Source organism: Melospiza melodia, chromosome 4, assembly GCF_035770615.1.
Source record: "Melospiza melodia melodia isolate bMelMel2 chromosome 4, bMelMel2.pri, whole genome shotgun sequence".
NCBI classification, from domain to species: Eukaryota; Metazoa; Chordata; class Aves; order Passeriformes; family Passerellidae; genus Melospiza; species Melospiza melodia.
In genome coordinates this window covers 22,941,298-23,085,476 of record NC_086197.1, presented here as the reverse complement: position 1 = coordinate 23,085,476, position 144,179 = coordinate 22,941,298, and the positions used below count along the sequence as shown (strand labels likewise).

The 144,179-nt window shown below is 40.9% G+C and overlaps 1 protein-coding gene across 3 annotated transcripts; it reads left to right on the top strand.

The window, feature by feature from the left end:
* The first annotated feature begins 61,924 nt into the window (after window positions 1-61,924).
* On the top strand, window positions 61,925-135,530 carry SHISAL1 (shisa like 1). 3 transcript variants are annotated; one of them, XM_063154278.1, is made up of 5 exons: window positions 61,925-62,049; window positions 96,581-96,679; window positions 103,113-103,326; window positions 109,961-110,278; window positions 113,530-114,301. In XM_063154278.1, the coding sequence occupies exons 2-5, from the start codon at window positions 96,613-96,615 to the stop codon at window positions 113,543-113,545; spliced, it is 615 nt and encodes a 204-aa protein (XP_063010348.1). In that variant the 5' UTR covers window positions 61,925-62,049; window positions 96,581-96,612; the 3' UTR covers window positions 113,546-114,301. The 3 variants fall into 3 exon arrangements, with proteins under 3 accessions (XP_063010348.1, XP_063010349.1, XP_063010347.1); XM_063154279.1 differs by lacking the exons at window positions 61,925-62,049; window positions 113,530-114,301 and adding exons at window positions 62,384-62,580; window positions 131,880-135,530; XM_063154277.1 differs by lacking the exon at window positions 61,925-62,049 and adding an exon at window positions 62,384-62,580.
* The last annotated feature ends 8,649 nt before the right edge of the window (window positions 135,531-144,179 follow it).

The following is a 144,179-nucleotide window of genomic DNA, read 5'->3' as shown; positions in this document are numbered from 1 at the left end:
AAAACCAAGGTTAAACATGTAGCAAAAGTTTCAATTCTAATTACAGACTTGACAGAAACTCAGGGAGACTTGTTTGAGCTAAGTTAATGTATCTGTAATTGTGATCCCTGTGACCTTTCAGACTGGGAAAAGAAAATTAAAGGCAGTTTGTCTTCACAAAGAGAAAAATTTGGCCCCTATATGAAATTCTGTTGCAGTGAGCAACTGATGTCTGCACGTCTGGAAGCAGCAAGGACGAACCCAGCGTGTTACCTGTGACAGGATCATGAGATATAACCCATAACTATTTCAAGCAACTTGCTATTCTCTGGTAAAGAGAGCTTGGAGTAATTTCTTTTTGTTTGGTTGGGGTTTTTTTGGGAGGGGGGGAGGTTGATGGCTTTTTTGGTTTGTTTTTGGGGGGTTTATTTTTGTTTCTAACTTCTTAAAAAATATTAGCAATAATTTCCCCCCTTCATTCTTCCCAGAAGCAACTGCTGCATATTTGGCCACTGTAAGGAATCTGGGTCCCACCTAATTTTCAGTGAGACTCAGTCACTTGAATGTCCAAACAAATAATGAAACAGGATTTGGGGCCCTGCTTCCATACTCTCTTATGAAAGGGTTTAACCTGACCACTTTGTTCTTCAGTACTGTAATTATCTGCTGAAGTTCTGTAATCTTGGTATAAATATACATAATATTATTCAAATACATTTTTAAAGTCTGCCCGAAGTATAATTAACTACATTTCAAGAGCTTGGCCCAAAACTGAGTAATTTTGGTCATTTTTGAAGGGGTCAGTCAGGACTCAAATTATATTTTCTGGTTTTGCTATTTGCAAGAATGATAATTTTGCAAAACTCAGGGGTATTGAATGTTTGATGCCTGTATGGTGGATTTTGGACATTTTCCCTGTTTGTGACCATAATATTTATAACTTCAAACCCAAACATCAAGTTAGATTAAATACAGCTGTACCTGATTATCTAGTGGCATAGGCCTTTGGCTGCGGTAATTAAACTTACATGTCAGAGTTCCTATGTGGAAATGTAGATCTGCAAAAGCAAAATAACCTACCTGAAAATGATGATGATGGGTTAGAGACAAGGTATATTTTATGATGGACCTTTCAGAAATTTGATTATGTCATTTTTACACAATTTTCCTTCTCTTCCAACTAGCATACTGAATCATCCATTTAAACATAATGCCTGACCCCCACATGCACACTGCCATGAAAGAGGTTAAACCGTGGAGCCACAATTGATAACTTCCTCCTGTTTTAAACCTGTTTTCCTGGTGTAGTGCTGGATTTCTGTCAATGATGGGTACCATAAGCGCGAATTTGATACATACAAGAAATAAACAAAATTTGTGATATCCGGATCATGAGGTGATATTTAGACAGACAAAATTTTCAGATTACAGTTGGCTTTTTTCCCCATTGAATTTGAATGGAAATGTTTTTTACCTTGAAAGTATTAGGATTTTCATGGAATAATTGGCAAGATGGTCACCATGACTCAGTGATGTTACATGGTGACAAGAGGAAACAATAATAAACCCCAGTAATTGTATTCAAAGGCCTATTTGCTCAAGATGTCCTTATTTGCCATTCAATGTTTTAATGGGAATTGTAAAGTGTAAACAATACAATAAAGCCAGAAATTAAGAGAAATCAAACTGTCTTTCACCCTTGGCCTCTGGAAATTCCATTTCTGGTTGCAAAGCGTTTGTTTTCCTTTCTTTCTTTTTTTTTTTTTTTTTTTGGTGTCACTGAAAGTGTCAGCCCTTGTGTGTGGCAGTGCTGGGATGCAGTTCTGTGTTACCAGGAGATGACAAATGCTGGGTAAGAGAGGAGTGTGAGCTGACAGATCACCAGGGTTTCCACTGTGCCCATCCTTCTTAGGCACTCTTGGCTCATCTGCAATGTGCTGTCTAGAAGAACACCAGGCAAATTTGTTCCTAAAGTATTATGAAGGAACAGCATGAAATAAAGAAACTAGGAAAACCACTAGTTTAAATGTTTAATGCAATGTATTTTATACACTCCTGTTATTTACTTGACCTTTATTCTGCCTGGCTCTTCATGTATTTTTAAAAGCTTTTAACAAGCTGCTCAGAGGACTGGCTGTATCTGCCCACTGCTGACATAAATAGCATGCCTAGGAGTGACAAACTACAAGCTTTCTTTAAAAACCTTGTAAATGGATGTGTGGCAGAAGCAAGAGTTACTATTAAGCAGCTTTTTCTGAGAAGCCATCCTTTTTATGCAAGTTTAGTCTCAGCGTTAAAGGGAACCTTTTACAGCCTCTTGTGCAGTATCATCTCTACACGCTTCTCCAGGGTGTTATTTCTGTGACTACTCATCCTAGTGGAGGTAATAGTTTCAGTCTAAGAGCCTTTTGAGACTGAAATATCTTCAGTAGGTTGCTTAGTGCTGCCACTGTCCAGCAGTGTAGGACATAATTATGGCTCATCTTTCTGTACCCACCTTCCCTCTGCTGTGCTGCAGCTGCAAGTGATATGAAATGCGTGCAGGATGTGCCAGGAGTTCCCCTTTTCTACCCTAAAGAAGAGCTGAACATGTATCTGACATGTTTTTAAAGAGCTGCAAAACATCCTGCCCCAAACACTTGCAAAATTGACTGGAAGGGTCTTTAGTCACAAAGGTAAAATTGCAGTGTATATCTTGAATTTAGCACCTTGATCCTCCTAATGGAGCCCTCTATTTATTTTTAAAATATCTCTGCCTTTTGATATGCTGTATCTCCACCTTTTCATTTGCTGCACATCCCTAAAGCTGCTGTGCATGAAGAGAAGGAATTAAAGACCACAGACACAAAAAGGGAATGCTCACTTAAGTAAGAGCTGGGAACATTTATGCTTTGTTGAAACATAATTATAAGGGCTGAGCATCTTTGACCCAAATAGTGAGGGGAGCCTGGCACTAACAGCCCTCCCCTGGAAATGTGCCTTTTGGGAACAGGGGCTGTATCACAAAGTGGAAGAATTCCATGATGGCATACAAAAACCAGTTAAATAATCTAGTCAAGTGATCAAGGGTCTGCTGAGAGCAGCTATAAATGAGGAGCAACTGATAATGGAGGTGGGAAGGTGATGGGGAGCTGAGTGCTGCTGGGTCGGGAAGTTCTGTTTCAGAGGGGCACAGCAAGGAGTGTCTGCATTTCCCGTTTGCTAAATAGTTCTGGGGTAACTCTTCTGGTGGCCCAAACAGCAATGAAACAGCAGATGCACAAAATAAACATGGTCTGTCTTGTTAGAAATAACATTTGGCAATGCCTTCCCCTCATACCACCTTGGTGTTTTAAAGTTTGATTTGTAGCTATGAAGTCAGTCAAGAGTACCGGTGGATTACATATTTACAGATCTGCATACTTTTAATCTGACAAAATCCATATCTATCTGGTAGGTTAAGGAGTGATGATTGTAAGACTGTCCTTCATGTTAAATAGAAATAAATAGAAATAAATGCAGATAAGGTTCCCTTTGTTATTACACATTGACTTCATGTGAGGGAAGCTTTGACAGAGCTGTGGGGAGAAGAGCCACCAAGCTCCAAACTCACCACAGCGTATTCAGTTTATCGTAACAGAAGCTGAAACCAACCTCAGCTCAGGGGCTGGCTGAGGAGGAGCCCAAGTGACCTCAGCTGGAGGAGGGACAGCATCTTCCAGCAGGGTGGGATGGGCAGTGGGGTCCCTGGCAGCCACTGGGCCTCCATGTAGGACCTCCCTGTGCCTGGAAGCCTCTCTGAGCCCAGAATCCTGTCTGCAGGGCTTTAAGGATGTAAAACAAATATTCCTGGCTGCTGATTTACTTATCTATTCATTCAGTTGAGGGACACAATCAAAAGGGTTTTGTGTGCTGGGACCAAGTGCTGTGCTTTTCCCACCTGGAGCTGGTGAATAGATTGTGGGAACACAGCCTAGGGCTGACAAGAGCAGGGTGAAGAAAGTGCTCCTGGGTACAAGATGAAGGAAATTATGATCCCCACAGTGATGTCTACTGGAGAAAAATGAGTTGTGCATGTAGGAGCTGGCACTACACAGAGAGACATATGATAGGAAACTAAATTAAGGTGTCAGAATAATGATAGTGTACTAAAAGGAGAAACATCCACCATCTCTCTTTCTGCTTAAAACCTGAAGAATTGTGTCTGAAAGGGAACTTGCATTAATGCTTGACAGGAGAAATGTTCAACTCAGATTTATGACATGAATCTGTCAGATTTACATTTGTTTACTGTAAATGGAAAAACAATGTGAAGGGGCTATAATGTGATGCAAACATCTGAGAAGGGAAAAATACAGGGGGAAAATAACTTCACTCTTGGCAGCAAACATACAGTAATGGCTAAATGATTGCCACATTAGTGCACCAGATTGGTGCAGTTGTCACTCAGTCCTGGCCTTTGCTGCAGAGATCTGCAGTCACTCACTTTGGCCCAAGACTTGAACAACAACACCCATTTTGGCATTTGACTTCCCTGGAACCAGCTCTCAGCTGAAATTTGGCACCTCCTTCCTGCATGCCTCGCTTCCCAGGAAATTGAATACAATACTGGGAGAGTCCCTCCAGCTGCTGAATTCCAAACCCTTAAGTGGGGGCTCTTCCATGAGGCCCTTTCCAGGCAGGACTGAGCTCAGGGACTCTGCTGCCAGTCAGGGCCTCCTATCACTGTTTAAGGGATAAAAAATTGTGTCATGATGCTCTGATCATGTTAACATGCAACAATATCCAATGCTAAGATATTCTCAACCCTCTTCCTAATTAGTGCCTTAATTAGTTTTGTACTTGCTACCCTCATCAGACTTGCCTCACTAAGCAAATGATCATTTGACTTACTGATAATTCAGATACAAGTCCTGTCAAAATTTCGTTGCTATTGGCATCTTTAATGTTTTAAGTGTCTGTACCAATTTCAATTCAAAGGAAAAAATCCTGGTGGCATTTCAGTAGTTAAGTGCTCTGACTTGCTACAAATCCCCTCATTGCATTTGCTGCATGGCTGGGTTGATAAAGATAACGTCTTGTTATCTTTATGCTTCAGTATCAAATAAACAGAGTACTTCAGATTTTTAGTGACTGCAGTCACCAGCACACAGCTGTTGCTGCAGATGAGACAAAGCAATGCTGCTTCATTACAAAAGGAAAAGTTGCCCTGCAGGCCAGCTGGAGAGCTTGCTGATCTTTGAATCAAGGGGAACCTTTCCCCCAGCCACAAGATGAGCTGGCCACCAGTAATGTGGTTTCTACCCAAATGAGCAGAGTGGCTGTCTTAAAAATCATGAATTCAAGAAGCCAAGTCAGATGGAGCAAAATCATCCCCAAGGTGTTATTGCATGAGAGAAAAATGGAAGTGTCCAGCATAGATGATCTCCCTCAAGCACATTGTCTTGCAAAATCCTAAGCCACACGGAAAAACCAGGTTAAAAATAATATCATGATAACGCCAGGCTGAGTCCTTAAAAAATTTAGTGCTTAGGGCAATTGAGAAGGGAGGAAGATTTCAATAAAAAGAAGGGAACACAGGCTGTTTAATAAGCAATAAGACAGGCCCTTGCCAAAGAAAATACATAGCCAGTAGGAACAAAAAAGAAGTAAGGAATATATTTCACTTGATGTCCTTTGACTTTGACTGTCTTTGCTGTGGAATTATGTGCCTGGGATGTTCAGAGCTCCACCACAATCCATGACCAGGTGAACACAGACTGCACCTGCATGACCTATGCTACCCATGGGTGCCCCCAGAATTCCCAAAATTCCTGTTGGAAAAACCACCTGAGTAGACCACAGGGAGAACTGCAGCTCTCCCATAGGTGCCATGTCATCTGATCATCAAGGTCCTCACACATCCTGAGTGCTCTGGACGCTTTATGAAACCTTAGTGCCAACGTGGACTTTGAAACCAGACTCAAAAGACTCAGAGTACTTTGTGTAGCTTAGTGGGATTCCCAAAAAAACAAGGGAATTTTGTCACAAAGCATATAAATGCATTAAATAAAAAACATATGTAAACATAAACATAAAAACACATGTATGTTAGAGGCAACAGGTTTCTTGTGATGCAAATTTCTATATTGCCTTCTTAATATGATGAGGAATATAAAGAACTAATCACCAGCTGCAGGTGCAGGATATTCATGGTAGTAACACAGAACTGCAAAGATAAACGTAGTAGTTTTAAAATGAGATTGTTAAATATAATAATAGGCTTTCATAACATAGGAACAATGCTATAATGTAAATGAAATTGGTATAATTGTGCAGTTACATGCACCTGAAAGTGAACTTGAAAGTAGAGAATATTTTAAACATCCCTAAATCTTGGGAAGAATTTTTTTGCAGCAGCAGCCTTTCAGTATTTTTTTAACAACATGAATAATATTATATAAAATCCTCAGTAAAGAAAATCAGCCAATCATAAGAGGTCTTTTAAAACTAAAGATGATGAAAAATTCTGGAATTACATCTTGAACCAAAATGTAAGCCTTTGAGAAAAAAACAAATTATCAACTTCCTGAACTGATGAAAGGAAGGCCAAAATAGGTATTTTTTAAGTGACAGAGGTCTCAGAAGTTTTGCTTTCAGTTCACCAGCTGCTCACTAGTCACCAAGGGATTTTTGGTTTAAATATTTAAGGATTTTTATCTCTCTTTTACAAAATTAAAATTCTCTCATTGGAGCATTCATGCTTGCACAAACAGCTCTAATTTGTTACACCTGTTTAGAGCTGTTTTACTAATGACTAGTGAGACAGAAAATAACTTCATAATGGGACATCATTTATTACAAGAACATCTACATGTGAAATTCTCTTGAAGGAACAGAGTCTCTGTGAGCTACTTTATATAGATTTAATAGAAAGCATACTGTGAATGTTAGTTATCTTTTTTTTTTTTTTTGCCATCCTTGTTTAAGAAAGGCTAAAAAATGAAAATCTATGGAATGTTGACCATAACACCACATTTGTTGTAAAAGCCATCCTACCTTTCCCTCACAAAATCCAGATGCAATCTGACACAAAAGCTTTGACTCTTGCCATTTGCCTTATCTAGGGCACTTCTTGGTTAGGATAGGAATAGTTAATTCATTCCCAATTAAACATCTCCCTAACACATAACAGTTTTCTTTTAGGAGGTCATAAATAGTAAGATTTGCAGAAATTAACAGCACAATATATCAAGGTAAGCTTTCTTTCAGAAAGAGATCCCTCTGATTAGAAGACCTTTATGATTAGAAGAAATAATAAATTATAAAAGAGAGACTCTGAAAGCAAAAGTGGCCTGGAGTGCACTCTGGGCACACAAAAGGCCTTTTTAATCACACCTGAAAGGCACAGCTCAGCATTTTGTCAGTGTGAGACTCCTTATCTGAGGATAAATAGATGTTCTGACAGCACTCCTGTGGGTTTTCCTTGTCGGGAGCCACATGTGCAGCCTCCTCTGGTTTGTTTGCTTGCTCTGAGAAAAAACAGCTGATTAGGAACTCTGCCAACCCAATGTAGTCTGACTTTCTAGCCTTGGAAAAACTATGTTCTTTCAAGGCACAAACAGATGGACACCTAACGTTATTAGGTACTTTGGGGAAATGATACTCCAGGCTTAAAAATGATTTAAGGAGGAGCACACAGCCCTGTTTTTAGAGCTCTAATTGAAAAGTACCCTCAGCAAAATGTTCACACGTCAGTGTGAGGGAAGAGCAGAATATCATACACAATAAATTGGAACCACAGGCAAAAGGACATCACTGCTCTTCTTTTCCTGAAGTTTCTGTCTCTCAGAATGAGCACATGCTTTCATTCTCCTCCATGTAGCAAAGGATGGTGTTCCCTGTAAGGAGCCAAGCAAGGACTGTCGCCCTGGGGGTTTCATTAAAATAATGCAAACACGTATCTCAACCAAACACCTCTCATTTGAAAACTGGTGAGGAAAGGAGAGAACTCAGAGTCCTTTAGCTGCCTAACAAAGCAGGGTACAAAGGCATGGCTTTAATACCACAAACACAGAGCGAGTTTGGGACTAGATGCTGCAGTGCAAGATAATTTTCCACAGCTTGGTGTGAGGGTGTTAAATTGTTATTGAAAAACTGAAAACTGAAGTGCTGCAGCATGAGAAAACCATACGAGATAAAAGTCTTTAATTAGTATTTAGCATGGTAGGAATGGCATAGTAAATGCCTTCTAGCCTTCCCCTAGCACATCAAGCTAGTGTTTAAAATTATTTAATTGTCACCTGTCTGCCATGCAGTAACCACCTCCCTTTTTTCTTTTGTTCATAAGTGCCTACAGCCTTTTACAGTGTCACCACATTGCTGCAGCCAGGATATCTGCTTGACTTGTTTTGAAGACATTCAGCAGTAACCAGACTTGGTGTACTTTAGATGCATAACCACCTGTTAACTCTCAGAAATGGGGTGGGGGGGAATCTCTATTTCCTGTGAAACAGCAGCAGGTCCGTCAAACCCAAATGATGAATGCTGCTCTGCCTCTCCAGCCCTGATGGACTGTGGCAGGGTAACCTGATCCAGCAGCTCCTTTTCCTCTGCCCTTGACTCTTCCTGAGGAGGGCAGGAGCTATGAATAGTGAACCGCTGAGAACAGAGTTTTGCTCCATGCTGAGGTAAGGAGCCTTTTGCAGAATGCTCTCGTATTGAATTATCTGCCTTGCAGCAAAATAACCTGATGGAGCAGGATGCAGGTTACACAGCTTTACCAAAGCAGCAGTGGCAGCTGGGCATTTTCAAAGCCCTAGAGAAAAGTTCATCAGATCAGACACAGGAACCTCAGGGATGGTTTCTCATAAGCCATACTTGCTCTTTGCTGTTTCTTTCCTTTCGAATAATTTTTGTTTATGGGCAAATTCTGAGTTCCACAGGTGAAATGAAGTTCACAGTTGTAAAAGCAATCTTTTTGCATTGCTGCTCTGGTTCCTTGTCATGCTTTGCCTGACGTGACTTCATGAGGTCAGTGGCTCCCCTCAGCTCAGCTCTCCCTGTGCATCAGTCAGAGAAGAAAGGAGATTGTGCCTGACCAGCCCCTCTCAGAAGCTCGTAAAAATCGAGGGTTTCCTTTTCTACGCATTTCAGTGGCTGTGGCTCTGCCTCTTGGAGCCTGTGTTTAATGAAAGCCATTAGCTTTTATAGGCACCAAGAAGTGGTGGTGCCTCTCAAGCTTATTGCAGTGCCAGCATATTAAGTGACAGAAGTAATATCACCCCAACAGTGTTTTCCTTTAGTTCCGTATTCTGGCCTAATACAGATGTTTTTCTATAATGTCTATTTTACAGAGAAATGTACTTTAATGGAGAATAAAACACCTTGTGGGTAGAAAGCAAATTTGCCTGAAGAAGCATGAACTCTAATTCCTTGTGCTGAGGCTGTCTGCTGAACAGCTTGATGCACAAATACATCTCACCAGGTGCCCATTCCCATCTGTAAAATGGAAACATTTATATGTTCCCCCCGCTGCAGAATGTTCAGAGATAACACTCTAGGAACAGTAGGCTTTGCTTACATGCAGCAGATAACTCTTGTTATCTACTGAATGTTGTTTATCATGAGCAAGGTTAAATAACGAGCATGTTTACATTAACCATATGCTTCACTCCCTAAACTTCTCACCCTTTTGTCAATTCTTGATCAGTACTTCACAGTGATTTCCTTGAGGGACTGGGGATAGATCCCCCAATGGCAATGGTTCATGTTTACATTTAAACCTTTGCATTATCTGGGACTGACACCCTTCAGAGAGCCTCTTCTCTCTATATTATGTAGTGAGCTGGTGGTATTTGTTCAAAGGCTGCACTTGATGATCTCGGAGCTGATTTCTCATTTCCTACCTTAATGATTCTATGATCACATTTGGTGCTGTTGATCCATCTTACAGTTAAGGGGCCCCAGAGGAAAGACAAATAAACCTTCTGCTTATGCTCTGAGGAGCTGAAGCAAATTGGAGAGATCAAAAAAATGTGAAATGGCCATCAGCAAGGCAGAACCACTTAGGGGCTTTTTTCTGATGGATTGGTATCTCAGCATCTCATTTATATTAAATATATCAGTGAGCTGAAATGACCTCATGGCACAGAACTTTCTGAAACACTGGCCAAACTTGAATTTCTTTTTTTTAATTTTTAATTTTTTTTCTTTTGTCATGAAGCTCAGTTAAAGCAAAAGACAGGAGGCCAAGAACTACAGCTGACTGTTTTCTCCAATCAGTACCTGGCCAAAACTTCTGGCTTTATGTACACAAGAGCTGCAAACACCTGCACCTCATTGTCCTGATGATTAATGCTTTCTCCCCCTGCCTGCAGTCCCTGAGGTGCTTGGTGTCAGCAAAACAAGCCAATACTTCACCAAATTATTCACTGTTTTCTTTCCAGAGGAGCAGTGATTTCTACCCATTCCCTCTCTGGCCAGCTCAGCACAGCAAGCAATTTTCCACACCCTGTTTCTGATCAGTCCAGCCTGGCAGTAACTGGAAGCAATCAATAACTGCAATGTCACTCCACCCTGGGGATCATGTTTGCTTCCTCGGGGCAGCAGCTCAGGTCTCTTATCACCAGAGAATCTGTAAAAGCAAGGCACTAATGGTCACTGGCCAGAATCAAAGGTGAACTACCATCTGAGTGAATGACACTCATCAAAATGATGGATTTCAAATTCTAATTTTTTTCTCACTCTTCTGTTGTCATTGCTTAGAAATTTGCATATTATTTAAATGAATATCTTTGCAGTTCATACATCAAAAAAACGCTCCCAGGCCAGAGCTTTTGACAAATGGCAACTGCATTTTAACTGAAGCATTCAGTGTCATTCAATGGAACCTTGTAACCATTTTTCATTTTCCGACACAAGTGACAAAAATTATTTTTCCCTTTCTGGCTTTCTATGCTTTGCTTTTTAAAATTTTCTTTCTTCCCCACCTCTATTTTCTACACTTAAAAAATGCTAAGGGAAAGGAGAGAGAAATGTACAAATGTAAATCTTTTGTGGGTCATTCTTGGCAAAAGTATGTAATAAATTATTCATTTGTTGTATATGACTTCAGAAAAAATTTTTAGGAGAAGTTATGATAACTCAAACCAGCTAAAGCTCTGAGACCATTAACAAAAAAACTTTAAAAAGGGAGAAAATTCAAACTGCAGGAGATTAAACAAACCCCATATTGTGATCAAGCTTCCTCCTCCTGGGTTCTGCAGTCCAGATGCTCCTGGGGCTCCTTAGCCACAGCAAGTCCTACATTGCCACCCCCAAGGATCCCTGGGAAAACATCTCCCCGCCGAGGTGCCCCTGTCACCTGCTCCTCTCCTGATGGCTTCCCTTCCCAAGGGTTTGTCTGTGCTCCAGAGGATCTCCTTTCCCTCTCAAGAGACTCAGGCCACATGGATAAAATTGTTTTTCACATATTACGGCAAGGAAACGCAATGGTTTGGGAAGGAAGAATAGAGGATAAAATCTGGGACACATCAGATAAGGGAAAGGGTCAAAAGAACATGATAAGAGTGAGAAGAAACATGCATGTGAGAGGATCAGTCCATCTTTTTATTTGGGTTATTTACTTGGCCACTTTTTTTTTCATGTGGGACTTCAGTGAAAAAGCTATTTTAAGTGATGTAGGTGTCTTGCATTCTGTTTTGACACATTAAAATTTATAACTGCTTTCTATTCCTTGTAGATATATTGCTCCTCCATATTTTTCTTATATCAGTAGATATTCAGAATAAACAAAATTGGATAGTGTTGAGACATTTTTAGCAGAATGAAGGATTTATTTTTAATGAAAAGCCACCTTTGTGGTTTAAAGAGCAAAAATCTGTCAGTCTCATGACTTGGAAATTCTGCAATAAGTTGAGGAAGATTTTTTCATGATGTTCAAATCATTAATGGCCCAGCCTAAAGCCCTTAGAGCTGATGGGAGCCTTTCCACTGACATTAATGTGCTCTGAGTCAGGACCTTGGGCCTGAGATTACATCTCAATATGACCAACACCCTGCAGATTTTCATTAAATGGAGACACTCTAACATGCAGTGAGCCTCCCACAGGATCCCAGCACAGCAATGACGGTCTTGATACCAAAAAGAAACAATGATTTTACCTCTAGATTTCTCAAATGAGCTCATTCAGAGTTACCCTAAATCCAGGAAGTATTTTAATTCCTCAATGTGCTAAGGGCTGTATCAGTCTAGTGTTCAGACACACTATAACTGTGTAATTCTTAAAATTTCTTGGTTTTATACAGTTTTTGGTTTCATATTAAAAATGGTTTAGAAAAGTAGAAGAAATGCTTCTTTCAGTCCCTGGTATCAGAGATTTGTTACACCAATTTACCATTGCAGTGTAAAGCCATCAAGACTAATAGGAAAAAAAGAGTGCCACCACAATGAGTGGCACTAATTTCTGCAACTAAATTTAATTATGCCCTGTATATGTCTGCAAGACTTACCACCCCAAAAAATTCAGGGATTCAAAAAAATAATGTTCTAGAGGCTCAGTAAACAGGTCCTGGACCACTCAAAAATAGGAAAATTTAACATAACTCTAACCAAACCTAACCCTAAAGCAAACAATAAATGTAGACCTAACCCTAACCCTAACCCTAACCTGAAACTTAACGCAAAGCCTAACCCAAAACCTAACCTTACCCCTAAACAGAACCATAAACCTGACCATAACCCTAACCATAATGCTAAAATTAAACCCAGCCGGAGCCCTAACCATAAACCTAAAGCCAAACCCTAACCATAACCCTAACCTTACACCCTAAGCATAAACCCTAAACCTAACCCTAACCCAAACCAAAAACCTAAACCTAACCCATACCGTAACCTTAACCCTAACCTTAACCAATAACGGAACCTAAACCCGAAACCTAACCCTAAACCTAATCATAACCCTAACCCTAACCCTAACCCTAACCCTAACCCACTAACCCTAGCACTAACCCCCTAACCCTAACCCTGACTCATAACCTGAACCCTACACTTACCCTAACCCTAACCCTAAAACTAAACTTAAACCTAACCCTAACCCTAACCCCCAACCCTAACACTAACCCCCTAACCCAAACACTAATCCCCTAACCCTAACCCTAACCCATAACCCGAACCTTAACCCTAACCCATAACCCTAACCCTAACCAAAACCCTAACCCAAACCCTAACATTAACCCATAACACGAACCCTAACCCTAAACCATAACCCTAACCGTAAAGTAACCCTAAACAAAACCCTAACCCTAACCTTAACCCTAACCTGACCCTAACCGTAACCCTAACCTTAACAAAAAGCCTAACTCTAACCCGAACCCTAACCGTAACCCTAAGCCTAACCCGAACCCTAAACCCCTAACCCTAACCCTAACTGTAACCCTAACCGTAACCCTAAGCCTAACCCGAACCCTAACCCTAACCCTAACCGTAACCCTAAGCCTAACCCGAACCCTAAACCTCTAACCCTAACCCTAACCAAAACCCTAACCCTAACTCTAACCCAAACCCTAACCCTAACTCTAACCCTAACCATAACCCTAACCCTAACCCTAACCCCCTAACCCTAACCCTAACCCTAACCCTAGCCCTAACCTGACTCTAATTGTAACCCTAACCTTAATGCAAAGCCTAACCCTAACCCAAACCCTAACCCTAAATCTATATCTAAACCTAACCAAAACCTTAAACCCAGCCCTAACCCAAACCCAAACTGCAACCCTAACCCTAACCCCAACCCAAACCCTAACCGCAACCCTAACCCTGACCCTAACCAAAACCCTAACCCTAAATTCCAGTTGTTTCTGAACAGACCTCTATCTATCAGTCAGCAAAGAGATTCAGCTGGAGAACCCTAAGCTGACAGAGAAACTTCCAGGGTGGTTTCTTAAAAATCTTTTATTCTGTTCATCATCACTTCAGAATATTCAACCCTACATATTCAAAACACTAAATATATCCTCTTCCTGGTGGCTTCCTTTCTGTACCTCCACTTATTTTTTTTCTAAAATTCTAAAGTATAAAAAATCCCATTGTTTCTACTGGAAAGTGTTCCTGGTAGTATAAATCATGGTCACTGCTTATATAAGCTTGCTTTCCTATTTGCATATTCATAGCAAGGCTAAGAAGTAAGGAGCCATTAAAACCAAAACTAAATGAAGATATTTCAAATTTATAGGCAAAATATTTTTCAGATCCCTAATAGTATGCAGTCCTTCTTAGCAAGCAATGTTGGTAAATTAGAAATTTGCATTAACAGCCTAGCTAATAACTTAATTTCCCACCATCTACCCAGGAGCTCTGAATCCATAGAGGGAGTTAATTACCTCTTGACTGCAAACAGTAGTTTTGAAAAGGAGCTTTGGTCTCATCAACATTTTCCTGATTTCTTTAACCAGTAATGGTCAGGGGCAGAGCTTAAAAAACAAGCACACATTACTGCTAAGATTCCTGCAGAAAAACAAAAGCATCTGGGTTTTTTGAGTTAAGTTCAGCCTGTCAAGGAGAAACGTAAGCTGGAAGGGACAAAATGTTGTGCAATAAAAAACCAACCAACCAACCAAACAACAACGAAAAACTCACAAAAAATAACTCACATTTTACAACTGTGAAACATAAGTGGGTTGAATAGTACCTAAAATACAATTATATTCTGAGAGGTGACTTTGGGAAAAGTCATGATCTGATGTAAGAATTCTGCCATTCATACTCATTTGAATCCTGTCTTGTTTTAGAACCACAATTATTTGTAATTTTGGTGTCATTTAAAATATCTTTATTTTCCTACCATATAATTCAATAAATTTACTCAGTGTTTTAAAATGAATGTATTTATTTTGATAAAATTGCTAAGTGTACCTAAATAAGTAGTGTCAGTTGAAGCCCTAATATTTCCTGCTGTTTTATCTACCCTTGCACACATATTTATTAATATATATATTATATATAGTTTATAAATTGTGATAACTGAAGTGGTACAAAGGCCCACATATAAACTGTACATCTTTTATCACATTATCAGCAGAAATCTGAGCCCCATTCTCAGTTACAGACAAGTCTTTCTGCATAACTGAAGCCAGCTGAGAGCACAGGCACTGCCAGCAGTGTGGGCCAGGACCTGCAGATTTCAGGGGTGTGAGTCAGGAGGGAAATGCAGCTCACACTTGTCCTCCAGCAGAGCAGCCGCACCATGCACATGTTGAAGTTGAGAACACAGGACCTGCATTAAACTGGGGAGAGTCACCTACACTTCTGAGGACAGTCTCAGATTTGACCAGTTTTTACATTGTTACTTAATTAGCATATCTGGCAAATACTGTCCAGTTAGAAGAGCAGTTGGTGAGATCATTTCTGGATTAATTCAGATAATGTTCCATTAGAGCCCCCCCCCCCCCTTTTAGCCCTACATTTTATTATGTCTCTGATTTATGATGGAAAATAAAGTGTTCTTACTGGATAAAAAACAAGACTAAACAGAATTCCAGAAGATAGCATAACATGTGAGAAAGTGCACCTGCTATGCTAAAGGGACAAAAAGTTAGAAGATATACAGTTATAAATTAAAATATGTAAAGCTACAGCTATGTATAAAAAGGGGAAAAGGTGTGTGTCATCCCAATCCCCTGGGGCTTTTGTGATGCCCTGGGGTGCCTGGAACATCATAATGGCAGGAACTCTCCTGGGGTGGCAGCTGGTCTGAGAGCAATCCAAGAACTTCATTGGGTTGAACTTTCTGTATCTGGATGATTTCAATAGTAGATTGAATTTTAAAAGCCCAATTTCCCATTCTTTTAATATCATATTTGAAACAGGCTCTCCACAATAAGCTTCAAACTGTTTTGGATGGGGTGAATTGGCATCCCTGAATCTGCCCAAACAGATGTGTTCAATATATCTTGCATTTAAAATCCATCATTAAAAAAGAAAAAAAGCTGATATCCTGGAATGCAAATAACACTACAGAGTGAAGTCTTCATACTGCTGAATGTATTAAGTACAATTACAAAGCTCTCACTAACACACAAAGTAAGTACGATTATTGGAATTTTTTGTCCTGCTTGAACCATACATGTGCGGGCCTCTCCATCTCCTTTTTCACCAGCAACTCAACACCAATGTGTTGACTTTAGCTTAATTTGTATATAACAGATTCATCTGAAGAGTAGCTAAGGCAACCAACTAACTGCACGTGCTAAGAAACTGAATTAAATTTTATTTCCCAGAGATTCTCAAGTGTTTTAGGATCTTGAACTATCAGACAGCTACAAAAATGCTTTGTAAATAGTACATATATCTCATTGCAGCCATTTAGTGCAGTCATAAGTTGGCATTGTTATTGTGTATATATATATAGTGACACAACAATTGAGGACTGTTTCACTGTAATTTCTATCTAAAGTGTTGTAAAGGCTGTTTAAAGCGAGGAATGGAATGTGTCTAAGCATGATTTCTCAAAATTCAAATTAATAAGGAGACATTCAGTCAAGACATTTGAACTCTACTGTACTGTTAATAAACTGTTTTATTTTTATGAGAAGGCAATTTAAATCTGTCATATGTATGGTGTGAAATGCTCTCCAGCAAGGTATCTGCAGGAGTCCTGTTGTGTCCAAAGTCTGGGAAGAACAATTAGCATTAGACAATTAGCACCTAAAGGGTTTGACTCATCACACACAGTTCGGTACTTCCAAACCAAAGATGATGCCTCTGAGGCCGGCAGAGTCCCCTTCTTTGGTCACAGTGATGGTGGCAAAGGTGTCCTCTTGATCCATTATGGCCCCCCTATGAAGGTTCCTTTGAGGGGAAGATGTGGGGAGGTTTTCCTGGACATATAGACCCAGAGAAGGGAAAGTCCCCCAAAGAGAATTGCCAGAGGGCTTCAGACTTGCTAGTTCAGCCACAGCAGTCCACAGCCATCCTGTTCTTCCATCCCTCATCCTCGTTTTGTTCCAGCTCCTCTTCCTCACATCCTCTTCCTTAAATGTCTCTGACGCACCTGTACTTCTCCTTATATATTACCCTTTTCAGGGAAAAAAATAAAAGGCACCTCATTGTTTAAAGAATTTTAGAGATGTGATTTCTCGAGAGCTCTCTTACCTCCTATCCAGACACATCTGTGGGACTGGGGTGCTTTGTGCCTACTCTGTGCAGGTATGGCCGGATATGACTCCTGGGATACACGGGCAATGCAAGTGCTGGCCCTGTGGACTCTGAATCAAGGGTGATGCACTTGATCCATGCACTCCAGAGAGGTATTTCAGCTTGCTCAACTTGCAGTCCCATCCCAGAACAAGTTTATGCCCACAAACAGTGCAGTGCTACAAATAAATCACTTGTTGCACACACAACACTCCCATTTTTCCTATGAAGGGAGGGATCGCAGCTGAATTTCCAAATTTCCAAATGAGAGGAAGACCACCTTACAGGTGGTATCTTCTATAATAGCAGTAATTGTCAGTAGGCTGAAGCCTCCCATTTATCAATCAGCATAGCAGACCAGCATAGCAGACCACATCTACACAATTATTGTACAGGCTCATCCCATTTATATCCAGGTACTCCACCTTTTCCTCTTTTTTCCTGTAGACAAAGCTTACTACTATCCTTTCTGTTTATATGTACATTTATATGTACCTGTTTGGTAGCCCAGATAAGCGAAACAATCCGAATGTTAAATAAAAAAAAAAAAAAAAAAAAGAGTTGTTACAGTCATGAGTTTATTGAGTCTTTTTCAAGCTAAGCACCACACAGTCCACTCTCTGTTCCTACACCCATCCACACAGAGCCATCATATCTGCTGGCAAATGTCCTAAGCACTCAGGTTGTGTAAGCTTCCCCAGGCATTTCTCTGCTTGACTCTGCAGCATTCCCATCTTCTCCTATGTTATCTGGAATGTCAGATTCTGACCATTCTGAATTAAAAGAGTTCATCCATGTATGGCAGTGGCAGCCACCAAGTGAAACTCTTCAGTGTTGGAGGAAGAAATGCTGCATAGTTAGCTGGCATCTTTTCAAAAGATGGAGAATTTGATGTTCTCTCCGTGTTGAGTCTTTTTGCCTGTTCTGCCTACTGGGTTAGACGCTTCCCACCCAAATTCATCCCAATGACAGAATTTGTCAGTTCAGGGCTGGTCTGGTTGAAACTACACTGTAACAAATGAGGCTGGGGGCTTAAAATACTGCTGGAATTGCAGTGGCTTAGTGTGGCAGGAGCAGACTGTGGTACAAGGGAGGGAATGTGGTTCCCTGTCCAGCCAAGTGACAGGACTGTTCCTCCTGAACCACACCTGCCTTCACTCTTGCCTGCTCAGAAACACACTGACAGCCGTCACATACCTCTGTAATCTTCATTGCGCTGGAACATTCCTCTCCCTTTCCTTTTCCCCTTCAGTTTTTTTTCCTTTTTTTCTCTCCCTATTTTTTGCCTTCTTTTTTTTTTTTTTTCTTTTGTCATTTTCATGCTGTGCTTGTGACTGCATGAATAGGCTGTGTGCAGGCTATTTTGTGTACATACTGCATCATTCCATACGATGACAACAGTGCAATTATAATGTTCAACAGGAAACATTGGCTGAGCAGACAAGGGTTTAATAACAGCCTGAGAGCTGTGAGTTCACCCACTCCCTCTGCTCCACCACCATATCTGGGTGTATTCCCAAGAGAAAAAATGTCTGGTCAGTCATGTTCACCCTTTCCCAAAGGCAAACAATTAGCATCTCCTGTGATCTAAATCAGACATTTAACTCAACTCAGGAATCAGACAGTTAACTCAGGAATCTACCGATGGAAACAAAAATAATTTCAGTGCTATTCAAACAGTAACAAAACAAATTTGTTCATCGGCATTATGCTTTCAAAAGCCACACCTGAAATTTATTGACCTTTAAGTGCTTGGGCAGGTGTTGCAGCATATACTTTTATATCACTCTTGCCTCACTTTCAATTGGGACCACATATATATTACTGTCCTTGAAGGGTTTAAAGGACATGCTGATTCTCCCAAGGAGTTAACAGATCTTGTTAACAGTTGCTGCAGTGTTCTATTAGCTTATCTATCAGAGAACTTTATGGCTACATTTAGTTTAATTAAAGAGTGTCCTAGAAAAGGACTAATGATACTTTTCATTATAAATATACCAGTTCACACTCAGAAAAAGTTTTGCAAAGAAGGAAGACAGGAAGAAAGTTGACTGGAACCAAAAATTACTTCTGGCAATTAAAATCTTGTAGCATTTTTTTGATATGTATCTTGTATCTTGTTGATATGATCCATCACTTGATTTTTTCATTTAGTCATTTTGAAACTAATGGTAAAATCCATGCTGACTTCCACTGGATAAGTATTATTTCCTTCAGTAATCCCACCAAAATGACATTAATTCCCTGTGGAGGCAATGTGTTTACAGTATATTAAAAAAATCTGATTTCTAGATATAAAAGCTTTTCATTGCCCTGAACCTAGGAGAAAACATGTTTTCTTCAGAGGGAAAAACACAGCAGAAATCAGGCACTCTTTTTACTGGAGGAAGTAACTTTGCAATGTCATTACCAGGTTTCAAAACAGGTTGTTAGACAGTGTCATGGAGAAATTCAGGAGGACTGAAAATCAGGAGGCCAGCCTCATGCTCAGGGTGAGCAAATCTTAGGGCACATTTTTGACAGGATAAAGGATCGGGCAAAGATTAATCTATCTCCATGGGGTGGGAGCTGAATCAGCCTTGAAAAAGTATTTTGTTAATGACTGCTCCTGATTCAGAGCTGGGTGAGGCATCTCATCCTCTCTGGCCCTCATTTTCTAATTCCAGCAGCTATGAAGAAGAACTCCAGGGAGGTGCTGATGGACACAGTGCTTGGCACAGCTGACCCTGCTATGTCTCCTCTTGGTAAGATTGGTAACCAATCTTACACATTTGGGTAAAATACATTACTGGACCTTGGCTGGAAAAAGCTGGGACTGGCTGGTCTGCCCATGTTTGGATGCTGTTTATAGCTCCTATAGATGGACATCTGCAAGTCTCCTAGGCCTTCTGGATACTCTGAAATTGTTGCATTCTTTTTTTTTTATTGGTTCTCCCTGAGGTAAGTGCCGGTTTTCCAGCATTCTGTACCCCTTGTGCACAACCCATATTGCATCCTTCTGTAATACCCAGGTTTTGGTTGGCGAAGGTCATTGGTGGAGATCTGTGTTAGTTGTGTTAGCAGAGCTTGTGCTGCAGGACCGGCTGCAAGGTCCTCCTGTTGTCACCTCATTTATGTCCCTCACAAGTACAGTTCCTGCCCCAGCAGGCGCTCTGCTATTCTGGTTTCACGTACGGAGGCAGTTTCTTCCCCCTGCTGCTCTTACTTAGCAGGGAATGGATGAGAGCCCAAGGAAAACTGTTTGGACACTTGGAGATTCCAGAGCCTGTTGTCTTGAAGCTCACGCTGTGAAAATGTCTCACGCTTTAATCCTTTGATCTCCAGCAGCCACAGCATCTCAGCACAAGAAAGGAGGCAGTGCTGCTTGAAGCCTGGCACAGGAGGGCCATGAGTTGCTACTGGTGGTCTCTGTGCCTCCCTGCCCCTCCCTGGACAGCCTTACCCAGCTCAACATGTCCCTCCTTCCTAATGTTGCTCAGGTACCAACTGCCTTTTATTTCATTGTCTACACAATTAACATATCCAGCCCAGCACACAGAAGTCTGTTCACTCACAGTTTTGCTCAGTTATGTCCAACTTTAAAGCCTGTGCATTCCACCTCTAAATTTTGTGTCCAAAGTCTTGTTTAGTTTTTGAGCCCCTTGTTGGCACTGGTGTTTCCATAGGGTGGAATCCATCTAACATTGCCTGAAAAAAAAGTTCTCACATAAGCACAGAATCACTGAGGCTGGAAAAGACCTCGCAGGTCATTGAGTCCAGCCTGTGACCAGTCCTCACCTTGTCACCCAGCCCAGAGCACTGAGTGCTACCTCCAGTCATTCCTTGGACATCTGCAGGGATGGGGACTCTAACACCTCCTTCCAATGACTGACCACCTTTTACATGAGGAAATTCTTCCTGATGTCTAACCTGAACCTCCCCTGGTACAGCTTGAGGCCCTGTCCTCTCATCCTTTAACTGATTGCCTAGGAGAAATCTTCAGGTACATTTCGGATCCCAGCTTTGTTGCTTCTCATCAAGCCCCTGGCCCACTTAGTCAGGTGTCTCATCTCTGGCACTGGTGCTGTCTGATGCTTCCAAGGAAGACCAAGACATTCTTCCCTGAAGAACATTCCCTTCCTCCCTGTCCTTGCAGCAATCACATCTGTGCCCTGAGATAGAAGGCCCTCACGCCCTAAGGAAAAACCTAAATTGCTCTTAAGGTGTTAGAGCTATTTAGATATTTACCAAAAGTATATAAAAAATACACTTTGGTGTGCATATATATACGAAAAAATATCTATATTAAAAAATCTGTCCTTATTTAACTAAAACAACTGTTGTGTCTTTCCTGAAAGGGGACAGTGGAAGCCAAAAACCCTTGTTTCCATCTTCAGTGTGGCATTGCTGGGTCATGTTTTCACTCCCCACAGAGGTTGGAGGTCACCGCAGACTCTCACAAGAAACCTATCTGGCAGCAGGGACAATGTGCAGCTTTCACAAACTCCTGACTGTAAACCTGAGCTTGTTCTCACTCCAGGACTCAAGGTCTTCTCTTTGGAACCTCGAAGAACAAGTGTGAGCGATGCAACAATAGAATTGGGCAGTATGGTCATGAGGCTCTGATTGTGTGTTCCCATGTTTGCACAGAGTTTTAATGCACTTCAGAAGCTGGAGATAAGCCTACAACTCGTGTGAAAATAGTAATTTTTCCTTGTGAATCTGTGGCTGTCAGTAAAACATACTGCTTTGGTGTCAAACTAAATTTCTCAGGATTTAGCTTACACAGAGGTGTACTTCATCTTCTTGCTGAAGGCTTCCTGGACCCCAGGAGAAGAGAGGAGAGCTGGGATTGACATCCCTGTAGAAGCTATTTGGATCAGTTGCCTTTAAAAATCTTGATGTGATAATAACCCTGATAGTCAGAATGCTTATCCAACTGCGTAAATATGAATGCGAGCCCTACATTCAGGCATAAATAACTCTCTATTCCTGGAGTTTTCTTTTGCATGTTGTCAGCTAGGAAATCAAATTATCCATTTATTTGTTTTGTGCTACTGGAGCAAGGCAAGACATGGGAGGGTGAAGATGAGAATACAGACATTAATTTTCTATATTCACTCTTCCTAAAGAATAATGAACTTTAGCTGAAAAATCACCAATAATTGAATTATTCCAACAGAATACAGGAATTTTTATCTCTTTGTGCTGACCAAATCCTCGCCGTGCTTCACGGGTGTTGGCTGTGAAGCTGTTATCTCCCAGAAAGTACCACAGGATAAGACTTCTGGCAGCTAAAGCCCAATTCCCTGTCTCACCATGTTTGTGCTGGCAAGGTAGGGAGTGTTGTGTGTGAGTGGGTGGCAGGAAATGTGAAGGATGAGCTGTCAAGGGGTTCGGTGTGAGTGGGCTGCCTACATGTCCCTGAATTTTGTCTGTCCACATAGCAGCTTTATTTCATGCTGCAGCAGTATGCCAACCTTTGGCAACTGGCAGTGAGCCCTCAAGAGACGAGGAGCAAGGTGAGCATAATCAGAGCAGTTTATATTTTCTATTTTCAGCCTACCCCATGCAGTGGAAGATTGCACTGTCGTGTATAAGGTTCTTCTGGGGAATTGTTTGCATCTTTTGGGGAATCTGTGTGGGTGCAGCCATTCTCTGCACCTCCTAAGGAATAGGGGAGGAAGACAGTCTGCTTTTAATTGTCCATGTGAAAATCTGTCCTCCAGAGGGGATGCTAGAATGCACACAAATAATGAATCTTAACACACAGCAGGCTTTCCACATAGCTATCAGCAACACAACCTCTTGTGTACATTTCAAACAACAAATGCAAACTAGTAGATTAAACAATGAGAAAGCAAAGGTGGATAATTTTAAAGTCATATGAATTGCTCTATAAATGTCTTTTATCCTCAGTGAGGCTTAGGTGTCACTGCAAAATGCCACACAGTGTAGCAGTGCTTGTTTGTTTCATTCTGCAAAGGCCAATTCTCAAGGCAAGACAAATGACAGGTGAGTATATCCTGGTGGCCAAATATTTGCCAAAAGTAAAATCAATCTTTTTTCCTTTTCTCACATTTTTTTTTTCATTCTTTCCTGCCACAGTTCACTTCAAATCTAAGGAGCAGCTAGAAGTAATGTCCCTTAACTCCTGTGCCCTGTCCAGGCACTGTAATGCCTGCTGCAATACAGGCCCTCAGCTCTTCTAGGAACCCTTGTTGATTTATGTGGCCAATAACACAGTCCATAACAACTCCCCAAACGCTGCTTTTGAATCATCATCAAAAGGTGAGTCATGGCAAACATCCTGTCCCTGATCTCCCCTCAGAGGGTGAGTTTCTTCCTTGGAAAAATCAGATTTTATGCCTTCAGCATCTCCATCTGCTCCCTCATGTAATGCAGGATCCCATTCAAGATGCCTCCAGGCCGAGCAGAATGCTGGAGACTGCCTTTCACTGGCTATGTGGCAAAGGGGTAGATGATTCCATAAGTCTTTTCTTTCCCTCATTTCACTGCTGCCCAATTCCCTAACCGCTTTACAGTAAGCAAAACAGGAATTTGGTTCAGACTGATTTGGTTCAGATGGAATTCTGCTGCATGTGCAGTGGCAGGCTGAGCAGTGGGAACACATCCAGAAGTGTCACCAGGTAAGCTGGAGCAGTGGCCAACAGCCAATACCTTCAAAAATCAAACTCACTGGATTTGATAAGCCCAAAATGAGTGAGACTTTGCCCTTTTACTGAGCTCTGAGAATTAAAGCAACTGCTGAAGTTACTGGAAAGTGGGGGGAAACCAAGAAAACAGAAAACTCCTGTAGCTTTGTCCAATTCATGTATTTTCTGGAAAGTGTGCTTAGTTTCCCTTCTTATAAAAGGCATCCAGTCCTACCTGACAGGTTTACCTTGAATATATTTTATTTCTGTCATTCTAAATTCCTTTTGAAAAGAAGGACGAGGGCAGAGATGTGCTTGCCAAATGCCTTAATTCAAGATAGTAGCAGAACATCCAACCCATTTAGAGTGAAATGGCTTAATATTAGTCCCATCATTAGTAGTGTAATTCGCTAAAAATGTATAATAGAGGAGACAGTTAAGTAGAGCAAACATCCAGGGTTTGGAAGTGAATCTTTTAAGCAGCAGTAGCCTTTCAAAGCTTTTGAAATTTAATTAGAAGGATGCTGGTAATCTCAGATCACCTGTAGAACCTGTGTCTCCGTATGAATTGAACATGGGTACCAAATCCACCTGCGAGGAGATCCCCTCTCTTGTCACCTCTTTGGAAATATCTGATTTACCTAGGTTGGATTATTAATTAACCCTCAGCAAGATGCCTCTGCTAAAAAAAGAGGAAGGAATGAAGTGTCGGAAGGAAGTGTCGGAAGGAAGTGTCGGAAGGAAGGAAGTGTCAGAAGGAAGTGTCGGAAGGAAGTGTCGGAAGGAAGTGTCGGAAGGAAGGAAGTGTCGGAAGGAAGGAAGTGTCGGAAGGAAGGAAGGAAGTGTCGGAAGGAAGTGTCGGAAGGAAGTGTCGGAAGGAAGTGTCGGAAGTGTCGGAAGTGTCGGAAGTGTCGGAAGTGTCGGAAGTGTCGGAAGGAAGGAAGTGTCGGAAGGAAGTGTCGGAAGGAAGGAAGGAAGGAAGGAAGGAAGTGTCGGAAGGAAGTGTCGGAAGGAAGTGTCGGAAGGAAGTGTCGGAAGGAAGTGTCGGAAGGAAGTGTCGGAAGGAAGTGTCGGAAGGAAGTGTCGGAAGGAAGTGTCGGAAGGAAGGAAGGAAGGAAGTGTCGGAAGGAAGGAAGTGTCGGAAGGAAGGAAGGAAGGAAGGAAGGAAGGAAGGAAGGAAGGAAGGAAGGAAGGAAGGAAGGAAGGAAGGAAGGAAGGAAGGAAGGAAGGAAGGAAGGAAGGAAGGAAGGAAGGAAGGAAGGAAGGAAGGAAGGAAGGAAGGAAGGAAGGAAGGAAGGAAGGAAGGAAGGAAGGAAGGAAGGAAGGAAGGAAGGAAGGAAGGAAGGAAGTGTCGGAAGGAAGGAAGTGTCGGAAGGAAGGAAGTGTCGGAAGGAAGGAAGGAAGGAAGGAAGGAAGGAAGGAAGGAAGGAAGGAAGGAAGGAAGGAAGGAAGGAAGGAAGGAAGGAAGGAAGGAAGGAAGGAAGGAAGGAAGGAAGGAAGGAAGGAAGGAAGGAAGGAAGGAAGGAAGGAAGGAAGGAAGGAAGGAAGGAAGGAAGGAAGGAAGGAAGGAAGGAAGGAAGGAAGGAAGGAAGGAAGGAAGGAAGGAAGGAAGTGTCGGAAGGAAGTGTCGGAAGGAAGTGTCGGAAGGAAGTGTCGGAAGGAAGGAAGGAAGGAAGGAAGGAAGGAAGGAAGGAAGGAAGGAAGGAAGGAAGGAAGGAAGGAAGGAAGGAAGGAAGGAAGGAAGGAAGGAAGGAAGGAAGGAAGGAAGGAAGGAAGGAAGGAAGGAAGGAAGGAAGGAAGGAAGGAAGGAAGGAAGGAAGGAAGGAAGGAAGGAAGGAAGGAAGGAAGGAAGGAAGGAAGGAAGGAAGGAAGTGTCGGAAGGAAGGAAGTGTCGGAAGGAAGGAAGGAAGGAAGGAAGGAAGGAAGGAAGGAAGGAAGGAAGTGTCGGAAGGAAGTGTCGGAAGGAAGTGTCGGAAGGAAGGAAGGAAGGAAGGAAGGAAGGAAGGAAGGAAGGAAGGAAGGAAGGAAGGAAGGAAGGAAGGAAGGAAGGAAGGAAGGAAGGAAGGAAGGAAGGAAGGAAGGAAGGAAGGAAGGAAGGAAGGAAGGAAGGAAGGAAGGAAGGAAGGAAGGAAGGAAGGAAGGAAGTGTCGGAAGGAAGGAAGGAAGGAAGTGTCGGAAGGAAGGAAGTGTCGGAAGGAAGGAAGGAAGTGTCGGAAGGAAGGAAGGAAGTGTCGGAAGGAAGTGTCGGAAGGAAGTGTCGGAAGGAAGTGTCGGAAGGAAGTGTCGGAAGGAAGTGTCGGAAGGAAGGAAGGAAGGAAGGAAGGAAGGAAGGAAGGAAGGAAGGAAGGAAGGAAGGAAGGAAGGAAGGAAGGAAGGAAGGAAGGAAGGAAGGAAGGAAGGAAGTGTCGGAAGGAAGGAAGGAAGGAAGGAAGGAAGGAAGGAAGGAAGGAAGGAAGGAAGGAAGGAAGGAAGGAAGGAAGGAAGGAAGGAAGTGTCGGAAGGAAGTGTCGGAAGGAAGGAAGTGTCGGAAGGAAGGAAGGAAGTGTCGGAAGGAAGGAAGTGTCGGAAGGAAGGAAGTGTCGGAAGGAAGGAAGGAAGTGTCGGAAGGAAGGAAGGAAGTGTCAGAAGGAAGTGTCGGAAGGAAGTGTCGGAAGGAAGTGTCGGAAGGAAGTGTCGGAAGGAAGGAAGGAAGTGTCGGAAGGAAGGAAGGAAGTGTCGGAAGGAAGGAAGGAAGGAAGTGTCGGAAGGAAGGAAGGAAGTGTCGGAAGGAAGGAAGTGTCGGAAGGAAGGAAGTGTCGGAAGGAAGTGTCGGAAGGAAGTGTCGGAAGGAAGTGTCGGAAGGAAGGAAGGAAGGAAGGAAGGAAGGAAGGAAGGAAGGAAGGAAGGAAGGAAGGAAGGAAGGAAGGAAGGAAGGAAGGAAGGAAGGAAGGAAGGAAGGAAGGAAGGAAGGAAGGAAGGAAGGAAGGAAGGAAGGAAGGAAGTGTCGGAAGGAAGTGTCGGAAGGAAGTGTCGGAAGGAAGGAAGGAAGTGTCGGAAGGAAGTGTCGGAAGGAAGTGTCGGAAGGAAGGAAGGAAGTGTCGGAAGGAAGGAAGTGTCGGAAGGAAGTGTCGGAAGGAAGGAAGGAAGTGTCGGAAGGAAGGAAGTGTCGGAAGGAAGTGTCGGAAGGAAGTGTCGGAAGGAAGTGTCGGAAGGAAGTGTCGGAAGGAAGTGTCGGAAGGAAGGAAGGAAGGAAGGAAGGAAGTGTCGGACGGAAGGAAGGAAGTGTCGGAAGGAAGTGTCGGAAGGAAGTGTCGGAAGGAAGTGTCGGAAGGAAGTGTCGGAAGGAAGTGTCGGAAGGAAGTGTCGGAAGGAAGTGTCGGAAGGAAGTGTCGGAAGGAAGTGTCGGAAGGAAGTGTCGGAAGGAAGTGTCGGAAGGAAGGAAGGAAGGAAGGAAGGAAGGAAGGAAGGAAGGAAGGAAGGAAGGAAGGAAGGAAGGAAGGAAGGAAGGAAGGAAGGAAGGAAGGAAGGAAGGAAGGAAGGAAGGAAGGAAGGAAGGAAGGAAGGAAGGAAGGAAGGAAGGAAGGAAGGAAGGAAGGAAGGAAGGAAGGAAGGAAGGAAGGAAGGAAGGAAGGAAGGAAGGAGAGCATCTTTTCTGGCACCTATATTTGGGAATCTGTAAAGACTCGGCTGGAATGAATGTCCTATATGCAGATCCTGATGTTATCTCTTGTTATCTCACCCAAATATGCAATAATTAAGGGAAAAAGATTTTGAAGTTTCACACAAAATATACTGAAAAATATCCACAAATATTTTCCATTAGGTAGCTCATATGAGAGCATGTGTCTCCCATAGACTAAAGGAAATCCAGGTCATTATCAGAACCTTCTAAGACTAATAAGCGAGTTAAGGCCTTTCTAGCACAAAATCAAAGTATATTTTTTGTTGCATCCAGACTGTATAATGCCTTTTTTTCAGAATTTTGACACTCGTTGAGTTGGATTCTGGGTTTGCCACTTTGAAATAATTTTTATACTTCCCATGTCATGATTTACAGAGAAGCTTCCCTTTTCTCCCAAACCTCTGCCACACACTTATATCCTTGTCCTCCATTCCTGCTCAAGAAAAGCCACTTCTGAGCTGGAGCAAAGTTCAGTGTGTGTAACAGGGTGTGAAGGGACTTGGGCAGTAGCAATCCAGAATACACTTTTCTCTGGTGGGAAGATTGAGCACAGTTCTGATGGGGAAGAAGGAGTATTTAGGCATGGCAAAAAAAAAGTAGTATTGATAGATTTGCCAAGCTGCAGATGCTGAAATCCTGCTGAATGTTGGGGTGTTTTACAAGTTATTTAATTGCTTTAACAGTACTGTGTTCTATATTAAAATAATCTTTCTCAAGATCCTGGCTAAATCTCTTTTGTGTTTTAATTCAGGAATTGTTTATTACTGCAGTAAAACAGGAGGTTTGACTTTGTTTGACTTGGTGTATACCTCACTGCAAGGCCCTACCACAGAAGAGCTGCAAAAGTAATCTTCTTTTTTTGGCACCATTGACACCTCACCCCAGCCCTGACAGGTAAGAAAAGTGGGAAACTGCTTTATGAATTGCACTTACCACAGCTTTGCAATCTTCTATTTGCATCTGCGTTTGTGAACTTTTTAATCCATCCAAGAAGGAAAATCAGCTTAAAGAAATTAGGCTCTCAGCACAGGTAAAAAAGGGCTGTGAATTATCATAGTGCCCAGGTGATGTGCAGCAACATAAATTTCTTTGGATTTGTTTTGGATAATGTGACCAAAGGTTTAGAGCTGTTTTAGCGCTTTTGTGCTGGTGGAACTATTACAGGTCTCCATGACTGTAATAGCAACTTGTGCTTTGTGTGGTTTTTATGAGGTTGAATTATCTTTACATTGATGAATCCCAGAGAATGCTCTTTCACTTAAAAGCTACCAGATAAGCCATGTCTCTGCCCAACACACACTGGGGGTGATTATTGACCATTTCTGCACAGCAAAGCCAACTTTATCCCCAGTTTTATTATCTCACCAGCTTTGACAGCTGCCATCCCAGCAATAAATCCTGAGTATCCTGAAGAAGACTTTTGAAATGGTCCGAAATACTTTCCTCCTTATTTAGCATTGCCATCTCAACTTCTTCATATCTCCTCTGGAAACTGTTCACCTTTTTTGGAAACCTCTCTGCAAGCTACTTTATTAATAATGCATAATTTAATTTTTCTATTACTGACTTAAAGAAATAAAATTTTTAGCACTGCATTAATGTGTGATGTATGAGATGAAGGGTGCTTAGTGGAAATTCATTAAGACTTGCCATTAATTTTCCACTCTTCCCTCCTGCCTCCATTTTGTATCTGTGGTTAGAAGTAATCCTGACCAAACTTTCTTTTACTGGATTTTGTCATCCCTGGCAGTGACAGGTACCACTGCCAGCAGTGGCAGCAGCTGTACAAGATGAGCAGAGGAAACCTTTTCACCCTGAGGTCTGTGTTTGGGCATAACATGGAGCTGAGAGCGACCCCAGCCCTGATTCACGGCACACTTTGCTCTTTCCAGTACACCTCTTGCAGGAATGTGCAGCCTCACCAAGCTGCCTGAGCATTTCATGCTTTTCACTTTGTGCTGTTAAATGAACTGGGATTCAATTGCATCTACCACAGCTGCAGCATCAAACAGGCACAGCACTTGGAAATGGATTGTACACCACAGTCTGAGAGCCCCTGACACACAGCAAGATGCAGTCAGAGGTGAAAGCTGCTTCACTCTGACTCTATTGATTCCTGGGTTTATTTTGCAGGAATTGGGCCTGGTAGCTATTGAAAGCAATAAAAAAGATTCTCTCCTGCAGGCACTACAGCAGGGTTTTCTGTGTGAGAAGCCTGCCAAACTGATGGCTGTGCAAACCAAACTGTCTCTTTCATGGAGGAGTGACATTATGCACAAGCAGAGACAGTAGGAACTCTTCCTTCTCTTATTAATGCACTGCATTTCACACCCAAAGGGCATTATTTGCTGGGAGAGTAAATATTTTGCATGTGTCCTAACTGCAGTGGAGAGTATTTTTACTGTTTGAGAAACCTAGAAAAAGAGTTTACTCTTTCCCTTAGTGTGATCCTTTCTTAGGTTTTGTGGTGGTGCATCCCCCTCCTGCCTGGTCTGCACTATGATCTCAGAGTGACTGAAACACTCATTTCACAAGAGATTTTAAATGGCATGTGCCTGGGTTTCTTTCCTGCAATTCCATGTGGTGTTGTATAATCCCTGAAAAACACACTTTTTCTCCCTTCCACCAAATACATTTAAAGAAAACAGGTTTTCAACTCCTTATTCCATCAATGCTTGAGAAGAGGTCTCCAGTTTTCCATCTTAGTAACAACTCAATTACCACACCTCCTACTCTGACCAGCAGAGTTGAAGAAAACTCTTCAAGATATCTGGAGTATTTTTATTGACATCAACAGCCTGAGATAAAATCTCAGTTGGATCCCAAGTGTCCATTGGGCTATGAGGAACTTGGGATTATCTCATGGGTGTGTTGCTCTTCTACTGAATTCAAACAAGTTCTCACCTTATATTTAACGTAGAAGTTGAAGAAATTAATAAATTCGAAGCAAGACACAGAAGAATGTACAGCATTTCCAGTGAAACTGGGTTTGCCCTGATCTCATTCCCAAGCTGTAATGTGGCTTGATGCTCATAAAATCCAGCCTAGTTTTGTTGAAAGTTTTATGAACTTCCTTCAGCCTTCAGCCTGGGATTTAACTCAATTTTCAGCCAGACAACATACCCCAATAGACAGTGTGTGAGTGGGAAGATATATATGTGGCATTGACATAGGTTTTCATATCTGTTTCAAGTAATACTTTAGAAAGCAAGAACATTAATAACAGCTTGAAAAACTAACTTCAGAATCAGCCCTGTTCAACATATGACAGATAGACATGGGTCTAATATCTGCAGCCCAACACTTGTGGGAGTTTGGGTCTTTGATGCCACAGCCTGGAAACTGAAAGTGAATATTCTGAGTGCATTCACAGAGGGATCTTCTTCTTGGCATCAACTCTTCCTCAATAGCTGAAAATTCCAGAAGAGAGATTGCACATTTTTGGCCAGTGTATTTCTGATAGTGGACAAAGATGATGAAGAAAATCCCAGTTTTGTTTACCAAGGAAATTACCAGTACAGAAGTCAGGAAATGAAGGCTGCGGGAATTCTCTCACCCTGGTGCTGGTAGTGGAAATCTCCAGACAGGAAGGATATTTCCAGCTTATACCTCACCTCTCATAGGTGCTCTCTCAGATGGTTCCTTCCTCATGCCAATAATCAGATCAACTGTAATTTAGGGCTGTATGTTTCCTCCTGTCTTCCTCTCTCTCTCTGCCTATACATGATGATAAAGACAGCAGTGGTGCTGCTGTACTTGCCAAACCCCAAAGTAAAAGGACGTCCTGGTGTGTTCCTGGGGTGCTGGGCAGTGCTGCTCTGCGCTGTTTTCCAGCAGTGTCTGTGGCCTGGGAGCCGTGGAGCCCCGGGATAGATGGCATGGAAATGGCGTGTCTGGAGTGCCATGACAGCTGACATATGTGGGCACAGCTCAGCCTGTGAAACAGGCTGTGCTTATGCATATTCATTAAATGTAAACTCATTATGTAAATGCACAGGCTTCACAGAGCATTTTCATTTGCTGGGTGTTTTCTTTGGTAGATCATAAATCACTGCCATGTTAAAAATCAGTTAGTGTATAAACTGTGTCAAATCCTTCAAATAATGAAATAATTTTCAAAACTATATTCATCGTCATTAGGGCAATTTTCCCACCAAGAAATCATTTTTCTAATGACATGACTCAACAGACAAAAGAAGCAGTTGCAATAATAAGGCATCATCCCTGTGCAAGAGCTGATTGGAAAGTCAGAAGAGAAGAGCTCTGTAACATTGTAAATGACTGAATTTTGAATTGCAGAAAAACTATTTTTGACTGCTACAAAACAAGCTGGTTGGGTATTTTTCAGGTTAACGTGTAAACTGTATTAGAATAGTTCATGTGTAAAGTGTATTAAAACTGTTGCATCCTGATTGGAAGGGAACTGTAGCTTCTTTTAATTATTGCAAGAAGAAAGGTTGCCCTTCAGAGATTTTTCTTCCTAAAACTAAAAAAATGTAAATTTACTTGCAAGTTTCCCTTTGCTACAATTTTCCTGAAAAATGTTGGCTTTCAGCATCCTTAAGAGACCATATTGCAAAGCACACAGGAAATGCTGGTTTTCTTGCTTATAGAAGATCAGTGACTGTTTTGGGGTCTTTTTTAACAGACTGGGACACACAGGTGGTTTTCCCTGAAAAGGGAGAGGGGGAAGCCAGGAAGAGGACCATGACTGTGGCTCAGCTCTAGAGTAACCTTGTACCATCCTGAAGATGAGAACTCATTGTTTTCTTTATTCTATATCAGTGTCTTGGGACACCTTGACTCAGTCTAAGGCACAGCTTAGTGTGGTTTCAGATGAAGAGCAAAAATCATATGTGGTGGGCAAAATGAAATGGTTTTGTGGTTGGGCCAATGGCTCAGGTTAAATGAGGGTTTTCCACACTTGAAAGTAATTTCGAATTCAAGTGTGAACACAAATGGAAACAGTCATTTTTTGAAGCAATGCCCATGCAGGTATTCTTGTTCTCTAACAGGTGTGTACATTTTGGTATTGATTAATCCTCTTGGAAATTATGCTATATTTTGTGTGGAAAGAATGAGGGCATCCAAAAAAGCTGCTGCCTAAGAAACAGCTACGGCACAAGGGCTTCTTTGGCTGGAGTCCTGCTGCAGATGGGCACACGCAGCTTTCCTGGGGTCTCTTCTGGAGAGCTGATTGCTGTGTTTTTCCCTGTTCCCAGCACACACTCAACACACAAGAGAGTTAATTGTCAGAGCTATCCCTGTGAAGTTGCTAAGCAACAATACTGGGCCTTAGCATCAGCTCTGCCACCAGGCATTCCGGCTGCCACAGGATGCCTCTGGCTCAGCAGATGATTCTGCAGTCAGCAGGGAAATGCTCAGAAAACTTAGCTCACCTCCTCAGATCCCACAGTCCAATCCAGCTCACCTAACAAAAATAATTAGTAATTTCATTTTTGTAATTTAACTACAGCTGCTTAAAAATTATTCCCAGTCTAAAATTTCTACAGTAAGACCAGTTTATTCTGTTAACAGCCAATCACTTCAGATGTTTAAACTGATCATTCCTACTTGAGATGAGCTGATTGCCTTTATGATTTTAAGGTATTATTGTAGTAAGTGAACATATATCTTGACATCCTATGAGGCTGAAGCAGGGTGAACACCTATTCAGTCACTGCAGTTATGCTTCCCAGAACTGAGCTTGAGATCTTCCAATATTATCACAGATGTTTTCAGCCTGGCATCCCAATCAAAGCCAAAGCTATTGGGGAACTTGCAACCTTTGGGTGAATCAACAAGCCTTAGAATCATTAAAAACATGAGTCTGTGTACTCTTGTCATCCCAGCCTGATTACAGATCAAGAATTCTGGGCCGTATCATCTGCTCTTAATGGAGTGTGTGCCCTGGGTGTTTGCCCTCTGTGTGAAATGTTCAAGCCCTGAATACCCTTGAGACAGCAGCAAAACTCCTAATCAGTAATGGAATCCATCGTTTTATCTATTCTCAGAACAAATAATTCTAGGGCTGCCAGAGGTAATAAAAACAACACTTTTATGGCTTAGTGTCCTGCAGTGGTTTTGAGGTCTGACTGAAGACAATGGCACTTAGTGGATTTGCTTTCTGTGTCAATTCTCTGTCATCAAGCTAAGTAGAAGTCACACTGCAGCTTCTCTCCCTCACCAAGAGATTCCTACTCTCTCGTTCTTTTTTCCTCACTGTGCTTAAAAAAACTTGTAGGAACCTAATTATTGGTCAAGTTTGGCTGCACCTCAGAAGCTACTGGTGAAAAGATAAGGTAAACAAGCACTCAAAAGCTATGATTAAAAAAGCTTCTTTTCCTTAAGGAAGCAGCCTTAGCAGCCAGTCTTAGTAACTCCAAAGAATCCATTCTTGTGCACATTTCCAGCTATCAAAAGTACATGGATTTCAGCCTGTGGAAGATATCTTGAATGAATAAGGTTTCATCCAAACCTTGTCAAAATGGTTTGTCACTCTTTCTTTGGTTTTAAGTAGTATTTTGCATAAATATTGATCATTCTCATTTTCCACATTAAGACACCTTGTTATCAAGTTTAGCAATATCACTGTTTTAACACATTTGATTTTTCAATTTATTTGAATTTTTGGAGTCTCAAAAACTCTTATGGTCACTGCAGGTATTGGCAAAGTGAATTTCATTGACTGGCAATATGAATGCTTTATTTCTTTGCCTTTTCTAGGCTTTTAGAAATATTTTATAGAGCTATAGCAGTTTGTAGGCCGCAGATAGAAATGGCTACTATAAAGTTACCTTTTTATTTTGTTTGGTTTTATTGTGTTTATAGTCAGCCACATCCTGAAACTATTCTCAGATAAATTCTGGAAAATATTCTATAATGTTAAGCCAGAATTTTTCATGTCTTCTGATTTTCAAGCACATCTGTGCTGCCTTAGTCTGAAAGAGATTAAATATGTGTGCTGCTCTGGGAAGTGGGACCACACCTCTGGAAACCAGTGAAAGTAAGGGGGATAGCAGCAAAATAATCCCAGGCTCAATCAAATTTTATTGATGATTACAGCTGGTCACTATTGACCAGTGACCAGCACATTGCACAGTGACAAGTACACTGTGAGAGAAATTCCAGTTTTGTTTGGGTTAGTGGGAGTCTTATCCTCGACTTCAGTTGAATCAGGATTTACATTTTATTATTTTGGGGCTTAATAGTTTTACATAATTATACTCCATAGAAGATTGAAAAAAATCTGACATACCGTGCTCTTGTTAGTTTTGCTTTCCCTCTCTTTTTGTCAGTGTTTTTATCTCTGTAACCTTCTCATGTAGCATTTAGTTTCTTATCTGTATTAGGCAGACTCCATGCACCACTTCACTGTTCACAGACTTTTTTCTCTTGAGCAGACAGTTGCTATTTTTCTTTTTGGATGTAGAGTCTTAGCACCCCTGAGGTCATCCAAGATCCATGAAGGGGCAGCAATAGCACTGTGCCATGGCTGGCAGCTAAAAGCTGTTCTGCATCAGCCCCTTGAGTGCACAAGTGGTTTACCTTGGGGGACGGGTAATGACATGAGGAGCCCTCTCCACAAACATGCTGGAAGGGGCCTCACTAGAGCACCTTGTTAAAATTTCCCTTTTGTAAGTGGAAATTGCTTTGCCTCGAAGGTCAGCCCCTTTTCACATATCACTTGATCATGACTATGAAAGATGACTTATCTCTGAGGCTATAAAAATGTTTTGCCTCCTGACATACTTTACATTAAAACATTTTGGAGGTTTCTTTTTAAACAAGAAAAGTTAGATGATATGACACCTTAAAATTATCACCAAAAAGAATCCAATATTACCTAAGAACATGAACATTTCAGATTCCCAGATAAAGCCCCCTACCCCTCATGTCTAAAGTCCCAAATGGAATTCTGAAGAACACTATCAAAACGAAGACCATTTTCACCCATAAAATGACTGCAGATTGGTGGCCTTTTCTTCACTGTTTGTGACGGGGAGGTGATGACAACTTTCTATTATTAAAGCTAATAAACAGAGAAATCATTGTCACCATGGTTCTGCTTTCACCAAACAAATCAAATTTGTCACTGATGGCATACTGAACATTAAACTAAGCACAGAGAAGGTTCAGGGTGAAATCCTGGTCCCTCTGGAACCACTGGTCCTTGAAGCATGACTTGAACATTCCTATAAGGGAAGTTATTCAGTGTCTTATCAAAATCTCTTTTTTTTTTTTTCTCTTCTGTGCACTGTAAGAAAACATCCTGGTGATCAGCACTTGTGGGTTTTATGAGTCCTTCACAGGTTCAGATGATCAATACCACTGGAATACTTAATATATCTTTTCTAACGATGAGTAAACAGCCATTGTGGCAATGGGAGAATGTTGAAAGTATATGTAAAAATTAAGTCAATATTAAATAAAAGAGAGAGGATTCATGGAAGATTAAATTTATCAAACACCTTTAAAAGCAGGGTCAGTTTTATAGTAAAATCATGAGTAAAAAAAAAAAATTCAGGTCAGCACCTGAGTCAAACCTTGGTGGTTTTGTACAAATAGAAAGCCTCATGTCTTGCCTGTTCCTTAAAACTGAACTCAAATTTATTTGAATCTCCTGTTTTCTGAAAAGTGGCTGTCAGCTTCTTCAGGGAGTATTTACTTAGTAAAAGCTAATCTGCTATTTAAAGTGTTGCAAAAGTGGCTTAACTGAAGTCTTATTTTCAGTCAGTTTAAATGGACAAGTTCAGTCTTGTGCAGATGCACTTAAATCAATGTACAGCTGCCATATAAAACTCCACCCATTGAATTAAGCTAGATCAACATTAGCCAGTTGTAAATCAATTTAAATGTGTCCATACATGGATTTGCTTGATGTTTAATGAAACTGATCTAAAAGAAAAAAATCCAACTGAAACCGCTGCAATTTTCCTTTGCAGGCAAAACCTATATTATGTTAATTTATGTGGAGCTAGAACTCCTCTGGCAAAGGTATTGAATAGCAAGCAGAACTGAAGTGCTGAACATCAACCGGAATTCTTGGTCTTGTTATTTTGACTAAGAAGGTTTTTTTTTTGCATGCAGCCATGTTTCTCCCTCAGTGAGATTTAACCCATGCATTTATCTTCCAAATTGGTTGGGATTTTTATGTTGTAAAGTAAGCTGATTAACTTAATCCAAACAGGATTTCACCCAATTTTTTTGTGCTGTCAGTAGTTGCATGGGCTCCTCACATCAGCAGTTACGTTCTTAATGAAATAGCCTGGGCTTTCAGTTTGATTTACGGATACAAGCAAGGAAAACTATAAATTCAGTCAGAAAAATTGTCCATGTATTGTTTAGCCAGGGTGTTCTGGTAGGGTTTCCTTTGTATCTAGGAAATTGGTGCTGCCATGAATTTATGGCTTCTAATGACAGTGATCTTCAGTTTGTTCCTCATTAAAAAACATTAGTTCTAAATAAAGCTCCCACTTTTTGTACTTCTGGAAACTGTGTAAAGAAAAATCATCCTTGTATATGTATTTATTGCTTAGTGAACCAATATTTCCAGAATTGATGGCATTTCTTCTCTAGGTCACTAATTTTAGTGAGTACCTTTAAAGGGCAGCAAGAAAGAAAAAGTTCAGACTTGAACAACCCCAATTCCTAATGTCTTATCTGAAAATCACAAATCGACAGCCATGACAAATATATACATAAAAAACCAAATGTGTCTCTATGGCTTTGTCTAGACTTTTATTTCCCCCAAAATACGGCTTTTATTCTGATAAAAGCTATTGCTGCTCCCTGCAGACTTCCCCTGGCCAATAGGCAAAGACAATTTCAGCTACAGTCATGCTTCTGTTGGTGTTGTGCTCATCCCCATCACATGTCCTGCACAGCACTCAGAAACTTAGTAGGATCATGAGAAAATAGTAGTGGTGTAGCCTTTCACACCCATTTGACCTGGAATAATGTATACATCTAACAGCATTAATTTTGTACATGCTCATTATTTCCTACCTACACTGCAGACCAATACCAGATTTCCCAGTGCCAGAGCCTAACAAATAGACTCGAATATTTTCTATGGTATGGGAGGAATTATTTGCCTGTAGCGGACTCTTCTTTGTTGTTCTGAGTTTTCTGGTTTTCTGTAGGCACTGAAAGGAACTGTTGCTGCAGGCCCCCAGCCAGGTAATAATTAGCATTGGATTTTCTGCAAGTACTTTCAACCTGTACTGGTACAGTTATCTTCAATAAACTATCCATAACCTGAAGGAATGTGACCAGGAGAATAAATAACCAGATTTGACATGTTTCATTACCAAACATGGAAGTTCACAGCGTCTTGTTTGTTGGCATCAGCATGGAGATTCAGACCACTATATCCCCTGGAGACAGCCCTCTCTTAGTTTTGATGTTTTTCTGCCTCTTTCTCACCTAGACTCAGCCTTCCTCATCCCTTATTCCCTGTCTTTTGTGCACATTTTTTTCCTATCAGCTCGGTCTCTCAAATCAAAATATTGTCCTCTTTCCATTTTCCTTCCCTATGTGTCTTGTCCCAGATCTTAACTTTCCTCTAACAGTGCTGAACATGTAAAATTATCTTAAGAAAAGATGTTCTTTGTTTTTTGAGACTTTCAAGCCTAATCAACAAGAGTGGAGATTTAATCAGTGAAACACAGAGAGCGCTAGCAAGCTGCATGTGATTCCCAGGTGTTAAAAAAATAAATCATTTGTGGGTAGAGCTGCCTTGATAAGGTTTGGGGCTGGACATGCTTCAATGATCCTAGCCTAGGCAGAGACAGACAAAGCTTGGGAAGAAGAAGGTCCAGTGAAAATGGACACAAAGAAGACAGAAGTTACAGACCAAAGGGAGATCTGTCAGAACCCCCAAGATAAGGAAGTTCCTGCCAAGCTCCTGCTGCCACCTTTTCTTTCAGTCTTGTGTCCTCTAGAAATGTCTCTAAAAATGGTTTGATTTTCAAGCTATTGGTCAATGAGGTAATGCTAAATAGTCTAGGAAATAATTCAATTTTCAGATAAAGTATGTTTTTTATTCAGATGGTGACCCACAAGAAATTCAGATAGTTGAGAGGCTTTACTGCGCAGCAGACTTAGGAACTCCTGCTCGAGAAACTGTTTCCATGGTTAATTTGACAATAAACTTTTGAGTATGTAGAAAGACTTTTTTTTCAGCCTCAGATTTATAACCCGTTGGGTTGGCAAAATCTTTTATGAATTCCATAACTGCATTTTGGCCTGACTTCATCTTTCATGCAAAGCATCTATTCTATTTCTGTTCCCCAAACCCATCTATTTTTACACAGGGGCTTTGTGTGTCATTCTCTGCATGGTCCTGGCTGCCACACTCCCAGCCTTCATCCAGTCCCACATTTTCCAGAGCATTGTCTTCCCAAAAACTCCCGTCTCCTGTGACCCTATTTTCAAGCTAGCAGCTTCTCAGTTCCTACTATTGTCTTTTGTCTCCACCTGGCACTTATCCCACTGCTTCCAGGCACATACGTCTTTTCCTTGTCTTTCCCTTTTGCTTTTCAGAGTATTCCTCCTCTTGTTCCTGCAAATACAGCTCCCTCCTGGTACAGTTTCTCCTTCTGAATCTGAGCTGAGCTCCCCTGTCTGCTCCAGCCCCAGCCCTTGCCTTTTTATGCTGCTGTTCCCATCACTTTCAGCAGAAGCAAAGAATTCCTGTGTGATGGCAGTATAAAATCATACACTGGGGTTTTTTTTTACTGATAAACAAGGTTTATCCCATTCTCTTTGAAGAACTTCTATTCTAGCATATTTGGGGAAGCCTTTTAAATTGTTTCAGAGAGACAAATAAGAAGTACCAATTTTTTCCCCCCACGTTCCCAAATGCTGCATGATTCCCAGGATCTCAGCTAGAACTTTGCAATTAGGCAATTTTAAAGCTTGTCAAAGCAGACAATATGAGGCCAGACAATGCAGCATAGACATAACACAATTAGAGTGAGTGTTCCAGTTATAAAGTAAGATGAGATGTGCATAATAGGAAAAGGAGTGACTGAGGGCAGAGGGGGAAATGAAGGGCTCAAATTCCTTCCTCAGCTTCAGCGGTTCTTAAACAATTGTAGGGAGCTGCACGCTCCAAGTGGGTTTGAATTTGTCTCATTACTCTCTAGGGTGGAAAGCTGCTCCTTCTGTCCTGTTCCTTCCCCAGACAAACACCCCATTTTCCTATTCTGGGCTCAGGCTTATTTATGTTTCTTGTAAAATCATCCTCTTCACGCAGGTGTAATCCCTGCAGCTCTTAAAATCCAGAGTCTGATGTAATACAGTTCAGCAAATAAACAAAGCAAATGGGATTTGTTCACAGATATTTTCCTCCTAAAGACCATTTTCATTCTTGTGCCTCTCTGCTCCTTCAGCTGCCTGACTGCTGGACAGTCCCAGGCAACACTTAACCACTGCCCTATTTCCTTTATTATGGCACTCTCAAGCACTGGAGAAAAAGGACTCTGCCAGCTCAAACTCCAGAGTGTGTCTGATAAAATTGGTATTTATATTTTTGTGCAAAGCCATCAAGGAGCCACAAAAACAGCTCTTATTACAGAATGCTCTACTACCAGGACCCTTTCACAGGGTGACCTCCTTCCACAAAGAGCCTCAGGCTCTTTCTTCATTAGCAAAGTGTTGAGGGCCTTCTGGGCCCTGTGACTGTCCAGGGGTATCTGATCTAATTTCTTCATTTTAATTATTGCTACAAGAGTAAAGGCAGAAATTCAGAGCAGTGTTTAGCCCTGGGGAAAGGAGAACACATTCCACTTTTCCTGTAATAATTTGGATTTCTTTGAACAATAGACAGTGTGCGAACCAGAACTGCACAGGAGACCTCTACAAATGCTAATAATTTATTTTTAATATGGTAGGATGGTATATATGGAGAGGCAACAGAAAATACAGAGGTAATTATACCGAATATTAATTTTTTTACTTAAAATTCCTTCTGCAGCAACTCAAAGGCAGATGACACTCCCTGTTCACCTCACTGGGAGAACTCAGGGTTTAAATAAGGCTTTTATAACTTGTTAAAATTTCTTGGCAGTTTATTACCTTGGTCCTTAATTACATTCATTTCCCTGTGGAAATTCCTTTGACAGAGATTCTCCATCGTATGACTGCTGGAAGATTTCCAACGATTCACGGTTTCCCCCATTAATTTCAGACTCAAATATGGACTTGTTTTGGGACTGAAGTGACAATAAGACTGAATTTCTGATTAGTAGAGCTGGATATACATGTATAGTATAGTATAGTATAAACATTAATTCATTCCCCATTGGGTGAAATGCCTGCTGTCTAGGCAAATTCTCTAAGTTTGTGCTTCAGCAGCAAATCAAAAAGAATAATGTGATGATGGCTTAATGCCTCTGAAGATAATGGAAGTGTCAGAGACTCTTTAGCTCATGATGAGAGAAGTTGGTGAGAGAGTACAGTACCTGAATGCTGGAATTAAGCACAGGCTGAAACACTGAAGTTTGTAGATGGTGGAGGATAAACCCCCTTTTCCCTGTGCAAGCCACATTGATCACTGGATTGCATGCAGTGGTGCAAATAAGTTCCAATGGTTGTGGATGTTTTGAACAAATCTAATTGGACTTGGAAGCAAAATGAAGCTCAAAAGCATTTTCAGACTCATGGTGTCTATATCTGTTTCTAACCAGCTGCCTGCCAGCACTGCTGAGAAGAGATCCCAGTCTGAAGTCACAGCACAGCATCCCTCCTCCACCCAGGGCTTTCCTCAGCCTCACTCTTCAAAAATAAATCCAAGCACCTTTATAAAAATAAGTTTAAGGAATGCTATGTGGATTCCTATGACAGGAAATGTCCTCCAGGCTTCCCCTGCTTTCAAATTCTTAACTGCCTTCTCATCTGATGATGAAAATGCCTGTGCTGCGCTACCACAGCTCCTGGCAATTTCTCAGGAAGCAGCCCCCCCATGGCAGTGTGCTCCTATCCAGCAGGTCCTTGTGTTCCGAGAATTGAAAAAAATTCTTCCATTTCCTCAGAAATCTTTGCATGATGTTCATAATTTACCATGTCTTATTATAGAGGGCTACTGTTCTACCCAAAAGGGCTGCTTAATCAGGTCTTTCAGCCATAATCAGATGAGAAATGCCTGCTTTTCCAGCTAATTCCCAGAAATAATGCCTGTCCATAAAGGAGGAATTGAGCCTGACATGAATGTACTTTTTGAAATCATATTGCTATTAGCCAGAGCTTGCTACATATCTGGAAATAGAGCCTGCAATGCCAGATAGAAAAGCAATTTGCTTTTATTTCTGAAGGACTCCTAAAATTTTTCTGTGATAACTTAACTTTTTACTAGGATATATCTAGTAGTTTCTGTGTTATATGTTGAAAGGATGGGGGGGAATAATGCTTCTTTCGTTTTCATTGGCAGGTTATCTTTCCTCAGTAAAATTTTTGAAGTATGTCTCTAGCAGAAATGTAAAATCCCCAGTGTCTGTTCCTTGCATGTGTTTCCATTCAGAGGGTTACAGATGCTCAATCACAGGGAACAGTCATGGCAACACAAGAGTCAGAGAAAATTAACAAGGCACAGCAAAGTAGAAGGAAATCTGTACATGCACAGAACCCAAAAAATGGGAAAAGGACAGATAATCTACATGGACAGGATATATGGACTTCCAGGTATTACTCACCTGTACGTCTTGCAACATAATTCCAGCACAGTTGTAGTTTTAACTGGTATATGGCTTTGGGGTCAGATGTGGCCAGAAAGGAATCAAAGCACTAAAGCAATCACAATAGCCATGTATGTCATTTAAGGTACAGATATTTAAAAAGTCAATTAAAAAGGGAAAACACTAGAAAAGCCTATACATCATAAATGTGTGTGTGTGGGGGGGGGTTCTTTTGTGGTTTTTGTTTGTTTGTTTGTTTGTTTGTTTGTTTGTTTTGGGTTTTGGTGGTTTTTTGGGTTTTTTTACTCATTATTTGAGATAGAGACAGGGCTGGGATATGGTGAGCAGTTGTGATATCCTCGTCAGGAGGTTTTCCAGTACCTTCCCTGATCATTTGGTATTTCTCCTAGGAGAGCAAGTACTTAGGAGTGACCTGGGAAATGGAAACTTAGAAAGCTTGGTGGGTTTTAGCTGCTGTCAAATTATTCCTATCTATTATTTCTTTAATAAGTTTACCAAATGCAGCACATAAGTGCTTTTCACAGAGACAGGCATTTGAAACTGTGGGAGTTTTGTATCCTCACAAAGACACTTCACATGCAGAGATTATTTCCTTTCCCATCAGAAAGGCACAGAGAAATGGCTGAATTTAAACAAGCCTATTGCCATGAATAGTGAACTTTCATACTAAGACTCCTGTCTTGTGCCGTGTTGTTATACTTAATGTCTGAGGGTTTTTGACTACAAAATAGGGGGCAGAGAATCTCAGATTCTAGGTGAAAGGAAGTGGGAAAACAAGGGAAGGGACTGGGCCTGTGAAAAAGAGGGGAGGGACAGGAGCAAAATGGGAGCATCTGAGACTGCAATAAAAGCTAATAAAATAAAGAAAAAGAAAAATTGTAATGGGTAGAAATCACAGTACCCCATAGCTCAGCAGCCTTTTATATCTTTATTTCCTTTCAGCTCCCCCATTAGTGCATCACTCAGGTTATTCATGCATCACCTGGTGCCATTCTGCAAGAGCAGTTTGCTTTGATGAGCCCAGAACATGGATTCAGCAGCCCCTGTGGACTCTGAGGAAGCAGACAAGGTAAGACAGCAGGGTTTTCTGCAGGCACTCCTCTTCTAAAGCAAAGTGAGTGCTTCCCTGTAGGAAAACCATCTATTTGGTGCACTTTAGTGTGGAGATAAAAGTGCACTATCTGCAAACAAATTATCTCTATTGATTTGCCCGGTTAGGTGCGCCTGCCAACATGTCATTAACTCCCTGTCAGGGCTGGAGGAACCTGACACCCAATAACACAATTTCAATGCATCCTTCTGGCCACAAGAAGAACCCTGAGGAATTTGCCTTTTCTCTCCTCCTGGGCCCTTTCACATCCCAGCTTGCTATACACATTCCAGGAGATAATAAAGTGTGTGCTTGGAGGGGAGAAGGTTTTTTGGTGTGTCAGCCACGACCACTGGTTAAGCTTTTATATACAAGTGGAGTAGGCAACTGAAACAACTAAAAGGAGCTAGGTGGGAAACAAGCAAACAAACAAACCAGTAGAAATATTAAAGGTTTTTTTTCTGGTTTCTGCAAAGGATGCACGTTGTAACTGAGTTGGAATTGCAGCTGGGCTCAAAAGTTCATCAAGAAACATAGTCTTTCCTGCTTAGCATATCTCCTAGAAAATCTGAGCTGTTTTCTTGCTTGTCTTGGGCCTAAATTTTTAAAAATAATTGTCTTAATACACTGTGTTCCCTAACATAATTTCTTTTTTTAATACAAAATAACTGTGTTCTCTTTTTTTTTAAGGGGAATTTGAAAAATGTTCCAATCAGTTCGGGAGGTTTACAGTTGACTGTTGGTTTAGAAGACAGTAACACATCAAAATTATTTCCATTTTTATCAAATGGGGTAAAAACTTCCTCAGGCAGTGTGGAGAGGTGCAGTTTGAGAGGCTGCCTTTGTCTGGCCTCTCAGGAACTCTGGCAGTTGCAGAACAATCTCTTTTGAAGTTGTCCAGTATGTTGTATTTAACAAATCAAAACCAAATTTAAATTTTCAGCTGCCTACAAAGATCTTGCCTACAAAAATCCATCGTGAGTGTTCTTCTCCCTTCCATGTCATTCTTCCCTGGTATTGGTGTTTATGAGCCTTTTGTGTTTCAGCAGCTCCTCCCAGTCAGGCTTGTGTCCTCTTGAGCCTGGAAAGAAAGTAAAAGGTGGCACCATTCCCAAAGCCTTTCAGTCACTCTGGAGTTTGCCCCAAAGAGTTACCTCTGCACCCTTCAGAGGTTTCAAAGGAGGAAAGGGCCATAAAGGCTTCCTGGTGATGATGGCAGAAGGATCAGGGACAGAAAACACCACAAAATAAGAAGAAGCAAGGGGAAGGCTAAATGTGCAGCTCAGCAGTGCAGTTTCTCAGCCCAGGACAGCATGGGTGACAAGAGTGGACAGAGTTTAAAGAGGGCATTTGGAAGATGAATGTAAGAGAAATACAGTTGTAGGGTGTTAACTACAAAGGATGCTCATGAGCCTCAGACTGTCAGACATCAGGAGAATATTGCAGAATTTTCCATACTTGTGCTCCCCCACGGGGAAGTAATTCTGGCTGTTGTTGAAGACCTTTGGTCTGACCCAGGAGAGATATTCTTACATTCCTGAGCAAGTAACCACCCTAAGCAGAGCTGGAGGGTGGGGGGTTTACTTTTGGCTTGGGTTCTTTTCTAGAATAGAAGGTCAGAGGCCAAAAGGAGACACAAAGAATGAGGGACCGAAGCTCTTCTTTGAGGTGTTTGGTTTTTCTTCTTATCAAAACTTCAAACACCAAGTGTGCTTGGGTTCTTTAAACACAGCATGACTTCCCATTTCATCTTGCCTCTTTTTCTTCTCTAATCTAAACTTATCTCTCTACCTAGAGAGTCCTGGATCCCTTTAAACTAACTTCAAGTATCTGGCTGAAGAATCTATACCTGGATCGAGGTCACTTGGAGGGTGTCCTTGCAGTCAGTGAACCTCCAGTGGGTGATTCATTTCTCAGGTGGTCTGCACCTCCCTCAAGAAACATGAATTCACTATGTGGGAAACCTAACCTGACCTTGTTTCTAATTTAAGAACATTAGCTAGGTGTATAAATTGTCAGGGCCTCAAGTTAGATAGGAACCGAATTTACTACCCTTATTTCTTCTGTCCTTTCAGAGATTTAATATTCTCATTTGTCCTGAAAGCTATCAGCTCTTTCCAATTTCTAATCCATAAACCATGGCACAGCTGCTGTCACATGAGTATAAAATCAAACTATATGATAAATAAAAATAAAGCATAGATGCTTGGGATCCTCCATTTCCAGATACTTTTCATAGACAAGGAACATTGTCAGGGTTAAAACAGATCAAGATTATTGGCAGAATGGAGATATTTAATTCCCCTTAAAATCCACAATTTTTCACTCTACAGCCAACAATGCAGGATCTGCCACAACATGTGGCCAATCTTCATTTTCTAAGTAGGGGAAGAAGGAGCCATCAGGATTTTACTTGCCAAGCTATTGTTATATCTGTTTGTATTGGAATTCTTGTCTGATTAAGTAATTGAGCTAATTTTGCACACAATGAAATGTTGTCATGATGACTTAATTTTACATTTTCCTAGGGAAAAAAAAAAAAAAGCAGATGCATAAATGATGTTTTCTGTAAGAAATCTAATGGAATGAGATTCCTAAAAATGAGCACTTAACAATTCTTATCTGTAATACAGAGTACTGCTATGGTTACCTCAGCTTTCCTTCTGGAAGCATGAAAGAACTTACAAAATTATTCTACCACAGGCAGCAAAACTCTACAAAACATTGCTATGATTTTTAGTTTTCTCCTCAAGAATTTCATTAGATGAGCAAGAGCAGTTTTGAGTCTTGAGTTTTGGCAGTATCCACACAAACAGTGTGAGAGTTAAATGTCGTCTCTCAAGATTTTACAGTTCAGCTTTCATCTGATGAAGGGATGATTCATATGTACTTCATGTTTTCAGAGGGGGTTTATCCAAAAGGGATTTCTCTGAGTGAGGCTTTCATGCTTCCTTTGTCTGGAAGGGTCAGGTATCATCATTTCACAGATGAGAACATTCCTGTCTGAGCATTCTCAAATGTCCACAATGAGGCTCATCCCTGTTTCTTCAGCAGTTATTGTCTCTTTCTCTTGAGATGGTCACAAAACACCAACCACCACAGGTCTTCCTACAAAAACTGGTGGTCACACATTTATGTTTTAGAATTACCAAAATCAGGGATTTTACTAGAAGCTGGAAGGATCTTGAAAAATCTCTTTCAGACCCTGGCTGAAGCTCCTCTCTCACCCAACTTTGTTCTCTTCTTTAGAAACCTTTGTGGTCTGTTGTAAACAGCTGAGAAAAAATCCATGGAAAAGAAACCAGTCTTTGGGGAAGGGAAGGGAAGGGAAGGGAAGGGAAGGGAAGGGAAGGGAAGGGAAGGGAAGGGAAGGGAAGGGAAGGGAAGGGAAGGGAAGGGAAGGGAAGGGAAGGGAAGGGAAGGGAAGGGAAGGGAAGGGAAGGGAAGGGAAGGGAAGGGAAGGGAAGGGAAGGGAAGGGAAGGGAAGGGAAGGGAAGGGAAGGGAAGGGAAGGGAAGGGAAGGGAAGGGGGTTTCCTATTTCCTTATGTTCCACTGCCATTGTAATGCTCAATGAGTACAAAACTTCGCACAAAGCATTGAAAATACTAGAAGTAAAATTGATGAGTAATGTCAAATATAATTAACCAGACCAGACTCCTGCTTCTTACTGGGAAAAGTGTCTTGGTGACTGAAATGGGTCTCATACTGCAGGTCTGGTTTTCTTAGTGAGGTGCATGAGCAAGTTGCTGCATAAGGCATGAGATGCTGCCTAAAAGAGCAGTATCTGTCTCCTTGAAACAGCTTTTCACACACTTTCTCTGTGTCACTCTATATGTGATATGGCTCAGCTCATTATCATCAACCAAAGACCATAAATAGAGAGCAAAAGTTAGCATAGAGAGTAAAAGCTTGCTTAAGAAAGAGAGAAACATGTTGTAGTTAAAACTTATTTATACACAGTCGTTGCAGACATTTCAGATACATTTTAGAGGGAGGGGGGCACAGTTCTTGGATCTGCAACTCAAAGATCATTATCTCACCAGATTATTTTCTTGTTGATTAAAATGAAAGGTAAGAGTTTAGCTAAATCTCCTTCCCTTTCTCTTTTCTTCATGATCTCTCACTTTTTCTTTCCTCATAAAGTGCTGGATTACTTTTATCAAATAAGTATTCTTAAAAACAATGATATCCATTCTATTTGCATGACAGCTAGAAGAAAAATTAATTATCTTTCTCTCATATTTTCATGCAATTCCTCTTTTTGAAAATATTTTTTCTCCCTTTGTGACTTTCTCCCTGGAATTTTTATTCTGCATCAATACTTGAAATCTCCCAAAGAACATAACATTCCAAATAGGAAAGAAAAAAAAAAAGAACTTATTATGATAAATGCCTTCCAAAGATATTTCTTTTTTTATGAGAATGTGAATACAGACCCTTTCATCAGAATATTATAACACAGATCCTCATGTGCCTCTGAGCCTGTCATTATTTATAAAAATAATGATGTGTCATTGCTATACACTCCTGATTTCAGCTGCAATTTAAGCACTCCAGGGAGGTACCAGCAGTGCCTAAATCATGAACTCTTTCCTCAACATGCTGTTTCATTTGGGCTGTTCTTCCCTGTCTTGCAGCAGCCTCCAAAATCAGCACCCATGGGAACAGGGGTGATCCTTGGCTCAGCAGCTTCCCCGCCCTGGGAGCCAGGAAAGGATGGAATAACAAGAGTGGTTTGCCTTTCCTTGCCAGGAAGGATTGTCCTGTTAGAAAGGCACTGCAGAGGCCTTTGGGAGGTGCTGGTTCAGTTTCTGATCTTCACACATTTCTTGCAAAATGTGAGAAAATATTTCGCTCTGCCTTTTTTCAGCACTAAACTTCTGACAAAGCAGGTTTTGGTGTTTCCTTCTTCTACACTCATCTTTTTAAAGCACTCCTATTATGAGGGATCCTAAACAGGGACATTAGCTTTATGTGCCCAAAATTTATTCCAGTGGGAGCCTCATATCAGTGGGGATGTACTGTAGCAGCAATTCTGGAAATATTAGTGACTATTCATCAATTGCTCATGTAATTCAAGGTTAAACATGCACCAGGGCTTTACAAACAGATAAAAGTCAGCCAGATTTCTAAACAAAGAATGATCTTAGAAAATTGTGACAAACAATATCTAGAGTGGAATGAATCAGACTCATACATTTTACTAATTACTTATTTACCAAAAATAGGCATTTGTTGGACAGTCGCATTCGTTGGACAGTCAGAATTATTCATTGATATGGCTGATGGTTCAAAAATGGAAATGATATTATAAATATAAAAATGCTCAATTCAAACAAGATTTTTCAACTCTTGCCTTCAAAATCAGTGTGAAGTTGCCAACATATTTTTTTAATAGAGGTGATTAAAGAATTAAAGATAGCACTTCTCTTCTGGTCAACTAAAACATTCAATAATTCTGATTTATTCCACTTACAACCTGTGCTACTGAAAAAAAAATGTTGAGTTTATCCCAGTGAAAATGTGAGGTAGCAGATATTGAGTTCATCTGGCTTAGAGCAGGCAATTAGCAATAAATTTGGCATTTTCTTCTTGGTTGGACTGTACAGCTGGCTGTATATCCATGGGGTTTTTTCATAAGCCAAACTACTAAGAAACTGTCTCTCCAGATTTTCAGAGCTTTAGTGCCATGAATGTAAGAGCAAATGTCAAGAACAGAGTCAATATTCTCAAATAAAAAACAGGGTGTCCCAAGGAGTATAAAGAGCTGTGTTACTGTCTACTTTTCTGACTCAGTGAAGGCTTTCAACTTTCTTTTTTTCTTTTGTGTCAAAGATGGATCGGACTATCATTTATCATGGTGTCATGTTTCTTATAAAAAGAGAATGTGGTAATACCAGGATATTTTCACATTCCTATTTTATTTAGTACTTCACTTTCTGAGTCATTAATTATTTTTGACAGCACCTGATGTTTCAGGTCATAGAAGCAAAATTAGCAGACTTGGTTCACTTTTGCCCAGAAGTGAACCATTTCTACTGCCAAACAGATCCCACATGTTTCAATGTACTGATCCTCAGGGAGGAGACCGGACTGAATGCTGGTCAGCAGAAACTGAAGGAAGGTTGCAGAGGAGGGAGGAAAGCCAGAGGGATGATTCTCTCAGGAGACCTTCCTGGTGCCTGATTTCCCAGGCAGGCACAAAGGCCTCATTTTGTGTGCCTCAAGGTAATGTCCCCCTGTGCTGTGACAATGACACACCAAAGATGCTCTCTCAGCATAAACCATCCTCTTGCTGACAGAGTCTGAACGACTGTGCACCTCCATCTTACATAAATGAAAGGGAATGTGGCTATTTTGCCTCTGTAGGTGGAAGGGAGGTCACTCCATGCACACTAGAGCATCACCAACCTGGCCTACCATTGTCCCTCTCCTCACTGAGCAGTGCAATGTGGGACAATGAAAATGGAGTTATTTGAAATACTGCCTGCCCACCTTGTGATCTCAAAAAAACCCACATCTCTCTGTTCCCTCTCTTTTGACTGCCACTGAGGTTAATGTTTGTCTGCCAATACTTTTCATCTAGTCTGTACTAGGTTTGACATTTTGGAAAAGCAACTATTTTTTTCCTGATGAATTGGACACCGTAGCAGCTTTTTGTCATGGGTAGTCCAAGAGAACTACAAACTTGAATTTAGCATGAACAGCATGGACATTCTTCAGAGAATGAAAGGTCCAGCACTAGCCATGTCTTTTTGTTGAATTCCCATCTGAGTGTTCATTGTAATGCCAGTTTAAGCTACTGCTACGAGCAAAAGGAATGAGATCAGTAATAAGATTTGCCTCTAGATGAAGCACATGGTCTAAGTCTCTCCTGGAGATAAACACCAGACTCACTGAACTATGAGTATGACTTGTAAAAAATAATGATTTTGTAGCCTCTAGGTCTTCCTGCTGTTTCCACATTAGTAATTGGATCTTTCCAAACTCAAATAGTATTTCAACTGGTGCTGCTCCAAAACAGCTTTGTATGTGTATCTTCTATAAAAAGGAAAGAAATGAACCTTAAAAATATATTCTGTAATAAGGGATAGAAACCTCCTTCTTTCTGGTAGTATTGAAAATGTAGTAGTTAAGAAAACTTATCATGAAAGGAAAACAGGAACATCATTTAGGGGAGACAAAGAATATAAAAAAATCCTACTAATGACTAAATTCAATACAGAAACCTCAAAATTAAAAAATCTATCATAATTTAGTCTGAAATCAAAATACTGATTTCAGATTACAAATGTAGTGAGGGAGTGGGAGAATCCTACTGCTCAAATACCACTTGTCAGGAAATGGAGGAACCTGACATTTGGTTTGGCTTCATGATCTATGCACTGTCATGCCACATCCCCTAAATACATCCAGATGCAATCAAAGTGGCGATGTGGCATGTGCTGCATGCATTGACTTTATGAAAACAGCATAATCTGCTCACTTTAGGCTGCAGCTTTGGTCATGTTATGTCGCTCAGACACACAGATCTAGACATACTAAGACAAAATCTGGTTTCTTGATGCCTTCCATTTTAAGTTTAGAGATCACCAAGCACAAGGTACCAATATTATATCTACTAACTTAAGGGAAAAAAGTAGCTGGAACCTCCTTTTTTGTCAAAGGAGTAGAGGGAAAATGCAGAAGTGGAAAGTAATTCAAGGACATTATTCCAGTTATTTATGCTGGTATCAGGTTGTTTTGAAATGCTGGTCATAAAGCTGAGCAGAAAGCGAAGACTGTTAGGTCTTATTTCTGTAATATGAAGTTCCAAAATGATTAAGGGTACCTTTTCCATCTTTAGCGCCTGTACAGCCATCCAGGTTTCTGCAACTTCAGCTCAAGAGACTGAAATCCCAATGTGGCCTTTGCTCCTTTTCCAGAAAGGTTAACAGTGCTTGCACCAATGGGAAAATGCTTCACACTCGCCCTGGAAGAAGCTTGGGAAAACTCTTTTTCCCATGTGGGACTTACCCGTTTTTCACCTTTTTCAGTGGCATGTGTGAATTTGTTCTCTACTTATTGGGGAGGGTAATTTTTTTTGTTGTTGTTGTTCATTTTGTAAAATTCCCATGAGCAGCTGGATGCTGGAGAAAGGATATTGCATTCTAGGGTTCGGGGACTTGGATGGGGTTTGTCAGCTTGTGTTGATATGGTTTATACTTTTCATTCAGACACTCTTTCTTGTTCTTTTTGGAGTGTAATGGACCACAGCAGGCATTTTGAGTTAGGTGTGCTGGGAGAAGGGCAGGCAGCTGGAAAAATAGGAGAGGATGCAATTTGATTTCAGGACCTTCCTCTTGAATTCATTTAATAATTTAAATCGCGTGGGTGTCAGACAAGGTTGCTTTGAGTGCCCAGTCAAGGGGAACTTTCTTTGAGAACACTCTGGAGTTCTTGCACAATATTCAGATGTTTCTTTCAAAAACTGTGAATGAATATTTTTCCAAGGAAGTACTTTAAATGTACTGCTCCCTCCTTTCTTCCTCACTCATGGACACAGAGCTAGTTAAAAGGCACCTGAAAAACAGAATAAGCTCTCACAGCAACTGAAAACATTAGGAAGATATAGACACATATACACATAAAATCCAGAGGAAGTGACTATCTTTAATAAATTCTTCCAGTATTTGCAATTCAAATGTTATATTGGTGTGTGAATGCCAGAGAGAGATCTAAAATGAAAATGACTGGGAAGTCACTGTTTTTATTGCAAACAGAAAGAATGGTACAAGGTAATCAAACAGCATACACAATGAAAAGCAAATTAGATTTCTGAAACTCTTCCTGATTCTACCGGCTCCCATGTGGCACTTGCAACACGAGCAAGCAAACTTGTTTATTTTATAAGTAGCAGGCCAAATCCTTACACCCTTCCCCTTCCCCTAATGCCAATCTAACATCACAGGTGATGATAAATTTATTTAAGAGCTGCTTTCTCAGCCAGCCTGCAAAGGGATGTTACCTCCCTTCAGCTTCCTCCAGTGAACAGGGTAAGCTAGAGAAAGGAGGAGGGGTGGTCACAGGCAGAATACAATTTTCTGTTTTGAGCTGGGTAAGGGGCAAAATCAGGCCCAGCCAGCTGCATTTGAAATGTCTGGGCTGCTCTGAAAAGTCAAGAGTGAGCTGCAATTTGGGTAATTGAGGAAAATAGAGACGAAGTCCACTGGGGATGTTAAAACATAATTATTTTCCTTTACAAAAAATAAGATACTGTCACATTTTCACCATAATACCCAATTAGATGGGAGAGAGGCAAGAAATATTGCAGGGTTTATATCTTGGTAGGGATAAATATGTAAATTGATCACCCCGGACAGATTGCCTAGAAGCCACTTCAATTAATGGTTCTCATTTCTCACTATCCTTCAGCATTTCTGTCCTCTAAGTATTTTTGACTTTTTAACATCAGGGAACTTGGCAGTGACTCATATAATCTGTGTTCTACCCTTGCCTCTCCCATCATTTCCCTGGGTGATCCTTGAACAAGTTACTTCATTAATTTTAATTGGATGCTGTCATGAGAAAAGACTTGTTGGGCTGGGCTGTGAGTCCGCACTTATTTAATCCTTGTTCACACAAATTCCTGTTAATTCTAGTGGGAATTTTCTCTGTGTGAAGACTGCAAGATTTGCCCTGACTGCATGTGCTGAAAAGATGGCAACAATTGGATATGTGGAGTCTGGTCATGTGCAGGTTTCTTAGAATCTGCTATTAAAACTTTTCTTGCTTGCCACTTGAACAAATTCAGGCCCTTCACTGGTTGATTCCAACTACAGCAGGCATTCCTAAGCCGGTCTGTATTTCAGACTGTATTAGAAGCTCTGCCCTCTCCATTCAAACTTTGGGAAAGTTAGAATGTCTATGCACATCCCCTAAATTCTTGGCCATGAAGGAAAAAGCAAAAAAATTCTGTGTGTTTTTTTTCTAACCTACCATTGTGAAACAAAAACGAACAGGTAGATACAGTTCTTGTCTCCAAACAAAGAGCCCATGAGAAGGTGGCCAGGCTGGCTTCCACTGCAGCAGAAATCCAGCCAAATGTGGTTCTTCTGCAGAGGAGACCAGAGACAGTTTAAACAGCTCTTACAAGATTCTTAAGAATATGGCAAATAAAGGGGATGTGGAAACACTAGATTAGAAGGTGAGGGTGCTTTATTTACATAGCTTTGTAGAGCAAATATTCCTATTATAATGAAAGCAGTGACAGCTTCTGATTAAACAATATCCTTTTAAACACAGGAGTACTAGAAAAATACAGGAGTCAGAAAAATTATTGGAACTGTGTAAAATAAAGACAAAAATAATAATAATGATAATGTTAATAATAACAATAAGTGGTGCTGGTGGTGGTGGTGGTGGTAGTAGTAGTAGTAGTAGTAGTAGTCAATAATATTAATATTATGTTCTACCTGGACTCTCTGCAATTCCTCGCACTTTAATTTCTGATCCCTGAATAAATCCATTCAAGCACCCTTTAATCCAGCAGGACTGTTCAGGGAAAAGGTCCCCAAAATGGGACGGGACTGGTCAGGCACAAAGGGTCTCAGCTTTCCTGGTCACATTTCCTGGGCAAACAAATTAAACACCAAGGATCCAGGAAATATCCCCTTTCAAATGACACTAAGGGGTGATGGCTCAAAGTTGGACCCAATGATCTTTGAGGTCTTTTCCAACTTAAATGATCCTGTGATTCCATAAACCACTGGTTTCTGTTTCATCCCTTAACATTCCATGTGTGTTATTTGTTGAAAAGGAAAAATAAATACTTTATCCAAGAGAAAGCAAAATTTTCCCAAGAAGCAGCATGCAGAACAGTCTTCCACTTTTATGAAGATTATGGAATTGCAAGTTTAATATTATGACATCAAATGGCTGGTGGCTACTACTTGCAGACAGTGATATTATTAAATGTATTTAATCTCGAAAAGGAATTTCACCAGCTCAGAAAACACCATAGGTTTGCAACCATTATTTAGCAGAACCACAACACCCTATTAGGTTTGTGTTGAACAGAAAAATACCTTCATTTTAGAAGTACAATCCCTTCATTTTCTGTCAGTGATTTGTGGTGTCTTAACATAGGTGTGCCACCCCTAAAAAGATATTATTTTTCCCAGGATAAAGAGTGGCCCAAAAATTTGTGGTTAAGTGAGTGAGATACCAAGTAGCCTATTTCTGTTTCACTAACAAAAAGGTTTCTGGTATAAATAAGCAGGAAGAGAAGGAGAAGCAGGAAGCAAGCAGATTTGTATTGAAGCTGGACTTCAAAGTAAAGATAACATTTTCTAATACATCTCTGACCCAGACCCTCAAGGATATGGAGCAGTGTTACTCTGATGCTTAAATAACTTAATGGTTATGGACAGGGATGGTTTAGCAGGACATGTAAATTTGTGTCCTCCAATCTGCCTATGGTTGGTGTGTTGGCTTTGCAAAGAAGAAAATACACAAGTAAAGTGCAGAAGGGAGGATACAGTGGTACAGTGAGGGAGGAACATGCCATCATGGGGGAAGTGGCTGTCCCAGCTCCCATTTCAGGCAGGAGAAAAATCTTCCAGCGGAGTTAAAAATTTCATTTTCCAGTCCATCAGGGAGAAATCCTAAGCAGGAGGATGAAATACTGCTCTGGATATAATCACTTATTAATATAGAGAGGATTTTGATTATAAGCCATGCCCACACAACAATAAAGGCACATTTACTCTGCAAATCCTAGCCCAAGGATGGCAATCTAAAACCTGTGGCCAAAGAATATTGTGCAAGAGAAACCTATTTACATTGTGGCTTTATAGGTTATTTTCTCTTGTGTGTCTGTTCTGCACTGACAGCACCCATGGAGTTGAATATAAAGGAAATCATAAACAACTCTTCAAACTATGCTTCAATCTCTGGATTCCACTGGCATTAAAACCCCTTTCGCTGAACTTCTGCTGTGCATTCCCACACAGGAGAAAAATCCCTTTGCTGGTATGGCTCAATGTTACACGATGTGTTTCTCAATTCAAATACTTTCTCTCACTTTTATTCTTTTTCTTTTTTTTTTTTTCTGTGCACACTTACTTCAAGGACTATTTCTAGTGAACTTCTGAGGCATAAACAATGTAAATCTTAATTATAGTACAAAGAGTAGGGAGATCCAGCATCTTGGCCTTTTCCATACGGTAGCATGTTTTGAAACTTTCCATGTTTGAGGTCCTCTCTCTAATAACAAGGATTATTACGATGTGCCTACAAAGAGATTACGCCAATGAATTACACAGAAGATTAGTGAGAAATCTCATTTCATGCACCCATCAAAAAAAAAGCTTTTCCAACTCATTGAAGAGCAGCTTTCCTCCCTCATTGACCAGATCCTTAAATATCCTGTAAGAGGACTCAAAGAGACCAGAGAACCCAAAGCTAACCTGTATTCCCAGCAAACTTCCAACCAATCTATGCTGGAAAGGTCATTTATGCTGACAAACAAGAACATGAGTCAGCCCCATGTGTCTCTCATGTACCACCCTGCAAAAAAAAACCCCAATGTGAGCCAGTGGTGACAGAGTGGAAAAGTTCCTGCTGGTTTCTAGCAAGCAAAACATAACAATACAAATTCCTGCTCATTTGTAGAACCTTAAAATACTTGACAAACAATATGTTCTGCAGCACATCTGGGAGACCAGATATTTTTATGTTTATGTTGGGGATAGCTAAACCAAAACATGCTCCACTTGTCAGAGATCCAGGAAGGGGGAAAAAAAGGATTCCCAAGAACCTTGCACTGTAAGTACATGAAAGCCCACCCTGCTGGCTCTCCTCCCTGCTTTGGTTAATATCTTCCAGTAAAATACAGTCATTGCCCATCTACATAATTTTTTTCATGACAAGGATTGCAGATTCCTTCAAAAATTGACATAATTCAGCAATCCCTCCCTGAAGTGTGCAGCCATATTTGGAATCAAATGTAGCCACTGTTCAACAATCCAACCCTGTGTAATAATCCCTGACAGAAAGTGAACAGTGACAAAATAGAACTTACGGAAAAACTATTAGCTGATATGTGTTTTTACAAAAATTTAAACTGTAAATTGTGAGAACATAAAACATGTCCCAGAATTTGCACTTTTTTCTCTTCACACTTCCCATTTGGTTTGCATAAATCTACTGTCATAGTAATTATTCTTCCACCATTTTTTCTCTTATAAAGGATTCCACATCCAAGTCCAAACACTGCATTGAACTGCATCTCTTAATTTCATAACTGGAGGCTTTGGTTGGACAACATGGCCACAAACATCTACATGCATTTTGAAGAGCAAAATCTTCCTTCCTTCCTTCCTTCCTTCCTTCCTTCCTTCCTTCCTTCCTTCCTTCCTTCCTTCCTTCCTTCCTTCCTTCCTTCCTTCCTTCCTTCCTTCCTTCCTTCCTTCCTTCCTTCCTTCCTTCCGACACTTCCTTCCGACACTTCCTTCCTTCCTTCCGACACTTCCTTCCGACACTTCCTTCCGACACTTCCTTCCGACACTTCCTTCCGACACTTCCTTCCTTCCGACACTTCCTTCCTTCCTTCCGACACTTCCTTCCGACACTTCCTTCCGACACTTCCTTCCGACACTTCCTTCCGACACTTCCTTCCGACACTTCCTTCCTTCCGACACTTCCTTCCCTTCCCAGAAATTCTCTTCCCAGAACTTCCCAGAACTTCCCTGAACTTCCCTTCCCAGAACTTCCCTTTCCTTCCCAGAACTTCGCTTCCCAGAACTTTCCTTTCCTTTCCTTTCCTTTCAAACACAAAATTATCCTGTCCCATCCAGCTTAGACTCTTTTGGAACTGATAACTCCTCTGCTGGGTGTAGAATGACTTGGAGGGATGGTTTGTCCTTTTGCAGACAACTGTGGGGGCACCTTTGCTTTTAATGCCAGACTGCAAGGCCACTCCAGCTCTCTCCTCTCTCTTTACACGTGCATGGTAGCACAGCCTAACAGCACAGGCAGGTTACCAACCTTTTGGGAGCAGACACACATTTTCTCCTCAGCAATCAGACACAGGGAAAAAGCAAAAAGCATCTCAAGGAGAGATGGGAGAGTGATGGCCTTGCTGTGCTCAGGAGGGACAATCCACACACTGTGTATTATTTCTGTGACAAGTGTGAATGTGTTTTAAATGTCAGCCGCTGTAGCAGAACCCACTGTCTACACACAGAAGCAAGCAGTGTTTTTGATTTGCTGACACAAAAGCAGCTCCCTTCCCCTCTTGCTCTTCTGAGCAGCCGCTGCCTGGAGTGCATATGAGGAGGAGAGAGGTGCTGCAGCCTGGCTTGCTTAGGAATCAGGTGGAGGAAAGGGCTTGGTGAATTCATGGTGGGCTGCTCTGTGGGAGGAGGAGTGAACGTCCTTCCCTCTGGGATAACAGGATTAATGCCAATCCCACACATTTGTGTGTGTTCTGGGGTGGACCTACCTCTTACCATCAGATGGCATGGAGTGGCATCTGCACTGTGTAATGTTGTGACCCACTCTACTTCCCTGAATGTGGGCTTGAAAATGTATATTTATGTACATGTGCCTATATGTGTACACAAATCACACAGACAAATGTCCTTACACTACTATAATTAATTATTGTTGTGTATCTGTTATTTTCCTTCTTTTTTTCTTTTTGGAAACCTCAGCTAATTGAAACAATATCCAAGTATTTATGTTATAGGTAGTTCTTTCCAAATTCACAGCTTCAGGAATGTTTATGCCAGGGTTCTTGGTTCTGATCCAATTTTTAAACACAATTTTTTTCTTGAAAATGAAACATACATATATTTATACACATATACAGCCTGGACAGCAAAGTAAGCCCTGTCCCTGAGGAATTTCTTTGACACTTAGATTTGAAAAACCACCTTTGGCAATCATCAATGACCATGTGGTAGCCAGGGCCATGTCCAAACCACCTGAGTTTGGACTGCCCTTTTTGCATTCACACTTTGATTGTTAATTCACTCCAGATGCCAACACTTCTCATCTGGAAGGATCTAATGTACCTTGTCTGCATGCAAGTCCCTCACGAAAGAAAACCCATGCAGGTTCCCCCTAGGTGACCTTTAAAGATGAGTTATGAAAGATGACTGAAACAATATTTGAAACACTGTCTTACTCATAGTATTTTCCAAACACTGCATGGAAGCTGGGCATTTCATGTCATAATAGTCCAATAAAAACTATTAAGAATGCCAGAAGATGAATTATCCTTTTCAAAAATGAATCCGATACTGACATGCTGCACTTCTGTGCATATAATGCATTATCAAGATTTCTTGATGTTGCCAAGGAAAAACTTTACGTTAAACATGAAGTTTTTCCTCCTCATAGAGAGGATGAAACTGCATGGAATTCCCAGGATGAAACAATAGGGCTTTTGGCTTTTCATCTTCAGTGATGAATAACTAAGAAATTTGGGGTCAGACCCACAAGGGCTTGACACATGCTTATCTTCATGTATAACTCATGCCTGCCGGTCACTGCAGCATTTGGCCCCTGACACACTTGTTTCAGCACGACTCTGTACTGTAAAGCCTGGGATGTGAACTTGTCCTTGCAGTCAGTGGGACGTTCCCTGGGAGCTTATGTGAGCCAGCAGAGCTGGCCTGTAAGGGCTAAAATAGAAAATGAACTGCTCAGATGTTGTGTACTTTAAAGTAGTGCCTTTCTGTAACTTCAGAAGGGAGAAAAAAAGATTCTTTGAATAACAGCTTTATCCTATTTTTCATTATTTTACTATTTACTGTGGTATTGTCCCAAATAAAGCCCAAATGAGGTTACCATTTTAGGCTTCTTTATACCACATTAAGCAAATGATTACTTCTTGGATTCTAACCATCTTTTGTATTTTTATATACAGCTTTAACTTCGAAACCTTGAAGCAGTACAGGCTTGACTGGGAACAGTGCCACACTTAGTGGCATTGAATCCTAACACCAATTCCAGCACAGGTTTGGGCAAGAGTGATAGTTAAATCACCCATCTTCTGTTTGGTGTCACCCTCCACACTGAGACAGGTACTTGAAGTTTACACCATAGCAGAAATCGTAATTTTAAACAGTTTTTATTTGATGAGACAGGAGTGTTAGAGCGGGAAGACTTGTAGATATTTTAGAAAATAGAAAGTGTCTACCAACTCGCTAAAATATAAAATCAGTTTTATTTTATATTTACTGCAAAGAAGAGCCACACAACATCAAGCAGATGATAATGAGGCTGTTGGGACACAAGCATTTGGTTGCTGCATCTGGCACTAGCATGGGATGACAGAATCATTGATCAGGATTTAATTTTAATTTCTTGTCCTAATTTGCATTTCCCTATTACTGTTTGCAGCGTTTCAGCCCTGTGGGTTTGGGACCTGACCAACAGCCAGTTGAAAGCTCAAGAAGTTCAGTATTTCTCTCTTTCCTCCAAAATATTAAGCAAAAATAAACACCCTCCATCCTGATCTTTCTCCTCACACTTTTATCCACTGGAAAACATCTGCTCCTCACAAAATAGGCATGAGTACCACAGAATTGTTCATTTCACATTTAGAGGAGACTCTGGCCATAGCTTTTCCCTTGGTCACTCACAACTATGAAATGGGTGAGGGTGAGAGTGTGTCACTCTCACAGAAAGAGAAGAACAGAACAAAAGGAGTAGTTGAAGCCTGAGTTCCTCACAGGAATGGCTTTGAATATTTGTGTATGTGTGGGAAGAGCTTCCTTGATACCATCTGCTTGAAAAGAAAGAGGAAAAACACATGAAGAACAGGGAACAGAACAGCTTTTTGCCCTTGTATCCTCAAGGTTTAGTAAAATGGAGGAGTCAGCAAATGTACAGGACTGTAAGAAGGAAACAAAGAGATGAACTGGTGGTCCACCAGTTATTTGCTCTGTAATTATTCTATGAAAAAATAACAGAGCCCACTTAGCCATAAGGAGTTTGGTTTTGGTGTCTGGAAGAGAATTAGTCCCAATGGGATGGTGAAGCCTAGTTTATGTATTACACAGCCGTGTAATGAGACATCCCAGTATGAGAAACTGGCACAAGCTGGCAGGGTATCTTCATTCCTGTTTGAAATTGTTGAACTTAACAGTTTTTATCTGCTAATGTGCAGAAAGCCATAGTTTACATTCCTTCCTGATCTGAGAAGTACATTTGTGATTGTTCCTTTCCACGTGCAGTGCCTGTGCAGAAAGAGCACTCCATCTGCTAGGAAATTCAAAACATGTAGTTCTATAGAAGTCTCTGAATTAAAATGTGTCAGGGAGAGAGACTAGGGTTAAGAAATTATGCTTTACTTTCTCCAGAACATAATTATAGGGAAGCAGTTCAGAACATTCAGATTAGGTTATCAAGCAGCCTAATTTAAACACGGTCCCATCCTCAGACAATAAATAATGTACATGTGGTGGGCATGAGTCATCACTCTTGCAACAGTGTCTGGAGCTCCCTACTTTGCATGATTTATGCATTAAAATGTAAATGAAAAATCCTTTTTTCTTATAATGTGAATTCATGCGAGAGGTCATTTATAGACATCACTGAGATTAGCTTAGAACTTCTCTGAGGTCACAACCACCTGTTGGGCTCTGGAGGTGTGATGCAAAAGGAAGGAGGGGGAGAAAGGGAGGCTTTAGCCATCTTCTGAGGGCTGAGCCTTCAAGTCAGTGTCTGTGCTCCTCTTGCCCTCTCGGAGCTGCCTTAGCCTTTGTCTTGGAGCCGCGGGCTGCAGTTGCAGCAGCGAGGGGCCGCGGGGTGCGCAGGTGAGCTCGGGAATCGCTCTGAGGAGCCGGGAGGGGCTCGCACGGCGCTGCCTCTCCGCGCGTCCGCTGCTTCACGCAGTATAACAGCCAGATTTCCACTGCTCCAAGGATGTGCACTTTCTGCAGCGTCCAAACTCCGGCTGCACCGCCTAGCCCTGCCTAGACCGGGCTGGTTTAGTCTCTAGTGAGACGTGGGGCAAACTCAAGGGCCGTTCCCCGGCGGAGGCCGGGGTTCTCCCGGTGCTCCCTCCGTCCCTCCCGCCGGCAGCACCACCTTCCCGGGCCGGGCAGGGCTCTCCCGTAAGGAATTTTCCTAAGGAACCCCGCAGCAGGTGCGCGTTCGGCCGCAGCTCCCTGGGCAAGCCCCGCTGGAGGCACCGGAGGACGCGGCGCCCGCGCTCTGATCCCTCCGATTAAGCCGTGCCTGGAGGGGATTGCTTCTTAACAGGCTGCCGGATGGATGCTCGCAGAGTAATTTAAAATCACCGAATCGCTATTTATTAATATAATGCTCTTAAAATTGAACGTACACTTAATCCCCGGTGCCCTCGTAACGACTGGGAGGGGAGGGCGGCGTACGGGAAGGGGAAGAAGAAGAGAGGAGCGGGCCCTGGTCTGAGACGGGCAGGGACCAGCGGCCGGCTGGGAGCCCTGGGGAAGCCGCCGCACTGTCGCCTCTGGCCCAGCCACCCGCTCGCTGGTGACAGAGCCCAGTCTGCCCGGAGCAAGACGATCCTTGTGCACCGCAGAGCGGCACCGCACGGCTCCGCTCCGGCCGCACCCGCCCTGCCAGCGCCCCCTCCCTCATCCATCCTCGCCCCAGCTCAGGCGGGAGGGCGGCGGCACCGCAGAGCGCCCCGGCAGGGCCCCGGCGGCGCATCCCGTCCCTCCCCGGGGAGCCCCGCAGGAGCAGCAGGGCAGGGGGAGCGCCCCGCGCCCCCGCCAGGTTTCACCTCCATCGGCGATGCCGCCAGCGCCGCGTCCGCCCCCATGCCGGGAGGGTACCGCCGGGCTTTGCTGAGGTGAGTGGTCACCTCCGGGCAGCTCTGCCTGCCCCCGAGCCGGGACAGGGCTCCGCGCTGCGATGTCCCCGCCCGCGGCGAGGAGCCCGCTCCGTGCGGGACAGGAGCGCCGGGGGCTGGGGAAGTTTCCCTGCGGGACAGCGGAGCCAACGCGGCGAGAGGCGGAGCAGCCGCCCCGGAGCTCCAGCTGCGGCAGGGGACGCGTGTGGGAGCGGGGAGGCACCTGGAGAGCCGCCCCAGGTGGAGTGAGAGCAGCTGGTTCGAGCGGGGGTGGGGGGAGGAAGAGAGAAGGTGGAGAAGCGGGCGGGGACAGGAGGGGATGGGGGAGCCGGGGAAGGAGGTGGCAGCAGCTTCTGTGCATCGGTGCCTCGTCCCCCCGCTCGCCGGCTGAAGCACCGCGCTCTGCTCCCCGAGGTCGGAGGTGCCGGCGCTGCCGTCCCCGGCCACACGCCGGAGCCGCGCTCTCCTTTGTGGATTCGCCGTGCAACTATCGGGAAAAGTGGCTGTGCGCGGGCAGCGACTTAGCGCAAGGTGAGGGTTGGCGTGTCTGTGTGTCTGTCTGTGCAGGGCCGGGCGGGCGGCGGTCGCGGGCTGCGCTGCTCCGTGCGCTGCCGGAGGTGGGCGAGCACCGTGCCCGGCTGCAGGAGCGGGGCAGAGCGCCCGGCCCGGCTCGGCCCGGCCCGGCCCGGCCCGCGTTGTGCCGTCGCTCCCCCGCGCAGCGCGGTGGCAGCAGCGCTCGGGAAACTTTGTGCGGTCCCCTTTGTGCGCGGGGAGCCGCGGCGTGTGCGCGCTGCGCTGCTGCTCGCCCCGAGCCAGCGGCCGCCTGCGCGTCTGGCTGCGCTTGGCGTCAATATTTATCTACAGGGCTCGGGTATTAATCACTCATGCCGTGGAAAGCTCATTAGCGGCGACTTGTTTCCATGACAACGGGACCCCTCGGAGCCTTCGGGGTTATCTGTTTACCCGATTTTCTCTCTTTTTTTATTTGTACTAGTACCGTGTTTTGTCACCGGGGACAGAAACAAGCAAATAAACCCTGAGTGATCCTGTGGCCCCTCTTTGCTTTTTCTCCAACGCTCCACAATTTCCCCCCACTTAATTAACGATACGTGGATGTGATTGAGCAAGTGTGAGAGTTATACAAGGTTTCTTAGTATTTGTTCTGCTGCATTACCTCGTTCAGCTGTAAAGCTCAAACTGAGCCGTGGTCTGACTTGTCTCGTGTTCAAAGTACTCCTGAGACATGTTAGTGCTAAAAACTGTTGATGTTACTTATCTTTCTGCTTGTGTGTCATTTGGCAGAACAGAACCCTTTGAGGAGCTTCATGTTGCAGTCTCTGCTACAGCTGAGCTGGGAATCAGTGGTGACTTCTTCTGTAACTTTGTCATCGTGCTGTGGTGTGACCTTGACAGGTCTCTTTAACTTCTTCCTACCCCACTCTGCTCAGCAAAAGGAAATGCCGTTCACTTGCACTTCTGCTCCGAGCTAATCAAGTAAAGCACTTTATCTAAGATGGAGTAGTGTTAAAACCGAGTATATGAGTGTATTGTCCTCAGTTACAAGGAGTGAACATATGTTATATGTTCCTTTTCCCTAATGTAGAGGTAAAAATCCTCCTTTTTAACTCTAGTCTTTATTTAACATATCACAGTCCCCCTGCTCTTCAAAAGATGTGAACTGTTACCATCCAGCTGAAAACAGTGGTTCTAATGCCATGTTTTAAAATGCTTTCCTGGGTTAACATCTTCAGAATCAGGCAAAAACGAGGGTCTTTAGCATTTTGAAATTTGTAGGAATATCCACTGTTACAAAGAGTGTACCTCCAGTGAGAAGATGCAAGAGTAAGGAAGGAAAATGCTGTGAAACTGAATGACAGTCTTGATCACTTGCCTTAGCATTGCAACCTGAGAAGGGACTTAAAATATTTTTTTTAGAGAGAATGAGCAAGCACACACTTTTAACTTAACTATATGCTAGGTTAAACATCTGAAGCTCTCCTGCAAATTTTCTTAGTTTTGCAAGAGACAGTTTAATATAGTGTTACGTTGAGAAGCACTGGGAGTGTGTAAGGAATATTTTAGAATACTCAGTTCTGAAATACTGCCCGAGAGACATTCAGTTGTGACTGTTTCAGATTACAGGAGTAGGAAGTTATAATAGTAGGGGAACTTCTGTATGAAGCATACATTCTTTCTCCTGTCTTGAAACACTCCTTCTCAGTGAATAAACTGTTATAAAATAACTGTCTCTGTTATGAGAACTGTTGTGAGAAAGAGTCTATCCTCAGCTCAGTCCAGCAAAGTGCTAAAACATCTGCCTCATTCCAAATGCATTAGAGTAGGCAAACCACTTTTTGAAAAAAGTTTCAAACTTTTACTGAAATACCTTAAAGGTATTGTTACTGAAATACCCCTTGGCTTTTGTATTCTGTTTTTTAGCAACTCAGTAGTGAGATACCTCTCTGAAAATATTTCTTGTGAGTGGAGGGCCATTACCAGCCCCTAGTTACCAGTAAAGTAACTTAATGACAATCTCATGAATAGAAAGAAAGAAAAGAACAAAAATCTTAGTTGTCATCTTGTCTCCTTTGGATGTCATTGACTTAAATTTCCATGCTGAATAATTACATTTTTACTACTTAGTGCTGCACAGTCAATACAAGAAGAGGGAAAGTGATTTAGGTTTTACTGTGTGCTTCACATCTCTGAAGCTCAGCCTTTTATTATTATTAGTAGTAAGAGCAACAGATATTCCAGTTCATTTCTCAGACTCTAAGTGCCATGAGGAGGGAGAAAAAAAAATCTTAATTTTAGTTTTTAAGACTGATAACAGGCAGCAAGAAAGATAATTTGTAACAAGCCCTTATTGCTTTTATAGATATTTTCAGAACAATAATCACTTAAGGTTGTGAGAAGGCATCTGAGTATGTAAAGCTGTCACTGATAAAGGGGTTTTGTTTCAGGGAGTGGGATAAAAGTAAATAGATATGAAGGCTAAGTCTATAAATATGGATAATGATATTAGTTTGCATTGTGTTTTACTCAACATTATATCAAAGTAACTTGGATATAATGTACACTGTTTTTTTATAAACAAAAATGCTTCTTATGGTGTTCATATTCAAGATACTGCAAATTGCTCAACCAGCCTATTGCTCAAACTTTGCTGTCATGTGGAAATAGACTTAATATTCTTTGTTTCTCTGGTGTTGGTAGTCCCACACCTGGGATGAATAAGTACTGGACCATTATTTAGAGGAGGCAGTTGAGCTCCTTTCTTGGTAACTGATCTGCTCTGGCCAAGTCACTCATCATCATTCAGGGCTGCTTATTTGGACTGTAGAGTTGTGCCATGTGCATATATTGTGCCCAGAGAGATCTCTGGGGAAGAAGCAAAATGTTAGTGCAGCACAATAACTAATGGTAGTCGACATTTTTCCTGTCTCAGGCCTTGGTCACTGGCATCTGCACACCAGTGAGATCAGTGTGAAGATGTTGTGAGGAATTACTTTCAGTGCTGGTTCCTTAACATTCATTTTACTGAATATATTTGAAGGAAACAGATTTCAGAGAAAAAGTTCACAGATCTGTACTCCAAAGACGTGACAACAAACCACTGCTTTTCCTGTTTGCTGTCAGGTTGGATGTGCTGGTTTTCTGGATGGAAAAATAAAGCCATTATGAATTTAAAATAGGCATATTGGCAGCAAGGGGCTTGTGAAGGGCAGAAACCAGCACTAAATATCCAAAGTGAAATTTTTTTTTTTGTGTATGTGTGTTTGGTTTTTGGTTTTTTCTGCTTTTAGGAGAGGATTGGGCCGGTGAGTTTCTAGGTATACTTTTTGAGCTTATAAAATGCACAACCTCATTTGACAGGAGAGAGTAATGGTGTTAGGAAGGTATCAGAAATGTTTCTGTAATTCCAGTTAGGAGCTCAGATGTATTCTTTGTACACTTCTGTAAAGTGTTTATACTTCAAATGGTGGTGTACTTGATTTAGCTATAGGGTTTTTAGTTTGGTCTTCATTTCAGAATCACCCTAGTAATCAATACTTCAGATAAACCAGTCTTTTAGATTGAGGCAGGATTGTTTAGTATGAAAGGTTTGCCGATGAAAACCTGACTTTTAAAGTGATATCTCTTATATATGGTAGACTAAATTCTGCTTTTCATCAGAATTTAATGGCCAAACTTAAGATAAAACAAAGACTATATTTTTACATACCAGTGGTAATGTAAAACTCTCCTGTTTCTGTCATTTTATTCTTTTAAAAAATGAACCTTTTTAAATGTGAAGATGTAAAAAAGCTCCTTTCTGGCCTTTCCCTTACTCACCATATTTTTAATGAACCATATATAATAATTTCAAAATTACTTAGGCTTTTAAGGCACAAGTTTGAAACAACCCAAGGAAATCTGTGTTTTAAAAAATGCATTCTGGAGGGATGTCGCTCCCCCATCTCTGAGATGCCTGATTATTCACATGCTCAAACTCCCAAGTAGTTTTGGAAGTTTTGGACCTTGGTGTATTTGCTACTTGTAAAATAGAGATGTCAGCTCAAATTACTTTGAAATTCAAATCTCTCCCATACCTGTATTGCTCAGTGATGGGTTCAGCAGCACCTCAGCCATGAGATGCTGCTGCTGCTCTGCCTTTTCAGCTGCCAGGACGGGCTGGCGGGGGAAGGAGCCAGGGACTGAAATTGGGATTTTCCCTGGGGATAAGGCAGGGAGAGGCCTCCTGTCGGCATGTGCTGCAGCCCTCCTGCTTCTCCTGTGGGAGTCCCTTCATTTGTAGGCTGACCTTTCCACACCAGTGAAGCTTAGCAGGCCCTCCCAATTTTCTCACTTTATGCCAAGATGTCTGATGTTGCAGACAGGGAGTCTGTTCCTGCTCTATTTGGAGGCAAGGGCAGAATTCTCACAGATTTCCATAGGAACAAGATGTGTTCCTAAACATACTTCAGTAGCTAGAAAGAAACTTCCTAATAAAGAACCAGGCTCACATAACACAGAACATGAAACATTGTTCTGAGCTTCACTTCAGAGCTCTTAGCAGGAACAGGTCTGCAGACCAAGCACTGCAAGCAGCAAATCTCAGGGCATTCCTGGCAGCACCGTTAAGGATTATCCACTCTCATCCTGCCCAGAGAAACAACTGAGGCTTCAGCAGGTTACTGATAAAATCTTATTTATTCTAATGGATGCCTTTTGAGCCCCTTAGGTGATATCAGGAGTGAGCAGTGAGGTGTGATGTAGTAGCTGCTGCACAAAGGATTTGCTATATCAAGCAGAAAAGGCAGTGGGATTTCAATTTACCTGAAGAAGCAAAATGCCCTCTCTCCTCCACGCTGGTGTGGGAGACTCTTGGAAGTTACTAAGGAAAACTTTGGAATGCAATTCTTCTGCTCTGAGTTGTCGTACTCTAGCCAGACTGGTTCCTAACTAAAACTTTTTTTCTTCTTCTTTATTTGGATGGGTTCTTTTTAAGGTGGAGATGTTCCAGCTCTCATTTTACTGACATTCCCGTGTTGCTGTTTCACAACAATGAATCCTTTCCAGTTACAGGCTTTTTCTTTAAGAGAGGTTCAAATGAATCACCTAAAGGCTGTTGGAGGCAAGGATTTCCAAATGTAACTCTTAGATATCTGTGATTCCTTTCTTTCCCGAATCCATGTCTTCCATCAATTTTGCCACTAGAAAGGCACTGTTCTGCCAAATAGAGCTGCCGGCTGCAAGGAAGTGGTGGGAAGATATAGATTAGTACTTTTGCCATTTGTGTTGCATTCCCATACTTGAGAGCCTCCAGGCTGCGTTTTCACACAATTTTCAGCTTATGGTAGTCAGAGTATAATTTTCTCTGGTTATCTCCCATCTTGGACTGGTTTGTTTTTGTGGTGAACATTTGGCGAAATGCATTTTTCCCCACGATGTCTTAACAGTATCAACATTTGTTAAATACTTCTTTACTTACTGCCCAATAGTTAGTATACTTATTAAAATTTTAAAAGCTTTGTCTTGTAAAGCATGTAGCATACGTACTTTTCCCTTATGTCACTTTTCAGGTAATTACTTTTTTAACATTTGAAAATATAGACAGAAGTCTGGAGAGATTAACTTTTCCAAGGAAATTGCATCCACTTCAGACACTTTTTCTTGAATGGCAAATGTAAGCGTTCAATATGCATTAAACTCCAGAGTTAAATTAGGTTTCTTTGTTCATGTCTTGTTTCAGTATGACCATTACATATCACTAGACAGAAAGTTGCCAAGATAATAGACCAAGCTTCCTATCCTCAAGATACAAAACATTTCTATTTCTAAAGGTACAAATATCCCAAAATGCAGAGGTTGAACACAAACCTGTTTGAATGGTTTACTTGAAAGCTGCAGCCCAAAATTTCATAGTCCTAAAGAACATTTTACCCCAAAGCAGGGAGTTGTCAAGTGTGTGTGAATGGAAATGAATGGAAACTGAACAGCTTCACAAGATGGGTTTCATTTCTATTTTGTCATGAAAACAAGACATTGATTCTTTGAACATTCATATTGTCAGTTAAATTCCCCTTAGTGGTAAAGGAGCCTTGACCTAAAGAAAACATGTTCAGGGTTTAATAAAACACTGGCTTCTTGGGCTGGAATGCAGAAGTCATGACAGAAATCAGTGAGTGGCTGCTCTGAGTATGGAAACCACTTCTCAGAGGCAAGTTCAGTTTAATGCTCATTACCCTTTTTAATTGTGTGGTGTTTAAGAGAAATTCATTGTGATTCTCTGTGAAGCGTTGTGATGTGGCAACATTTTGTTGATTGAGATATTGCTGGAAATTCATTTTTAGAAATACTATTGGCAGGGATTTAGAAACCTGGGCTCCAGCCAGGAAGTGAACAATCACTGGAGCCAGCTCTGTAGGGGGATTCTATATACACACATTGGAGATTTATTAATTATTACTTTGTGCTGCAGCCCCTCTCATCCCTGTTTGGGCAAATCTGTGAATTCTTGTGGGAAATCGTGTAAGGGGCTGGCAGAGGGATTGCTGTAGTGCAGGGACATTGGCCGGGGCAGTGGCACGGAGCCACATCCTGTCCCACACCCCTTCAGGGCAGGTGGTGAATGGAAAGGGTCCCATGGCCTTGGTGCTGTTCTGTTTCTAGCCTGTGTTTTTTGACAAGTAGTTCTTCTGCTGGAAGATCATCAGGATGCACAAATCACTGTGCTCACCTCTGCTGCAGAGATCAGGCCCTGTCCCTCTTCTTCCCATTTCCCTTCCTTCTTTTCACTGTTCATCTTCCAGCTAGGGTGGGTCAAAGGCAGCTCCTTGAAATTCCAGAGGGTTTGTTTACCTCAGAAACAAATTTTACATAAGAAACCAGCTCATATTGTATATTGCTGGTGGTAATTGCTCTTTAGGACCCTCATACACAGAACTATGTTTGTAAATTATGAGCTTGTCTTGCAACAAGTCACCTTTATTTTAGAGTAGAAGGGCACACGTGAAGAGTTATTGAACAGGGTTTTCTTCAGTAGGAAATAACTGTTTTCAAGACAGGTATCCTACTTTTGCAAGTCCATGGCCAAATTCCTGTTTATTTGAATGGGAGTAGGGTCAAGCCCCATGTGCCTGAGGGCTGCTGTTGTGAAAGTGGACCCTTGCTGAGTCCACTCTGCTGGAACTGGGATGCACTTGTGGGCAGTAAGCTAAATATAACAATGAGAAATTAATGAGGAAGGAAATTGGCAGCTGTGGTACTACTTTTGCCTTTCTGCTCTTTATCATCGGGCCACGATCTCATTGCAGCCACAGAGAAATGGTGGGAATAGAGTCAGGGATGGCTACATTCCTTCTAGGAAAGCCAGGGCAGCAAGGCAAGGTGGTGGAGCTGCTGTTTATGGGAGAGAGTGACTGGAATGTGCTGGGCTCTGCCAAGGAGTGGGTGAGGAAAGAGTCAAGAGCTTGTGTGGGTGTATGAGGGTGACAGAGCACTGGAACTAGCTTCACAGAGAGGCTGTGCAGTCTCCCTGTCTGGAGAGACTCCAAACCCACCTGGACGCAATCCTGTGGAACTTGCTCCAGGTGATCCTTGGGCAGGGGGGTTGGGCTGGATGATCTCCAGAGGTCCCTGCCAGCCCCATCCATTCCCTGTTTCTGTGATTACATTTCCACACTTCTGTGTCACACAGTCCATTAATTCAGTCTTTGTTAGACAGTCTCTTCTTTCTCATAGTGACATGTTAATAGCAGGGAAAGTTCTATCCATCATTACTTATTTAAGCCCTAAGGCCAGAATCTGAAGTTTGCTGCCTTTTTTTTTTTTGTTTTTTCTTTTCTAAAATCTATTGGACAAGAGAGAAGTTAATATGGATGTACATGCACACATAGCTCTTCTTAAAATTAATTTGCATTACATGTGTTCATTTTGTGCTTCTCTATTGGTCTGCTCTCTGTGATGAGAACTGCAAGCAGGTTAATGCTTATAGGAAATTTTGGTTCAGTTTTTAACCTTGATTACTATCCCCTAACTCCACCTAGCTTCTCCCTAAACCTTCTGAGTTTGGACTGCAGTGGGAAATTTTCAGTAGCATGAGCATGAGTTCAAGTGACTGAGAACTATTAATAATGCAATTTATTCCTTTGTGTTGAATATAAATAACATTGCTCCAAACTTACTGCAGTGATGGAAATTAAATACAGAATAAGCATGTTCACAAGACTTCACAGTTTGAAACATTTAAGGCATTATTTTTCTCTTTTGATCACTAAAATTTAATCCAGTAGTCTTAAATCAATGGTTGTTATAGAGCAACCTTAAAGCCTCAAGCCAGAGCTCCCAGCATGGTTTTCAGGAGCACCCTGTACTGTGCCTGTGTCATAGAATGCCCCAGATCTTGGTACCAGTTGCTTTTCAAAGAAAGATAAAAGAGAAGCAATATTCTCAAGGAAGTCAACACTTTTCTTAAGGAGGATGTGTTTATATTACTGTCTTTTTTGATAATTAGGCACAGAAGGCAAGCAATGTTTTTACTACCTCCTGCATATTTCAACAATTAAAAACTCTGTATAAAATAAATAATGTAAATAAAACTGTAATGTGATCACTCACCATCAAAGCTAAGATTTCTCATTAGTTTCTAAATTTGCTCTACCTTCCCTGTTCTGTGTTGTCAGCCCTGTATCCTTTTTCAGATGGGCTTAGGCAGGCAAGTGGAAATCTTGTAATTTGCTTTAGTTACCAAGGGTGGGATTGACTGTATTTTGCAGTTTACTGCTACCGTGGGCTGGCTGTCCAGCAGCTGCCAACAAACTTCCAAAATGAGTCAGGCTTCTATCTCAAAAGTATTTGTTGCAGTCTTCTTCCTCCTTGTATCTTCCATGGGAAGTGGCCAGTAGCAATGGTTTTGTTTCAGGCAGTGCTGATGAGAACTTGGAGAATCATTTTCCAGTTTCCTATGCTTTTTCCTTTCCTTTTCCTTTCTGTCTGGTATGAAGTAACTGTTCTGGTGTTTTAGTTTCAAGCATCAAAACCAAACAAATGTTTAGCCCATTTAAACATTAATTTCTTTTCTCATTTTCTTCCAATTCAGCTGCCAAAACAACAAAAAATGCCTGTTAGTTGCATGACCCTTATGGATAATTGGTATCTGGCACAGAGGGGCCCTCCACAAGAACGTGTTTTTTCCTGTGAATTGAGATGCTGAGCACAGATATGATCAGTTTGTTTCCAGAGCCATCATCATTGCAAGCCCTCAGAAATCCTATCCTCTTCCACAAGAGCATTTTCCATGATTAAACAGCCAGAGACTTAGAGTTTGAGGAGTTTAGGAAACCACTAAAAAATCCCCAAAGCTTTGTTGAAGGGAGATCACCTATGTCCTTTTCTTGAAAACAAAGCTAAGACATGGTCCCCAAGGAACTTGGTATCTTCAGTTCTTAGGCCCATAATCGCTCTGTTTATGATAGAATCACAATTTTTAAAATCCTCTTTCAGTAAGTGCAGAGAGTATTTTGTGACAAATACCTCTTGGGTTGTAAGGTCGAATTATCTCGCATGTTGTTTCTGTATCCAAGCTGAGTGCAATCCATCAGAATGATGGTTTTATTCATCTGGGGGAGCAGGAAGAAGGATGTAACCCAAATTGAGTTTTGTAGCTATGAGTAGCAAAACAGACCCAGTGAAGTGAGCTCTGTGTTCAACTGCTTGCTACTGCTGACAAATGTAATGATGTGCCGAAAACAAGTATTCATAGCAAGAATTCAAAAATTCAGTGCCTGAATTTTTGAATTTTTTTCAAATGACAAGGGATGCAATGGGAATTAATTGGGATTGCAGTTTCTCTGGCCTTTCTTCCCCTGTGAATGGGAACCAGAATTTCCAACAAGGCTAAACAGAAAGGCCTTAATATACATAAACCAGCACCTAAACCTGAAGTTTTTTCTGTGACAAGAGTGAATGATCTCTGCAAATGTAATGATATGACTAGTTAGGAGCAGTTCTGGCCCATCAGAAGGATGAAATAATGTCTGGAGAATGTATTGCTTTAAGACAGAAGTAGTAAACTGACACTTAAAATTTTAAAAATAAATTCTTCTGCATGGTCTGTTTTGGTTTTTAATGGTGTGATGTGTCAGCTTTTGGTCAAAGCTGAAGGTCACCAGAACACACACCCTCCATGGTTCTGCACCATATAAAGCACACTACAACAGAAAATAAAGCTATCAAAACACAAGTGATCAGCAGGATGCAGTAAGGCATAAATATCTATACAATATTAGGTTCCTTAAGAAGAAAAGTGAGATCTCTTTTCTGTTTCATTGTGACAGCAAAAGGGAATAGCTGCTTTCCTAGAAACAATAACTGGTGTGACTCTTGGATTGGGCGCATGACACAGGAGAAGGGTGTAGGAGTGAATGTTTGGATCAGGTTAAGCATCTTTCTAGCTTGTTACTATTGCCTGGGCTAGGTATTTTATTATCTAAGTATAGGGAAATTGTATTTCTCCAGATATACCCTCTCAGCTTCTGGCTGGCTGCCTCACAGGTACATTCTGTCTGGCAGCAGAGTCAGTTTGGTGTTTAATAGCTGTTGGTGGGAGTTTTTATCCATAGAATTTGCCGAATTGTTCTTGAAAGATAAGCAAGCTTTTGTCATAAAGAGAACAATTAAACTGCATGCTGTGTGGGAAAACCACCTCCTTTTGTTGTTTTTCAAAGTGCTGTCTGATAATTCTTGTATTATGAGAAGTGATGCAGGATTGCTGTCTATTCAGTTTGTCAACGCTTCTTGTAAATTTTTGTAGACTTTTATCAAATTCCTTCCCAGCTGAATCTTCCTAGTCTGTTCAAATGCTTTGCATACAGAAAACATTTTACAGCTCTTACTATCCTTGTCATTCCCGGTCCTTTTCCAGCTCTAGATGGAGATGTAGAAAAACCATACCATGTTGTAATGAGATTTTCTTTCTCCCCCTTTTTTTTTCTCATCAGCTTCTGAAATTCTATCTGCTACTGAGTACTAAATCACTATCTGCATAGAACTGATGTGCATAATTTCATTATAGCTTTCCTGTCTCTCTAAGATGCAGTAGCCTGCCCAGTGCTGAGAGAAAGGGATTTCCTCCCTGCATTACTTTGCATTTACCAGCATGAATTTCATTTACCATTTTATCCCCCCCGTTCCTCAGTGAGTGATGGATCCTGATAGAATGATTTCTGGTTGAAGGCAAGGAAGTGTTCTCTGAGCTGTGGATGCTTTGAGGAGGGAGTCAGCTCTGTGTAAGGGAAATTGTCTTGGGATTTGTTGTAGTTTTGAGGAATTGGAACTCCTAAATTCTCTGAAATAAATTTGGTCAAGAAATTCTGTTATGCCTGTGCAGTTCTTTGCCTTCTGGCACAGCCTTTGAAGGACTGAATGGGCAAAGCTTGACAGAGTAACAATGGAAATGTGGAGGCCCTGCTTTACTAGTTTTCAGTATCAGGGGCAGCAGTGGGAGAGGAAAAGAGACCTGGAATCACAAAAAAAAGAAAAAAAAAAAAAAAAGAGATAGAGGAAATAGAGGCTGGTCTTCACTGGAAGTCCCTTAACTTAGACACAACATCTTGATGGCTGGATGACAGCAGTGGTAGATGATCCACTGAGAGCAGAGACATTGATACCTGCATGCACTCTGATCATCAGAGCTCTGTAGATATTTGGCTTTTCTCAGGTGACAGCTCTAAAGCTCTTTTCCACTATGGCATTGTGCTGTGTTTCTTGCATAGATTTATCGTTTCTGTGACAGAAATGGCTCTTGGTTTTGCTCCCTGTGCAGTGTTTTGGTTAGCAGTAGGAATTGGACTCTTTGGTGGTGAGAGAAGAGACCTGCAACATGATCAGATTCCCAGTGTTTATTCAGATTGCTTTAAAACTATGTGTTCTCAGGGATACAGTTCCTCATATAAAGGATTCTTAAGATGTGTCTCCTCACCAAACAAGAAGAAAATCCCCTGAGGTTGTCAAATCTTCCTTCCCCTATAAAGTATAAGTTTTATCCATGTGGAAACTAGCCGTGTTTTCAATGAGCCACCAGATGTTGAGGGATTTTCCTACCTGTCCTCTAGCCAAGGTAATCAGCACATCTTTGGGAAGGCAAGTTGCAGTTAGTGTTGTGGCAATAGAATTTGTTTTGTTGTGGAGTCACAGAGTACGCTTAGCCAAAGTACTTATGAAGACTGCTGTCTAGATAATAGTCCTCATGTGAGTTTGTCTCAAGGAGACAGCAATCACTGAACATTATAAACAACAAACAGCAACTCAGATCGGATATTGCAGGAAATTAAGTTGCTTTTGCAATAGCCCTCTGTTGTAGCATATTTGTGGTCACCTGAACAGTCTAAGGTGCCTCCATTTGCAAATGTAGTATTAATGTTGTTTTTATTCTTAGGGAATTTACCTTTCTTTGCTTTACTCTGTGAATTCTAGTTCCTTCTAGAGCTGTTCAGACTCATGTGTAGTCATGCTATTTCTTTTAGGTTAAGACTTAAGCTTTACTAGCATTAACCTTTTATATCACCAAAATATCTGTGCTTTCCCTTTATTTGCCTTCTTTGCTGGGAAAGTAATCTACAGAATACATTTCTTTAATGGGTACCATAAAGGTATTCTGAGTTTCCAACAGCTTTACACATAACCTTGTGCTGTCTTAAGATACAGGGAATACATGGAGTCATTTATCTCTCCAGGTTTTTCCCTCTCATTCTCTTTTTATATATTGATCGGTTCATTTCAGTCAGTATCTAAGTTCTGCCTTCTTTTGTGCTGTAGGGGCATTCATGCTCTGCTTGTACAGGTTATTCCAACAGGTGTATGAGAGAAACACCTCTGCTCTGTGTCTTAAGGCACAGACTGTTGAGTGCTTGAATTTTTGAGATCTGTTCTCTTACCATGTTAATATTGCCCTTGGATCCTGGGGTAGCAATTTGATATATGCAGGAATGGCCTGGCTAATGAGCAACCAGTTAATCTCAGTGATGGGTAATTCTTCCTCCATTATGTCCTGCACCTCTCTCAGTTCATTTACTGAAGCATTTTATTCTGTATTCTGCTGTGGCAAAAGCAAAGAGCTCTTGCACCTCACTTTAACTTCTTTCTGTGAAGTGCTTTATCCTTAAGTTTGGAGGTCATTATTTGGCTAACTATGCTGACTTTGGTATGCCAAAAACAAATGTAATAAGCAGCCTGTTTAATTTCAGGCTGATAGTCTTGCTTATCTTCTCCTAAAACCTTGTACTTAACTCTGAAGCAGAATACTTTTGAATTAATTCTCCTACTGACATGGTTCTCAGTGATGTGTTATGCAAGCTCTGGTTCTTACGTGCTCTTATTAAGCGAAGTAATCTTCTTGTAGTCCCTGCATCTGTCCTTCACATGGCAGGAAGTTGTGCTCTCAGTTTGCCAGAAGTCCACGGGCAACTTTCAGCATCAGATATTTTTTGCTTGTAACAGTCTGGGTTCTTTGCAGCTTGCATAGTTGCTGTCTACTGTGTATAGTTGGGTTTTCTTCACTTGGCACATCCTCATTTCCTCAAGAAAGTTCAAGGCTGCATCTTCCAGTGGTCTTCCTGTGTTTCCCTGGTCTCATGTCAGTGCAGTATTCCTTATTTCTTTCTAATGATGAGGCCAACCCATAGTTGGCCCTCTCTGTCACATTTGACTAAAAGACAATCAAGTGCTGCCAGAAATGAGGTTTCCTAAAGCTGTCTCACCATTTGCTGGTAGCTAAGATGTGACTCTTAGGACTTGGTGTATTCATCCACAATGGAGTTCTCTTCACCGTGGAGTAAGCAGCACCTTCTTTGTCTTCCAAATGAAGATGTTCATATTGATTTGCATGTGGAAAGCCCCTCTCCACTGAACTCAGTATAGATACACATCTGTGTGCTGTAAGAAGTTTCTAAAGATAGGTGAGAGGTGTCCCAGGAATGTCTGAATATCTGCCTGGGGAGTTTTGCTTAGGGACCCTTAACTCACCCCTTTTCTGCAAGAGACCTTTAGTGGACAGCAGATTCCTTGTCCTGGTGTAATTTTGGTGTGGTTTGGTTAGCTTTGTTTCTCTTCCTAGAATACCATTCTGTGCTTGATTTTGGAAGAGAAGCATGGGGCACAGCAGTCTGTCCTGCAGAGCTGAGCCCTTCACAGGGCTGTGCCTAGAGATGGGAAACAAGAGAGACCACATGTGACCAATCCATCAGCAAGGGCCAGTAGGCAGCTCCTGTTTTAGATAATGTGAGCTTATCCAGAAGTCTTGTTTCCACCATACCTCTCTTATTAGTGTCAATTATTGGATCAATACTCAGCCCACCCTTTTGATGAAGTTGATCTTGGAGAAGGAAAGAAAATGAGACAGCAGAGTTCTACTGCCAGAATACTACTTGAGCCTTGTGTATTCACTGCTGCCTAACAATAGCAAGGCTGACATTTCAAATAAGGCCCTTCACAGGTATCTGCAGCATTGTTTAACTAGTAATTCGTTACATATATTAATAGTTTGTTTCTTTATTTTAAGTTTCTTAAAATCTGTAACTTGTTGCGGTTGATTGGTCATGGTTGTTTCACCTTTGGATTCTCTGGAGATGAGAGATTGGGCGGAGGGGATATTTTGGTAAAAATCACACAAGGATGCCCGTTGTGTGGTACCAATTGAGCAGATGTGGGCTAAAACCAAGCAGACATCAGTTGATGGGATCTGAGACTCTGGGCAGCAAAACTGGCACTGTTCCAAGTGCTCAAGGAATTCTTTCCAAGGCATTTGTAAAGTGATTTAAAACTTTTCTCAATTATGAAGTATTATATTATGATTACGATGGAAATCATCATAAAAATACCACCCTTCCTCCTGTTTTCAGTTACATTCTTCCTTAGCTACATTGAGTCTTCATATAATTGTAACAGGCTTTGAATTTTCATTCTGTAGGACTGGTTTTAATTTCAAAGTGCATTTAAGGCAGAAGACTCTTTTTAACTGTGACAAAAATACCTGCCCCATACCTGGTAGTCCAGTTACCAGTAGTAAGTGCTAATGTTTTTTAACTAAATATGTTTTCCTAAACATGTGAAAGAAAAGCTTTTTTATTACTCAAAGGCAGATACTTGTTCAATTGTACTCCAGCCTGTGTTTTGCATAAATTTGCTTCCTGTGTGCATCATCCTTTTTAATTCTGCACCCTTATCGTTGCTAAGCGGCTTTCTCAGTTGTTGATCCATCTTCCCACTCCTCATTTTTATTAATATCACATCTTTTATTAGAGTCTTGCTTCCATTTATATAGTGTGCCATGATTCAGCATAGTTAATAAGGGATTTTTACTGAAAGGCAGTAAAAGGGCTTTTGGATTAGCTTTTAAAACATATTGTAGTAGGTTTGAAAATGAGATTTGTTACACTTAATGTCTTGAGACAATGTAGCTTAATCCATAGAGATTGCAGAAAATCCTGCTATTAAGTGGAGAATATATACAATATTTAAAGTTTTCACTGAACATGAAGTAGATATTGTGATAATGAAAATTATTGCTTTCCTGATGGTTCAGGACTGCACAAGGTTGTGACTCATCTATTTTTTCTAAACCTGCCCCTTCTTCAAATAGACAAAAAATCTAGAAAACAAGTGAGCTTAATCTGTTCTTATGAGAATTTCTCAAAAGAAACCAAACCCAAACCTGTTATGTCATAGCTCAGATATATAATATATATGCCATTAATAATAATGTTTCATATTTATCACATATATTGTATAGGTGTCACCTATTGTATTTGTCATGAATGATTGTATAATATGATTTTTGTAATCATATTGTCATAAGATGTCATGGTTCACATGTCATATGATATGATGTTATATGTGTCATGTGATATCAAATCCTATGTATTGTGTCACATTTATCACATGTATCAAATCCTTTTCAATCAGTTTTTCCCAAACAACTGAGGACAGGTAAAGCAGAAAGGTCTAAAATCCCATTTCTATTTTAGTGGGAAGTATAATGCAGAAAGAAACTTTCAAAAGGCAAGTTTTCTGTAATTCAGTTAAACCCAGCAATATTTCAAAGTCTTTGGAATCAGTTTCTGTTCCCAAGTGTTGCTCCCATGAAATATTCTGCCTTTGTCCAATACAGAATCCTTCTGGTTTGACCAAAAGGACAGTGATAACTTTGCAAAATCCGAAGGGTGAAAGTCAAGCTGCTGTACACAAGGAGTCTTTTTATTAAGGCACTCTGAATTTACCTGACAGTTTTTAAAGCCCTTTAGAAATACTTCCAAGAAAAAAGAATATCCAAGAACATTTCTTGTTGCTTAAGATGAATGCCTGAAAATACATTATCTGGAAACACTACAGAAATCTTCTAGTAATGAAGGAAATCACTTTGGCATCACTTGTTCTCCTGAAGTGAAACTTGTGTTTAAGCGCAAGTCATACTGTTTGAAATTATTGACAGAGTAATTTTTGTATTTAAAAATCTTCACCTTAGAAGAGTGAGGCATCAAAGAGGTCCAAGTCCATTAAGAGAAGGAGGATCTTTGATTTTTTTTTTTTTTCTGGCTCTTACTCTGCAAAGAACAGAGGGGATTGAATTGATGCTCAGGGATTGCAGTCCTGTGCCAGAGCTGTGCTTGTCCAGGGGAGAAGGATGTGCCTGCAGGGCATGTCAGCACTCTGGTGGTGATTTAAAAAAATGTATTACACTGATTGGCACACTTTAGACCCAAATTGTTGGTTGCTTTTGGAGTGCTGAGCAGCTGGATAGAATTTTTAGCCAGTGCATGGCTGAAAAATAAAGTACCACTACAGGCTATTGGGTGCTGTCTGCAGACTAGGTTTAAATATATGAAAATTACCTGTATGCACATGTTCAAATTGAATCATGTTTGTAACAATGAATAAATACTAATGTTTACCTCAGTACCTATTTTTTGTCATAAAACTGCTGATTTTCCTGATGAAAAGCTGCTCTCTTTAATTATTGGATTACCTCTTCCCAGTAAGAAGGCTCTGAAGGAATTAAATACTCTTTTTTTTTAGTTATGTTAGGGGTAACTTTTGAGTAAATTAAGTTTCTCATAGCACTGAGTCAGTGGGAAAATAAACATATTTATCTTCATGCGAATGAGCAATCTGAGCCATATGTTTGCATGGTAGAACGATATGAACTATACAGAATGTACAGAGAGTTTTTATTTTCAATAAAAAATCTTATTAAAAGCAAAAAAGCTTTAGTCTGGCCTTTAGTGGTGAAAATAGGTGACATTAATACATATATAGTGCAATATAAATACTTAATGTTTGTGATTATTTCTTCCCCTTTGGGCACAACAAACCTCTCCAGAACGCTTTTCATGCTCCAAATACAAAAGCAAATTGAAGTACTATGCTGTTGCTTTCCTGACTGGAGAAAAGCTGGATAATCTAGATGCTGGTTGTGAGATCAAAATGGAAGCTTCCACTAAAGTGTTCCTGGTGGTGCTCCGTTTGAGTAGCCTCAGAGAGCCACTGATGTGCTCCTGGTTGGAGGAAGGCTGAACTCAGTTGGCTCTTGTTCCATCTCTAAGACAAGCAACAAAATAACCACTTTACTCAGGTTAGCTGAGGCAGGCGCCACTTTCAAGCACTGGTGCGCTCTGAAACCTCTCCTGTGGGAGATCTCCCTTTTTAATAGCAATATTTGCTTTCAAAAACATACTGATCCCTCTTTCCCACAGAAGTCTGAAAATGTCTGTGGGTGGTCAGACCAATAGGACTGCCCTGAATTTTTAAAATTACTGTTTTGGTTGCAGACGCTTTGTTTGTCCTTTACATGGATATTCTCCTGAACTGACTGCCTTACGCAGTTGCAATTGAGACGGTTCAATTGAAGCTGCTTGTTTCTAGTTCATTGGGCAGATATCCCCACAGTCCTCTTCTTAAGGGCATCTCTTTGTCTTGTATTTCAGGCATTTAGAAGCCAGTCAGAGACCTTAAAAAGTCATTATATTGCTATCAGTTGTGTGGTTGCTTTTACCTGTCTGGATGCCAGGCACCCATCAAAGTCTCTCTATCACTGCCTCTCTTAGCTGGACAGAGAAGGGGAAAGGCTCTGGAGGTCAGGTATGGGCAGGGAGGGATCCCTCCCCATCACTGTCATGGGAAAACGAGATTCTACTTGGGGAAATGGATTGAATTTATTAACAAAGAACAAGATAATGAGAAGTAAAACCAATATTGAAAATGCCTGTCCCCCCACCACTCCCCCCTTCCCAGGATTAATCCCGATTCTCTCGCTCCTCCCCTCCCAGCAGCACAGGGAGGTGGGGAAGGGGGTTAAGGGCAGTTCATCACATCTCGCCCCACTCTTCTCTGTACCCAATTACAGCTGTGCATGAACTTTTTTTTTGTTCTTAAATCCATTATTCCCTAGGTGTCACCACCTTCTCTGCTAGGCTTGACCTTTACCAGTGGCAGGTCTGTCCTGGAGCCTGGGCTGGCATTGGCTCTGCTGGACATGGGGGATGCTTCTGGGAGCTTCTCACAGAAGCCACCCCTGTAGCTCTCCCTCCACCACCAGAACCTTGCCAGGCAAACCCCAGTATCTGTATGGTGGATGCTCACCAAGCTGCTCTATCACTCCTCAGCTGGACAGAGTAAAGAAAATATGGAAAACAAGGAGGATGAGATAAAGCAGTTTATTAAAGCAGAAGCCAAGATTGGATTTGCACAAGCGAAGGAAAATGTCCAAACATTTTATTCTCTACTTCCCATCAGCAAGCAACATCCAAGGGAAGCAGAGTTCTAGTGTGGCTCTGGAAAGCAAACATAGTAAATAATCAATGCTCCCCCTTCCTCCTCCTTTTCTTAGGTTTTGTCTGAATCAATGTCACATGGTCTGGAGTATCCCTTTGGTCAGTTTGGGTCACTGGCCTGGCTGTGTCCCCTAGTGGGACCTTGCCCACCCCCAGCCCATGGCTGGGGAAATGTTGGATGCTATGCCAGCCTTGCCCAGCAGCATCAACCAAGTCACCTTTAATTGTATTATCTGTCTTCATTCCTAGCCAATTTTGCTTTCTGCTTGCTTTAAGAAACAAGGCCTTCTGGGTTTCTTCATGGCTTGCTTCATCTGTGTCACGGTTTGACACTGGTGCAATGCCAGTGCCCCCATGAAAATACATTCTCCGTGATGTCTGCTGTGAGATGTGACCAGGAATAGAGCAAAGCAGGCTCCAGCTTAGGAATAAAGAAGAAAAACTTTATTAACCTACAACTATGTATAAAAAGAAACACACACAGAACTCAGAATGAAAACCTTCCAAAAACATTCCTCCTCCCCCCACCAAATTTCCAAAATATCCGCCTCTCAGATCATCAGCTCTCAGTCCATCACCACCCCTTAGATAATCAATTCTCAGTTCATCAAGGAGAGAGGAGTCCCTCTTGTGCCATAGGCTTCCCCTGGAAACACCATTGAAAGTTGATACCTCTTGTGTTTCCATGTCACACGTGGCACCGCCCAGAGATCATTTGCCATCGTGACATCTTCCTTCCATGCCCAGTGCTCTCACCACTGTGCATGGACCAGAGCTGCTTCTAGGGTTCCCCTTTTAAGGATGCTTTGCCCAGTTCCACTTTCCACAGTCTCTCACTTTTGGGACACCACTCCCCCCCAAATTCACCCCCTGGGGCCGAGGGGTCTCGAGAACAGAGATCTTCTTCTCCTTCCCTAAAGACAGAGGGCACCAACCACCCTCCTCACCCGTCATCTCTGTTCACGCACTCCTTCACATCACATCACTGCACTCTCTTGGCTCCAAGCCATTGCCTCCCCCTAAATGCAGTCTCTGTGTCACAGGAAAAATGGTTCTGTCCATGGCTATACAAGAAAAGTCCAGCCAAAGGCCACTCCATCATCCCTCCCACCTAAGATTCTTCTCAACTTCTCTCGTGGCCCATTTCCTCTTATCTCATCTTTATCTCTCTTCTCATTCAACTCCAGGAGGATCCTCATTTGTAAGGTTTCCATCATCCAAGAAAAGGGTTAAAAATCTCAGGCTCTGCCTGTCCAGAACTCCCACGATGCCCTGCTGGGCACCTTCTCATTGCAACCCCCTTTATCCTCCTTGGCCGGCCGTGCTATCAAATTTCAAGGGGGCACAGGCACGGTCTCCCTCTCCCTCTCTCTCCTGGGGTGGGGTGTGGCTGCCCGATGCCTCTGGGTGCTCCTCCACCCTTCCATCCTGCCGGGGCCTTCACCTCCCCTCTCTGCCCCAGGCCCGGCCTACCTCACCCGGCCCATGGCTTCCCCTCCCCGCCCAGGCCGCAGCCGCCAGGGCAGCTCTGACTTCTTGCACCAAGGGAACCCAAGAGAGCTTCCCCCGCTGGGAGTGCTCTGCTTTTAACCCCCTGTGTTCTCAGAGGCGTATCCATGTCCTCAGTGGCCACACCAGGTGCCAGTATCCAAATCTGAGTGCCTATTGGTTTGACCACAGCATCCCAAAAAAACTCAATTCCTTTTCAAACCAGGACAATCTGTTTGAAGATTCCAGGTGTTTTCATGCTAGAGAAACAAATGTGCTCGCTCTTTAATATGCAGCAGGAACTCTTAGCATGCTGTGATGTTTTCAGCTCTGGTTGCCACCTCTTGACTTCCCTGAGGAAAGTTACCACTTCTCCACATGAATCGTGCCCTCCTCTCTGAGCACATTTTACATCCTTCTTCATTTGAAGAGCCTCTTTTTGACAAGGAAGGAGTTTGGAAGGCAGGCACAGTGCAGATGCCAAGCCTGGTTATGAGTCTTGCTGGGAGGGGTGAGTGGAAGTTGGTGCCTACAATGTTGCAGTTTCACGCTAAAGGCCTGATTAACTGAGAAGTGCTTCCCTAAGTGTGATTTTCCTTGTATTCTTTTTTAATCAGTGCTGTGCTTCAAGGTGAGTTTTCTTCTTAGACTGAGAGATATTTCTGTAATTTAGAACGGCCTTCCCAATTATTGTTAATTACCTTGTCATACAAGGGAGATGATTAATTGCGTTACTTGACTTGGAAATTCATTGTTCAAAATGGCCTTCAGAAGCTGCTATGCTTAGAGCTTACAAGAATGATGAAATTTCAGGTTTGCCCTATGGTTTGGCATTTTCAGGAAAAAGAGGGTATGTCAGAGAAGCATCATGTGAGATTTCCTAGCTAGAAATATATCAGGTTAAGAACAAGGCCTCCTTTTAATGGAATTCCTTACTCACTGAATGTGTTTCCCGTTGATAAGGTTTCTGACCTAGTGTGATGTTCCTTCTCAAAGAAAATACTATTTTTTAACTATGTGTAAATATCAGTCTAATGTAAAATATTTCCTTACTTCTTTAATTAATTGATGTTTCAATATTTCATTTTCTAAGTGCTTCTTTGAAATAAGGATTATGATCCAAGCTTGCTTTCCTTATCAAAGACTATTGAGTTTCTCCCATATTTCTCACAGGACAAGTGACACAGAACTTGTCCCAAAGAGGGAGTATACTGAGAAATGAAACTTTTTTGGGAAGTGGGATGCAAAAGTAGTGATACTGTGAGGGCAAATCAGCCCTTTTGTAAAGCAAGAATAAGAGAATGTTAATCTGGTCCAGTAGCATTTACTATTTATTTACAGCTGATCAATAGAAGTAATTGAAGTAAAAGATGTCCATGCTGATAAGAGCTCTGGAGAAAAGCAGACATTTATATAAGCAATGAAATAATTTATTGCTATGATAATTGCATGAAGATTTTTCAGTAATCAGTTTTTCTTTCATAACATTTTTAGCCTTGTTAGGGGAATATAGCAGAAATTTATATCTAAGACAAACTTACTATGTATCCAGAAGTTTGTTTGACTTGAGGTTACACTTAGGATCTACAGTAGCTCCAGCAGCTGAGGCACTGACTCCTCAGGAGCCCTTGGAAAAGCCTCGTTTGCCAGTGTTACGGTTTCTGAAACAGGACAGTAATCCTAGACGGTGATTACATGATGGAAATTTTACAAAACCATGCTGTAGTCTGTGTCTACCCTTTTAACTGATGAAGCCCATATATTAAAACATGAGGATTCTTGGATAAATAGTTTACCCAATATAAGGATTTGTTTGAAAAGGAAAAAAAATAGGACAAGGAGAAAAGAGAGTGACATATGACCTTTGCTGAAATGCCACAAACCACAGCAATATGTTTAGAAGTGTAGAAGACAGTTGATTACCAAGGAAGCTGAGGAATGGACTGCTTTGATTTTTAATAAAATAATGATTCAGAAAAAAATTAAAAAACAGAAAGAGATTTTCAGATCTGATAATTTCTATTCAGCAGTTTTGCTGGAGGGAATAAATAATGATTTAAGCAGCTGAAAGAAGTAGAAGATGAGAAGGAATAGAATCAGGTTATCTGGCTACCATTCCCTTACTTGGACAACTCTGTTTCTCATTATGCTGTCATTCAGTTTCTGTCTCATTTATATGAGCTAGAAATTAAATATTTCTATAATTTGCTTCTTAAAATAATAGCTGTCTTTCCCCCAGAGTTGTTCAGAGATGTCTCTGTGAGTTGTCATTCCAAGTAAAATAAGGAAGGCAGTTCTCAATCTTTTCTCCATATCAGGCCTCTTTATGTGGGGAATTCTGGTTTGTTACCTGTAACTGAAATGGGTTAATTTTAAGTATGAAAAGCCTCTCTGCTCTTCACAGACTCCATTAGATTCAGTTCAGTTATATTGAAGGTCTAAGGATTCCACCATTCAATATATTTTGGATGTAGTTTACTATGCCAAGACACAAAATGGATTGTCTGGGCTGTGTGACTCCATCCATACTAATAAGTGTATTACAAAGTGGGCATCAAAGGCCTTATGGTTGGTGAAAAGAAAATGATTGCAGAATGAGCATCTGTGGCAGCTGCCAAAAGGATGAGATTTTTATTAGACAAGAAGTATTGCTACCATAGGCATAACAGTTTGGGAACAGACCTTGAAAATGCCTTGAGATACCAGCATTAAAATTACATTCTGCTCATAAAATTTGCAAGCATGTTGGTACTCCCTGCCTTGGAGCCTGTAATTCCAGCTTTTGTTGTTGTTGTTGATGTTTTGGGGTTTTTTTAATATATTTTATGATCAGCTTTCTGTGTCCCCTATTTAAGGGAAATAGCTAAAACTATCTGTATTATATGGTTATAAAATTGCTGCTTACCAAATGTAACTAATTTCATGTTGCTAAAATACCCTAAAGAATGGGTCATTAGGAGAATGTGAGAAACTGTTCCCTTTATGAGAAAGGACTTTTTCATGTCAACTTTTATGAGGCAATGTATGTAATGTAGTATTATTGCAGAGGAAAAGCAGTTGTTCAGCTAAAATTTCCAGAAACAAGGCATCTGATTTTTAAAATACTTCTTGTTGTTTAAAACTCTATATTCTGATTTTGCATCTTTGCATAATTTTGAGCTGTTTTTCACTATCTGAATGTGGAAATTAGGTGTGATCCTTTAAATACCTACACTTGTTATCAGCAAGGATGGTTTAAAGTGATCTTGGTATCCCTGTATCCTTTCATCACAATCTTTCATTAAGTTGAGGTGTGTATTTAATTATACAGAGGCTTAATTAAATTTTCAGTTCTTTGGGTCAGAGGCTTCGTAAGTGCATCTCAAAGATGCAGTGGCTAGCATCTGGTTCCTATCAGAAAGTTGTATTCAACCTGTGACCACCACATCTCAGTTTTACCAGTCCAGGAGCCATCACTGCACATGACTTGAGAGTTGACCATTACTAAATTGGACTCAGGAGATTTCCCAAACCATGCTCTCTTCTGTACATAAACTTAATGAAAATCTTTTAAACATCAAGTGACTTTGTATTCTCATAGGTGAAGTTCTATTTTCCTACCCTGATTGTTTTCCACATGGCTTTTTAAATCAGTGTTTCCCGTTTAAAGCATTAGGTCTACAAACTTGATGTCCAGACCTCAAGTCTGTTGTATTCCTCCGTTATGGCTGTGAGTGCTCTGAGCATCAGCATCCTTTCTGTAAACTAGAAATAGTGCGGCCCCTGCACTTGTCTTTTTTTTTTCTTTCTTTTTTTTTTTTTTTTTTCCATTTGTTTGGACTCCAAAATATCTGTGAGAAGGAACAGACTGCATGACTGCAGTATTGCTTACTGGCAAATAGCTTTGCTGGATTGAATGCTGTACTTTTATCCTTACTTACCAAATATTTGGATTTGAGTGGTTCTCTTGGTCTCTAAGGAAAGTGGGAAACGCATGTCACTTTTCACTTTCAGAAGAACCATTTCAGAAAGTTCTGGCAAACTGTTCTCTGTGTGTTGCTGTAGTTGTGCACCTATTAATGGGAAATGTTTCAGATGGAGGCCACTTTTAGGGATGGGGCTGTTTGGAGCCAAAATGTGGTGTTGATTGTAGTAGCTGGAACACCCTGGATTATGTTCTGTGTGAGAGATGTAAACCTGCCCACTGAGATAAATATTAAACAACTGTGGCTTTGTTCTGCAGCTGATGCTTCTGGTAGTTTCCATTTTGCTCAGCTGCACTGGGCTCAGTGAGGAGAGGCGTGTTTGATGCTTGATCCATGGGAGGCCAAGAATCTGAATTTCTGTGGAATTCTGTACAAGCCTTTGGATGCAGTTCCTCTTGCACCCACCTCTGTGCACACATAATATTTGCAGACACCCCAAGCTAGGCATAAAATAAGCAGTTTTAACATCTTGTAAAACAGAGGGTGTGAAACAAAGCTTGGGGCCATGTGATGTCGCCACCAGCAGCAGAGCTTTGTTTTACCTGGTTTTTCAGTTCCAAAAATTGCACGCTCAAAAAAAGAAGAAAAGGATAAATTGTTGAAAGCCACTTTTCTGTTGCTCTGCATGCTTTATCTGCTTCTGCTTGGCAACCTCCACACCTGCTGTTCTGACTACTAAAAATTGTCCTTTCTTTTGTCCTGCAGGTATTTCTGCTTAAGAGGAGAGGACAAAGGATTCACTAGCATTTTCCTTGGTTTCTGTGCCTTGTTACTTTCAAAATTAAGCTTTTGTTAACAATCCAGTGTTCTTGGGGTTGAAAATTCAGGGGTTTTAATTAGAATAGCTGTGAGCTAGGACGGTTGCAGTAGTACAGCCATGTACTGCCCTTTAAACCAGCTTTTTAAGGTATTTATGTGTGCAGAAGTGAAAAATGGCATTTTCTCCTGCAGTGTGAGGCTGGTTGTTCAGTCAGAATGAGGGAAAAGAACAGGTGAAAAGGCAGTTACTCCCACCTTCTATGGTGCATTTTTTTTCTTTCCTACAGTCCTTGGTTAAGGCTCCCACACAGTTTCCTTTTTCCTTAGCTGGAGTCTGCTTTAGGAACAACCTTCATTTGTGATGTTACTGAGAAACATTTCACTATGTGAAATATTTGCAGATGTTTTAAGAGGAGAGGAAAATTCTTTTGAACTTGCTGATCCTTGTGGATCCCTTTCATCTTGATTCTCTGATTTCTCAGTTTACTCCAGTGGATGTTTTTCATCCTTTTCTTTAACAACAGGGTGAGGAAGCTTTGACCAAAATGTTTGCAGGAATTCAGAGTTATTTTCTTCTTAAAGGACTAGTATCAGGCTTAAAAAAAAAAAAAAAAAGACCTGCCTTTTGCACATAGAGGTGTTATCCTTAGGAAAGTTGGAATAATGCTGTCAAAATACTTGTAGTGCAGATCCAGCTAGGTCAGAGAAGCTACACCTTGTGTTGGTATGATTAAATGATCCTTATTAGAGGGGAAAAAATGGGGTCTTTTGCATTTTGAAATGTTTAATTAGAATGTAAAGGAATGGAGTAATAATTTGTATTTGTAAAAGGAAACATTCTTTCTAAAGCTGATGGAAAGAGGAAAAAGTCTTTATGAGAATTTTGATTTCCTTTGTATTGACTATGAACAAGTTAATGCTTTTCTGAGTTGACTTCAAGTTTTGTTTAACTTGCTGCTCCTATTTTTTCACTTTTGAACAAAATAACATTTGAAAATGTCTACAGATGCAGAGTGACAGAATGTTAGAAACCCATCTGATTAAATACAGATGTTGATAATTGATGTTGAAGAATGTGAGAATTAAATAAAATTTAGATGTCCCAGACTTTGCACTGGAAGGTTTATTTTTCAGAAGAGGCCATTTTGAAAGGAAAATGTGTCAAAATATGTTCCCAGAGAGACTGTAGGTAGTTTTGCTTTCTGTGTATATACAGCTGAGAGCATATTGGGGAAACCAAAAATGTGCTCAAATTTTTCACTAGATAAACTGATGATATATTACTTTTTTTCTCAAATAGATATTAAAAATACACAAGCCAGATCTACTGCCCTTTTTACAGGTATACACATTCACAAGTTTTAGAGCTATACTCTAAAGCAGAAGGAGGGATTAGATCTGGGAGTTTTATAAAACCTGGCTGTTATAAAACCTCTAATCTTACTATAAAAACTCATTTCATTTCTTAGTAACATCCTTAGAATTACTTGGACAAACTGTTTCACATAAACTAGTAGAAATTGTAATATTAATTTAAAACATGGTAATATTTTAAATTAAAGCACATTTGCTTTGGCTCTGTACTGAAAGTAACTCAAAAAGCCCAAGCAGAAGTTTCCCTAGAGAAGAGCCTTGCATTTCTTTAAAAACTGAAATTTGATTAACAGTAGAGATTAGAGATTTGTAATCATTAAAAATGTATCCTATCCCTTTCTTAAACTCTCTTAGAATATTATTACACAACTCTGTATACTTCCTTATCATTCCTGCCTCATGGGAGATCAAGACCATTCATAATTTTAGGGTGAAAATTCAGTTTTCTCAGATTGCTTTGTTTCATGCATAGTTTGGTTGTCTCACCCTGGCAGATTTATGAATTCATTAGCAAAGCACTCAGTTGAGCTCCCAAGATTGTAGATCAGCTGACTCAGTAGTCCAGGTGTACATCTGAAACGAGTTATTTCACTAAAAATAAGGGTTCTGGATGACTACAGCAAACCTTTATCAGCTGCCTATGCTCAGGCTAATAAAATACATGCAAATGAGAAAATATAAATATTTTCTCAGTGGCTTCAGAGTATTAGGGAAGGTTGCAGCTCTTAGCTGCAGAATGAATCCTGCTTAATGACAAGTGAGAAAGTTGCCCCTAACTTGTAGCTGAAGTTAGTTGTCAGTAAATCATCACAACTGCAGCTGTTATTTTTATAAAGCCGACTGTCTCCAAAAATTAATTTGGGTATTTTTCCTCAAAATGAGGTCTAATGTATACAGTGTAAGGCCAGTTGTAGAACAGACAACAGTCTAAGATTTTCTGACCTTTATCAGAAATAAATCTAGGAAATTAAATATTTATTTTACCACATGCAAGTATGTAATGAATCACTTATTTGCATACAGCTACATTATGGTATTGTCTTTAATATCTTTACATCTGCTATGGACACGGTTTAGAATTTGTCTGTGAATAGAGAGTTTGTGCTCTGTTGTGGAACTTTCTCATCAGTTAAATTTTGTGATAATAAGGTCTGAATGCACCACCGACTCTCTAAAATTAATACTCTTGTAATAAAGGGACCTTTTAACTTCTGTATCAGACTCTACTGTGGGAACTGCTAAAATCCTATTCCAACTTGGATGTTTATGATGTGGCTGTGGGACAGTTCCCAATGACCAACTAAATGTGTTAGTGAAAAGGGGAAAAATAAAGGTAAAAGGAGAGGAATGAATGGCTGTGACAGATGACACTTGTGGCATGTGCAGGTATCTTGACCCCATCCTGCTAATAACAGCTTGAAGTTCACAAGTTGGCCTTCAGGTTGTACTTCAGAGCTTTGTTTTTTAGGATTCATGAATGTTGTCTCTTCATAACTGTTTGGAGAACAGCTGTATTAAATAATAAACATGGGAAGGTGGAATAAAACACAGCAGTCTATATTTTAAATTATAAAATTCATGAAATAAAGAGGAAGAATTTTGTGGCCTAGGTGGTGTAATATACATTTGCTCACCTTTAGCAGTACTAAAGCTCTGACTGGAAAGGCTTTGTCTGCAGCTGGGTCGGGACTCACACGTGCTTAACTTCCAGCATTTGTGTAGTGAGATGTTTTTAGGGAAGAGGCACTGAGAAATGTTAGTGCTGCATCACAGTCCAGAAGGTTTTCTACCAGCAGCTCCTTTTCATAGGTTGTTTCAAGTAAGGCAACTGTCAATTGAAATCTAGTATCTGTTTGTCATAAACATTTTGTTGAGGTTGCTGCCGTGGGAAACCACATGTTTTCTTAATAATCAGAAATCTTTCATGCCACTTATATTGCGTCCTTTGTAGTAAGCTTGTAATTTCATTGCAATGGCATTCATGAGCACATACTGGATGCATTTTTAAGCCCTCTTTAATGTGAGAAGTGAACAGAGCCAGACTAGGAGTTAGGTTTGGATCACAGCCTTTTCTTTTCCTTCTAATTTTAAACAGCTTTCTCAACCACTGTCATGCTCTGGTCGTGTTACTCATCCCCTTACTGCTGCCACAGTGCACCAGCATTGTCTCTCATGTAGTCCTGATGCATTTTTACCCATGTGGTTTTGTCTGAGTGCAGATGTGCCTCTCTTCATTTCAGAGGGATTTACCTGTGTGCCCTTGCAGTAACCGAGAATTAGCAGAAGCTCCGTGGCTTTCTGCACTTTGGTAATGCTGTGTTTTTATTTCTCCTGGAAGAGCTGGCAGCTCTTGGGGTGTTTGTTAGGACTTTCAGGGCACTAAGAAAATACAAAACCACTGAATACAAAATGATGCTGAAGTTACTTGCACAACCTTGCTATAAAGGATAGAGGCAGATCAAAGAGGGGGCATAGAAGGTATAACAAGGATGTTTTTAAAAGAAAGATTGCAAGAGGTGTAAGCTGTTAGCCTTAGAAAAGGCTGAGTGAAGATATGATAGCATTTCTTGTATGTATTAACTAAAAGATTGATGCAGAGAGGTGAAACCAGTGTGTCTGTAGGTAAATAATTTTCCAGCTCCACGAGACATAAGGCTTAAAGCAAAGCAAAGGGGCTGCAAATTTGGTATAGGGAAACCTTTCTAGGGTAGAGAAACTCTCTAGGGAATTGACTGAGAAGGTTAGAAAACCACTGGTGGTGGGAATCCTGTGAACTTCTGCTAAGAATGGTTTAGATGGTCTTAATCGTATGGCAGGAAAAAGGAATTAAATGATCTCCTGAATTGCCCTATTTTCTGTTCTAGGCAGAGAGAAAGCTTGTGAGGCAGTGCTGATGTGTTTAATAAATTCTCTTGCTCTAGCTCCTTTTGTTCTTCCTAATAACCAAAAAATGCAAAATGTGTATTGTTTTTCAGGCATCTCTTCTAAACATAACTTTCCTTCAAAGTCAGGGGAAAATAATTCCTTCATCAGAATCTTCCCTCATGAAATGGTTGTTTCTCTTGGCAGCTTTTCTTTGCAGTGATTCACTGATTCCCTTCAAGAAAAGACAGCTAGATAAAACTATGAGGATAACCAAAGCAGTGTAGGTAGGAACAGAGTGAGAGCTAAAATGTCACAGGAAAGTAAAATCTGGCATAATGAGCTCATGCATTTCTATGGTCCCCTTGATCATAACATTACCAGCACCTTTCCTTTGAGTGGTGCTGTCTTTGGATCGTGCATGGCTGCATTTTTTGCGAGGGAAAACAAGATTCTGGACAGAATCCTTATTCATCAGAAGATAGCAAAAATCATGAGTGAGGACCATTTCTTCTGTTCCTGATTAGATCTTTGTCATGGTTTAACCCCAGCCTGCAACTAACTGCCATGCAGCTGCTTGCATAGTAATAATAATAATAGTAAAAAATAGTGAGAGAGGGGAACAAGGATAAGATGTGGACAAACAGTGAAAAAAGGCCTCTAAAATGTGATTCTTCAGACACTTCTTTAGTCTGCTTTCTGGGGTAGCTGAAATTGTGATTGCCAGCAGAAGGGAGGAGGTGGTGTGAGGGTATGAATCTTAAAGCAGGAGGAAAAGGATGGGCATCATCCTTACCTCCACAGTGACCACAAATAAGCTTAGAATGGTGCATTAAAAATGAAAACTGATGCATTAGACCACCCTTCTATTTGCTGGTTTGCTGAACTAAAAGGAAAACAATCACATAGCCTCCAAACCCTCAAATTCTACTCAAAAAAACAAATAAAAAAAAGAGACTACAACTAAATCTTCCTTTCCTCCATCCTTCAGATGTAATGCTCTTGCTTTAAAATGCCATCAGTCTTTAATTAATAACAACAATAATAAATAATAATTTATTTATCTAGACCACTGCTAATTACCATGTTTGTGCCCTCCCTATTCTGTGGCCTGACATCAGGAAATACTGTGTATGACTTAAGCTCTTCCTTACAGCACATCACCTGTTGTCCTGCACATCTCGTCCAGTGGCTGAGTGGACCTCTGATACCTCAGAGATGTCATTGTGGTACTGCTCAAATACGATGGCTTTAGCTGGACAGCAGCATGTAAGAAATTCAAAATAGTCAAGGAATTAACAGTTACTTGTATTTCTGTCCTCCAAAAATGGTCTTGTTCTGTGTAATGGTCACTGAAGCAATAAATTATTGCTTATTAAGTTATAAAATTGGAGCATTTCACTACCACCACAAAAATTTACCTAGATGTATATATTCACTGACACAGATTCTGTCACTCTGCTGGCTTTTGATATGCATCTCTATCTAGTCCCCCTCTCTGATCCTCCCAGCTGATACTCTATAAAATGCAATCATTGCATGAGTTGGATTAAAATGCCAATTTCATTGTTGTCCATTCTGTTGGATATAATTCAATAAATTTTCCCTCCCTAAAAAGCTTTTAGATTCATACCCGCAGTGCTGTTTAAGAGATTAGCAGTGAGGCTGTACTCAGTTACTAACAGGATTGTACTTTCCAAGACATGCACCTGATTTCCAGACTGAGTTATTCTTCCACAACTGATAAGAAGCTTGTTTTCATCATTCTTACTGCCTGCTCAAGTTGCATGATATTTTACAGGTGTCTCCTACATTATAACTATCTTTAAGCTACTTTAGTCAAGAGCCCTGAAAGAAATAAAATTAACTTTGCCAAAATCGCATAGTGATCATGTTACTTATATTTATCTCCCTAATTAATGGTTAATTGGAATGCATGTTAACCATGCCATTAATTTTCTCTGGATTGACATCACACTTACAAGCTTTTGATTACCTGAATTATCTCATTTACTTCTAAAAATCTTCTTACATTTCTACAGGTCCTCTGAAACTTGCCATTGTTTTCCAACAAACTGAAAAAATTATATATGTGTCCCCCAGCCAGCTCTGCTGAAATAACTAGGTACAAATTGCATAGAAATGCAAATATCAAATTGCAAACCTTAGTATCAACTCATTAATGTCATCCTGAATTATTCTTGATATGGAAATATTTAATAGGCTCAGCTATACCAAACATCTTTGTCATCCCAGATACACAACAGGAGTGCTTATTGATCTCTTTTTAATTAGCTGTTAAGAAGGCCAAGATTTCCCTTATTAATGCATCACTACCAACATTCCTGCAGCTTTGGTTTACTGAAGAAAATATCAAATTCCTTTTATTCCTATCAATACTGGCAATAGCTTGTTCTTTGCAGCTGTTTTTCATGTGGTAAATGCCTACATTCTCAACCTCTGGCTTGTATTCATTATTATTCTTTTTATAAAAAACCAGTTCCAACTTTAAGTCTGCTTAGTTTTCTAATTAATATGATATTCCCTCTGGAAAAGGAGGAAGGCATTTTTCAGTATTCATGAGAAATACTCTTACTTAACATTCTTAGTTTATTGCACTTTTATTTTTTTTTTTACAGTGTTAAAGCTTCAAATTGTTTTCCTCTGGAGGAACTGGCTTATTTTAAAGGTAGAAATACAGTGGTTTGGGTGTTAATCATGCTTGCACCAAACAGTGTAAACTGGTGTGATTTCCTGAACAGCAGTGTAGATATATTATACATAAAATATATAGTTATACACAGATAATGGTAGTAATATTTAGTAAATAGTGATATTTATATATAGTTTTTACTTAATAATCAGATCTTCTTGAGGTATAAATTGTGTTGTTTTATTTTTCTGTATTATCTACTGTGTGTAATTCAGTCCCTGAGTAAAGACAATGCTATGAAATGGGTTTGTCTGTATTCGAGGTAGAATTGATTTAAACTGTTTTCCTTAATAAGCCTTTGATATGTACTGCTGGGGTTTTGTTTCTGTATATTGTATGTAGAAGTTTAGATTGGGTAGGGTTTATTTGGTTGGTAGAGTCACGGGTGTTAATTAATTAGGTGGTTTTTGTTAGATGTTGTTTCTAATTTTTGAAATGTTTTTTACTTAATGTTTGTAAGGTGGTTAATAGTCTAATATACTTCTTTATTTTGTTTGTAGTTGGTGTGTGATTGGGGATATAGTATACTTATTTAATGACATGTTCCCTAGCCCAGGTATTGATAAGGTTGTTTTTGAACTGAGTTCTGTTGTTTGATTTAATCTTTTTAGGGGTACTATGTTTCTAAAGGACTTGTGTTTCAAGGCCTACAATGGTGCTTCTGCCCAGTTTTGAACTGAAACCACCACAAGAAGTTACACCGATTTTTAGATTTGTGATCTATATGCTAAGATAGCTCTTGGTGAATCTGCTTGTGCCACACACAGCATTTTATGTTAGTGAGGAATCTTTTGCCTCCCAACACTTTGTAGGTAGCACAATGTTTCCCCTCTGGTGCCCACATCTGTTACTCAGAATTCAGTTGCTCGTGGTGTGTTAATTTTCACCCCCTCCCCCTTTTGTTATGAGCAGGTGCAATTGTTTGGAGATTTTAATTTGATTCAGTAGGTTGGAGCAGACACCAACTAGTAAACCATGTAGTATTTATAGAATACAGCATATTCATATACAGCTTATTTTATAGGCATTTGGCAAAATGTGTCTCTTGAGGTGTCAGGAGCAGTGTAATTTTTACAGAAATTGCCATTCCCTTTCTTTTTTCCCGAGGCTGCTCCGTTGTAAACACCTGAGAACACTTTTAGCAGCGCAGGAGTTGGATTCCCTGCACCAGGTTGCTGCAGCACCCCCTGGGCCATCCTGTCTGTGGCCCCAGTGCACACAGGGTTCATGCACAAAGGCAGAACTGACCTCTGCTCTTGTGTCCTGATGCCTGTGTGAGTCCAGGACGCTGGAAACCTCTGAGACGCAGAGTTAGTTGGATGTATCAGTGATGGCGATGACAGGTGCCACCAGTCCTCCTGGTGGTGACACCTGGGACAGTCCCTGCTGCAGCTGCTGTTGCTGAATCAAGGTGAAGAGAGGAGGAGTTTGGTCTCACCCTGTCTGGGAAACACCAACGAGGGCTGCCAGTCAGATCAAACTGCATCACTTCTCACTCTCTGTCCCAGGAAAACAATAAATAATAATCCCATGAAAGGCTCTGATGCTAATGAAAAGACATTTTTTGAAGTGTTTCCAACCATCTCAGTTGCTGACCCACTTTCTGAGCGACTGCACCCTCTAATGGGGTAAAACAGATTGACTTTCAAAGCAGTCAGCTTATTTTTCTATTGTTTATTCCTTTCTGGCCCTTACACGTATAATACAACAGCCTGTTCTCGTGACAGTAAAACAAACAGAGTTCTGCTGGATGTAGATTACAGGGGACATATGAATATTCAGTAAAAACTTCATATGATTCATCTCTACTCTGGGTTAATGAAAAGTATGTAAACAGCTGTATATCTCCATGGTGAAATGAGAAAGGAATTTTAATCATAGAAAGGAGAATTGATTTCCCTTTAAAAAAGTGAAAAAAAATTCTAGAAAAAAAATTGATTTTTTTTTTCCCCTAATGTGCGAAGCCATGTCATTTTACCAAAGCTATGTGGGGAAGTGAACATTTGAACAATGAAAGGAGATGAAACAGACATTTATTCATGATGTTGCATCTTGTCCAACAGATAATTCTCTAATGGACCAATGAAAGCCAACGATGACAAGTTGTGGTCAACAGTCCTTGAATGTGCTGATGGTTCTGCTTTCATTACTCTTGTCAGCAGGTAACTTTTATAATTTATCTTTTACCAATGTGTGCCACAGCAAAAAAATAATTGCAATTTAATACAGGGTTTCTACAAAATAAACAAGACTAAATAATTGTTAATTGTCTAATAAATCAGTCATAGAATCATAGAATGGTTAGGGCTGGAAGGGACCTTCAGGATCATCTAGGTCCAACATAAATGAAGCCTCTTTGTATTTAAGAACTGGAAACTGGAATTTGAAATGGAATTGAAAATTCACTGTAAGAACAAAGCAGACTGAAAAGTTGAAATAGTAGCTTTATTTCTTTGGATATGCTACTTTTTCAGTTCACCTAAAAGAAAAGAATAATTTCTATACCACCATAAAACACACCCATTTTGCTAAATAACCATCTACTGGAAGCAGAGCAAGTCAGGTTCCAGGTGTGTGTTTTTCTATGTGCACACCAGAGAATGTGAACGACCTGAAGGATTGAACTTGGAATCTGTGTAATTTTCCTCAATCTAAAGAGTTGACTGGACCAGAGGTGTTTCTCCTGATGCTTGGTAGTTCTGCTCTAGATGTTTGCAATTAGCACACAGAAAGGGTTTGTGTGGAAATGTGCTCTTAGACTGAGAGTTAGTGGAGTGCTCTGATTATTATCTGTATTTGTTCATCAGAAGTAATTTATGGCATTAGGGTTTTTTTGTAATCATGAGTGAATATTTAAAATAAAATTTTCAAACGTTGTCAGTCCAAATAGATTTGACCTTACATGTTTTTAGTTCAATATCTTTTGTCCTCCACTCTTGAGGCAGTTTTTAATACAAAAAGATGAGTTTTTTCAATCACTGCTTCTTATTCACTTGTAGTACATCACATCCCCAGCCACCAGAGTTAAAATTTTCCCAGGCACCATGTTTCCTAAACTATCCTTGTGCTCCAGTCAAAATTGTTACTACTGAGTCTGTGTCTTTAACATTCATAAAATATTAATACTCATATCCTCACCAGTCAGTTCAGGCATGAGTTTTGTTGACCACAGTCTCATTGCTTGTTTGCAGTGTTCAAGTTGATTCTTGCTAATGATAGTTTATTATTTAGCTCTGACACAGCCGTTTTGCTAACAATGTTACAATATTGTCAATTAGAGCACTCCTCTGCTCATCTTAAATCATTGTTTTCCTTTAGAGCCCTTCCCCTGGAATCCCCATGTATGGAACTTCCTAAGTGTGGAATTGTCCTCCTCCTCTGATGGACTGGGATCAGGCACAGGGCCTGGAGCTACTTCTTTGTCTTCCTAAGAAATTTCCTAAAGAAATTTCAAAAATCTACCTCCCTGGTGTAGCAATGAACTTGGTTATCGAGAAGTCTTCAATGAAGTGATCCAAGAGGGGTCAAACGTCACAAAACTGTTCCAGCTGCTCCAGGCTCTTCTGTCAATTTTTAAGTTTTTACACCTTTGCCACTCTTTATAGGGGACTTCTGCTAGAGCTGTCCTGAGATCTCACTCCTCCCACCAATTTCCTCAAGCTGATACAAATTCCTGTGTTGGAGTTGAGTGGGACACTGTGGTTGCGCTGTGCAATGCACTATGCAAATACCTGTATTCAGCCACTGGTGTATTCCCTCAAACCCTTGTTCCCTCAAACCCAGACTTTTTTTTCCCCTCTCTTAGAAGTACTGCCTGTGAAGTGCAATGTTTTTATATGAAACCAATTACACACAGCTTTTACTTCTTGCATAATTTATCTATTATCCTTGATAACTGTTGGCTTTGTAAATGTATTTCTTATAATTTTGTTGCTCCTTGGATTATTGGTGTTTTATTATCTCATGTCCTATATTAGCATGTAGAGTCCAGGCTTAATTTGAAATCATCACAAGTCATTCGTGACAGCCAAACTGCTCCTGCCTTGTGGAATTTTGCCACTGTGATCTGCAGGAAGGGGTTTAGGTCATTGGTAACTCACAACACATTTTACAGGAGGAAATTTTTTATTATTTTTCAGCCAGCCAGTGTAATTTTTTTTTGTCCAAGACAGATCAGTTTCCATAAAGGAAAACTACTGTCTTTATGCAGTGAATGATAGGGGGTGTGGGGGAGAAAGGATACTACTCTCACTGGAATATAAACCTCATTTTTAACCTGAGCTGAAATGAAAATCTAATGGCAAGATTCCCTTTGAGTCCCCTAGATTTACAGACTTCGATCTGTAACATATTGCTTCACTTCCAGGTCTTTGGTATACTAAGATTAACAATCTCAGTAATCAGTTTCTGGGTTGAGAATACTGAAACTTGTGGTATTGTATTTCAGTGCCAGCAAGATCACAGTGACGTTTCAGGGTTGGTGAGCACTCACTGGTTTTACTGAGCACACAAGGAATGCATAATAAAGGGAGGAGCGCCATGCAGTCATGCTGGAAGGATGACTTTCTGACCACTAACTCTTAGATTGGCTTTGCAAATCTAAACCGTTTTGTTTAAAGGATTGAAACACCTTTATAAAATCAGTGCTGACAGGAAGACTTATATTAACAAGCAAAAATCATCAGATTATTTACACGTTACAGCATTTTTTCTTTGAAGTAGGAAATGAACATCCACACAGCAAGTTAACATGTGGTAAAATGCATACATATGGATATTTCTGTGGTTCCATATGGAAGGCTGATAAACACCAGCCATCCAAAGACTCTTGGGGCTTTAAAAATTTAGTATCTAAATTAAAAATGTACATTAGGCAGATCTCTAGCTGTGACTAGATAGAGAAGTAACAGTTTGACATTTGCTGGCAGTGTATTTTTTAAGGTAAAGTAGGTAAGTCTTGTGGTGATGAAGCATGACAGACCATCCTCTTGAAATCAGTTGGAACAGAGAGAGAAGCATCTGTGGCAACTGTTTTCAAAAATAGCCTGAGAATTTGCATTCACAACTCCAGACACAGCCGCACCTTTGCAACAGACAATTTAAGGCCTTTACATGTACAATGCCTTTATCTGAAGTATTTCTTTAGAAATAAGGTCCTTTAAACCTGAAGATTTAAGTGAAGTTATTTTCAGAAAAGAAACAAACAAAAAAAAAAACTTGGAAGAAAATAAATCCCATTTTGTTTATTGTCTCTCTTTGTTTATTGTATCCACAGAGAAGAACAGACAGCAATTGAAATTACACAAATTATAATAAATTGAGGAAGTGTTTTCTCTGTGTGCTAGGTCTGGCTAGAGTGGGGTCAAGGCTGTGTTTTAGGTTGGTGACCAAAGCAGTGCTGGTATCACAGAGCTGTGGCCGGTGACAGGCTGGCACTGCTGACCCAGACTGACCAAGGTGGTTTCTATTCCATGGGATGGATGCTCAGCAATGAAATTAGGGTGGGAGTTTACTGAAAAATTGCTCAGAGACTGGCTGGACATCAGTCTGCTGGTAGTAAGTGATTGCTTTGTTTTTTGTTGTTGATGGTGTTGTGGGTTTTTTTCTTATTTGTTATACAGTGTTTATCTCAACCATGAATTTTTTCTTTGCTTCCTGATTCCCTGGCCCATCCCACTGGGAGGGGGAAGTGAGCAAGGTGCTGTGTGTTGTTCAGCTGCCCAGCAGGGGTAACCCACCCCACACTGACTGCCCAGCTCTGAATGGCATTCAGTCTCACATCGTGCCTTTATTTAATCACCAACACATTTTGCTATTTTAAGGATTTGCTTAGGACTATTTCTTTGCAGACATCCCTCCTCCTAGGACCTGATGTTGTCTTATTTCTCTCTTCCTTCTATAATTATGCTTTCCTCGGTTTTCATTCTCAGAGAAGTTTGGGGATTCTTGTCTTTTTAAAATGTGCAAAGGAGCCATGTAGGGATCAGGGAACACTTCCAGATATGCAGTTAAACCAAACTTTGGCAGTGACGAGCAGGCTTAACCCCTGAGTGGTAGGGACGAGACCAGAGACCATGGGGCACAAACTGACCCAGAGGCTCCCTCCAAACGTCAAGAAATGCTTTTCCTCTGTGAGGGGGACTGAGCAATGCCACAAGTTGCTTGTGGAGGATGTGGAGTCTCTCTCCTTGGCGATACTCAAAAGCCATTTGGACATGGTGCTGGGTATCAGGTGGTCCTGCCTGAGAAGTGGATTTGCATGAGATGACCTCCAGAGGTCCCTTCCAGCTGCAAACATGGAGGTTTTTCACAACATAATCTATCCTGGCACACTTTTATTACTGCTACGTTCATTAAGGAGGGGTGTGGAGCAAAGTACTTGTTCAAACAAACTCATGCCCATGCAATTACATGCTGTGTGGATTTTGTGACAGAATTTGAACATGCAGATTTGTTACAAGAGTTTCAGAGGGTATTGAAAACCTAAGTGAAAAGAAAGTTTCTTTACTGATGATAGCATCCTCACATTTGGAACACATATTTTTTTCCGAGGTAGAGCAAGAACAGGTAGGTAATTAGTGTTCTTAATATCTGTATACCTTTAGAAATTACTTTCTTCCAGCACTTTCAGTTCCTGGCTGAATTAATCTACAAAAATGATTTCATCTTTCATGCAAGTAATGATGCCAGGTATATGTGTGCATACATAAATATTTGGAGTGGGCTTTCTTGACTCAGACTGCAGTACAATATTACCTTGTCATCAGCCTGGTACTCTGGTTTTTCTTCTAGGCTCCCCCTCTCCACACACAAATAAAGTGATCTCCAATGTCACAATCCCTAAAATTTGTCTTAAAATTAATATATTTTATAAAATTGACAAACAAGAGTATTAGGAATAGGCTATTTTTTTTTAGGCAAAGTAGAAAAAAATGAGGATCAGACAGGCAAGGTGCACAGATGCAGTTTCAGATAAAGAGGGGCTCTGTGCAGAGGGGTAGTGCCATTCAGCTAAATCCATGCAAGTCATTATGTGTAACCTCTTGTACTGGTAAACTGACAGAAAACTCATGCACCAAATTACAAGAGTTAATTCAGTCAGTCCAAAGTGAATATATCATTTATTAATTGGTGTAACGTTATGAACTGCAGCTGCCCACATCATTGCTGAGCCTCAGTTCTCCAAAGAACAAACATTTCACTGCTGAGAGGATTCAGACTCAGCTTCCACATTTCACATTCCTTAGAGCTTAAGTCCTTTGGGGTGTCTGTGTACATGCACTCTTAAATGATCTTGTGAGGCCTACCATAACACAAACTGTGAATGTGGAAACAAACATTGACTCCTAAAAGTGTGGCATTCACATTCTCTGAAAAAATTCCTTCGCCCAGGATTTTTCTCCTGGGAAGATGAGATGCCTCTGAGAAAAGGAAAACAATTCTTATCTCATTTGCTTCTCCTGTGTTGTGCTCATGTGGAATGTCTTTGGGGATTGTTTACCCACAGGTGATTGTTTCATTGGATTGTGGTGTGAGTTGTTTTGACACATTGGCTAATCAGGGCCCAGCTGTGTCAAGACTCTGGAAAGAGTCACGAGTTTTCATTATTATCTTTTTAGCATTGGGTAAGTATCCATTCTGTATTCTTTAGTATAGTATAGTATTCTTTAATATAATATAGTATCATAAAGTAATAAATTAGCCTTCTGAGAACATAGAGTCAGATTTATCATCCCTGCCTTTGTTGGGGCATTCCCTGCAAATACAATATAAAAGTCTTTCAGGAAGCTGCATATGTTTGCTTACGACCATTTTGGAAGGGATTTCTACCCTGTCCCTCTGCACAACTGAAAAACTCAGAAACTCAGGGAAACCAAGATGAGAAAAGAGTATCAGTGGACAGCTTCTTTTTTACCCCAGTAAAAGTGATGGTGAAATCAGTGTGACACAGGACTGCAAAAAAGAAAAATGTTCTCAGAGCTGTAATAAACACTTTACGTGAGAACTTGTTAAAGAAGAAACGTAAGAACTCCCAGGAATAACCTGTATTTTATTAGTTCTGTCTATTTGCAAATTCAAAGTTGCTCAGATTTGTTATACTGTTTGTAATGACTGTTTCTGATACACTATTCCTTATCAAAGACTGACCTTTAGAGAAGAAGAAAAGAAATCAGGAACAGTAAACCAAGTGCCATCAAACTTTCATTGCAGTTTCTACGCAGACGTTTTGTTTTTATTAAGTCGTTCCAGGAGAATCAAGCATGAACATTGTTGTGGGTTATGGATATCTCTATAACTAGAACAGTAGTGTGAAACAATTTCCCTAAACACTTTTGTGCCTCTTAACATGGAGGGCATTACTCCCTTCCCTTAAAACAAACAATGATAATCGAACATAGAAGCAACAGAACTCAAGATATAACAGAAGTCTGAACATTGTTACCTTTAAGTACTAAATGTTAAAACATTGAAAGTTCTGTACTACTGATGTTTTCCAGAAATCAAGCAACAGTTGTTTAGCCTTGAAAAATGAGAGTTGATATGATGCAGATAACACAAGTGACTGACAAAGCCAATGTTGTTTTTGTTTTCCAGTGTTGTCCGCACATTTTCGGGTCTGCGAGCCATACACGGACTACAAAGGTCGCTACCACTTTGGTTTTCACTGCCCCCGTCTTTCTGACAATAAATCTTACATCTTTTGCTGTCACCATAACAACACAGTGTTTAAATATTGCTGCAATGAGACAGAATTTCAGACTGTTATGCAGATGAACTTAACAGGGAATGCAGATGGATATATGCATAAGTAAGTAAATGAGTTCTAAAGTACTCCTCACCAAACTGTTCCTGGTCTAATAACAGAGTCTGAGGTGCACTTAATAATGGAAGCAATTAGAATAATTGCATATACAGAAAACCATTACTAAAAGGTTTTTTGTTGTTGCAGAGCTCCTAAAAGAAAGAATATTTCAGCTTTGCTTTCTTCGCTTTGACATGGGCTATAAACATTGCAAGGAGAGTAAAAGTTCCATATAAATGTGACAAATAAAAAGTTACATATAAAAGTTAGAAAAGTCTTTGCCCTGACCCTAATTTGATCCAAACTATGTTTAAATGTGCATCAGTAAAAATAAACCCCAAAGCTGTTCATAGGTGAGAGAGGAAGTGAGCTGACATTTTCCATATCAACCCAAATGCCCTTTTTGGAATCCCTGATGTTTTTGAATCTTAATCTCTTGTAACAAATCACTAGCCTTGGGGAACAGAATGTATTTGCTTTTATACCAACATTGTGTGGTCTCCTTGCCTGTTACCTGGGATACTTCCATGTTCTGCTGAGGGCTGTCCCCCAGAATGAATGTCAGTAAGTTTTTTATTTATAAAGAAATAGGAAGTAGCAAATAGATCTTTGTTACTGAATATCTATTTACAGGAAGAAAATATTCCCTTGTGGTCAGTTTGCTATTTAGTGTTGACATTCTGGCCACACTGATCGGCTGTGATTTCCCTTGGTGTAATCCCCAAGATCAAAATCTGATCAATCTGCTTTCTCTGCCATTTTATTCTGGTATCAAGCCTCTGCAGGACAAGGAAGGAGCAGATTAAAGACAGGTGGAATCCCAGTGTATGGACTGTTGTTCACAAGAGGATTTTGGTGTTTTTTTGTGGTGCCAGTCAATTGGTCTGTTGTATTCACCCCAATGGGAGCAAGTGCAGGGCTGTTAGGAGATGATGGTGCCGGAATACAGATGCTGGCTGGTCTAATTCATTGTGTGCAGCTGTGCTCAGCTTGAGGAGTCAGCAAAGCATTGCCTTCCTTAACACCCACCACTCACACAGAGAAATTTCAGTCTTGCACAGACATAAAGTTGCATTCTCTAAATTTACCGGTTGTTAATGTGTCAATCACCTGCAAAGACAGACAAAAATAGACTCTACCCGTATAAGATATCTTTAAATCAATGTGGATCTATACTGTTGTGTTACTTTATGTGCAGTTACATCCTTCAGGTGAAATTTTCTTGCCTTGGCTTTGTAGTGCATCTGGGATCATGAGAACAGATCACACAGAATGCTGGGAAGACACTGTAGTACGAAGCCTGTTAAAGACCATCCATGTTCTCCACCTTTTGTGCAGCCCAGACAATCCAGCAGCTTTCACCTGGAGCTCCCCAAATCTGGCAACATAAATAGTTCCAGGCCACCAGGTGGAGTTTATAGCCCCAGTGCTCCTACACATGCTAAAAAACCAGCACACACACATGTGTGTGCTCTACACGTGCTAAAAAACCAGGGTGTGCTGCCACTCTGTGTACTGGGGTGGCCCTGCTCCCTCAGCAGCCCTGGATGTCAGAGAGGTCCTCACCAGACTCTCAGAACAGAAGGGCTCTGCAGGCAGTCACAGCCAGTGCTAGAATCTGCTGCACACTTAGAGTGGTAAAATGAGCCTCAAGAATGGGCTCACGAGGCTGTTGCCCCCATGCTTTTCCAGGTCTTTGTCCTGCACACAGCAACTTTGTTTTATTTCTTGCTGTGTTGTTCTGTAAACCCTGCATCAGCACTGCTGACCACCCTGTCTCACAAAAGTCAGGATGTTACCATCAAAGGCAGTTCTGACAAGCACTAAGCCAATGCTTCAGGCTTTTCCCAGTGTCTCAGCAGCTCCTCTGTGTAGTCATGACCAAAGCTTACTCAGGGAAGGCTCTTCTGCCCTTTCTTTCACCAGCAAACTGGAATGTAGAGGGCAACCAGCCTTTCCAAGGCAGAGGAACAGGTCCAGGCTGATTGCAAAAGATGCCCTGGGACACAGAGCATTTCTCTGCCTCCAGCGTTGTTTGCCTGCTCACATCTGCACATGTGCACACATTCCCAAAAAAATAAATCCAGGGGTCTTCACATCACAGGGCTGTTGTGTATGCAAGCAGTTTGGAAAAAAAATTAGTTTGGTATTCTGTGAACTACAGCGTTTATTTTGATAAAAATATTTAGAGCAAAAGTATTATATTAGTTTTCATGTAGAACTATTTTTCAAAAGTCAACTTGTTCAATTGTGGTGCAGAAAGAGGAACCCGTGTAGGTTTTTGTTGGTAAGATTTGTGGTTGAGAACCACCTGCAGACTATTTACCATCCAGTCCAGGACTTCCTAAGAGCATCAGCTGTGTGAGAACTTTTGCAAAGGTATGTGACATCCTACTGGATACAGTAAAAAGCCTCTGGAGCTGTAGTGTAGATAAGTGCAGGAATGGAACTGGTGTTGCCTTGTTCCTCAAACATCACTTCTGATAAATCTCTCAGGAGCAGCAAAATGAAGAAATGCTGCTTCCTATGTAAAACTCCATCCATGGAGTAAGACAGACAGGAGAGATCTCCTCACCCTGAGCTCAGTGATTTTGGTAGAAAACTCCCTGGTATTTTTAGAAGGAGCAGAAAGAAGAAAACCATATGTGCCTACATTAAAAACATTGCAAATAGCTTCTTAAGTAATACTCTGACTTTATCTATCGTACACAATAATTTGGATTCTAATGCTTCCAGGCTTCAGTTTACAGTGACAAAGTCAGCTTTTTGTTTAGATCTAATTTCACACACCACTGAAAAAAAATCTAATGAAACCTATTGTACTGTGGCAAGGGAGAATAATTTAAGATATGAGAAAAGCAATGAACTTTAAAAAAATGGATTATAGTTTTCAGGGAAGAGTGATTCAACAGTATTGCTTGGTTTATTTCAATATTATTATTTGGTTTATTTTTCCTCTTAGCCATTCTTGTGATCACCAAAACAAATTTCTTGTTTTATAATACAGTTGAGGGAAAAAGTTAATGAAGTGACTTGAGACTTCTTTGATATGGCACAGCTCAAAAGGCACATTTGTCTTCACCAGTCCCACAATGCAACTATAGTCACATTTATTTACATTTTTCCATTACTATAACACGATATTTATATGTTTTTTATAAAAGGAAAATATGGGAGTATTGATCTTTGTAATCATGCAAATTAATCAGTCTATAATATTTTTGAATGTGAATAACTCATTTAGTATTAAATATAGAAATAAAAATTATGTCTAACAGACAGGAAAAGCTCTTTAATCCAAACTATTTTCCCTTAAAACCATCTAAGAAATTGTTTAGCTATTCTTAAAAATAGTATTCACTTGAACCTAGTTTGTCTAGTTTTCATAGTCAGGTTTTTTGTTGTGCGTATTTTGGTAGATTATCAGTAGTACCACTATGATAGGGGTCCTTAATCTGCTACTGCTGCATTGGTCTGGCAGTCTGTAGTGTATCCAAGGTTTTGCTTATCTCTTAGTTTGATTTGTCAGCGTGGAATGGCTTTTGCACACCTCATTCCAACACTGGCACCCAAAGCAGTGTGAGAACAGAACAGCACCATCTTTCTCCAGGTACTGAGTGTCCCCTGCAGAACTGGTATTTGCTTAAATAGCACTCAGAGAGTCATCTTTACACGAAAGAAAAAAAAATCAGCAATCCTACTAACAGCTGTTGCAAAAATATTTGGCAGGAAAGACCTCTCATGTACGGCAGGAACAAATTCCTCAGGAAAACCCAGGATTGGACAAAGGCAGAAAAATGGGGGGGAAATCTCATTTAAAGTGTAGATGCAAAAAGTGCACTGGCTTCCTCAGCACCAAAGCCGTAACCTTGCATTTCCTAGGGGCAGACCTTATTGTTACTAATCCAAGGAACTGCCCCTTTTAAGTGGAGCAGGAGGGAACTATTTCCATGACCATCTGCCCACATTTAAACTCTGCAGCTGTAGAATTCAGCCTGCAATTGTTCAGATTTGCTGGCTTTTTCAAACCTGAATTCCCAAATGAGTTATTTTTTTGTTCCTGTTCTGCACATAAAACTCAAGAAAATCTACTAAAAAGATATAGGCTAGTCATAACCAGCTTGTTATCTGTCTCAAAAAGTGAATGAATGAGATGGATGCAACTTGATACACCCTGTAATAGAACAAATCTATAATTTCAATCTCAGCACTTTTAGAATCTGTTCACACTTCAGTTTTAGTAAAAATGAAAACAAAGACCAGGACAATCAGACTGCAAGAGTAAACTGACAATTAAATCATTCAGGTCAGTGAAATGAGAGCAAGTCCTAGAAGTTTTTGGATTCTGAGTTCTCTTCTGTGTTTCTGGCCTTACTGTTAATCCATGTAAATAAGATTGTTTATTTTCTAATGAGGACATCTTGATTTGCAGGTCAGTTTTAATTTTTATTAGTAGCCATCAGAAAAACTGCCATTTTCTTCCACCTTAATCGTTGGAGAAACAGAAGGTATCAATGTATGGAATATCCTTCTGCATACTAAACATACTACTTACTGTTTTTACTTCTGATTTTTCACAAGGCACTTTTGATAGTGCTGTTGTCCCATTGTCTGTTAATTAATGTAAAGCAGCAGCCTTTCATTTTTTGTACTTGTGAGAAACAGATGTTTTTTAGGAGGAGCAGATGAATAGCTTACATATTGACATGATTATTAAAGTACTGCTTTAAATTGAAACACTCAAAATAGCTCTAATTTTCACTAGTCAAAATTTTGGTGGATAAAATTAAATACCCAAAATACAAAAAAAAATTCTTTTGAGTTAACTAGAAGGAATATTTTTGCTTCTCACATTGTTGCCAAAACAAATATGCTTTTTTAAGTGTGGGTCAAATACAGCTCACCTGTATGCAAATGGGTCCTATTGGAAGTAATGATGAACAAGAATGGGATTTATCCAAGTGCATTTCTTCCTGACTTTTCCAGCTTTTTCTTGCATTTTATTGTTTTTAACAGAAAATAGAAGAATTTACCCCCAGTAGGACTAAATCTACAGGAAGTCAAGAACAGCACTGCTGAGAAGCCTGGATTAACCAGGTCCTGTTTTACTTTTAAGGGCCTGAACTGCAGATTTTAGTGCATTACTAAGATCTACCCTCTGTTGTGTGAAGTTAGGCTTGCATGTGTAAGTTTAGCAGAGGTAAAGACTCTGGAGTTAAGGGTTTTCAGAATATTAAACTTTGCCTACTTCTAATCCTTCTGGAAATGTTCTGTTTTCTTTCTATTTTTTAAATTTTAATTCTAGGCTTGTAGTCCTAAAGTTATATGGGAAGTGAGCCATTAACAGCTTGGACCTTCCTCCTGTTACTTAGTTATTTAAAATGAAACTTCATTTAATCTAAGGGCATTATAGCTGTGTAGTGGAAAAATCATTCCCTGAAAGGAAGAATCACTCTCTTGAAGTGCTGACAGACAGTAAAATTCTGATTTCGTGTTTCAAATCCTGATTTTTTTAAAGTATAAAATGGAAGAGTCATACAATAGTTTAAATAGAAATGAAATTTCAAAGCAGAGACTTGAAATATTTTGATCCAGAAAGGCTGGAGGACATATTTTTAAAATACCAAATACCCTTCTGTTTTGCATGTCTTCTCATCCTTTTTTTTCTTCTTGAAGCTCTTCCATTTTGATCAATGTCCTAAAAAAATATGATTTCCTCCAAGTTTTTCTGACTGGCTGTGAAAGGAGAGCACAGTTGAGTGTGTGTTCAGCTTTGAGTTCAGCTCGATGCCGATGTGGGTTACCCACCCATGACTTGGATATAATTTTTCTGAGACTGCCTTCCTAATGACATTTTTTACTAACATCCCTTCAGCTTCCTCTTGGTTTTATAGTCTCCAGTACATGTACTTCCACATTAGCTTATGGATCTAGATCAGCCTTTCTTTTGCTTTCTACTTAACAATCTCATTTTTATACATTTCTTTCTATCTCAGTTCTGATCTCATTCTCCCCACTCACACAGTTTCCAATCCAAACTGCATTTACACCTGACAGTCATTTTTCTTTTAATAATACTTCATCTCCAGCAGGGCATTAGCACTTCTTCCCCTTTTTGATCTCCATATTTTTGACCCTTTACAATTTTTCCTCCTGCTTTTCCCCCCTTTCCATTAATACCATTAGTCATCTGTCACAGATTTACAGCTCTCTGCACCATATAATTGCCATGGCCTTTATCTATATATACACATTATAAATACACCAACATATACATCTCAGTGTTGTACATACTTTCCTTCCTGTGAAGTGCATTGTCTGACATTATTTTGCCAATGTTCTTCCTTCCTAAAATTTATTGCCAGCCATATTAAGAGGTCTCTTTAGCAGCCACTCTGGAAAGCCCATGGACAGATGAGAAGGACAAAAATTTTTTTAAGACAGGTGGATTTAGTTTCTAAAAACCATGCTTATAGCAGTATTCATATTGAAAAAAATAGCTTAATTTTAAAGACACATGCTTTGGAACAATATTTTGTTTCAGACATCAATAAATAATTAATGAAACAAGCAACCTTGATGAACTAACGCAGTGACCACTACTGAGAGATAGTTGTTGTCCCTTTTCTTCCTTTCACAGCAACTACAGTGCACTGTTGGGAGTGTGGATCTATGGCTTTTTTGTGGTGATCTTACTGATACTGGACCTTTTATATTACTCTTCAATGAACTATGATATTTGCAAATTTTACCTGGCCCGCTGGGGAATCAATGGAAAGTGGATGACACCGGGCCAGAGTCGATGGATTAACCCTGCTCAGGACCCAAGACAGACACAGCCTCAGCCAGAGACACAGCCTCAAACTCAGCCCCAGCCTCGAACATCACAGACAGTACACACCTTAAAAGGAGATGCTTTAAGCCCACCCCTGGTGTCTTTTCAGAGTACATCTGCCTGGTAAGTAAGCAAAGCCATACTGAGATATATTCTTTTGCTGTTTTGACGTGTGAACAGTCCCCTGTGTTTGGAAGCACCTGTGAATTCAGGCTGAACAGCACCACTTCTAGCACATAATTATTTACATCATGACCTGTCTTATTGAATTACTGCTTAGGAGTAATGTCTTACTCTGAAATATATTAAGTCATCTTTTAATCCTTTTCTTGGAGAAACAGGTGCTGCCATCTTTCTGTGCTGAACAGTTTTACTACTATGTCATGCAAACAAACTACAAATCTGCATCAACTATAAAAGTAGTTCTGGTCCCAAAGACTAATTGCTATGTGTATCTGTTGCTCTGGTTTTAAGAGACTTTACTTATAGTGACGTTGGGATAGCTTCCACGTGAGATGTCACAAATCCTCTCTATTTGTGGCATGAGACACAGAAACAACATTAAAACCAGGTTAGTTTTTTATATGCACAGCCAAAAAAGCTTTGCTTGATCTCATTTGACAGAGTGACACAAGTAGGCTATTGTAAGGTTAAATGCTATGAAACCAAGACAAAACCTCCAACAAAGCCCCTCAGACCAAAAGGGAGGCAGATCTAAGGGAGCAAGCAGAACTTGCAGTATAAATAGAAAAAATTAAACACAGCCACGGGACAAAATGACGTTGACTTATTTTGGACTCGTTTTGCAAGGAAGATGAAAGCAAAGGGAGAGAGCTGAGTAAGACATTTCTCTGAAAAAGGTGTCAAGAAAGGCAGGGACTTTTCTTCTTACCAAGAAAACATTAGTACTTGGAAGGATGCAGAGTGAGTACCGAGTCACCACTGTGTTTTAGAAGAGTTCCAGGAGGCTGAGTGTTGAGTTTTGGCAAAATTAAGTGATCTAAGAATGTGCAGGGTGAAAAAGATGACAGCAGTTCCTGGAGCTGTGGAGCACATGAAGCCTCAGCACTGATGTCAGTCTGAAACCTTTGGGTATCGCTGGGTTGCAGATGGGATGGTAACAGTAATGTTCCTTTGATTTCATCATTTGCCCTTTAAGTGTAAATAGAGAGCAAATAGAGCTAAAGATTTGTTGCAATAGGGAAAGAAGTGATGGTTAATTCAGTGATAGAGGAGGTTGCTTGCCACTGGAGTCAGTCCTGGATGTATCCAGTGCAGATCAGGCTGAAGGACCATTCCAGCAGCGCTTGCTCAAACAGAAGAGGCTGAGGCTGCTACTTAAGAGAGAGAATTCCTTGTGCTTTGTTGTGAGCGTTCTCCCTTTCACTTCCTCTTTCCTTTTTCCTTGATCTAATTCTTCCAGCTTTTTTGCACATTGATTTTTTCAGTCTCCAGTTAAAATTGCCATGTAATTTAAGAACACTTTTGTAGTACAGTAATGGTATCCTGGCTTAATACGTGTGTGTACATGTACAAAAATGAATTAATCTGCTAATTTATGTACTATTAGTTTGCTCTAACATTATAAGCTGGAACAATGCAATATTCTTGAAGGCTTGATTCCTGGTCACTTCTCATGACTGACTCCTGTTCTGTTTCTTTGCTTTTCCCAAAGCGTTAAGCAGGCCGTGTATGTTAGGATCAGGTGAGCACATCCCATATGCTCCTTGTCCTGTGTTGGCAGGAGATGAGCATTGATAAGCCCCTCCAGTAACACTCCTCCCCCAGTGAGCTGTTTGTGCTCCCCTCAGTTTCCACAAAATTGTTCTTTCCCCTAGTCCTTTCCTTGGTCAGTGGAAGAAATAAGTAGATGCTTCCTTTTCAAAACCCTATTTATCCCCTGTATTTTAGCATACTAGCTTCTATATTTTCATTCTTGTAACCTGCAGCTTTTGGAACTTAGAGCCTTTGAACCAAGAGCACAGATGATTCAGTGTGAGTTGGATACAGAAAAAATAGCAATAGGCACTGGTGATCACAGGCAAGATGTTTAGCATGCAAAAGAGGATTTTGAGTAAACAGCTCCCTCAGAAAATGACAGATTTGTGTACTATAGCAATTGCTAAAACAGTGGGGAGTGGGTTGCCTGGCTATTTATTTCTCTTTTAGATAATCTGCAGGTTATATAGATGAAAATATGATAATTTTGACCTACAGAAATTAGGCTTAGTTTCAGAGTCTGATTTTCTGCTGCAGTCTATATTTGATGAATGACCTCAGTACTGTCTTCTCAAAATGTAACCATACTATCTGTGAAGAAGTGAACACTTACTGGATTTGTAATTTCCATCCCCATTTTTAAAATCACTGAGTCTATTAAAAGACCTGTTTTACATTTTCTACCTGAATTTCCATTATTCTAGATTATGACACCTGCTTTGGTAACACACCAGGTTTCCAGTCTAAAAAAATCAACTTTTCAGTTTATGTTGCCATTTTAATGTGTCCTAAACTTATCCCAGCTTTTCTGTCTGCAGGGAAAACAAGTGTTTTTCTTTAGCACTTCACAAACATCCTCTGTGTGTGTGTATATATATATATGTATGTGTGTGTGTGTGTGTGTTATCCTACCGTAAGAATGGTTCCTGTGTACAGATAAGCATTTTAAAAATGCAGAATAGATCAGAATAGATCTTTGAATCCTGACAGGTATGGATATACCCCCAGGCATAAAAAACTTAAATGCAGTTTAAAACATTTTGCAAACAAGTTTTTAAGTTTTTGTGATGACAGATATTGTTCAAGTTGTTAACGTCCTGTACTACATTCATCTGAGCACAGCTACAAATATGCCCATTCTAGAAGACACTACATGATGACATGCAAATCCCAGTACTGCAGAGAACTGACAGTGTAAGGAACTGTCCCAAGAAGGATGTCAGGATTAACCTATAGCTTGTAAAGTAGTTTTTGGATCTTCCTGGATCAAAAAAATTATGTAATTGGTTTTTATTTCAGCATTTCTTTCCTTGCCCTAGTTTAAGTGCTATGAATTGGGTATGTCAGAGGGAAAAATCAAGCAAGTTATAATATAGAGTGGGTAGACCCATCCCTATGATGTTTAAACATTTGTCACAGTGGATCACTTCATTGTTTACTTGAGACAAAGAGAACCATGTATAGCCATAATATTATTATAAGTAAAGAGGTCTGGAATCCATTAGGCAAGCTTCTGGCTGCTCTTGCAGTGTCGTGCCAGGATAGGAAGGAAAATCATTAATCTCAAGAGCATCCAACCCCATTCGGACTAAATGGATGAAGCATCCTGTAGTGTGTGGATTTTGCAGCCCAACTAATGCTGATTTCTTCTTTAGTATGAAAACCACCTGAGGGCTGCCCAAGGCGTGTGTGGGCGGAAGGTCAGGTTGGATGCACCTTGTGCAGCCCCAGCCCAGCACGGCCCGCAGTGACCGAGCTCACACAGCTCACAGAGCCGAGCCTTCTCCCGTGGTGATCCTGCAGAGCATCAGCCGCGCCCTCCACGCTCCCTGGCCCGAGGCAGAACCTGCACTCTGCTTACCTGAGCAAGCTTTTACACCTGGAAATGGAACTGCAACAAGCAGCAGGCAAATTATTTCTACTGCTCAGCAAAGTAAAAGCCAGGGAGGCGATAAAATGGAATATTGCCAGTTGGGGAATCGAAATCCTGACTGCTGAAACAACTTGCTCTCACAACTGTGGGAATATTGTTAATTAATAATAATTAAAACAGACTAAAGAGGAAGATCACATTAAGAAGTGTGGGCCAGGGCAGCCTGGCAGAATTCGTCCAGGTCCTCTGTGGCTGTGTTTTGTTCTGGATGTGAGAGGAAGACCTGATCCCTCAGCCTTGCACTGCTGATGTTAAACTCCTCCTCACCTCCATCAAGGATGCAAATCACAGGGAATAAATACTGTCCTGAAGTCCAACGTTTGCTTCTGTGTTCTTTGCCTTTCTGCACAACAGCAGGCAGAGGCACTGCCTGTGATCACGCACGTGCTCTGTGACTCTCAGTTTCAGAAACCTGCTGCTTGGCTAGAATCAGGAAAGAAGCAGCCCAGCAGGGTTAGCCCCTGTATTTCCTTCACACAGCTGGAATGGATTAGGCAAAGGCAAGTCTCTTTTTACTTTCCCTTATTAAATGTTGGAATCTGCTTTTGCTGTGAATTCCTCTGGGGCACTTTGTCTTTCGGACAACAAATAGAATAGTTTCTAGCCCGATGCTATTCACCTGCTACTTGACACCTCTTCAGATGACTACCAAAGCACCAGAGAGAATAAAGCCTATAAAAATACTGGCAGAGTTTGGGAGCCAGCAGGTAACTGAGCATGTCCTCAGCAACTATACAAAACCGCATAAATATTTTGCTGGTGGCTAAAAAGATCTTGTGAAAGAATTTGCTTTGATAGCAGATTTTGAAACAGGATGTAGGCTATCACTGCAGTGCTTCCTTCAGTGACTTGTAGGAGCTGCAATCTTGCCTGTGTGATGAGACATTGGTGCTGCAGTGGGTCACTGTGCACGCAGTCCACAAAAATCATGAGCCATTGTGGTGACAGAGGAGTTAGTGCAGAGGCTGCTCTTGATATAATTATTTACAGTGACAAGGGAAAAAAACTGCCTCCTTCGATTCTAGGTAAATAAGATCTCAGCTTCACATTTGCAGAATTACTTCACTGAATAGCAATAGGATGATGCTGTTTTAAAGATGCAGAATTTTGCATCATAGGACCAAGCATAGTTTTTTATTTAGAGCCCCTACCTGGACTTTTATGTTAGACTAAATTTAGCAAGCCAGAGCATGAGTAATTTGGGTTTTTTAAAAAGATGAAAAAAAATTGAAAACTTATATTGTGCTTTTTTGAAAGAACTCTCTGGAAATTGACATCACCTAGAAAATCTGTTTGGTTACAAAGATTAGGTGTGTAAGGCTACATCTACCATTATCTGTGGGCCTCCAATGCCTTTGGAATATATTGGGTTAGAATAACAGATAATGCTGAATGAATTTTCTTCTAAATATTCTTACCTTGCTTGCTGAGAACTGCATAACTGCTAAAATAGAAATTAGCTCTACCCCAGCCCAAGCCAGCACATCAGGGCAGGAAGCCAAAAGCACAAAGACACGGTGGGCTTGGAACCAAACACCTCAAAATCTGCAGTGCTCCAAGTCTTATTTGCTTGCCTCGATACAACATGCAAAAAATTGGCAGATTTTGGTTTTATCATTTCCATTTAAATAATTAAAGTTACTGAGTGCCTGCTTCCTTTCTTCCTTGTGTTCATAAATTGACTGTTAGCATGTGAAGTTAAGCCAATGTGCAAGGTTTTTGTCCAGTTCAATCTAAGTCTTTGTGTACTAGATATGCCCAAAATGCATCTTTTGTTGATACATATGTAGTACACATTGTTCATTTCTTTCCATACTCTCCTTTTCCTCTGGCTCAGTAAATTATAGACCCCATACTGATTTCTCTACATTCTTAACTTCAAATTCATGGCATGTGGGCTTATTGATATTCCCTATTACAGCTGTTTCTCAGCCTTTTCATTGAATTGGGGCTGTTGCATTTATCAGCTTCAAGAAAATCTTTCTTTTAAAGGGACTGTACAGTTGAAGCACTTTTACTTAAATATGATAATGAAGTGTGAGAAAACAGTAATTAGTAACTCACTCAAAAGTGAGTGGTTAAAAGGTTATCTGAGTACTATTGCTGAATGAACTCTTCATACTGAGAAATGACATCTAGTAAAATTATTGGAAATCAGAGCTGAAAATCTTCCATATTTAAATTCCATCATCTATTTCTCATGTATTTCTGGATAGAATTTTTTGCAGTGAGATCATTACCTCAACCCCATGATACAGATATGGAATGACACTACTGAAGTAGCAGATAGCAGTATAAAATTTATGTGAAATCAGAACACTCCAATTAAGCCCACAGTTTTACTGCATAATGTCACAACACTGTAGCATCACACAGGAAGGAGTTTGACATCCCAAACTGTATCAACCTATTCCATCTCCTCCATCACAATAGGAACCAGTAAACTAAACTTTAAAAGACTCTATAAATATTTTGATAGTTACAGAAGTCCTACCCCTGGCATCCTCTTAGGTGCTAGATGCTCAACAGTAATTGAGTAATGTTTTACACATTTTAAATATGCACAGAAAAATAAAATAGCATCCTCACTTGGGTTCTGAAGTACGACAGAAAAACTTTAGCATGAGCCAAAGATCTTTCCAGGGATAGAAAGAATAAAACAGGAGATGCTGAGAAGCTGGAGTTAATGATTTAAACAGACAGTCCTTACTTTATGCCAAGTGGCAATGGGATTTCTAAGTAGGAGATTTAGTGTAATTCATTGTTCTGAACTGAAAGAAAACACATTTCAAAAATAAAACAGAAAAAAAAATATAGACAGGATATTGCCCATCTTCAGTAGTTTATGCTGCAGAAACTACTTAAAATACCTCCAGAACAACTATCTATGGTGCTTTTAACAGAAGTGAGAAGGAAGAACAAACAAGGTAAGAGTCTCTAAAGTAAGATGCCACTGCTTTCACCTTGGAAAAGAAACTCCCAAAGTATATTTTGAATGTCAAAAAACAAGTAACTCCCTAAACTCAAGGAGTACTGAAGATCCTGTGTTGACCTATTTATTATTTTCAGAGTTACTATTAAGCAAAAAGCTATATATAATAAATAATCCTTCTGTGGGGTAGCAGAAGATCTTTTAAGTAAGCTAAAATTTCTGTGTGAAATGATGGTGTATTATGGGATATCAGACATTAATGGAATAATCAGAAACTTATATGATAATGCTGAAGGCGGGACTGTAAATGGTAACAATGTCAGACAATTATTTTCTGTGAGAGCTGAGGTCAGGAATCTACCATATCATTACTTTTATTGTCCCTGTCCCCTGATGAGATTATAATGAAAACAACCACAGTAGTCATTTCATCAGAGAAGTGCTAAAACTTGTCTGTATGACCTTGTTTTTATAATTATGTTTCACTGAACAGTTCAAAAAAAGAACTTAAAAGAACCAGAAGTTAGACACAGATTTTCATTATTAGCAAGGTATCAGACATATCTTGGCTGTTTAAGTCTCAAAAGAGAAATACATCAAGAAGCACTGAAATCTGTGTCATTATACTCTTCACTGAGACATGAGAGAACACTGATGTCAATCAGCAAACAATTTTCAGGCACTTGAAAGCTTTTGGGAAAGTTACATGATCAACACTGTCATAAATAAATATGCACAGACACCTACAATTCACTGCAGGAAAAAAACATACCTCTGAGGAGAGTTTGAAATCCACATAGAAAGTTTCTTGGAAATTTGCAATGCTGAGGAGATAAAACCAACTTAAGACATGAAATAGCAGGAATATGACATGTCACTGGAAAGCAATTAGAAATGCTGCTAATGTTAGTCCCACCTCAGGTGACAACATGATCCTAAAACAGAACAAGTGAGACACATTGCTTCAAAGAACTCGGAGATGAGTTTAATCAGCACAACACTATGTAGCCTGCACAGAGCAGCAGCAGAGGAGTAATTGGTTGTAGCTTGGCACCCATCGTAATATACAGGAACGCAAAAAAGGTGTGTAAAAGGTGGTTATGTGTGGAAATAAGCTACCTCACTTCACTTCCCAATAGAGCTATCTGTTTCCTGGTGTTTCTGAATAGTAGGAACCTTTACTTAGGCTCCAAGATTCTTGCAGGTGGAATGACTTGGGAGACGGAGCTATTGACAGTAAATGTTAAAGGCAGAGATGGAAAGGTGTTTGCACAGCAGCTCACAGCAGAAAAATTACTCTGGGACTCAAATCTGGAGGGGAACGAGCTCCACCCACAATTTTCCTTCCTGAAGAACTGGTGCTCTGGTACATCAGGGAGGAGTTTATGCACAAAGGAGCTGTCCTAGTTACAGGAATTGTGTGTATTAACGATCTGATCATATCCCTGAGCTGAGCCCTGCTGAGCACACACCACACAGGCTGCCTCCTGTCTGCTGGAAATCACTGCTGGCTGTCACACAGAAAAGGAACTGCAGTGAGCTTCATCAGGAGTTACAGTAAATTAATTAAACAGCCACTAGGTATATTCTGTGTTGATTACTGTTACAGATTTCGGTCACTCACACAGAGGATGGAGGCAAAGTAATTTTCAGTTGCATTCACAGTCTTTGCAAAGTGGTGAGTCACAGGGAGCTGCTGAAGCCAGAACCTGTTACCTGCTCATCCCCAGCACAGCTTCACCAAAAACATCTTGAAGAAATTGTGACTGGAATGGAAGGCAGCCAGAGATCAGCCTTTCACTCACCAAAAACCTCCCAAACTTCTCTCATGCTGCTGAAGTTACCAGCAGCCAGAAGAACATCAGCCTGATTTGCATTTTAAGGCATTTTAAAGAAAATTACATGATGGAATGACAGTTGACTCAATTTATTTTTTTTAATATTCACTGAAACCTCTTACAGCATAACAAAAATAGGCATCCCAATTAAAAAGAGCCCCATGAGTGTTTGCATGAACAACAAAAATAAGACAAAATTGGGGATGCGTTTTTGAGAGTATTGTGGGATGATAGCTAAACAATTTGGAATTCTGGAGTTCATGGAGAGGAGATACCAATTAGAAGTAGGCAACTGTCTCACGAGTAGTGTGAGATTGCTAGAGGGAAACACCACCTTCCCTAGGGCCTGCAGCAGGAAAACTCCTTGTGACAGATGGGAAAGCATTCAGGGAGAGCTGCAGAACTTACTGGACTTCTGGAAAGTTTGTCAGACTATGGAGTTAAGGAAGCTCAAGGCTAAAAGAACATTAAAAGGCAATTCGAGCTTGGTCTGTAAATTCTTCATGGCCCAGAGATTTCAGATAGTAGAGGACTGTACACAGACAGAAAAATATCCAATACCTGGAAGATCTAATTATACAAATCTTTACTGGTGATAAAGAGCAGGATTAAACTTAGTCAATTTAGCTATCTAAAAATCCTGTATCTACTAGTTATCCTCACTAACACATTGAAAGAGGCATTTCCAGGTGGTTATTCATTCCACCTATCTTAAGATGGATGAAACTGCTTGGAAGCCTGGCTTGATTAATTTTTTTGACATTATGCTGGAAGATGAGTTTACAGAAGTCGTTTATCCAGCTGAAATTTGCCAGTGGGATTTATCTCCTCCAAATCTGTTTTTTTTTTTTTAAGTTGGCAGTTGATCAAGGAAATGTCTTGAGATGCAGCAGAACACCCATTACTTGTGATTTTAAAATCAGCAAGGGAGCTTGTGGAACATAAGCAACAGTGGGAAGAATGGGAAGCTAGGTCTGCACAGCTGGCCAAACTGAGGACCCTAAGAGAATAAAAATCTTCAAAAATCTGATTTATCTGGGAAACACGTGAGGCTGCAGTCCCAGAAGATTTACACCAACATCATTTTTCTTAGAATAATTAGGCTGGAAAAAACTCTTAAGGTCACGCAGTCCAATCATTCCACTAGCACTGTCAACCCATGTCCCCAAGTGCGACATCCACACAGCTCTGAAATCCCTCCAGGGATGGAGACTTCACCACTGCCCTGGGTACCCTCTGCCAGTGCTTGGCAGCTCTTTCAGTGAAGAAATTTCTCCTAATATCCAACCTAAACCTCCCCTGGTCCCACTTGAGGCTGCTTCCTCTTACCCTATTGCTTGTTATCTGGGAGCAGAAATCGACCTCCACCTGTTTTCAGTCTCTTTCCAGATACAGATAAAGAGCAACAAGGTCCCCCCTGAGCCTCTTTTACTCCAGGCTGAATTTCCCCCAGCTCCCTCAGCCCCTCCTGCTGCTCCAGCCCCTCAGTGTCTGTCTTGTGAGGGCCCAGAACTGGACACAAGATTCAAGTTGCGGCCCCAGCAGTGCCAGCCCAGGGGACAGTCACTGCCCTGGCCCTGCTGCCACACCATGGCTGGCACAGCCCAGGTGCCATTGGCCTCCTGCCCCCCTGGGCACGCCTGGCTCCTGTCCAGCCGCTGTCCCCAGCACCCCCAGGGCCTTTCCCGTCTTTCCAGCCCCTCTGCCCCAGCCTGGAGCTGCAGGGGGTTGGCATGATGCAAGCATCACATTATCCCAGCATGGCAAGCTGATCATGCTCACTGAGCAGTCAGAAAACACAAACCAACAGCTGCACATCAAAACTCACACGATGCTTTTCTCCAGTTATATCACCCTCTGCCATTCAGGACTGCAGGGGACAAACATGTGGCCTTCTTCCTTCCCTACCTCTTCCAATAAATGCCTGATTATACAGCTGCTGCATAATAGCTGCTGATGCCAGTGGAACTGTGCAGTGAGTGCATAATCACTCCAGAGAATGGGAATCTCTGGGCAAAGCCTCATCCCAGCACCACCTGCCCAGTCCTCATCTCTCAGGTTCTGTGGGCTCAGAGAGCCAGTGCTGGTAGCAGCACTGAAGAGGTGAAAATTATTTTTGTATGTAACAGGCTTCCAACTTTTTCTGTGGAAGCGCTGTGAGATTATAGTGGACAAGAGAGCATCCAGCAATGGGCTCTGTTACAGTGTGTGCTTGTAAAAGCTGTTGTGGAATTAATCATACTGAATTCTTACAGCCTTTCTGCTTCTCCTCTAATATTAAGGTGCTCACGTGATAGCTGCAGTTATCACTGGGCACCTCTAAGAAGCTTAAATTTCTGTCATAAAAAAATGAGCATATAATAGATCCACAATATGAAATGTGCACACAGATGCAAAAAAAAAAAAAAAAAAAAGAAAAAGGGGGGGCAAATAATGAAAAGTAACCTAGGACAAAATAAGAATAACCCACCAACTGGCAGTCATAATGGCATGCAACAAAAAATTTCCATGCTTTGTAAATTATCATTCAAACCATGCCATACCAAGTGGAATTCCTCAGTTCTGTGACACCAGCCAAACACTGTTTTTCTTTCTCTGTGACTGAAGAAAGGCTGCTCTGCAGGGATCATACACGGCCACTGAGCCATGCCCAAAGTTCCTGTTGCAGCCAAAGGACATTCGATGCCCCAGCACACCCATATCTAGATGCAGCTGTGAGACAATTTAAAAGCAATAAACCAGTCACAGTTCCAGCACTGGCGTCAAAGCATGTTTCTGTGTAAAACCAGCCATACAGCTCAGATAACCACAGAAGAAAAATTGTTTTCTTGCCTTTTGTACTCTGCTAAAATTGCCCAGGGTCCTTGGCCTCTTCTCTTTCCACATCACAGCACACCTCAATTTCTCCTATCACTTTTTTACATGGGAAAGGCGGGGAGGAAAGAGGGAAGAAGCATTTCTGCATAAAATTGCCTTTCTAACATTGCTTCCAGTGTGTAGTGCTGTAACCAATGATGGTGTTGTGGGTGTTGCCCTTCTGCTCCCAACTGCAAAGAAACGAACTTAAAAGTTTTTTATTGCTTGGATGATTATGTGCAAATAAACATAGACTGGATCTACAACAGGAAGCCAAACAGGAAGCATATTAAATTTCAAAGGCTCTATTACTCCTATTGATTTTAGCTGTTGATACTTTTGTTAAGGTTAAAAAGCAGTTCTGTGTTGTTTATAGAAGTATCCTCAGAAACTTATTTTAAAATAAATAGTTTATATTTTCCTGCTGCTAGAAAAGTCACACAAATTCAGTTGTGAAAAGAAAAGAAAAGCATACATAGAAAGAACAGTTGCAGGAAACATGACTGTTTTCATCCTACAATGAAAGCTCTCAACACAGTAATTACTACATATTTTCTCTTGAGCTCTGACTCAGAAGACTAGCCCTCTTCATACTGAAAAGTGAGAGCAGAAAATAAAGCTCTTGGTAAAAGTAATAACTATTTCAAAAAATACTTTTTCTCACATGTCATTAATATGTATTTTATTTCCAGAAATGACAGAATCTCCTGTATTGTACAGAGGTAACTAAAAAAGCTAATTTAACTTGCACTAAATACGCAGCTCTGGGCTAAATCACAGGTTTGGTGCTCAAAACTTGAGTGCTGAAACAGATTCCTCCCTCCTAAATAGATGGTTGTGCAGCTGGAGCAATTTGAACCTCTGGCAAGGCAGAGGGAAGCAGCACATGCATCTTGTCTCAGAAGATTGCTCATGCTCAGGAGAGGGAAATGGAAATAAGAAAGGGGAGGTAGCTTCCTGAGCCAAATGAAGTGCAGAGGCTGAGGAGCAGTTCCAGCAGCCAGAGGGGTTCCCTGGTTGTTGGAGGCCAGCACAGCAATTGGGCACCTTCCTCCTCCTCCACTGTCCTGCCCCCTTTCTATGCAGCACTCACCCTCCTAGCACGGGAACAAGAGCCTGGAGTATTTCTTAGTGATCCAGCTGGGATCCAGTTCAAGCAATATACTCATTTGATCTGCTTTGTAAACCAACACTGCCACATTCCTTCAATCTGGGACAAGTTCTTGTCCTGCTTCTAACATAAGTCCCCTGAAATCTCAGTGGCTTTCAGTTTTCTTGACTTCTGTGGGCTTTGAAGAAGTCAGCTCCTCAAAGCTCTGCAAATGGTACCAGAACATTCCAGTCTAATGTTTGGCTGACGCCTTTTTCTTTGCAGCATGTTTCAGCAGTTCAATTTCCATGCAAGTGGTTGGGTTTTAGCCTCTGTTGGACATCAAGACATGCTAGGCAGCAATTTTAAGAGATTGAATTTTGCTGATGCCAAGATGTTAGGGCAAAAAGAGCAGGATATTCACCTGATGTAGGCTGGCCTGAGCTGTTGTTTAGCTCAGTCGATTATTCTTTAATTTTACACAGAAACAAAGCTTTACCGATATAAAAAATGTCAGAGATTATATACAGGAATTGCAGGCCAGATAAATAGATACATGAATAAACACATGCCTTCCTTACATCTGGCCACATTTTTCCTCTACTCACTAACATTTCTGTTCAATTCATGTCAAGGTACAAACCACATTGTCCTGTATAACTGAGCTGCATTTACCCTCAGCTGTAACTTGCAAAAACCTGTTACAACACTGAGAATTGACCATCCTCATAGGTAAAGATACTGTGAGCTATACTGAGTATAGCTTGCACAGACAGCCTTTTAAATTGTCCTTCATTTATAAATAAATAGATTAAAAAAAAATTTAAAATTACCAGATTGCTCTATAAGTGCTCTTCTTTCTGATTCAAGCAATATTGTTGAACCAAAGTTTTGGTGCTTGTAAGTTTTTAAAAATCCCTGTCAGTATTTTCAGTGCATTAGGAGACTATGTAAGTGGGGAAAGGCAGTGTCTTAATGAGCTACATTCTAAATCACATGCCAAGTTTTACTGGTTTTTTTTTTTTTAAACCTCACTTTCTAGAGGATCCGTTAAATTCAGATTGTCAGTCAGCACGAAAGGAGGCTTTTTTCTCCCATCATGTACCTGAATTTTAACACAGAAGGGCATGCTCTTGTAAAGCCTCCTGTATTTCCACTGTGCTCTCCTGGATCTAAGATGAATGGTTTGGCACTGCTGTATAAGAACTCAGCACAAATGGAGAATATTTGAGTGTCTGAGGGATGTCATAGCCACTCTCTAGGAACAGATTTTGAAAGCTGGTGACATCAGCTTTTGGGAAATTGGGAAGAGCTGGAATCAGAGATAGCTCAGTCCTTACCATTGATGCAGAAATAGTCCAAGTTCACAGCTTTTTTAAGAGCTTTTACAGCACTACCAATTGAGGATCAAGCCCTGCTCCAGAGAGTGCTCATCTATTACCCCACCCACAGGAACATGCAGCACCTCTTGGCATGTCATGAGCCTCAGGGATTCACATTTCCTGGAACTGAATTTGTGAGATGGGGAAAAAAATCTAGGACTGCACATGCAGATGGAGGATAAGAATCTGCTTCCTTTTTTAGAGGTAGCTGTGTTTGAGGAAATACCTACAGGCCTTGGGTTTTCCATCAGAATCTTCTAGGATGTTAGGGGTCTGTTATATGTGTTCATCAAATCTGGTCGTGAATAAACTTGAGGGAAGTTTTCTAACCAGAACATGGAGACTGCAGAAACCCTTCCACTTAGTGGTACTGGATTGTAAAACAGAGTTTCATATATTTACGTAGAAATTTGTATATTTGCATGTGGCAGTGTGAGAGTGAAGATGGTGTTAAGAGAAATCTGCACTACTGCTGCACATTTTTGTAATTCCGTTTTTGGGGCCAGTGGGTCTTCTCATTTCCTAAGTTAGGCTTGGGACTCTGAGGTTCCTGCACTATCAGTTTTGTTTGGAGCCCCTCTGAGGAGGAGTAGAGTAGCTCTGCAGGTGTAGAGTAGCTCTTCAGAGTTGTTTTCTGTTGACAATAAAGGACCCTGAGGTAACTCTCTAGAAATTAACCATTTTAGCATTCTAATGGTTGCATTTAGGTGGGATTAAGCCCACTTAGAGTATCTATGCCATTAAATTACACTACACACAGCAATAAGTCTCCTTTCCAAAGCAACATACTTGGATCTTAAAGAAGCAGACAAAAATACTCTCTTGCCTCCAGCAATAGTTCCTCTGTTTTTAAATATCTTACTCTATGATAGGAGTGCAATTAAAGCTATTTGGTCACTCCACTTACATGAAAAAGGTGTGAAAATGAGAACAGTCCCAAGTGGAATAATAATCTAGAGTTCTTCACATGATACCCACATTCAGCTTGGCATTATGATGCCTTGGGGTCTTGAAAAAACTTGAAAGCAGCTCAGACTGTTTACATAGCAAAACCAGGGTTGCAGGTTTTTTTGACTCATACAAAGAAATTTTGGTTCAGGCGTATCAGCTGTTTAAGGACTGCCACATATTAGCAGGAAAATTCATCAGCAATCAACCAGATGAATTTCAGCCTCAAGCCATGTCTGTTTCAGGCAGCCTGGTAGTGACACAAGAGTTTCATAAATATCTGGAGAATTAGTAAGCCCAACTAATTTTCAGTTTTACTAGTAATGGGCCATCCACTCTTGTAAGACATTTTGGAAGGGGTGTTTTGAGTATTTTTCTGAAATAACCTTAAGAAGAGGAAGAAAACATTTCAGATCATGAAAAGTCAGACTGCAGCTCTTCAGTGAGGAAAAACATAGCTTTTCAGTGATCATCTTTCAGTTTATGTGCTCAAACCTTCATCTGTTCCTCCATTCAAAACTTTTATTTAAAACTTTGAATGCTTCATATTTCCTTTTAAAATAAAAACAAACCTCAAAAATTCTCCTGGATGTTTTTACTTCCCAGAACAGTGTTCAGGAGTATCAACCAATTCAGGAACTACCAAATGAAAAACACTGCTACTAATTGAAAAATACTTGACTTTCATGAGCATAGGATTACTTAAGAAACCATTATTTACAGTAGGTAATGTTTATTTATGTTAGCAACCCAAATGGTTTCAAATCACTACTCTTTGCAAGTGAGTATGGTAAAATATGGCCATTAGAAAAAAAATAGAGAAAATTGTATCCTGTGTGGTTTCATTCCTGTCCCACCCAACCCAGCTGATGGGACAAAATATGTATTTAATTTGTACAATTATAGATATTCCAGAGACTCTCTCTACAGGAAACCAGTTTTCCCTCCTAGCTTTGCTCTGTTGGCCAGGCAGCCACACTAATGGCAGAAGTTAAGCCAGCTGCTGTTTGAACGCCCGCAGTTCAGGGGAAGGAGCTGGATGAGGCCAGTCCTTGCCTGCTGCAGCTCTCCAGGCTCACTGCAAGTGCCAAAGCTCCTCCTGCATCCCTTTGTAGGACAGGCCTTGGAGCCAAGCAGATCCCAAGCCTCACTTCCCAAAAGGGCAGCCAGATCTTTGGTAGTGTGACCATAGTGCTGTACCAAAACCAGTTCCTGACTGGTTGCAATTTGTTTCCCAGCTCTCTGGCTTCCAGATCACAGCACTGCCCTAGACTCAAGAGCAAACCAGTAAGTCTACCAGTGTGAAGCTCAAACACATCGTATAGGCAAAGTGTTCCTCTGAAAACCATCTCTGAACTCAATATTAGCAGCAAAAAGTCATGGAATCAAATTTAGAAGTAATTTAAAGAGGCAAAGAAAGCCCCTCCAGTGGTGTGATATCCCAATCTCATGGATGAGTGCACTCCAGTGGGGGGTACACAGCTATTGGTAATTAGAAGTCTTAGTATTGTTATCAGATTTATCTGGAAAATAATCAGCAGTGGAGTTTAAATCTGTCAAGTCCTTGTCTGTCCCTCTGACACAGAGAACAGCCCTGCACCTCCCCTGATCCACCAGCCTTCCTCTGCAGGGCAGCAGGCACCTGCCTGACATCTGCCAGCAGCTCTCTCTACCCAAGCCAGACTCTCCCATGGGAACATGAGAGCTTCCCAAAGTGTCTAAAGTTCCTCCAAAACCAGGGAGCAGCTCTCAGAAGTGATGTGATGCCATGTGCAGTTCAGGTTATATCCCCTGAGCCCTTATGGGAGTTGCACAAGCGTAGACTGGTCTGTAAAAGGTGAGATTCTTAAGAAATGTGGTTGTAGGAAACGGAAAGCTAGAAACTTCCATTGATACTGAAGGGTTTGATTTACAGCCTTGGAAGAAGCTTGGATTGATGTAAAAAAAATTACACAGACATTAAACAGAAAAATTATAAATTTCAATTTCTCTAGTTGTAAGTAAGAATATACCTTAAGTAAGTAAGAAATGGTATTGGGTAAGATGGTGAAGGGCTTTATAGTGTAGCAATGTAATTGTACAGAGTAAGCTGGGTGTAGATGTTATCATAGACATATATGTGTGTACGTGTAACAACAGCCCATTGGATAAAAGTATCTGCAGTGCAGCAGAATTAAGTTAAGGTGATAGGCTATCAAAACAAAATAAACTTTGTGGCAATTTTCTATTGGATTGGAATGTTATATATTGCCTTATAATGAAAAAACTTGTGACTACCTTGAGCTATGGCCGACTTCTTACGCCTCTAAAATCTCACAGTCTTTGAGGTTGATGTTTATCTGAGTAATAAATCGTTTTTAGCCTGACAGTAGTCCCATCCCTTCAAGTAAGGCATCGATAATAATTGTGGTGAACAACTTAAAAAACAGACTTACCAGCACTCATAACAAACTATTCACATGGAAACTTCTTTAAAACTGCTTCACAAGTTGTTTTTTTCTAATAAGTCTTTCTAGTAATCCATTGTAAACAGTCAATGATGGAACGTCTGAGACAGGTGACAGCAATCACCTTTTTACACAGGATGCCCTTAGGTGATAATTAGCTCCCATTACATAGACAAGCGATTCAGCTGTGAAAGTAAGCACGTGCCTGGTCCCCAGCTGCATTTCCTAGGTGGAAGGGAGAACAGCCTGACAGGTGACATTCACACCTTTTGTCTGAACTCACAGACACTGTGCTGATGTTAGCTCGTTGCAGCGTGAGCAAACACACTGCCCTAAGCATAATGCAAGGGAAATTTAAATAATCCAAATGCTTTCTTCCCACCTGCAAAGCAACATTGTTTAACTCTGGTGAATCACACATGCATTGCACGTTTATTCCATTTAAACCTTAACGCCATCCTGAAGTATTTGCTTTCAAACATATTTTGACATTTCTCTCCATTTTTGCAGAATTGTCAGCTACAGGAGGAACACTTGAGTTGAAATTTCAGGCTGCTTTCCAAGTTGAATATGTCCAGTGCCTGACTTTTGTGTAAATTCTTAAGCACCAGATGTCTGTCTTCCCTGAGCCAGCTATTATTTAGAAATATTAGCAGAGGCTGTCAGTGATGGTGGTCATTTTTAGCAGCGGCTGTGACAAAATTGATTTGCCACCACTTAAGGTCCTCCTCCCATCTGAACCTCATGCAGGTGCTGGGATGCATTTCACAGCTAGACCATAGGAGAATTTGTGATCCATCAAAAGTGAGGTAATTCAGCCTAGGGATGAAAATAGAGGCAAATCCAATGCTCCTTTATGGCAAGATGGCAGCACCCAGGACCGTTGCTTAATGCTCAGTTGTTTCTTGTCAGTCCAAAAAGTCCTGAACATTCAATTCAATTCTTTGGTATTGAGCCAACCTGACACAAATTTTTCTTCTTGTTGAAGTTTCCTCTGCATTGGAAAAACCTGAATCATTCAGCTATTTTGATGTTCTCCCCAAAAAAAAGATGAGGAGCCCCACCTAAAAAGTCAAGTCTGTGACTTTCCACTTTCTTTCATGCAAACAAGATGGCCAAATTGAGATTGAATGAGTGGCATTCACTCTGGAATTTTGTAACTTTCAAGAATTAGTATTGGAATAATATAATATAATATTAGTATGGCAGGAACCTTTCACTATATACTTTGGATATAATGTTACATGCTCGGTATAATAGAGCCATAGGAGTCTACAGATTCCAAACGATGAAAATTATTTCCCTGCTCTTTGGCAGACCTGCAGAGGGATTCGATTATATTCTATTTCTATTTCTTTCTGGCTTGAGATATATTTAGACATTTAGTGCTTGTCCTGCAATTAATTTCTCATGTCCTCCCTTTCAAGCTGGTGAGGCTTTTACAAAGTCTTGTGCATCATGCTTTGTCCTCCCTTGTCCTTCCATTTCTGGGCAAGGAGGGCACATTCCTATTTCCTGTAACAACAGGTGTAGCCACCAAGGGCTTCCTGTTGCAGAAAGCTGTTTGTTAGCCTGGCATCCCAGCTCTATCTGTGCCAGAGACAGCAAAAGCTTTTCTCCCAGTCACAGTGAGCAGGCTGGAAGGCAGATGCAGATCACAGCAGGCCTGCTCAGATCAGTGTAGTGCCATTTTATGCCAGAGTAAAACCTGAACAGTTGCAGAGGCTGTTTGCTTTCGTGTGAAGTATGAGCCACAACTCGTGTAAGTCTTGGTCCAGGGTGCATCTGAGGTCTGAGGGGACTGTGATGATCCATGGCACTTTTTAACCAGAGGCCTTGTAATGGTGAATGTGGCAGCTGTTTACCTCATTTGTTAGAAAAATGGCAGAAATCTCTGGAAAAACTTGCCTTCAGAGGCTCTGAATCATTCCTTCATTACTAACGGATGGCATTTCATTCCAGCAGAACTGAGCTACCAAGCAATTACTGCTGTCAAAGAGGAGGCAATCTTTTAGTTGTCGTCTGCCTTGTCAAGCAATGAGAATCACAGAATCACAGAATGATTTGGGTGGGAAGAGACATTAGAGCTTATCCAGTTCCACCCCTTGCATGGGCAGGGACACCTTCCACTAGACCAGGGCTGCTCCAAGCCCTTCCAACCTGGCCTTGGACACTTCCAGGGATGGGGAAGCCACAGCTTCTCTGGGCAACCTGTGCCAGGGCCCCACCACCCTCATGGTAAAGAATTTCTTCCCAATATCTGATCTGAAGGTCCCCCCTGCTGATGTGGCTTTCCTGGGTGCTTTTCACTGAGCAGTCTGGGGTGCTGTACAGTGACCATAATCTCTGACAGGGAAAAGGAGCAACCTGAGCCACCTCCAGAGCACAAGCTTCAGCTCTAAGTGCATTAAAACCCTGCAGAAGTGACCAGAAGTGACAAACACAGGGTTTCTGTTGCCAAGCACACTGTGTTGGGGGACTGGAATATAACACTCTTGCACATGGAAATTAGCATTCATCTCTCTTAGGAGAATGTAGGTATTTTTATGGGATCCTGCTATTGCAAAATGATGTGAAGAAGTACCTCTCAACCTTACTGGTCCAGCCCCCAGTGAATCAATCAATCAGTCAATCAATCAGTCACATATCTCACTTCATTTATTGTAGGGGAAGAGGACCTTTTAGCTTAGCAACTGTCCTGTGAGGGTTTGGTTTCATGGAGAAGCTGTGGATTTGGCCCAGACTCATCCAGCTTGGAAAATGCAGGGTAAATACTCCCTACTTGCTGAAAGAGGCTTCCAGAGCTGAGTGGGATCTGGCTCTGCTGTCCACATCCTCCCACTCATCCTCCCATGGCTTTAGACAGAGGAGAAGAATTGGCAGGAAATCAGAGCTACTCACAGGAGTGGTATTTTAGCTTCTGTGCTGAAGACAAATATTCATGAACTTTGCTATGGTCCTCCCTGGCTGACAGTACTGTGAAAAATGCCTCAATGTGAATTAAGATAATACTGTTGTGCTATGGCTCTGGTGGCTGCATACCCAACCTTGCATTGTCCAGCATCTGGGTCCAAGAACTCCAGTAACTCTCACTTTGGTGACACTCTTGATTTTACCTTAACCCGAAGAAGGACCTGGCCAGCAGCAACTTGAGGACACAAAGGTAAAGAGTAACTGGCTGATAGGTCTGACATGTTTAAAATTACAGTCTGTCCTGGGACACACATGCCTGCTCTATCTCCTTCATCTCTAAACATTTATTTAAAAGCAAAGATAGATAAATAAAAGAAACTGTATCCTGTTAAACAGTCTAGTGATTTAAACTATGTAGATAGCCAATTAATAAAGGATTTCACAGGAGGGGAAGCACATGTGGCAATCTACAAAAGAGGTGAAACAACTGGAGGTGCTGGGAAGGACAGAGGTGCCTGCCAGCCATAATATGTACTCATAGTGTGCAGTTTCTTTCTCCCCAGGTGTTTTTTTTTAATTAGTTATAGCTGAGTCTCCTGAGACTCTCTTCTAGATACGAACAATTAATTTTAAACTTCATCGATGTGCAGACCTTACATGAGGCAGGTTTGCATGTTGTGTTACTATGCATTTCTACCTATATCAAAAAAGGACAAGTGACAGAACAAAACAATTTTTTTGGTTTTGTATTTCTAACATGAAAAATGCTGTGTAGGCTACTTGATTATTAGAAAGGAATTAGCTGTCAAACCTTGGGAGGTCTCATGTGACTGAGTTTTGGGTGAAGGCTTAAACCCTCAGAGTTGTAAGAAAATCTCAGATTTCTATCTGGAGGTCCTCCCTGGCTGACAGTACTGTGAAAAATGCCTCAGTGTGAATTAAAATAACACTGTTGTGCTGTGGCTCTGGTGGCTGTATACACAACTTTGCAGTGTCCAGCATCTTGCACTTGTTACCTGCTTGAGCAAACAGACGTATTTCTTTTATTTGTTACTATGATTAGTGATCCTAGTCTGCCTCAAAACATTCCCTAGCTGGACTTTCAGCACAGCCCCCTGCACCCTGCCATAGCTGTCTGTGGATGGACCCCACAGCCTGCACACCCTGCACAAGATTAAAGCAGCAGATTTAAAGCAGCTGTAATGTCCAGAAAGTGCTGCAAGCAAAAACTTAGTAATACTTGCAACACTTCTGTAAGGAAAGCACATAAATATATTATTTACCCACGTATATGTGTGGAAATAGAAGTACATTTTCTCATCTATTAGAGGAATAGGGATCAGAGTAAGCAGCCAGGACCAGTTCAATATGAACAGGGAGAAACAAGCTTAGCCTCCCACTCTGGCTATGCAGAATCAAACAAGAGAAGGAGAATGCAGCTATCAATAGCACTCACAAGGTCATACCAGACCGAACAGAACTAACAAAGGAAGGTAGAAGCCTCTTAACACCTCCTCTTTCTTCCTCATGCTTTTCCTTCTTCTTTCTTGCCTCCCGAGATTAAATCTGCAGCTGGAAATACTACAAGTTTTTCTTTACAGGAAATACTTTTGTGTTAGGTGTTCCTGAAACATGATGGAAACCATTTGTGCTTTATGTCTTCCAGAAAATTATATTGATGTGCCTCAAGATGGGAGAGGTAAGACCAGACTTCAAGGAGCAGCTTTCAAGAAAATCAACTAAATTACAAGAGCTGAAAAAATTATGGATAAGTAGGAGAGAGAAAGACTACAAGAAGAATATTGAGCAAGTCACCTGAAGACAGACACCATTCAAACAGCTTCTACAGGCAAATGATATAGAAAGAGTCTCCAGGAGAAAGTAGTCTGTAAGCAATATTTTAATTCTAGACTGACACTGTTATCTCTGAAAGGAAGCATCATATTTGTGAAAATGCTCAGTAGGAAGAAAATTACGTTGCTCTGGCAAATCCACACAAAGGTGGGAAATGACCACAAGACAAACCTTTGGTAGATAACTTTTCTTTGCCTCCCCATCCATCAATTGCCATTTGAGCCTAATCTCAGCCTAAGTGTCAGAATCCTGAATGTGAGTTTTTCCAAAGTTCTCTGGTTAACATTTTGTCACAATAGGGTAGATGCTGGTAATCCTCATCACTGTTAACCATATGGTCCTATGCATTGCAGAGGTAAGCAGAGCCCTTTCATTGAGTCAGACTGCAGGCTAACTTCAACCATAATGCACATTTTTAGATCACTGGCAATGACTCTGCTAAGACTATCTGAGCCCATCTTAAATTTAGGTTCTTGAAGAGGGCATCCTTTATTAGGATGTAACACCATTCCACCCCCATACTCCTGGAAGCTGAAAGCAAAACAGAAAAAAACCCAAAAATTGTTTATTTCAAAAGCAATAATACCATTGTCCCCTCCTTTCTAAGGCAATAGTCAAATTCCCTCAGCCACTGCCTGACTGCAGAGTTTACCCCACACAAGTCTCAGAATCCATTTGTAAGCCAGAAGGGCAATGACTTTGCCATAGAGGTATGTGGAGCACTTGATCACTGGGTTGCAGTAGGTTGACAACTTTCTACAGGGCAGGGTTATTTTAAAATCATACAGTACCAATTACATGAGCAAATCCTGTGAGATTCAGTTATTTAAGATATTTGCATGGAGAACCTGGTAGTGACAAGCAAACAGAGGAGTTCATCTGGAAATCGTAACACAAAGCCATGATAATGCCAGTTTAATCCTTCATGTCTAATATTTTGTCCTGCAAATCTCAGTAAGTTTAAAATAACCTTACATTTTACCATTTAACCGCAACATGAGGAACACCTTGTTAATGAATAATCAAGTGTTCCCTTTGTACCTCTTTGGCTGAATTAATTTTAGTTTTCTATTGAACTTAATGGGGACACTCTTCTCAGTGATTTGAGTCAGTTCTTGGCTACTGGAGTTCAGGATGGTATGTGACTAAAACCATGAAGGAATAAATAGTGTTGGAGGACCCAACAAGACTGGACATCACAGGAGTGGAAGCCCAGTCTTCAAATAAAGCCCAGTCTGAGTAGCATGCCAACATGCACATGCCCCTTTTCTCTGTAAACCAACAACTAAACATGCCAGGTATCACTGAGTAGGGGCAGGCATTACCTAAAAGAACAAATTCACAGGTGGGAGTGCTACCCTGCAGGGATGAAACTCCATCCTGTCCCAGGAAAGCTCGAAGCCTGGCCCACTCTCACTCATCACAGAAGCTCCTGCACATGCCCCCAGCTTGGAGAGACCTAAGGGAGCTGCCACAGTGCACCTGGGCTGTTACACCTGTGTTACACCTTAGGAACTCTGCAAGAAAAGCAAAGCACACCGAGTGGCTGGTGGTGATGCCATCCATGCCAACATCATGCTCCTCCACACTTCCCCATTGGCTCCAAGATCCATAACCCCTGCAGACACCCAAAAAAGTATCCACAGTAACCAGTGTGGCATTCTGCAGTAACTGTTTGGTCCTTTTACTTCTCCCAGCACCTACTTTCGTTGTGAGGTGATGACTGCCACAGAGAGCTTTGGAAAAAGCTTATGTTCATAGAGGAATTTGTATTAGATACTGGTTTGTGTGACTTACTGTATTTTGTAAGGGTTTTTTTCCCTTTGGGAATTGTGCGTTATTAATGAGCAGTTTTATGCTTTACTTCTAGTACACGTATACCTTGTAATGGATGTGCTTTTTGTTAGTTTGTTTTCTTTTATTCTCTACACAGAGCCAGTAAATATAAGGTAGATACTCTCTGGCTGAAATTCTGATTTTGCCTACCAATTATTTATGGATAAATCCATGTTGTAGTTGGTGAATAATTTTTCATCAATTGTGTTGTTATAATCACCTGATAGTCTCTCTACTTCAGCAGAATAAAAGATCCTGAATAAGACTAATGCTAATTGGGCCTTAAATTAAAGGGAAATTGTGCTCTACATATTTCCCTACCATCATTTCTATCAGCCCTTCTTCCTTGCTGTTGGGACACTGGAGAAGAGCACTGGCTACACAAATAGCCACCTGAACACCTCATCCACCTCTGTAGCTGTGCTCTGATATTCCTCTGCATTTACTTGATCAAAACTATGGTGGATCAGATAAACTGCAATGAATTTTTCAGTTATTTCTGCAGAGAGATTGGTTCAAATGCAATCCTTCTCTAAAAGAAATTATCTGGACTAAAATTATTGTATTTTTCCCTATGCCCATTCTGATATGTTTGGAAAAATAAGGGTTCTGAAATTAACACTTTAAAAAGTGCATACATTATACCTCGCATGTGACAATGGCAGCTGTCTATCTCAGTGGCTGTTAGGGAGCTTCCTGCTCCAGAAGCCCCTTCCCCTGCCCAAATAATTTCCTCTCTTCTGTTTCACTGAGAGCTGTGTCCAACTTCTTAGTAATTGCTGTGTATAATGTAGGACATAAAAAGTTAGGTTATAAAGCTTGTGCAGGACTTGGTGTTGTAATTTAACCATCTTTCATGCCTGGTTATGGATTTTACAAAAAACAGAGTGAAAATAATCTGGCCTCTTAATGTATAATTCAGCATATTGTAGCAGCTATTTTAGACACCTATTTTTTATAGTTTTACTATAGCTGTAATTTCTGTATGAGGACTGCCCACTTGAAGAAGCAATGAAGTTAACACATCAAAATGATTTTTTAAAGTCTGTTCTATTCCACTACCTGTGACTGTGTATAAATAGTAAAGCAACAAAAACAAAACCTCAACCACTGCTGGGAAGAAACACCTTTTCTCAGCTTCAAAAGTTCTCTTCTGTAAGACAGGCATTTCTTCTAGTCCTCCTTTTACAAAAGTAGTAAATTACTAAGAAAATTATATATATACAGTACAATAGTCTATTTTGATAGTCAGCAGACTATTTTAGGCTAATTAAGCTAACTAGAAATTGTAGGGTTGCAGTGATTTCTCTTTATTGATAAATTGATGATAATACTGTTTCCATATCACTTGGTGTTTGAAATCAACACGTGCCAGGGTCCAGTGATTTGCTAATCTAGTTTCTGGTCTGATCCTGTCCTATTTTTTTGCAGCATTCTCTAACTTCATATTATGAATCATGTTGTCTTTCTAAAGTGATTGCCAAGCAAACCAAAAATGTGTTTTACACTGCTATTGCACTGCTCTCGTCTTTATATACAGTAGTTTTTATAAAGATGTCCTTAGGTTTTAATAAATGAGTGTAACGTAAACTAATCTCTGTAATAAAACTTGCTTTAGTGTTTCAAAGGCTGTCTGGAATAGCTGTAGAGATTTGAGCTTCTGAGTATTTCAATAGCTTCAAAATTTGTGGCTTCCTTTCCCTCTGCAGGAAATCCCCAGATACCAGAACTCCATGGTCTGCACAAGGGTAAAATGAAGACAGTGTATTTAACACAAAGAATGGACTTAGAGATGGGGGGAAGGGGCCCCAAGAAGCCAAACCACACCACAAAAAAAAAAAAAAATATTAAGGCCGTTGCATTAATCAATACATATTCCATTTAGTCTGCTTCACATTTCCAGCAGTTGCTGATACCAGATATTTAAGATGGAAGTGTGGCACACTGAAGAGAGATTGCTAAGAAATAAAAATAATCTTTCCACTACTCCAGGCAAGCTGAGAAGGCCAAACTGCAACTGAGTAGAAAGAAAGCAACATTTTGACTTTCACACTAAAGTACTCTGTCCCACATGGCTCATCTCTCCTGCTGAGGCAAACACAGTTTAGTTTGCTTTGTACAAAAAGGCAGGACCAACAACTCTCAGGGAAAAGAGATTTAATTTGTTTTTTGCTTCCAGGCTGAAGGATTTGGACAGTTTCCCCAGGAAGTTTTAGATTTTCTAAACACTCTCTCAAGTCTCCTTGTCACCTGTTGTTTAGGAGGCATCATTGACAATGTTCCCAAAATACTGAGAGCTTTGAGCTGAAATTTCAGCTCTCCCATTAGTAAAAGGGAGTATTTTTGACAACATCACCTCTTGGAACAGATTGCTTCCTTTTACAGAAAGAATTCTTCCTCTGTCCTGCTGCCCCCAAGCTTGAGTTCTCCTCAGCTGTTTTCCTGTCCTCCTTGCTGTCCTCCTTGGCCCATCCCAAATCCTTGGTATCTGACTGAAGTCCTGGCATTTATACACAGCAGTACCTTTTCCCATTAGAAATTATCCTTTCAGCATCAGATCACTAGCCTCAGACTAGAGACTGTGCTGTGGAAATATACTTAAACCGTCAAAAATAGATTTTATAGCCAAATTTAAAAGGAAGGATGAAAAATCCCTTGTAATGTCACTTACTTCATGTGCCAGAGTGCATTTCTGGAACTTCTATAACAAAGCACATGAACTCTAAAGTAGAAAAGGATCATTTTCATTAAAGCAACACTTCAGTAATTCTTAGGGGTTTTACAACTGTAAGAGACTACAATTGCACTCCACTGTGCTAAAATTTATGGAAGGTATTGTAGAAAGAAAGAGGACAAAAAACAGCTTTAAAAATACATAAATGTGTAAAATTACATGTAATTGCAACCCAGTCCCCTTCTCAAACTGCACCTGCAATTGTGAAAACAGTTAAATAGATGAGACAAAGGACATAAATCAATGGATTGGGTGTGTTATAGCTCCCTCACCAAGTTTCAACAATTTTTATTATGTGCTTCTAGTAATTGAGTAAGGGTTATATTCAGCACATTATGCTCACCAGGAACAGCTTTTACATACCAAGGAGCAAATTAAATACCCCTGGAATTTCCATGGGAGATGTTAAAATGCTGATATTGACTTGCAGACTGCCATTATCATCAAGTCAAAACAAACAGGAGCATCACAGCCAGTTCCTTTAAACTGTTAATTCTTACTAGAAAGCAGAGACTTCATTGATTTGCTGGTTGCTCACACATACAGAAGGACAAGGAGAGAAAAGAGAGCTAAGATTTGATTTTTGTTTCCAAGAAAACAAAACTGTCACTCACTCAAGCTATTCCAAACAATTAGTTTAATTTGGAAAATGAAAAAATGTTACTTGGGGGGTAGGGGGGGGAACATACCAATACATTAGGTATGAGTAGCTACTGCTGCTGCTTTGCTGTAGTGAGAATTAGCAGTGAAAATCAGGTTTAAATCCTTGGTGTTGACAACACACAAACTAAACAAAGTTTGATCTAGGGAACATTTGAGAATAGTCTCCCCTTAGCCAGCTACAGAGATTTAATTTAAGGCACTTTTGAGAATTACATGGGTTTTGTTTGTTTTGACTGCCTCATAGTTACTGCTTAAAAATGCTGTTTTATCAGGTAAGGCTACTGAAAACAGTTGAAACCTTTGAAACATCTGAAAAGCTGTGTTCCATTTTACCTCCAGGCTTTTGCTCCCCAGGATAAGGCCTACCTCCTCTGCTGTCCAGTATTTGCTGTCCTGAGAATTAAGAATATTGCATCATTACTACTATTACTATGCAGTATCAAACTGTTCCCTGCAAAGCCACCTCCATCAAGCATTCCTGGCTTTTGCTGGAAGAATTTATGTTGTAAAATGCTGCTGGGGTGGGTGGGAGCGCAGTAGGAAGTGCCACCTTCAGTGAGCTTGTGATAGCTGGGGTTTGCTGTATAAACTCTATTATCATTTTAACCACACAGTCCACCTCCTATTTCCCTGAATGATTGTGCTCTCAGCAGCCACCAGAAAAAGCCAGTTGGGAATTTATCTAGCAAGGAGACACAGCATCCTTGTGCTGGATCTGCTATTATTATGCAGATAGAGGAGCTCAAGACATTTCACAACCTCTCCCTCTTTTCTTTGCTAGCTGCATGGATGTTTGTTAAAGAAATCATCTCCAGCTAATAAAAAACGTTAAAAGCCCTAAACCCTAAGGAAAGAAATCATGCAATACTGTGCGTCTCACAAATTTAGGTTTTTTATAATACCCACAGAAATGCCACATAAATAAAAGGCCCTGCTTAAGCCCCAGTTGCATTTTTATGGAGTTTCTAGGCTGTAGCTCAGTGGCACAGGATGTGACTTCTGTTAGTGCTCTGCATTTCTCCTTTCACATCTTCTCCCCACACTGCCCATAAACAAGGAGCACTCTAAGCATGACAGGCAATGCTTTTGCACTACTGGAGGTGCTCCCACCCTCCCTGAGACCCAGCCGTGTGTCATGGCCTGTAGTAGAAACAGGCAATGCCCCAGCCGGGGAATAAAGTGCTCTGACTCCATGATTCAGGGGGCTGAACAGCTGCTTTATTAAGCTATACTATATTACACTAATACTATACTAAATTACATACTAAAAAGATACTATACTAAAGAATATAAAAGAAAAACCCATGACTGTCTGGAGACAGCCAGGACACAGCTCTGACCCAATTGGTAAAGGAATCAAAACAACCTTCACCGGTGTCCAATCAACAAATCACTCTGGGTAAATTAAACAATCTCCATAACACATTCCACATCTGCAGAACAACAGGAGCAGTGAATGGAGATAAGAATTGTTTTCTCTTCTTCTCTAAGCTTCTCACTGCCTTCCCCAGGAAAATTCCTGGGAGAGTGTTGTGCCTGCTGCTCTCTGTGAAGAGATTTGTGGCCACACAGGGCCCTCAGCAAGCAAAGACTTCTCTGCAAGGACCAACAGCTTCACCTCCTAAACCATTGTCCCCCCCAGTCTGTGCAGGGAGGTCTCTGCTCACCCAAGGCATCTGTGACTGCTGCCTTTGGCTGGGGACCTGCTCCTCTGCCTCAGGTCCTTCAGCATTGCACCGGAAAAGGGGAACCACAATTGTCTGGGAAAAGTGCACAGAAGTGGAACTGATTCAGGACAGAAATAAAACAGGAATACTTGGACTACTTGAACACACTTTCAACTTCTGCTCCCAATCTCCAGTGTTCAGACAACAGGAAAGCAGGCCATGGGAGAACCACTGCTATTAAGAAATCTTCTTTCTTCTCAGCTGTAAGATTGTACGCACTAAGGCTTCCAACAGCCTTTTGCAGAGACACACATTCCTTGCTGGCAGGAATGGACAGTTTGGTCAAATCCAGTTCTCTGTTTCACTTCTTCTTCTCAACACTTAAAGAATATTTTGGCTGGACTGTGCTCTTTCCTAACGAGCTGCAAAATGCCATTCTCTGCCTGCTGCAGCCCAAACCTGTGTAGTCACTAGAGGCTCCCAAATGCAATTCTGACACCAGCCCACACTGGAGGTCCAGCGTGCTCTGGACCAAGTCGTGTTCCTGAAATAGACTCTGTCAGAGCTGTGTAAAACTTGCAACCTGATGCTATGGGCAGATTGTTACATGGCCACTTTCCAAGGTTTAACCCAGGGTCCCTTGTGCTATCCTCTCCTAGAAGGCACAATCCATGGAACACTGCTCTTCCCTTTGCCAGGTCTCCCCATGTCGCAGGAGTGGTTTTCCAGCCCCATCACTCTCTGCCTCATTCCATCACCAGGCAACAGAGGCACTTCCTTCTGTTTTTCAGGGAGCCAGGAACATCTGCATGCCCTCAGGGAAGGAAGCAGTTTTGAAAAACACTTTTAAGTGTGAGCTTTGGATCTGTGATTCACATCCACACTCTGCTGCCGGAGTGCTACCCAGTTTGCACCACAGGGTTGGGCTTTGGCTTTGCTGCTGAGGTGAAATGAGGAGACAAACCTCGGGGAGCTGGCAAGCAGCAAATAAATTTGGAGCAGAGTAGGGTAAAACCAGCAGGGTCCAAAGAAGGCCAAGCTGTGTGCCTGGTTACTGTGAGCCCTTGAGCCAGAGGGAACCCTCTCCCCCCTGTTTGCACATACCCAAGCAGCGGGCTCATACCTCAGCCAGGCTCCTTTCCCAGGCTAAGTCAAACACCCAGAGATCACCCCCGATCAAAGGGAGCCGCCACTTGCCCAGGGCATGTGAGCACATACCAAGGATGTGTCTGCAAGCATGAAGAACGGTCTGGCCCAGACCCAGAAAGTTTCAGCCTGCTTGGCTGAGAGACTCTCTCCTCCTCTGTGCCGTGTCCTGTCTTGAGCCACTGGCTTGGCCATCCCCTTCAAGCCTGTCTAACTTAGATCATTAATTCCTCCAGTGCTGCTACAGGAAAACAAGCACTACAAAATGGCTACCCGGAAGACACACAGAAAACTTCAGAACTAACAGGAAAATATAAAACTGGGTGGCAGGGGCCTCTGCAAAACATGAAGCTTTTGCCAAAGCTATGGCAGGATTTTCTTAGTGTTTTTTTTTCTTCCCATTTCAGCCAAAAGTTTCTCATCCAAGAAAACCTACCTTGGCATACCCAAAGTCATTGGTTTTAGCTGAACTACTCATGGGTTTCCATGTGCTTTGTAGCTCCAAGGTACAGATCAGAGAGGTTGAGTGGGATACATTTGGTGGCAGCCAGGTCTTAGCAGTTCACTATCACACCTGGAGCTTGTAGGGCATTCAGAGAAGAGGGTATGAAGCAAAAAGTTGGGCTATTTCTCACCATGGACTGTATCAAAGAGAGGACACCAATAAAATTGCCCTGCCTGCAGAATATTGCAGAGTCTTCCCTTCTGGCCCTCCTAGTAGGGACTTCTTGGGTGTAAATACAAGGAGTTTCTTCTAATGTCTCATTTGATCTCCACGTCAAGACACGTACATAACAGAACAGCAAGTTCAAGTCTTTGAGGAAAGCTTTATGAAAACTGCTGTGGCTGACGTATTCCCAGCATCTGCTGCTTTAATCCTCTCTTGTTGGAAAAGAAAGGAGCTCAGCAACAGGCTGGTAATTAATTCTACAACAATACTCAATAAGGAAAAGTTTGGTTTTAATAAACAGAACAGAACTGCTGATTTAACGCAAACATATTCAGTTAGAAGGACATCTCAAAAATATTTATATTAGAGGCAAGAACAAAGCAATAACAACCACTCTCTACAGGAAGTATTGCTTGCTGTCTGGTGATTAATAAACTCCAGGAAAGAATAAAATGGATGGTCTAAATTTTTCTTCTCTGAAGAAACTGAAAAATACAAAGGAAATAAATGCCTATGGTGAAACCAAAGCCAAAATTTTGCTGTGAGCTTAGGTTATTACAGGAATGTCTTGAGATGCCCCTCCCCAGGGAGCTCAAGTGATTTCTTATAATGTTGATAGAGGAACAATGGGGAAGACTTCTAAACCAGTGGAGACTTATCCAGTTTTTATAAACTGTCTGTCAAGCAGAGGAAGATTTCCTCCCCTGCTGGTCTCTGTGGCTGCAGCTCCAGCAGAAAGCAGTGGGAGCTCAGGCACATGCAGCCTCAGTTAGCAGCAGCAGTTAGTCCCTACCAAAACATGCTAAAGAATGTGCTAAAATTCAGTTGTAATATTTCTCCCCAAAACATTTAGCTCAACAGGAAATACAATGTCATATGGGCAGTAAAAGTTTTAATTTCTTTCCATTATCCTTTGTGTTTCAATAAACTGTTGGAAAGCAAGCTACAGAAGACTCCTGGATGTTCTTGGAATTCTTCTTTTACCTAAAATATCCTCTCTCCAAATCTCCTTGACAATATATTCTGAGGAATCAATCTGTCATCGAGAATGTGCCAGACACATGTTACGACCTCAACACCAGACCACAACTGGAGGTCGTGTGGGTTTTTGGCTGCCAGAAGCTTTCTCTGAGCCCTTGGGCTGCACAGTTCATCTCTCACCATCTCAGGTCTTATTATGGTCTAGCCCCAGACAGCAACCGAACACCACAGAGTCACTCCCACCAGTGGGATCAGGGAGAGAATAGGAAGGATAAAAGCCAGGATACTCGTGGGTGGAAATAAGGGCAGTTTAATAGGGAAAGCAAAAGCCAGACACAAACCCAAAGCAAAACAAGGAGTTAATTCCCTGCTTCCCATGGGCAGGCAGGTGTTCAGCACCTCCAGCAGAGCAGGGCCCTGTCCTGTGGAATGGTGACTTGGGAAGGCAAACACCATCACCCCAAATATCCCAGCCCTTCCTCCTTCTTCCTCTCCCTTTACATTCTGAGCATGATGTCAGGGGGTCTGGAGCATCCCTTGGGTCAGTCAGGGTCACCTGTCCTGGCTGTGTCTCCTCCCAAACTCCAGGCACCCCAGCCCCTCCCCAGTGTGGCCTTTGAGGGGCAGGAAAGGCCTTGGCCCTGTGCAATCCCTGCTCAGCAATAACAACAACACCTCTGTGTTATCAGCCCTGTGTGCAGCACAGATCCAAACCACAGCCCCATTCCAGCCACTGGGAAGGAAACTAACTGGTCCCTAAAAAGAGGCATATGTCCAAGTCTGACATTGCAAGGAAACAACCTGGAAACCTTTATGAAGTTTTCAAGTGCTCTGATGAAGATGACAAAGACAGAGTGCATATGGATTTGCAGTCAGACACTGGTTTAAAAACAGACAAAAAGATTGCAGTAATTTAAATATGTTTGTCCAGACCTCTCTTCCACACACTATGGATACAAATCTCCCCCTTGCACCACATCATGAAGTTTTGAGAGGAGTCATTAAGTCATCTCTGTATTTGATGTGTCCTTTTTGAGTGTCAGCTTCCTTTCCACAGGCAAAATCCCCCAAGCCCAGCTGAGACATTCCTGTGCTGCATCCATCAGTCACTGTGGACACTGCTCCTTGCTTGCACCACAGCAGCTGGAACATGGAATCCTTAGCTGGCATGTGAAAACTTCCTTCTCTAGACAGCTGGAATTGCTGTAGCAGCCTCCTCTGCAATGAGGCTGTCTGAAGTGAAGTCACAAATATATAAAAGAGGAGGTGGAAACACTGGATCAAAGCAATGGGCGGACGGGGGTTGTTTGCTTTTAAGTTTAGAGTTGGGGGGTGTCCTTGGGGTTTTGTTTTGTTTTGCAGTGGTTTTTGAGCAGCACAGGGACAGTGGGGTCTGTCCAACGTGGTTCAAAGGCAAAAGAGTTGGCAAAGTCCCAAGTGCCAGGAGAGAGGGCGGTCAGAGCATGTGGCAGTCATGGCAGAGCTGCAAACTCCTTTTTGCCCATGGATTTTACTCGAGCAAATTGTTCACCTGTCCCACACAGGGCTCTGCTCATTATTAGCCCTGGCCATGCTGCAATTTTCTGTGCCAGAGTCAGCAGTGTGAAATGCTCAAAGGATTTGTGCCCAAAGTAGCTCCTCTGTGGCAGAGGAACTACTGGCACACCTGCACAACACCATGAGAGCAAAAGACTGTTTTGAGTCCAAAATTAAAAGGTTTTTTTACACATTTTACTCTTCAAGTTTTCAGTTTCTGCCTCAAAAATGAAACTCTGACTCTTTATTTCTCGTTCTTTACGTGCTGGATGCTCAGTAGTTACCCCTCATATCTCCATTAGGGTTTTGGCTGTGCTCCAGGATCAAACAGTAATAGATGGAATCTACAGGACACAGCAAGAACATTGTGTGGCACAAACACCAAACTATACAAACGTCCCACACTCCTTGATTGTCTTAGGTCTAATGAATTCCCAGCAAATTTGCCATAAACAGATAAAATCCCTAAGAAATCAGAGCTACCAATGGTAGTCCAGGAGAGGGACAGGAGGGATTTGGGCAATATATTTCATCAGTTCAACAGAAATAGAAGTATAAAGTTTCTCTCATGACACTTATAAAGGCAAGTCTGAAAAAAAGCAGGAGGAGATAATTTTGTAATTCTCAGTGTGAATCCCCAAAATAAAGAGCTTTATTCTTTGAAATAGAAAACAATTATTTATTTCAGCTGTGTTCACATCCTTTTTGCCCCTCAGGGTTAATCTGCTGAAAAGCTTTTAGCTAAGATTAATGTATATCCAGCTGTCTCTGGATTTTTCTGTTCTATCCAAAAATTAACACACAGCAAACAAACAAACAAACAAATACTGGCAATAACATATTAGCAAGAAAAAGAACATTCCAATTAATTCAAACACA

Excerpts from the sequence above, each read along its gene's own strand:
- SHISAL1 (XM_063154278.1), top strand. The coding sequence starts at position 96,613 with ATGACAAGTTGTGGTCAACAGTCCTTGAATGTGCTGATGGTTCTGCTT. Across the intron at positions 96,680-103,112 it reads TTCATTACTCTTGTCAGCAG|TGTTGTCCGCACATTTTCGG; the intron begins GTAACTTTTATA and ends TTTGTTTTCCAG. Across the intron at positions 103,327-109,960 it reads GCAGATGGATATATGCATAA|CAACTACAGTGCACTGTTGG; the intron begins GTAAGTAAATGA and ends TTCCTTTCACAG.